At 36.4% G+C, this 144,179-nt stretch overlaps 4 protein-coding genes across 4 annotated transcripts; all 4 read left to right on the top strand.

Moving 5' to 3' along the window:
• Positions 1–54,432: 54,432 nt before the first annotated feature.
• LOC140169274 (carbohydrate sulfotransferase 1-like) lies at positions 54,433–55,572 on the top strand. Its single transcript, XM_072192533.1, has one exon. The coding sequence runs from the start codon at positions 54,433–54,435 to the stop codon at positions 55,570–55,572; it is 1,140 nt and encodes a 379-aa protein (XP_072048634.1).
• A 16,997-nt stretch (positions 55,573–72,569) lies between these two features.
• On the top strand, positions 72,570–93,759 carry LOC140169264 (protein HEG-like). Its single transcript, XM_072192524.1, has 7 exons — positions 72,570–72,650; positions 72,875–72,946; positions 77,187–77,207; positions 87,006–87,023; positions 89,113–89,238; positions 89,456–89,581; positions 93,683–93,759. The coding sequence occupies exons 2-7, from the start codon at positions 72,877–72,879 to the stop codon at positions 93,757–93,759; spliced, it is 438 nt and encodes a 145-aa protein (XP_072048625.1). The 5' UTR covers positions 72,570–72,650; positions 72,875–72,876.
• A 2,419-nt stretch (positions 93,760–96,178) lies between these two features.
• LOC140169255 (craniofacial development protein 2-like) lies at positions 96,179–96,637 on the top strand. Its single transcript, XM_072192514.1, has one exon. The coding sequence runs from the start codon at positions 96,179–96,181 to the stop codon at positions 96,635–96,637; it is 459 nt and encodes a 152-aa protein (XP_072048615.1).
• Positions 96,638–97,012: 375 nt separating this feature from the next.
• Positions 97,013–140,155, top strand: LOC140169245 (cell adhesion molecule Dscam1-like). The gene is made up of 14 exons (XM_072192504.1): positions 97,013–97,202; positions 97,616–97,741; positions 102,283–102,399; positions 115,656–115,778; positions 119,659–119,979; positions 123,762–124,058; positions 134,174–134,320; positions 134,954–135,091; positions 136,040–136,143; positions 136,573–136,783; positions 137,128–137,242; positions 137,964–138,116; positions 139,011–139,200; positions 140,099–140,155. Exons 1-14 carry the CDS (start codon positions 97,013–97,015, stop codon positions 140,153–140,155), a joined length of 2,289 nt encoding a protein of 762 aa, XP_072048605.1.
• Positions 140,156–144,179: the final 4,024 nt, after the last annotated feature.

Below are 144,179 nucleotides of genomic sequence, written 5' to 3'. Positions count from 1 at the left end.
CCATAATATACGATTTCGGGCAAATTTGAAGTTTTGTTATTCCAAAAATTATAACAATATTTATAATATTAGTAAATAACTGTCAGGAAGATTTTCACGTTACATTTGAAGCAGAAGTAGCGAGATAAAAATGAAAGAAAACACTTAATATCTTGACCGTTTAACTGTGGTGTTCTATGGGGGACTAGTCTTAATAAGTTAGTTGCTCTATCTGGACAACGAACTTGGCTGATTCCAATTAGGTGTAATCCGAGGTGTAAGTTGGACATTGTGTAAAAATTACAAATATGCCAAAATATTAGGTTTGAAATTCGTGCATCTCATGATTTAATATGTATGCATAAAAGCTCATAAAATATGTTGCCGATAGGGGAAGGGTCTAGTCCTATTAAAAAATCGTGAAAATCTGTGTTGACGTTCCTTTATTTGATAGGCCTACATATATATTCTTGAACTTTTAAAAATTACTTAAGTTTGACATGCTTTATTTGATTATTTCATATTGAAAGCTACTGAACTTAAATGCATTTTTTGTAAAAAAGATATGAACTCGAATGTAGGATTAGGCTTAAACATGCGTTTCTGTGGCATCCACATCTCTCATACCACATTATTAAAATATTATTTTGTAATATTAATATTGGTATCTCAATTGTAAATTATTTGGCTTTGCATTGTTACTAATTTATTACAATATGTGTTTTTTTCTATATCATGTTATTCATATGTATGTGTGTTGAGATGAAAATAAAACTGAACTGAACTGAACTGAAATAAATCATGAAAAAAGTGGGCCTTCAAGCTGACATCCATTAGGCCTACATTATTAAAGACAAAAGGGAAGGAAAGAAAAGAAAAACGAACTGAAAAATTCCACATAATCGATAAAATAACACGGGAATCGAACTCACAACCTTCCGCACTGCACACCTTCGCTCTGTCCACAAGCCGTCGCAACTTGTTCGGGCAAAGGGTATTCTTTTGCTATCTTATTTCTCGTTCAACATGTTCAAGGATCTCACTCAACAACAATATTTTTAAAACTGCTTGTACTTCAGTTAAATGAGATGATACTACCTTCTTTGACGACTACAATATTTTGTTACACAATAGAGTATTTTGCAATTATAAAATATATAACAATAGACGTTTTTAATTGCTATATTAATCAATATAACATGTGTAATAGACAGCGCCGGCTGGGATCCATTTCGTGAAGCATCGTGACACTTGCAACGTGCGCCTACGACACGAGGACTCAAAGAACGCAACTTTTCAACCCACGACTAGGTTATTCCACCGCTCATTTTCGCTGAAATTTTTAATACAAGCTGTGGTTAATTAATGTTTATCATAACAGACAAGCATTAGACCGGCGTTTCCTCAAAGCCGTAGATATAACCATTTTTGTTATCGTGACATGCATTTTCTCTCATTTTTTAGGCTACTTCGCGCACCAAAAGCATTCATTTTTTCCACAATAATTCAACTTTTACACGTTATTCTTTGCCTTATACTCCTGTTTCATATCTTATCTATGGGCTCAATATGGAAATGAAGGGAGAAACGACTCGTGTATTCCATTTTTTTGATGTTTTCTAAAAACCGTATTTGCCACCTGATTTTCAACATTGCGTTACGTAACAACAGAGGTCACGCCTGTAAAAATTACCGGAAGTGAGCTAAGTTGCTGTCGTATTGAATAGGGTGCTTGCACGGAAGATCATAAGTTCAATTCATCCTCCAGATACGCTCCAGAAGACATATGCAAATGCATGGAGTACAATACCAATCACCTGTAAACTGGTATAGATCAAAGTAAATCTTTGTGCATGTACTCCATGCATTAGAATATCTTATGGAGCTTGTCTGGAGGATGATTTGAACTAATGACCATTCGTGCAAGCACTCTATTTGACATAACTTTAGAAATATTTGAATAGGGCAACGTGAGTGAATAATAAGAAAAGAAAACAAACATCACGCCCTCGATGCAACTCGCATGTAATCGAAGGCCATAAAAGATAACCTGATAACAATAGCTTGACAATAGCTATCTATAATCCGTTTCGAGTCCCTTCATACACACCCTCGTTTCATCTTTTCTGTTTCGGGAGCTCTATTGTTCAGAAACGAAAACGGAAGGGATTACAATAGGATGGCGTGTAAAGCCTTGTTCACACAGTCGGACTTAAACCACTTAATACCGGACTTAAATTACGTCGGTAATAGTATCGGGTATAAGTGGCAGTGTGAATGAGCGTCGGATATAACTATATCCGACGTAATGTGGTTTAAATCCGACAATTTAAATCCGAAGATGACCAGGGTTAAGAGCTGTTAAGACCGATCGAAACGTTACGATCGGTAATAGTAATTACGTGTGAACACTGAACAGCGCTTTTGGGCTGTCGGATATAACTGTGACCTTTCACCTTTCTGCGTGATTCAGCGTGAAGAACACTTCCGGGTTAAATTAAATCACTCGCGCAACTGATTTGAAGCAGAGTATAAATAGCGTGACCAGTGAGAGATAAAACAAAATCATCATGGATGCAGGTGCGAATATCAAACGCAATAGAGGAATGAACTGGCAAGAGAAGGAGACATTAGCTCTGCTGACCATTTCCGGTTAGTTATGACCGGTAATAGCTCGGATATAAACACGTCGGACATAGAGCTATTGCCGACTCGTCGTGTTCACACAGTCGGACTATTACCGGACTTAAATTACATCGGTAATAGTATCGGATATAAGTGGCAGTGTGAATGAGCGTCGGATATAAAAAAAATTACTATATCCGACGTAATGTGCTTTAAATCCGACAATTTAAGGCTGAAGCTGACCAGAGTTAAGAGCTGTTAAGACCGATCGAAACGTTACGTCCGGTAATAGTAATTACGTGTGGACACGCAGCACTATTGGGCTGTCGGATTGTGAGTAGGCCTATATCACTCGCGGAAAATTTTAAGCAGAGTAATTTATGGCTGCAGCTGCAAATATTAATATAAACTAGCGGGATGCAGGCCTTGCCGTTTAGATTTTAAAGGCGAGTGGTTAATCACTCGCTAGCATGATTGTAGGCGAGTGGTCGAATTTTCACAAATATCACTTATTTAGGAAATAATCAAGTAGAGTTTCTGTCTTGACACGGTATTTATGTACATTTATGTTGAAATGCGCGCGAAGCGCGCTAACATTTTTCACTTTCTACGCTTGGATGGAGTACAGCATCGATTAAATACTGAAATGGCTGATTCAGTGGCTGATTTTGGGAGATCCGCAGCGAGTGATATTTAGTGTCTATGGCGAGTGGAAAATCGCTCACTAAAAATCCAGTTTGGGCGAGCGGCGGCGAGCGAGAGCGATCGCTCGCCTCAAACGGCAAGGCCTGGGGATGCGATTATTTTTTTCGGACATCACCGTTAGATGAGGGTAGATGAGTAAATGGGAGCGTTCACTATAACAGGAAAAATTATTACTGAACAGGTAGAATCATTGAAAATGAACATTAAAATCTGTTCTTTCTTACATTTCCCTTAGCTTCTTTTTTTATTTGTTGTTTGTGTTTTCCCGTTTCCATAGAGGGGTCAATTGGAATGACAAGGAAACATTGGCTATACTCAAAATTTGGAGAGACACGGAAAGTATTTCTGGGATAAAAAAAGCTTTGGGAGGAGATAGCCACGCTATTACATGACAAGGGGGGGGGGTCCTGATACGGTCGGGGAGCAGATACCTGTAGTGATAAAGGCACTGAAAACTCTCCATCGCACCCTCCATGATCGGGTGAAAAATTCAGGCGCAGGAGCAATTGACCATCCTTATTGGGATAACCTACACGAGTTTGGGGGGGGGGTAGTAAATGTTAACCCCCGGAAGTTTTAGTGGGGGGCAGTATGGCCCTGGATGTAGATGGAGATGAAATTTATTAAGCCATAAGCATGATAACAGAAAGGCATGCAATTGCATTTTATAAGATGATTAGGGGGTCCCAAATATATACGGAAAGAAAAATAGGGGGTGTCATAAAATATTTTTGATGACCAAAATGTAGGGAGTCACAACACAGCATGACTACAGATAATGTGTTTATTTTATTCAAAAAGACTGATGCCTGTTTTTTTGGGGGTGTAAACGGTGGGGGGGTCATAAATTTGGGACCCCCACCAAGAAAAAAAATAGCATGATGATGGGAGTCAGTGTAATTTTTTTTATTTTTGTCATTTTTTTAAAGATGTCCACCATAGTAGGGCCTACATGTATAAAATGCGATATAGAGCTAAGTCTACTGTAAAATGGGACTACTTTGTCAAACTAAAATAATAATAATAATAATAATAATAATAATAATAATAATAATAATAATAATAATAATAATAATAATAATAATAATAATAATGATAATGATAATAATAATAATAATAATAATAATAGAACCTACATAAATACAAAATTGGTCTTAATTTTGGAAATTTTGAATTTGCATTTTTCTTACATTATACCTACCGCATTGTGGCGTTTATTGAAAGTGAATTGTCAGTGAAAACATTTAAAATCGGGTTAAATTTTCTGATGATGCTCATGTAGAAAGAAGAGATTTATGACCGGTAATAGGCTTTAACGGACATAACACGTCGGGCATACGCTGGCGAAGTTACGTCATTTATCGGATTAATTACCATAGCAATAGGTGAAAACAATTTTGAACATTTTGCGCTGTACTACAAGCAGGTTGCACTCATCACCTGTATGTCTGCAATCATAGATTGAATACAATACCGGTCTTTTCAAAGATACTAATCTTACAGGTGCAACTAATCAGCATGATTCACCTATTGCTATGGTAGTTAATCCGATTATTACGTAACTTCGCCAGCGTATAGCGCTATTGCCGACAAATGTGGACGCACTAAGGGATTAGCGGAAATATTTAATTCGATCGGACATAAGCCTAGATAAAATATTACCGGTAATAAGTGCATGTGTGAACACAGCTTAAGTTGACTTCATTGTTACGTTTGGGGCATCATGCTTCTCATTTGAAGAGGTAATAATAGGTGCTGTCAATCACACTTATGTCTGCCAATAAAGGCTGGATAAGTCAATTATATGCAACACTGGCGTCTCAAGTGGGCAATCTTACTCATAACAGTCATTTGATAGGCCTACATCAGGTCCGAACGAAAATTTGGTGTAATTATGGTCCATATTACTAAGACATTTAAAAAAAGGACCCCTGCCTCTTCTCCTCTCGCTTTCTTCTCTTTCTAGTTTGTCTGTCTCTCCCCTCCACAACTCTCACCTGTGCCATCTTTTAAATTATGTGGATATCTGAATTATATTGGATGTTGTATTTCCTTTAACCTTCTCCCCCTCTCACTGTTTTAGCAGTAGGCCTATGATCAACGTGGAAAAATCAAAATAACCGGAATAAACTCCTGCCTGCCCTGCTCTGCTCGTCCCCTCTCTTCTCCCGATCTCCTCTCCTCTCCTCTCCTCTCATCTCCCCCTCCCTTCTCTCGATCTCCTCTCCTCTCCTCTCCTCCACCAGATCATCCCCACTCTCTCAAATATTATACATTTAAAATAGATTTGAGTCTGGCAATTTTGCCTGAAGCAATTATCAGATTACCAATTCCAATGACAGAAATCCTATTAGTTTCACTTCAACGCACTTCTCTGGTGTTGCATATTACCAAGTTTTAAGGTGTATTTGGGACGAAAATAATTCCCCGTTTAATCGCTACATAATCATAATATGACCGATTTTTGCGCGATTGCACGCCGAACAAGTAGGCCTATACGTAATTCTTGGCAACACTGATTATTATGGATTAATTTATATCAATCATGTTAATGTATATTTCTACGCTGGGCTATTTTCACAATCTACTCCCGCTTACGCTGGAGTACCTATACACCCAACGCAAGTCAATTGAAGCCGTACAATTTATCGCGAATTTACGACCGTAAAATTTAGACACTTCTTTTGTCTAGATTAGCATCAACCCTCTCATCTCACTTTTTTCATGTCAGAAATTAACATAACTCCCGAAACCGAAACAGAAGTTATCTTCGTTCCAATTTTCTGTAGACAACAAAAGACTAGAATAAAAGGATTGTTCACACGTACCATGCTAACACTTCAAAATAACAATGAGATCCGAAACCGAAACCGGAAACCGAAACCGAAACAGAAAAGATGAAAGGACCCACAGTCCCTGGTCCAATGCATATACTGTGTGTATTGTTCCCGGGTATAGTCAATGCAGTCAAGCAAACATGTATTACATTTTGAAAAGGCTTTAGTGTATCACAGGCATGTATTGAATGGCCAGTCATACAGGAATTAATCAACTTGCAGTGACTGGTTCCTTTGTTACCACATGTCAGTCATCTATTGGTTTTTTGACCATCGTATCACAGTGATGGCCAATCACAGGCGAAGTAATCAAATAGCAGTGACTGTTCCCATTGTTACCGCATGTCAGTCATCTTGTGATTATTGGACCATGTAAACCTGCAAAAAACGAGCCAAAGTGCAGGCCCTATGCTGACTGATGCCACCTCAGCACCCTTGGGCATTTCGAGATATCCAAGATGGTCGCCAATATGGCTATCATCACATATAAATAGCCATATATCAGCTATATTAGTCGGTATGGTGATGAATTTGGCGTCTTTGAATAGGCTTTAGGGGTCAACCAATTCATATCTGTCCTTATATAAACCACTGAAATCTTCTTCCACATTGAAATCCTATATGGCCGCCAAAATGGCCGCCACCACATAATAAATAGCTACGTATCAGCTATCTAAACAGGTATAGAAATGCTGTTAGTGTCTTTAAATAGGTTTAAGGGATCAATGAATTCATATTTATCCTTATATAAACCACTGAATTCTTCATTCATATCGAAATCCAATATGGCCACCAAAATGGTCGTCACCACTACTTGTTCCAGCCAACCTAACTGACATGGATCAGTTGGATCCTGGTTTAACACTGGCTAGCTCTAGATGCTAATTTACAAATGCGCTCGGTTTTCATTTTCAGCAAATGCCCCGGTTGTTGATGGCAAGGTTTTAACAAAGGTGTGGTTGTCACTTTCCGTTTTGTAATTTTCGACAACCAAATGCTGTAGTACCAAATCGCTCATATTGTCCCAGTTGACTGCTTGCATCACATGCTGCATCAAAGGTGGAAGCCTCTGCAATTATGTCAGCCACGGCTTGCTCCATATCACCCAACTTCTTACTTATGGCCCATTAGAAGCACTTTGATAACAGTTGCCTTTCCAATTTCCCAACGATATGCCACATTATCATTCAGTAGACATGAATAACGACATTTCATTGGTTAATAGCCAAATAATATAATTTCGTATTGTTCAGCGTTCATAAATTACCGTACAATATATAGCCGTATTATTCAGCTCTTAATCAGTACCGGCAATTAACGGGCCTGCATACTCGCGTTGTATTGTACGCTGTGCTGATCGCGTACGTGGTAGAGACGGCAATTACGCGCTACCTCGCGTCGCGTGCTAAGTTGCGTCGCGCGTTGGCAATGGCGCGCTATATTACATGGCTTGGCGGTAGTTGCATGACAGAAAACTGTAAAGCATGCATGAAAGAGTTTGGAGTAGGCCTATAACTTGATCATTTTATGATTGTGGTATTTATTTACTTATTTATTTATTTATTTATTTATTTATTTATTTATTTATTTATTTGTGTTAAATTCATGTCCACTGAATGATAAATTCGTTACCCCCTGTCTGTTCACATGCAATACGAAAAATATCACTGGTTTGAGGTCGTATCACACTCACTGCGGCCTCGTGTGATACGACCTCAAACCAGTGATATTTTTCGTATTGCATGAACAAACAGGGGATAACTAATAATGTCACAGCCAGGGAGGATATGAGCAACCAGAAGTTGTGGTACAGTATCTACATGTTTCTTTGCAGACGATGCATGACTTTTATGTTTGCATGCTTGTAACTAGTATCATCTTCCATAGAAAGGTTACAGGTAGTAACATGCTTTCCATAGAAAGGTTACAGGTAGATATATGTGGGCAACATGTGTCATCACACATGACTTTGGTATTCTTAATCCCTTGGTTGGCAATAAAGACAACCTGCTGGTCATAGTAACATCAGCTTCGCATGGTTCCTTTTAATATAATCAGTCCGCTGGATCACAATACCCAAATTGACTTCTTGTGGAACAGTCACAGCACATCGATGAGCTACAGTGTTTGTTTGCTTAAGATCTTTCACACAATCCCAGAGCTGTTGACAAATGATGTCGATGATCTGAACATTGTTCTTAATGCCATTAAGGTTATTAATTATTTTAAACTGTTGTGATTTGGTAGTTCACAGCATCTTACGAATGGTAGTGAGCTTTGGCAAAAACTGCATTGCTCAATTCATAGCGAGCGTGTAGAAGAATTCCAATATCACAGATATACTTTTGGTGCTGCGGTTCTTGAGTTACGTTGTAAAGAGGGCTGAAACAACAACAATTTTGTAAAACGTACATAACTAATAAACAACAATAAATTAAGCAAGTTTGCAAAGTATACGATTTGTAGAATGAACTTTTGCAAAACAGAAAGGTGTTAATTTTCAATAATATATTGATCTAGATAATGAAACTCGATTTTTGGTTGCTTCGACCAACAATACCTCGTCTACCCTTAAGTGTGATTTGCTTCTGTAGCAGAGGGTTGATGTTGAATACTGGCTTGTCTTTCAGCACTTTTGCTGAATGCTCACAAAATGCTTGCCACTGAAATGCAGTATTGTATGCATCAACATCTCAGCTTGTGTACACTGATTTGTCAAAATTCTTTCTCGTAAATATAGTTTTTGTGCCGAAACCCAAAATATCGTCTTAATCCACACCATGTTTTGTTGTATAGTGTGAAAAACAAACACTGTAACACAGCGACTTGTTGTGCAAGATCTTATTCTGTCCCACAAGAAGTCAATTTGGGTATTATGATCCAGCGGACTGATATGAAAATAAACAATGCGAAGCTGATGTTATTATGTCCCAGCAAGTTGCCTTCATTGCCAACCAAGGGATTAAGAAGACCTAGGTCATATGTGTTGACACGAATGCATTCGCGTTGCTCACATATAGCTACATCATAGCAATCTTACCTGTAACCGTTCCATGGATGGGAAGGTATTTCCAAGCATACAATAATAAATATTTCAGCAACCGCAAAGAAGCATGTATATATTGTACCACTGGTTGTTTCTGGTTGTGACACTATGCCTTATCTTTGAAGCAATTGGTAATTGTGCTTCTAAAGGACCATAAGCTAGACAAGTTGGGTAATATAGAGCAAGCAGTGGATGCAGAAACTACCACATTTGTTGTAGCCAACTGGGACAAGTTGAATAACTTGCCACCAACAACTGAGACATTTGCTGAAAATGAAAAAGGAGCTCATTTGCAAGTTATCATGTGGAAGCGAACATTTTCCTTCCCCCGATGATCTACCTGATCTGGATCCATGTCAGTTGGGGTAGCTGAAAGATGAAAACAAGCCTCTGACACCTGTGACATTACCAGATAATGTAGTTGTACCTGATGAATAAGTGACCACATAAGCTCTTTCAACATAAGCAAAGCTGTTTATATCACTGTTATAGCTCTTAAGCACGCTCGGCACTCAGATGTAACAATTCAAATATGAAATTCGTTGACCCTAAAGCCTATTTTAGAGACACTAACATCATCACCGTAGCTGTTTATATAAGCCATTTTATATGTGATGGTGGGGATTTTGGCGGCCATTTTGGATGTCAGCGTGAATAATGACTTCTGTGGTTTTGATAAGGCCAAATATGAAGAAGAAGAAGAAGAAGAAGAAGAAGAAGAAGAAGAAGAAGAAGAAGAAGAAGAAGAAGAAGAAGAAGAAGAAGAAAAAGAAGAAGAAGACGAAGAAGAAGAAGAAGAAGACGAAGAAGAAGAAGAAGAAGAACACAGACAGCACAGACAGTCTAATTTGTGTTTGTTTGTGTGTTTTATTTCTTCTTTAACCTGTTTCGTGAGGAATGAATAATACATTAACATTAAAATTATTTAGAAGTGTCTAAAAATATTACATACATTCAAATTTTAATCATCGAATGCCCGTTTAGATCTTCTGAAGAACATAAATGCAATACAATAATGTAATAACGTAAAACCGTCATATTCTTATCCAGACTTTACATTTAATATGGAATATTTTTTTCACAAAATTCCAAGGCTGGTGTGGACGGAGTCTGCATAAACCGCACAGGCTAAATATTAATTAGGGTGTGTCGGGAGATGGTGTAAAATAATTGTTTGATAGATAATATGCTTTCCATAAGTGTACATAATGGTGCTCATAATGTAGTGAATTTAGGGAGGCTGAATTTGAGCTTTGTGCATGTGGGGGACACAATTTCGGACATTATACACCAATTTTCAGTTATTATCCAATTTATAGGTGTTTGAGGTGATATTTCTTAAACATCGTGAGTAATTAGCATTCAACACAGCTGAAATACACTTGCAATGTTCCTATTTTTTTTAACATGGGAGGAGCTTAAAATAGGGCTCTTAAACGTGGTACGTACTCAGAAAGTTTAAATGGCCCCACTGGGATCAAATGTTATAAACCTACGGTACAAAAACAACTGCGCGGATTCCTTGATGTCCTATGAACTCACGCTGTTTCTTTCTGTACAGTACGTTTATAACATGTGGCCCCAGGAGGCCATTCAGACTTCCTGAGTGCGTACCACTTTTATGAGCCATATTTTTAAAGTTCCTCCCACATTCAAAACTGGTAGATTACAAGTGTACTTCAGTTCTGACGAACACTTATTGGTATTTAGGTTCAGTAAATATCGCCTCAAACCTCAATAAATTTGATAATATCAGAATAATGTTGCTCAAGTTCAGAAATTTTACCCCCACAAAAACCAAACTCAGTCTCCTTAAATCCGCCATTTTAGGCTAATTCACTTCATTATGAGCGCCATAATGTAAACTAGAAAGTGCACTTTCTGTCAAAGAATTATTTTACACCATCTCCCGACACACCCCAATTAGTATTTAACCCGTGCGGTTTATGCAGACCCCTTCCAGACCAGTCTTGGAATTTTGCGAAAAAAATATTCCATATTAAATGTCAAGTCTGTAATTGGATAAACAAAAACTAAACACACAAGTATACACATCCATCAAATAATATACCGGCCGTGAGGAAAAAATATCTTTTCCTGACATCTTTTGGACACAGCTCAGCTTAAAAAGAGTTTCCATTTCTTTAAATGATAAATATGTGTGTCTCTTTTTTCATGAATTTGTAAGTGTTCTTTAAGCAAAGTCATTGTTCATTTAATTTACAATCGTATGACAAAACAGGCTAAACTAATAACTTTTCGCACAATATTTGTAATTTAAAGATAATTGGCCATTGTTCATTGTAATGAAGCTAGTATATGGACAATATAGGTGTGCTCTTTCATTTAAAGACACGAAATCTGAAAAAAGTATTGTAAGGGTCACATGAGGTTTCGACTTTTAAAACCTACATTTTGGTCAAAAAGTGTGCTTGAATAGGTCCTTTTAAACAGATTTACCAGATTTGCCTGGCTATAAACATGTGTTATCTGCTGACGTATTGAACAAAATGTTTTAGGGGGAAGTATTAGCTTTCGTTCGATATAAAAAAGATCTGATTGAATGAAGGAAACACTTGAGATTTTGGCAAAAACCAATCACAGATGTCTATTAACCAATAGTCACTAGCAGCTGGAAGCTCGTATGCTATGCACTCAACCGTGTAGTGTAAATAAAGACTGTGTAGGGACATGCAATGCTTGCTTGGAAGCTCTTGGACGAAATTGTGTGCTTAGGGGTATCGAAGTGAAAACTGTGCATAGATGCGTTTATATCTTTTTGTAGCCAAATCGTTTTGGAGACCAAGTTTTTAAAATCTTTAAAGAACCCCGCATTTATAAATAAATAAACATTTTAATAAATAATTAAGTTTAAATTAATAAAATTAATAATTTAATAAGGTATTGTATCATGTGGTCAAATAGCATAGCATAGCATAGCATAAATCAAATTCCAATTTATATCATTGAGCTCAAACTTAAGCGAAGCTTCCACTCTGTTGTGTTTTAAGGCCGTATTCTGACTCCGAGTATTAGACGTATAATATTTGATGTACCATATCTACGTTATTTATTCGGCCCAATTCTATTTCTAGTAATATTTAAGTGCTAACGAATGTTTGATGACGCACAATCGATAATATATATGTTACGTATAATATCTTGTGGAAATATATTATCGTTTTTACGTCATCAAACATTGATTAGAACTTAACATAACATAACGTAGATTTGTTAAATGATATATTTTACGTCTTATAAAAAGTCTGCATACGGCCTCAGGGGCTGGGTGCTGACTTTGTGATAAAGTGATAATGATATGCAATGTTGGTAACTTAATAAGCATTCATGACCTTAGCTGGGACAACAGTAGCTATAGCTCATAGCTGAATGTTGTATTTTCTTTCAATCAGTTGAATTAAAGCTTATGAAATAATATTTATCACACTCAAATACTTTTAGAAATTTCAATTAATATTTACAATTCGCTTAATTTTGACATTTTTAATATGACATACAATACCCATCGATGATTAAATCTGATATAAAATTAACAACTTTACAACCCGATGGCTTAAAATATATAGTTGTTTGTTTAACTGTAAATGTTACAATTATACTTTAAAATTACATCTGGTTTTTTTTCGAATCCATATTCCTTATTATTTATATTATTTCAACACATTACATAAAAGGTGTTACAACTTTTGTTATAGTCAAAGTCAACATGACTTAAAATCTTACAATATAATTAAAATACAATGTTTACATCAGCATGTTTGATATATTACAAACACTCAGAACGCTACTGACCACCCTCTACACTGTAATACATAGTCGTGCTGGAAGTCGATTGATATATGTTGAAATCAACACAATTCTCTTCATTTTTTTCAGCCAAATAAAAACAATAATATATATATTTCATACTTGGTGTTAAACTTAAACTTAGACATGACATTGTCTTTTAGTGTAAAAATTTTGATTTTTACAGACCTAAGCTTCGCCCGTGAGCTTTTTTGATGTTAACTATTAAGTGTTTGAAACTAATGTAGTTCACTAAAGAGTTTCCAAACTCTATAAGGCATATCGTATTGGTCTATATTTTATAGCTTTTGTCAGAATATCCGTTTTGATTTCACCATTTTTCACTTGCGACTGCCAAACTATCCAGCTCGGTACTTTATTACGAATACAACGAGTAATGCATGGCGCTAGGCGGGGATATTTTGGTTAGCATTGTATCTTGCTAAACTCAACAAAAGTTTGTAAAAAAATATTTGAAACAGTCACCCTGTTCACGCCTGGGTGCCTGGGTGTCTAGTGGGGTCTCAAACCAAATGTGCAAAATTAACTTTTATTCATTACATCAAGTTGCACTCCCATATCACCACAATCCTCCAAGATGAAAACGCTCACACAGGTCAAAAGGTCACACAGGGCTAAAAATCGTTATTATACAAAGCCTCATTTTTGTGGTAAACATGACACGTTTCAGATGCCCCCTTTCCCGGCACCTTACCGGAAATTGAGAAAATTTGCATCCAATCTGAACATTTAGGGAATCAAAACTGTAGTTTCATTCAGAGATCCCAGAGCAAGTCTGAAAAAATGTTTATAAATTGCTTAAAAGTAAAGAATTATACATTTAAAGGTAAATAAATCTTAAACACCGGAAAATAAAGTTCAAAAATCAATGCAGATTAATGGAGCTTCGCATTACTGCAGTTTCTTCAAGAAGAACGTAAAAGCAGACTAATATTCCTACTAAGCAATCCAATTTCCTACGTTCGAAAAAAAATGCTCTGTCTAATCTTCAAAAAGATGACAGTATCATTTATCAAAGAAGCAGACAAGGGCGGAGCTTTCGTTATCATGGACAACGATTACTACATATTTTATTTATTTATTTATTTTTATTTATAACATTCGGCCGAAGCCAGGCTAAACCCAATAGTGCTCAGAGGCTACTAAATTCAAGGGATGCCTCCAGATATGACGGGACAGGGATATGGGAAGAGGTCCGATTTTAGAAGCAGGAGGAAAACCGGAGCACCCGGAGAAAAACCTGCGAGGACGAGCATGGATCGGCAACCAAACTCACATGTGGCACCGTGGGGAATTGAACCCGTGCCACAGTGGTGAGAAGCGAGTGAGAAGACCACTACACTAACCCGCCCTCCCTACATACGTAGAATGTTAAAAATTTAAAAAGATGATGACAAACAAGTCATCAATAAGATCAAGAAACTTTGTGACAAATTTAAGGACAACTTCTGCGATAAAGAAGTAGAGTATTTATTGAACTTTGAAAGTAAACACAGTTACCTTTACGGTCTACCAAAGATCCATCAAAGTGACGAGATTAAAAGGGCAATCAATGAACACCGGAGTGGTCGGATAATCCCTTTAAGCCCAAGAGTACATGGAATCCTCCTAAACGTAACCACCTTCTTGAAAGTTTCTTGGATAATGTCTCTGCTGATATCAAGAAAATCTAAATGAACAGATATGTCGACAACCTCACAAAAAATGAACGCCAGGCTCTTAGAGATCTACGTAGTAACAGCAACGTAATCATTAAACCCGCTGATAAAGGTTCGGCAGTTGTAGTTCTCGATAGATCTTCCTATATAGAAGAGGGCTTGCGACAACTAAATGATACTAATTCTTACAAAAAATCCGATCTGATCCTACTCTTAAAAACATGAAGGCTGTCCAGACCACCCTCTCCAAACTTGATCTTGACGATCAAGTGCTCGCAGTCATTACTCCGGATTCTAGGAACGTGAAATGCCCTCAATTCTATATGCTTCTTAAAGTCCATAAAGCCCACAATCTAGGTCGCCCGATTGTTAGTGGATGTTCCTGTCCCACTAAACAAATCTCCAGATTCGGCGATTACCACTTACGCCCTCTCGTGGAATCTCTTCCCTCATACATACAAGACACTACGGACTTCATTAAGCACATCAACACCCTCAATGAAAATGCCCCCCTCTCAGACAACACCCTTTTAGTTTCTGCGCATGTCACAGCTCTTTACACAAACATCAACCATAATGAAGAACTTCGTGCCTGCCAACAATACCTCGGTACCGTCCTAACAAATTCCCTCCTACAGTAGACCTAAGAAGTCTCCTGGAACTGGTGATGACCCTCAACAGCGGCCAACTTATTTATGGGCTCTCTGGCCGCCAGACTTCTTGACACTGCCACCACCAAACCCCTGGAAGGATCGTGGGTCAGATTCATTGATGACGTCCACTTCCTATGGACTTCCGGGGTGGACAATCTCGAGGCATTCAGATCTCACCTCAACGATTAAATTCACTTTCGATTCCTCGCCCACCCAAGTTCCCTTTCTAGACACTTTAACTATTCTCAAACAGGGCCATATTCAGACTTCCCTTTACAGCAAACCAACGGATAAACACACTTATCCTCTCCCTACATCTTGCCATCCTCCCCATACATTCTCCGGTATCCCATATAGCCAGGCCCTTAGAGTCCGTCGTATATGCTCAGATCCTGAAGATGAAGATCGTCACCTGAACAACCTTAAATCCAACCTACTTAAACGCGCTTATGACCCTAATACAATCGACAAACAAATCGGGATGGCCAAACAACAGGATCGCAAATAACTTCTCACGTACAAACCCAAAAAGAAAATGGACCGCGTTCCACTAGTCACCACTTACAATCCTGCTTTCAACAACATTCGCTCCATAATATCCCGCCACCTCCACATATTAGACGCCGATGACAGATTAAAACAGATCTTTCCATCTCCCCCATCTTGGCGTTCCGCCGCCCACGGAACTTACGGGACCTTACTGTTCATCCAAATTACGACCCACCCACGACAAAGACACAGCCGGCAGTATAAAATGCGCCGCCAAGAGATGCTCAGTATGCCCATTCATGACAGAAGCTACCAAATTCACAAGTTCTGTGACCGGTGAATCTTTCCCCATAACAACAAAGATTCACTGTAAGTCTGAATGGGTCATATATCTCATTACTTGTAACAACTGTAAACTTCAATATGTCGGCAAAACCACCAACAAGTTGTACACCCGCTTTACCGGTACCAAATTTGATATTAGATTTAACAAAAAGAAACTCCCCTATGTGCATCATTCTAACTCACCCGGTCATTCAGTCTCCAATGTTACCATCATGGGCATCGAGTCTATACACAACCACCGTGAAAACATAATCCGCAAACGCGAGTCATACTGGATAGCTAAACTACACACCTTAAAACCCCTCGGTATCAACGCCGAATCTTAAATATAGGCCTATTAATTTTGTTCTTCGTAACGCGTCGGTACTCCAGTGCCCCACTTTTTTCAGCCACGGTCTTTTTACGTAATTCCGCCCTCACTTTTGGTTTCGGCCGTTTACGCCCTCATTTCTTTTTCGCGCTGTTTTTGTCTTTGCTCTTGTTCCATATTGATCATTATCTTTCCGTAACCAGCGCACATACTTTGCATCTCTCCTCTCGGTAAGTTAAAGTTTTGCTTAGGTTTTTATATATTCCCATACTCATTATGTTTTTTATTGTTGGCTCTATACAGACACCATAGCATCATAATTTTGCTTTTTTTTTTTTTGCCATCATTAGTTTGTAATATAATCCCCTTTCTGTATAATCTTTGTGCCTGAACATTGTTTCTGGTCTGCTCAGGTTTTTGATTGTATAATATTTTCTTGTAAAAAGTTGTAATGTATGGATTTATTGTCTGGCATTTATGTATCCTCTCTCTGTTTATTCATTTAACAGTTTGCCTATGCCATCCTTGATGAAGCCATGAGAGCGAAAGCTCGGATTAAAAGTTAATGTTAAAAATCATCAAAAAATCATATATATAAGGGAGTTTTCAACAAATGCAGCTTTTGGTGAGATGCTTGGGTAGGATGAGCATCCCACCAAATATTATTATAAACTCGCCCGAGTTTTTTTCGTGTTATTCCCACTGGATGGAGTAAATATCTGAATTCGTCGGCTGTATTCCATAGTGGCGTATAGTGATTTTTGGTAATTTTTTTGGAAAATTGGCACATATGATTTTAATGATGTTCTCTTTCATTTTTTCTAAGTCTCATCAGTCATAATTAGCTAATTTATTAGTAATTAATTAATTAAATGTGGCGTATAGTTACAAAGTGACATTTTTTGTATTCCATAGTGGCGTATCCACCATACGCCACTTTGTATACACATTTTATAATTAAGAAACATCGGCAAAAATGAACAACTTTGTATGTCATAGTGGCGTATACCTCGCTACATGTCATAGTGACGTATCGTGACCTATACGCCACTATGGAATGAAGACGACGAAAAGTAACGCCATAGGGATTACACGGCGATAGAGGTGGCGTACGGTTAACATTAGGTTATGGTATTGCGCTTTGCGTGTTTTCCATAGTGACGTATAGTTTTATACTTATTGTTTTCAGTTTGCCAACAATATTATGTATTTGTTTACTTTGAAAAATATATAGAAATAAACTCTATTTAGTTAACTACCGAAATTTCACATCATTTACAAAATATGATGAATGTCTGATTTACACAACTCGATTTTAAATTGGCATTTCTTCAAATCCGATTTTCTCCAAAAGTTGTTTATTCGCGATGCCTCACTATATGCCACTATGGAATACAGCCGACGAATTTTCCGCAGTTTTTTCCCCAATCCACACCACACCAAAGCGTACATCTCAATATAACAATTTCATGCATCTTGACCACTATGCAACCTCGCTGAGCATGCTGAGAGATGAATAAGAATGAAATTGTATGTCATGGATGCAAATCACGACTTCTTGACCTAGTACCTGCCGAGCTAACTCAATTCACAGGACGGTACTAACTAGAAACTTTGCACCAACTATGCACAAGTATAACATGTTGTGATTGCCAAGAAAACAGGAAAATACAAGATTTTGTCATGTTATTACACTCGGAGGATCCCAAGCGATGCCCAATCCTCAATGCCAGCAAATTTCTCTTGATGGTCATCATGCATCATCTAAAAGTCAAGCTAGAGTAAGAAATCCCAGAGACATGTTGTTGTAACTTCAGATATTGATTGAAAAGATGAAATAGGTAATGACGATGACGTTTCCATCATGTTCATCTATTATTCGAAGGCGTTCGATTTAGTCAGCAACATCAATATGTTTGTTGCAATGGAAGAAATAGGCTACTCAGTATACCTTGAGGTAAGGTAAGATCCAGGTAAGATCAGATGGAATGGTGAAAACACAGATGAGTTCAGTATGACCAAAGGTTTGAGACACAGAGAAAGCGACGAGGGATGCTGATAATTAGAGCGTCCAATTAAGATACATACCAATATCAAACCTCTGACATGCAAATGAGACTGCAGTCAGAGGTTTAAGTAGAGTGCACAGCAAGATATATAAGAGCGATAGATGAACGTGGCACAGACATGAATCTCAAACTCATTGTGAAAACATCCAATGCAAATTGCACTACATACACATCTGTGGAATGATCGAAAACTTGGAACAGAACTCAGATTGAACGTGTAAAAATACTGGCACTAGTACTGTGTACTAGTTTATGGCTTGGAGAGCTGAATTATGACTAAAGCAGATGCAAAGCGGGTACTTGCTGCTGAAATGTGGTTCTGGAAAAGAATGTTGTAGATCAGTTGGAAGGAGACAAGAACAAGCAGAAGTGACCTCATCTCGGTATACTTTCAAGTTCAAACTCCAGCTGCTCCACGATGCCGAATTCAGCAATCATGCACATACTCACATAAACACCAAATTAGCTCCTCATTGAAAAAAAGACGGTACATGATTATTTTACACAGGTTTGACTATGTATACGTATCAGGCATGTTATCAAGAGAGTCACACCTATAAAAGTTTTATTCACAGACACGGCAAATGATCATCAAAAACATTTTGTACCATAAAGGATACGAAATACTGGGAAACATTGAGGAAACAGTTATCGGTAACAAAGGGAAGCTTAAACAACCACTTTTCCTTTGATCGTGCGATCACTAACCCTTACAAGCCCAAAAGCTGGCAAGACATTTTGAGAACACCTGTTATGCACGTACCACATTTGTCTATGATTAACATTGCAAACCTATTGACATGTACGGAAAATGTGGACATGTTTCCTCTTTACCACCAATGTCTCCTGAATGTAACAACATGCTAAACAAAATTTTATTGGGCTCTTGAATAGACCTAGTTCCACGAATACATTACAGAGGAATTCTTGGTGAATTGCTTGAAGCATACAGTTTTGTCAATTTTTCATCTCGCAAACCAGAGAGAGATGTTAATAAATACCACGTATACTTTCAATGGAGGTTAATTATTAACCTCCAGTGAAAGCAGGTCACGTAGAAATTTGCACATCATACTAGGAGAGTGCATTCAAAGAAGGAAAATTAGGAGCATTAAATAATACTTGAAGCCTAAAATATTGGAATAATATTATCCAACATTACATCCTTATCACTGTTATAGGCTATTGTCAAGTTAAGCCAGGAGAAACCTGAGCTATAGCAACAGGAGTCCGTAAACATTTAACAACTCACATCCGTATGGAAAATAATGCACAACTCAAAAGATTTACGGCTCCTGAATGAGGTAGGTTGCTGCACCAACCAAAACAAAATAGTGTATGTCACATCGTGGTATCTAAGAAGACCAAACTTCGAAGGTAATTAACGCTAGATAGGCTGGTAATTCCCGTCGTTTCGAAGTTCACAAGAGAACCAAGAAGGGAGAGCCATGTGCATTTTTACACACTATTGTTAAAGATAAGGATATAGGCCTAAATGCACTCTAAAATTAGCAGAGATACACCAATTGCATATTACAGGGATTATAGCCAGATTTCAGAGGCATAAGTTTAGGTGAGTATTTTTGAAATAAGACCGCCTCCACAAAATGCACAAAGGTGAGTGTACGTACATCTTCCAAGGTGTTTGACCATCAATATTTTCCTTATTATTATACTGCATACATGTTTATAGTTTGCATCCACAGTTTTATGGACCTTCATTGAAACAAGGCTATGCAGCAAGAGCTTAATAATGACACGACACCGTCGTCAGGCCTACAAAAAGTTTAATCATAGCTTTATTAGATTCATTTTTGCGAAGAAAAATACAATATATTTCAAGAACTATTCTATATGATCAAACACTAAAGAAATGATTGGCTTATCAAGGTAAAGATACTGAAGATTTGTAAAAACTGAAAGTCACAACAGCCGAATTAGGAGACAGAGAATTCCAATAATGCTAGAATGGTTAATAATACCGTCATAGAACATCAACTCAATCTTGCGGTTAAATGTGAGAAATCGATTTGGGGGCTACAAGAGCGATGATTATTGTTAAATATCTACAGTAGAACAGATGCACAATCTTCTGCTATGTACGTAGTGCATGCATGTAATCATTGAATTAGTTGAAAAAAGAACTTTGTGTGCTCAAAATAGTTAATAAACCGCAATAAGACAAATGGACACAATTTATAACCTTCAGAGGAGTGGTACAACCCAAACAGTACCGGGTGTCACTAATTCGAGGACCTAAAGATGTTAGGGTACCTTAAATTTGATTTCAAATACATAGTAGCCACAATGAGCATGATGAGTAGCTATTGTTTTATACACGTTTTTAAAGATGTGATCTCGAACGTAAAAATATTTGCTTAACCGTATCTGCACTTTTCGTATAGGTGCAAGCTACGTGGATCAGGTTTCTATTTTTATAAATTACAATTTGTAAAGAAAAAAAAATATATGCATTGTGTAGGAATTTTTCAAATAGAGAAAGTCTTAATGTTCACATTCTAGGATGCACAGATGGCTAAATTAACACTGCATTTGAAATAATGTATCATTCTCATCCAATCTTGTCGAATCTTTAATGGCTATTTTGTCAAATACAAAACTGGGTAAAAACAAAACCCACCTTATGGTTTCGATGGCAAGAAATTTCGAGAACACCTTTTATCTTCGTACCGAATTCATCTATAATTAAAATTACAAGCCTACTGATATGTACGGAAAATGTTTCCTGTTTACCACCAATGTATCAAGCAAATACAAATTGTATTGGGCACCCGAATATACCCAGTGTTACGAATTAATTACAAAGAAATTCTTGGAGAATTGCTTCAATCATTCTAGAACTGTAGCTGTTTTTCACCTCAGACACTATGCAACTGTTCAGAGAGATGACAATAAATACAACTAATAATTTTCACAGGACACGTATAAACCAAAATGTGCACATCACACATCATACAAGGAGAGTGCATTCAAAGAAGAAAATATTAAAGAAATGATAATATCCACCATTACATTTTCACCACTCTAAGAAGACTTCTAAGAAGTCTTTAACAAGACTATACACACACTTCTAAGCTCTGACACCAAACTAAAGGTATCAGGATCAAAGTAAATTCCTATTTACCATCAACGTCTCCTGAATGTATCAACACCCTAAGCAAATAAAAATTGTAATGGTATATTGAATAAACCCAGCTGGATAGCTAAATCTACAGGAGTCCGTACAAGTAAGAAATGATGAAATGGTGTTTTATTAAATATGTAGATTCAAATCAGGGAAAACATCATATAAAATGCAAAGGTTACTTTGGGATATAATCGTGTCCTCAAAATGAACTTATGGTACCTTTACGTACATCTTTCAAGGTGGTTGACCATGAAAATAGTCATCATACTGCATGTTCGTTTGTAGTTTACATCCAGTTTTATTCAGGGACCTTCGTTCAAACAAGGTTGTCTACGGAATGCAGCTTGAGCTGATCAATGACAAAACAATTGGTATTCGTCAGCCTCGTCTTATCAGATATCCTATGTAAATGTTTTTCTGAGCTGTATTACGTTTGTTATGGCGACGAAAACACACCAACTATTTAATAGGGTCCAAAATTTCACTTCCGTGACCATTCTCTAGCTTAGTAAGGTTTGACAACATGGGGGCTATTTTTTAATTAATTTCAAGAACGATTCTATATTTAATCCAACACTTGAGAAATGATTGGCTACTGAAGGTAAGGGTACGCAGGATATGAAATTTTAAGGGAATACCCTCATCAAAATAACTTTTTATTTAATAAAGGTGCTATGATTACCAAATTTGGTCTGTACAACCTCAAGTCCATTCATTAAAAAATGGGGTCCTCTGACTATTTTGAAGATTAAGAATCATCATTTTTGGGAAAATGCGTTTATTTCTAGAAACACCATGAAAATTAGATGAAATGTATTCCATAAAAAAGCAGGCACATGAATTATTACAATTTGTTGTAAAGATAACATAATAAAAGCTTATTTGCCTTTTGAGATACAGATTGTTTACTGTAAAATATTATATATCGCCACTTAAAATAGATAATAAATATCACTGCTTGAAAAACAGTAAAATACATAAATAATACATTTGATCGTGCAAGATGCTTCACTACAAGTTGCAATTTCTTGGGAACCGTAAGTGCGATTTTTGTGGAATAAAAAGTATGCGAAAGAAAAAAGTCTGCTCTTTTATCTGGTGTGACAATGAAATATGACTATAATTGTGTATTTTTGATGAGGGTCTTCCATTAAAGCTGAAACTCAAAACAGTTGATTTAGGGGATAAAGAAACATGGATTCGATGGCAAGAAATCTCGAGAACACCTTTTATCCACGTACCGATTAAAATTACAAACCTATTGATATGTACGGAAAATTATGAAATGTTTATTACCAATTTAAAAGTGTGAGGAATACATTAAAGAGATATTCTGAGAGAATTGCTTGAAGCATAAAGTTGTGTCTGTTTTTCACCTCGGAAACTGTGAAACTACCCATCATGCTAGGAGAGTGCATTCAAAGAAGGAAGCTTATTTATATATATAGAAGCATTCAAATAAAAATTGAAACCTAAAAATACAAAATAATAATATCCACCATTAAATCCGTACTTCTTTCACGAACACTATACATACACGTCTCTGGCACTAAACAAAAGGTATCAGAATCAAAGTGTTTCACATTATGTCAGGAGTACCCTGCAGCACCTTTTGCAAAAATGTAAAGCTGTATCAGCAGGAATCCGTTAAAATAAGAAGCGGTATGTGTTTTAATATACAGATTCGAATTAACAACTCACACTTATGTTAAATATAATACAAAACTCAAATTATTTACGGCTTCTGAAACAAAACCACCCGGCTTATCCGAGAGTAGCTAGTGAGAAGCCCATCAATGAAATCTTCCGAGTAAAATGAGAGAAATCGTTTCACGGTTCAAAAGAAAGCCGGGAACAGAGAGACATGTGCACTCTTACACACGATTCTTAATGATGAGTATATAGGCCTATATATACCAACTGCACATTACTGGGATTTCAGCAAACTTTCAGAGGCTTAATTTTAGGGAAAACGTCATCCATCAAGCAAAAATGACTGACTTTGGAATTTCAAGGTATTTGACCATCAAAATAGTCCTTATACTGCAATACTCGTTTTTAGTTTTATTAACCTTTTTAAAACAAGGCTATGCAGCTAAAACTTATTAATGATAAGACACAGTTTTCGTCAGCCTTTATTAGATTCGTTATTGCGACGAAAACAACAAAATATTTCAAGAACGATTCGATATAATTAAACACTTGAGAAATGATTGGCTTCTGAAGGTAAAGGTACTGAATATTTTTTAAAAGATGAAAGTCACAACTGCCGAATTAGTGGTCAGATAATTTCAGTAATGCTGGAATGGTTGATAATACCGTCATAGAGAGCATCAACTCAATCTTTTGGTTAAATGTGAGAAATCATTTTGCGGGCTACTAGAGCGCCTTAGCAGATCTTCATAATGAGTATTGTTAAATATCTATAGTAGAACAGATGCACCATCATCTATGTATGGTGCTATCAGCCTATGTACGTAGTGCATGCATGACATTTTTGAATCAGTTAAAGAAGAACTTAGTTGGCCTCCAAAATGCAGACTTAATAATAACGCCACAGTAAGACAATACCGGGTGTCACTAAAACGGGGACCGACAGATGGTAGGCTATCTTAAATTTGGTTTTTAATACATAATCGCCATTAGTGAGTAGCTATAGTTTGATCAAACAGTTTTGAAGATATGACCTCGAACGTAAAAATGGTTGCTTAACCATGATTGCACTTTTTGAATAGGTGCATCCGTCAGTGGATCAAGGTTCTGGGATGCACAGATATCTAAATTAACACTGCATTTGAAATAATGTATTATTCTCATTCGTCCTTGTCGAATCTTTAATGGTTATTTTGTCAAATATAAGACTTGGTAAAAAATGAAACCCACCTTATGGTTTCGATGGTAAGAAATTTCGAGAACACCTTTTATCTACGTACCGAATTCATCTATAATTAAAATTACAAGCCTACTGATATGTACGGAAATGTTTCCTGTTTACCACCAATGTCTCCTGAATGTAACAACATGCTAAGTAAATACAAACTTTAATGGGCTCTTGAATAGACCTACTGGCATTACGAATACATTGTAGAGAAATTGTTGGTATTATACTAACCATGTTACCTATGCAACTGCCCAAGAGCTAGTTAGTTTATCGTTGGCAATAGAGAGATATGACAACATATACAACTATTATACTTTCAATAAAGGCGAAACGGTTACGTAAAAAAAACAAATCAGATGATATACTAAGAGAGTGCATTCAAGGAACATTAGAATAATAAATGGAACCTAAAATATTACAAAATAATAATATCCTCCATAACATCCTACGCCTTTTTAATGCAAAGACTATGAACGAAAGGTATCATAAACAAAGTATTTCAACTGAAGCTTACTGGACTTTCTCAAAAACTGAAAGCTACCGGAACAGTAGAACGTGAATATATATAAGAAGGGGGAAGCTGCACCTTAGATATTTTTAAGATTCGATTGAATATGTCACGCCATATGAAATAGAATGCAAAAGGATTTACGGGTCTGAATGAGGTTGCTTACTGCAACAACCAAAAGAAAACAATACACCCATCCGACTTATCCTTGGGTAGCTAAGATGACCAAAATTCGAAGTAGGTAAGTGATGCTAGAATAGCCGCCAACCCCCGTGTAGGTAGAAGAAGCATTATGAATGCAATCTTCGAATAAAATGTGCGTAATTCTCTCGCAAGTCACGAGAGAGCCATATGCACTCTCACACACGAATGTAGGATGAGTATACGCCTGTGGTAACATTTGACACAGAAGGGAGTACTGGACTTGGTGGAACAGCAAATGGACTTCTATTGTTTGCCAGGCAGAAACTTTGAAGTATTGGATGAAACATAAGACACAATGTATTCAAACCAAGCAACTCTACTATTTAGATGACTCTACGACGCGTCAATGGGTACAAGCAATCTTAAGCACGTACAAAGTAGCAATAAAGATATAATGATACTTTGAAAAGTAGATATTTTTATTGAATTTTTTCTACAAAATATACTTAAAATATAACTTTCCAATTCCATTCTCAATTCTCGCCCGGACTGTTTTCACACCGGTGGATCTGGTGAAATATGAAGTTGACGTCATTGATAGTTTACCCAAAGAACATTGTAACTTTGTTATAGTGGTAAGTCCATGAACACATTTCCTGTTTGGAAATCTGAATTTTTGGACATGAAAAACTTTGCTTAAAATTGGATCTAACTCAGGTGTAATCCCGAGGAAGCACATCACTAAACCAATCGTGTTCAAGGTTATCATCCTAAGCGGGGATGTGGAAATAAATCCTGGGCCTGTCAACAACTGCGTTGTAGATTCTTGTACGGATTGTGGCAGGTTATTTCGTGTTAATGCTAGGAAACTACTTGGTTCGGACTTCGGGGCGTGGCTACATTCCAAGTGTACAGGAGTCACAGAAAGTGCTTTTAGGAAACTGAAAAAGGATGGTGGTGACTATTGCTATACAAATTGTAGTGCTCCTTGTGCAGATTGTATGGAACCAGTATTAATGTGCATAGCGCCATCCAGTGTGATGGCTGCGATTGCTGATTTCATGCAGAGTGTGTCGATGTGGGGGAAGATAGTTTGTTAGTCTTTCGTCATCCGATCATCAGTTGCATTTTCCACAATGTCAAGATAAGGACGACGGTGATACTACATCATCTTGGACTCCAGAATCTGATGATGAGGGGGAGACCAATCCAGAGGTAACATTACCGACTCAAGATAACAAGACTAAGGACAAACCTAAGTTAAGCGCGTGCCAGAAAAAAATCTCAGAATTCTTCTTGTTAACTTCCAGAGTATGAAGCAGAAAAGCAGCCTATGTGGCTGCATTGATTGAAGTCTACCAACCAATTTGTGGGACAGAAACATAGCTTAATGAAGAGATCAGCAGCAGTGAGATATTTCCCGGCTCGTACGTGATATTCAGAAATGATCGCACAGAGAAAGGCGGCGGCGATGTTCTGCATGCTATCAAGAAGAACATAGTTTCCAGTGAAATTCAAGACTCAGCTGACTGTGAACTGGTGTGGTCAGAAATGCAGGTTAAATGAAGGAAACCGCTAATTGTTAGTAAGTTTCAACGTACGCAAGACGACGACAGGGGTCATCATGTTGATAGCCTGGGTGACAAGATAAATGCTCATCACATCATGGTGAATGGGAATTTCAATCTTCCAAACATAAAATGGGCTAACAACTCCACATTTTACAAAAGTGGCTACATTATTACTGTAGACAAATTGGTCATGTTTTCAGAGGATCATGGCTTCGCTCAACTGGTTACTGAACCAACTAACATCAAGGGGGAAGCGAAAAACATTTTGGACTTAGTTTTCACAAATAACGCCCCATCAGTGTACAAAACAATAGTGGTCGACGGTGTGGCTGATAATTTCAACGTACCGGTAGAAGTGAATGTAACTCCAACTAGAAAGAGGAAAGTGTAATGGAAAGTTATTCTACGAGACAAGGCGAACGTCGATGGTATCACAAAAAGTCTCCGAGACTTCGACAGGATGTTAAATGCAAATGGAATAAATTTCCCCAGAAAGTTTACCAGATCATTGATGAATTTGTACCACACAAGATAACATCTTCGCGTTATAATCTATCGTGGTTTTGGAGACCACTTAGGCGCCTCTCGTCACAAAAAGCAGAGACTGTACAACATCGCAAGGCTTCCCAAAGGAAAGGAGATTGGGCCAGTACAATAAGTTTAGGAAACATGTGCAGCGTAAACTCCGTTCTGCAAGAACTTGCTACATCAGTGACACCTTAGTATTCAAGGATAACCCCAAAGTCTTCTGGAGTTATATCAAAAATCTTAGGATAGAAGACAACGGAGTTGCCAACCTGCTCCATAAAGATGAGCTGATTAGTTAAAGTGACAAGTGCTATGGGTGTACCAAGTCAGAACCATGTAGCTGCTATCCTTCTGCTGTAGATTACTTTGTTTTAACATGGGGCCACAATAATGTTAAAACAAAGGGCTATCGCCTGTAGGCCAATAATATTTGACATTTGGAGCTCATGTGCCCATGTGAAGATAAAATTCTCAGTCTTATCAGTGCATGGACCCTAAAGCTACTTTATGGAGTGTTCATAAATACTTTGGTGGGGGTTGGAAAATATTGGGGGGATCAAAAAAATTTTGGGTCCTAAAAAGGGGGGATAAAAAAAAATTCAGTCCTTAATAGGGGGGATAAAAAAAAATTGGGGTAAAATTCCGGGATAAAATGTACGAGAAGGCATGTACATTCCAAAATTTCTGGAAGCTCTGCGCGCGCGCATTAATGTTAAGTATTCAATTTTGTAATCTCAAGCTACAAATCAACAAAATGTGCGCACTTTACAATGTGGGTGTAACACTATGATTCCAATGAATGATAACTCCAAACTAATTTTTAGCTAATGAGTTAATGACCATAGGGGTAGATCCCGGGGGATGGGGGAGGGGGGAATCCCCCCAATATTTTGTCAGGGGGATGGTCCATACAATCATCACCCGAATGTTGATACCTGTATCACAGGGGTTGATGTACATAGACCGCTCGATCACATGTTCAAAAAAGTTCAAAAAAAGATAACTAAGTCAAAGCCAACCAATTTGCATGTACTATATGAACGATAATTGTACAAGGATTACTTGGCGACTTCAAAATTTGAAGAAAAAAATCGCCTTCGGCTTAAAAATCCGGTAAAACTTGGAAAATTTATGAAAATTCAGCTCAAAATCCAAGATGGCGGCCGTAAACTGAAAATTGTCAGAAGAAGAAAACTAAATCGAAGCCAAGCCATTAACATGTCTCACATGATAGGTAATTGCATACAGATTAATTGGGGACTTTAAAAAATGAAGAAAAAATTGGTCTTTGGTTTCAAAATGCACAAAATGGCAAAAATCAAAATGGCGGATATACGAATAAATGATCAGGGCCAACACCTGTGGTATATGAATTTTTAACTAAAATTAACCCCATATTTGGTTATTTTAAACTAAAAACTGCGATTGAAACATTGAAACATGAGCCTAACCCTAACCCGAACTTTAACCCTGCCCCTAAGCATTATCTAACCCTTGGTTCTTAGGAGTTGTTCCGTCGTCTAACACTTACCCTGACCCGAACCCGAACCCGACACCTAACCTTAGACCTAACCCTAATCCTGACCTTAAGCCTAAACATATCCCTAACCTTAACCCTAAACCTAACCCTAAGCCTAAACTAACCCTAAGCCTATCCCTAAGCCTAAACCTAACCCTAATCCGAATTTGGATGAGGTAAAAATCCTCGACCGGGACGCTTGATACTTTGAAAGGGGTGTGAAGGAGTCAATTTACATCAGAGTCAACCAACCATCTCTCAACCGCGACGGGGGCCGATATAAGTTGGGGTGAGTGTACGACCGGGTTTTGGGGTCAAGTGTCCAAAAGGTCACTGATCTCAAACTTGGGTTGCCAGTCTCCAGATGAAGGTCAAAGTTGTTACCGAAAATTTGAGGTACGTCTTAATTTTGTGTTGAGATCATAAGTTTAAATGACCAATTATGAAGTCTGGCAACACATATGAACTTTCATGCTAACAATTTTAGTGTTGCAAATCGTGTTTTGCTAGAACTTGTAAATGTGATCTCTACTAATTTGAACAGAAAACGCGAAAATTTGAGTGATGTTTACGATGATGAGCGCATGAACACACGAGGTCAAAACGCGGTTAGCAGTCGGACGTAAACACGGGAAAATCGGGCCTTTTTATATAGCGCTATTTTTCTGAAACAGTAGACCTAAAATTTGGTGTCATTTTCAGATATGTTATGCAGAATTTTGTTCTGATTAAGATGATATCAAATAAACATTTCAAAGTAAGACGTAACTTGACTAATAGCCTAAAACGTGACCCCTATTTTGCACGTAAAGTCTATGGAAAGCTATTTTGTGGTATGTACCCCTAATCTCGTTGCATGCTAACGAGCGCGTATTTTTGCCTCGCGCCCGACGCAAAAACGCAACAAGCCGGGTGCGTTTCCCCTCGCGCTTCACCCTGACCCCAGACAAACGAGAACCTAGACCAGTGACTTTGACTCGCGTAGTGAAGCCGACACTGCTTAGCAACGAATTTGACAAGGACGCATACCCGGACGCAAACAAGCAGACATGTTCGCGTCTACGGAACATGTTGCATTTGACGCGGGCGATAACGGCGCAGTAATCACGCAAACGAGCGCGTCAAAGATGTATGCGATATTTCTCCGCGCCTAGTAACCCCGTCAATCCGTCAATTTCACCTTGGATACGGGGCTTCACCTTCCGCTGTGGTAAAGGATGGGCAGTCATATGTCTAGGTGGTATGTCTATGACCCTGACAGTGTATCTCGCGCGGAGCCTCACAACAAAACATGATCGAAAACATGGCCGGCCGGGAATTTCATACGGTTTAACAAATAATTATTCCTCTTTTTTTGTGGAAAATATTCCTTGGATTTTCGTAAAGCGTGCGCGGAAGGTGTATCTTAATTATGACTACGAGTTGCGCAAATTGCAGGAATCAAGATGATCACATTTGAAAACATGAGTTGTTTGATTCCTGTCGACTGCCACTTTTGATACAAAACGGCGATATGAAACGTGTTCATTTTCGTGTATGTTTAAAAAATTTTCGTTAAAGCTAACAGATTCATTATAGAAATAAAGGTACGATTTAGTTCTTATCGTGTACAGCTCTTTTCCCTCTAGGAGCCGTTTTTTCATTTTTAAATAAAAAAATAACAAAAATATACACCAGTATTGCCTAAATTAGACTAAAACTATCAAATTAATCGAAGTTAAAAGGCTAAAATGTTTTCCATAATTCCATGGTTCAGACCAACCTTAATAGCAGGGGCGTAGCAAGCGGGGGGACAGGGTGGACGAAGTCCATGGGCCCCGAGGGTTCAGGGGCCCCAAGAAAATGAAATAAGCGCTCATCAAGGCCAAATTTACCTGGGCCAGGCCAAAATTTGGAGGCCCAGACTCACCGTAAGAAGGCATTTGCACTCAAGAGGCCAAGTTTGGTTTACAAATTAGAGGGCTACTAATCGACAGTGGTAGCAGAATCATTGCAAATTAGAGGAAGATAAGCATATTTTGTTCCGATATTACTAGGTCATATAATTGCGGTCGAATTATTTTTTTGATTTCAAACCACTTTAGCCCATAATGAAGGTAAATTTAGCTATGTGAACGGCTAGTACGTATAATATGCGAGAAGCGCACGCAATTTTGCCATAGTTTGGTCCAAAACATGCTTTTGTCGGGCTAAGAAGAACATGCACAGGGCAATTGTGGGGCTCCTCTGGCCTAATGGTAAATCCGGCCCTGCTAAAAGGGCCTATGTTGTTTCTTTGTCCATGGGCCCAAGAGGCTCTTGCTACGCCCTTACTTAATAGAACAACCGTAAATTTAGTGCCACCCCTTTGATACTAGGCTATACTCGCTGTGCTAGAAAGGTGCGTGTGTTCGGATGTATCGAGGTATATACAACAATGTGCGGGGGTGCGTTTACAAGAGAATCGCTTTTGTAGTCAAACATTTTCATATGGTATACAACTAGTATGAGCTTAACATAGATTTCGCATGTACGAGAGATCCGAGAGGGATATTTGTACTGCTATATTTGGCTTGTTATTGATGTCCAGAAAAGGTACATAGTTTCGATACATCGAATATAAGTATGTTGAATTCTAAAGATGGGTCATAAGAGAAATCTAGACATTTCATGTGCAACTGATGAAGGAGCCGGAAATGGATTCAAGAAACGTGTATTTGTTAACAGCCTGCATACAGATGGCAAAACACGTCGGATATGTTCTTTTATATACCCCTTTGTGGTTTTGATTGTGGACTAGATTTAGGTTCTGTCCAGGCGCCTGTTATTCTTTTAGCCTTGGACCTGTTGAGCCTCTATGTCCTACTTCAAAATTGTTCCTGCGGCGCTTAGTTCAGGAGTTATAAGGTCGAATGGGTCAAATGTCAAAACTTTCATACATAGAGGTGAAAATTACTTGACATTTGACTTTTCTTACTTTATTACTCCTGAACTAAGCACCCTAGTGCAATATGACAATATTGACCTTTTCATAAGAGGAACAATTTGAGGTATATTACAACAAGATGGCAATGTTACATTTTGGCCCCATTATGACCTTCGAGCTTCGACCCATTGTGGGAATCATAAATATAGAAAAAAATAGAACCTAGAAGTTCTAGTTTTATCATGTAGCAAGACACAGTGCTAACTCAAATATCACCACATAGCGCAATGTACGAAGAAGGGTCATCTGTAAGGAACCGTTCACAAACACTTGTAGGGGGGGCTGATGCAAAAGGAGGGCTGAAATTTTTTAGATCTGTAAAGGGGGGGGGGCTAAAAAAATTCGCCATATAATTTTTTGCATCAGGCCCCCCTTTAAAGTGTTTGTGAACGATCCCTAATTCCCTACGATATATTATTAAACCAAATTAGACTACACGTTAAGGTCGGGATCAGTTGTTATTAACTTGCCAATCATTATACAATTTACTCGATTCCGAATGCCATTGTAATCTTACTTGGAAAGTCTTCAGTGTATATCATTACCGCTCCACTTTTCTTGAAATTTCACCCTGAGGAGAAATAAAATAAAATAAATCTTGGGTTATACAGTATTATATCAGTGTGATTTCCGCATACAAGATGATTCAAAATAAACACTACCATTTGTAGTGTAATAAAATCTGATCGTCTAAATTTATATATAAAAAAACTTGTTTCGAATTACACTCATTTGAATAAAATCACCCATTTTATAGCTGTCAGTTGCACCATATAGTGTCAGGGAAGTTGAATTATGGCAAGGGCGACTGGAATAACGTCACGATTCAAGATGTCGGTCGCAACACCTATTTGCGCACGGTAATTTCAATAATAATCAATATTCAATTATGCAAATAAATTATCGTCACAACAATACGACCGATCTCAAACGCATTTCAATGGACAATAGAGAGTTAGCGAAATGCGATTCAGAAGCAACGTCTAGTTTGTTCTCTGCTTGGAAGCTCTTGGAAGAAAATGTGTGCCCATGTGTATCGAGGTGGAAACTGATGTGCACATGATGGTTTTTTGTATGGAAACCTTTCCATATGAATTAAAGGATATCTAATTTGGTTTAGGTAAAAAACACACCACGTGATGTTGAACATTAGTATTTGTATTAGGTTAAAATAGTTTTGGTACAAACGTCATGCTTGGTAATACTTTTCATGACGTAAAAAGATCAGTTTGCCTAATAGCGTTCAATGAAAACAACGGCGTGGGGATTAAGTTCCGTATAAAAAGGCCTATTTTTACCAGAGCGAGCAGTGTAGCATATATCTGGAAGAGTATAGCAGGTGCATTATATCTTTAAATATAACATGTCATAGGTTGCGCCTGGTAAGAGAGGGGATAGGGAGGAGGGTAGGGAGTACATTGAAAGTGGGCAGGGAGGAGCAGTGGCGGCAGCCAAGGTGGAGGAACACCTTCTTGACCCTCAAATCAAACTAGCATGCTGTTAGGAGAAGACAGAGGAGACTAAAGCTATAGTTGATGAACATGCATGCCTTAGTGATGTATCTTAAGTCAAGCATTGTTGTAACCATTCGACCCGGCACTCTCATAACCAGGGCCGGATTTACCACTGTGCCAGATGGGCCCGGGCCCAGGGCGCGCAATTTTTTGGGGCCCCAGAAATTGCCCGGCAACTTCCTTGTATATAGCAAATTGACATTTATTTGGCGATGTCCTGATAAAATCTATGTCTCCCCCTAAATTGTAATGCTTTCGCCATTACTGTTGATCTTATATCTAAACCAAATATTGACCATTTGAGTGCACATCCTTCCTCGCAGATTTTGGCCTGGCCCAGCCCCCCCAAGTAAATCCGGTCCTGCTTATATGTGATTTGCATAAAGAATATATTTCTATTTAAATGTTAGTTTTCACTGATCACATTATACCCTGTTAATTTCGAGCCAAACAAATGAGGTATAACGAAGAAAATTGCGGTTTCATTCCAGCGCCTGCAATGCGTGTACTACGCTCGCCGATCGTAACATATAATACTGCACGGAGCATCGCGCTCGACGTGTAACCCATAAGCTGACAACTACGGGATATGTTAGCACACAGTCGATCGATGAACGCTGAATAAAACCGGGTCGACCCGGTTTTAATATAAAAAGTTAAATTTTACTGTTCTTGAAACACTTCAGGCTTAGCCTTTTACGTGATATTTTAGTACACCACTAAGCACAATAATTATGCAAAAAAACAGAATTCCGAGTAAATTAGCGAATCACATATTATGGCTTTAATTGTAACACGTTGGGTTGGTAAACTGTTCATTCTTTTTTAGATTATATTAGACATTATCCTTTTATATTTAGCAGACAATATGATGGAAATTGAATGGATTTTAAGGCCAAATTCATATTCATACCCTCTTGAAATTGATGATAGATGAACTTCCAGTCTTCACCGCAAGAATTGAAAAACTGTTCTAATCTGACACAATGTGTATCAGTTCAGTTCGGTGATTTGCCATTTGGTCTAATACCATTTCGTCTAATATCCATTTCGTCTACATTAAGTTTGTCTAAAACCCATTAAGTCTATATCCACTACATCCAATAATCACTGATTTGGTCCTATAACCATTTGGTCCGATAACTATTTAGTCTAATAACCAAGAAGTCTAAAACCATTTAGTCTAACAACATTTTGTCTAATACCCATTTGGTCAATAATCAATAAGTCTCATAGTCATTTGGTCTACCCATTTGGTTTACAAACCATTAATCTTACAAGCATTTAGTCTACTAACTAATTGGTCTAGGCTGCACAGGCGCAATAACGCTATCACACCGTGAGTGTCACCGTGGTCTTAAATAAGAAATTCCTGCTCTCGAGGTTTCATAAACAGAAGAATATTTTCTCCTAGGCTAATCCTACAAAGTTATGTTTTAAGTCGCATTAAAGAATTTAAACAACAACAGAAATAACATAATGGTAAAAAAAATATTTTCCCCAAATTTTACCTTTTTCAAAAATAAAAGTATTTCATAATAAAATATATATTACAAATTGATTGTCAGGAATAGTTACATGGTTTTCATTTGGCATCAAAAGATATCAGTATCTTACCAAATACTGATAAAATTGTCAAAATACCAATTTTCCTTTTAAGGTGTGCTTTTGGTTAATAAAATGCATTTCTCACCTTTTTATTCACTATTTTCAAGAAAAGAAAAATGTTTATAATCAAAATAATAGCGTTTTCCCACTTACCATGCAAAATTATGTTTTAAGTCACATTGAAGATTTCAAAACATAGGAAAACCAAAAATTAACACAAATGGGAAAAAAATCATCATTTTGCCCACTATACCTTTAAGTACTTCATATGAAAAAACAATACAAACTGATTGTCATGAACAGTTACATAGCTTTGAGATTGATTGTCATGAACAGCTGCGTAACCTTAATTTGACACCAAAAATACAACAATAACTTATAAACATTTAACTACTGAAAACATAGTCAAAATAGAGATTTTTAGAATTTTCATTTTAAAATGGAGGTTTTGGTAAAAAAAAACATTTCTCAGCTTAAATTCACTATTTTTCATGAAAAGGAGATAATTATTCTTGTAATTAGAATTATATTGTTACTTAGGCTAACCATGCTTAATTACATTAAAATTTGAAAACATATCAACATTTTTGCCTAAATGTCGTATTTTAACACCAAAATTACTTCATAGTCTGTATGCCTTACTCGAGGCAGTAATTTAGATCTTGTTTTTCCTTTAATCTATACAGTGCACAAATTATAAGTTCCCCCTAATGCTTTTTGAAAGAAATCGAAAATTATTTAACAAAATGTAAAATTGTAAAAAGTTATAAGTAACCTTATTTGTTTCACAAATCTGGACCAATTTGTAGTGTCACACATCATTGCATTTGGTTACAATGGTTCATTATGTAAAAAAGGAGGGAGTTTGAAAAGTTGCACCTTAGTCCACATGAGTCAATTTTCAAACCATACAGTATGTCAGGTCTGTTCATAATAATATTTATTTCAATTGCCATAAATTACAAACATGAAAAAAACACATTAAAAGCAATTTAAATGACAATCCAGGAAAGAAGAAGTAGACTAAACAGTCCAAGCACAATGTGTTCTTCTTTCCTGATTAATATATTAAAGTACATAAAACAACAATAATAATATAAATACAAGATACACATTAATTAAAGCAAAAACATTTGAATGAAAAAAAATATATATATAAATGAGTGACTCACTCTATTACATAACTTTTGCACACAGGATGCGTCACAGTGCACAAGATAGGCAGACAGCAACAAAATTTAAAATACATGTGAACAAAGTTATTGCCTTAGAGTGGGCCTATGAATATGGAAAACATAATTTACATCATCAAATGTTCTTTACACCTGGCCTTAAACAAGGTAAGGGAGGGCGCAGAGCGGACATCATTGGGAAGTTCATTCCACAAACGTGGAAAGGAAACAAAAACAGAGTTGAAAAAGGCATTGGTATGAGAACTACAGTGGAGATACCTAAACTCTCTTAACCTTAGAAGGTTTAAAAAATTGGCAAAAAGAAGAAGAAGGACCAATTCCATTAGCCAATTTAAAGCAGAAGATCAACCTCAACAAATCAAATAAGTCACATGTTTTAAGTAATCCAAATTCATCTAATCTGGACTCGTATGAAAGATCAGAAGGACACCTCTTTCTATACATCAAAACTTTAGAAATCTTTCTCTGACTCTTATCTAACCTATCAAGCAGGCCAGTCTGACAAGGATTCCAAATAACAGCACAGTATGTAAGATGAGGGAGTATCAATGCTTTGAATAGATGCAGAAGAGCACTGAAGTGCATATGGCGAGAAATTCTTATGACAAAACCAATTAGGCGAGAAACCTTTTTACAGATTTTATCAACATGTGAAGAGAACGATAGGGAAGAATTGAAAACAACACCAAGCAGTTTATATTCATCAGCAACCTTAATTGGAATACCACCTAACTTGTATGTAAAAAGACTGCAAGCCCTAGACCTCGAAAAATGAACAACAGCACACTTAGAAGCATTCAGGGGGAGTTTGTTCTCAATGGTCCACCTGTGAATTGTGTCAAGATCTTTCTGCAGTGCAACTTGATCCTCAAAAGTTCTAATAGAGCGTACAAGTGTATGGTCATCAGCAAATTGAAATAAGGGAGAGGACAGGTTGTCATTAATGTCATTTACAAATAACAGAAACAAGATGGGCCCCAAAACAGAACCTTGAGGAACACCCGATGTGACTGAAGCCCAATCAGATTTAGCTCCACCAAATATAACTCTCTGTTTTCTACCAGAAAGAAAACTTTGAATCCAGTTGAGCACATTATTCCTGATACCGTAGTAATGAAGCTTTTGCAACAAAATTGTATGATCTACTCTATCAAAAGTTGCACTAAAGTCAATGTGTCTGTAATGGAAATAAAACCATAAAACTTAAAGTCTAGATATTCAGTTGGGAATGTGTCCTCCTACACTATTAACAAGTACATTACAACATCGTCGCATGCTGTTTATTAAAGTTCGGGTCCGTTACTGGTTTTAGCCAAATTCACTATTGACATGTCCTGACGAACAGACGTGGCACGTCCACGAGGTGATCTTGGCTGATTTTTCACTTCTCCTGATGTCATCTGCAGTTTTGTTCCCAATTTTCGAATCGCATTAGACGCAACTCCCATACGACGCGACGAGCAATTTCTTTCACTGGTCCTTTTTTTTATCCAGCAAACCTATTGCTCGACCGCGAAGGAAATTGGGCAAATGCAGCATTTAAAAAAATAATTTTCACATGTGAAGAACTACTGGCGATGTATGGTCTATTCTCACCGCAGTACATACCCCACCCAATTCAGCCATTTATCATTAAAGAGAAAATAATTAAACACCTGCTTTGCTTTTGAAAAAGAAGAAAACCAAAGATAAAGTTTTCTTTAACAAACACATGAATATTCCTGGCATATTGTATTGTTTGAGAGTTGCCTCCTAAGGACTCAGATGCAACTTTTAACACTGGTAAAAACGGTCTCTTTTGTTTACATAATGAACCATTGTGACCACGCGCAATGACGTGTGACGCTATAATTTGGACCATATGTGTAAAACAAATAAGGTTACCCATAGCATTTTACACCGTTGCATTTCGTCAAATATTGTTCTATTTATTCTAACAAGTACTTAGGGGGGAACTTATAAGTTGTGCACCCTATATGATGGTATTAAAGTATGCAAAAGTACACATTTTCAGGAAGAAAATAACGCAGAGAATCAACTACCATAACAGATTTCTGCAAAAATTAACAGTTTTTGAGAAAATCACAAAATTTGATTATACTTTAACGCCTCGACAACGGCACATGGACTATTATAGTGTGTATGCTTTTTGTACGCTTTTGCAATGAGTGTGTACAAATTTAGCCACATGGTCATTCGATTAAATGGTTTAGAATAACTAACATTTATTTACCTTTGCAGTAGTCGTGTCTGTGCATGGTCTATTATATTTTTGATTTAGATGAAACTAAGCAACTTCTCTGTTTTTTTCTATTACGGTTCATTCTTTCTTCATCAAGTGTAAATGGTAAAGTTCTTTTGAGGAAATAAAACAAGTTTGTTTTATAACTGTTGCAGTTGCGGTTCATCGATTTCTTCTCATTTATGTACTTCTGAAAATCACCAGCCGTGCCGTTCAATGACAGTTTCACCTTGGTAAGAACTTTCCTAATCTCATCAATAATGATATTTAAATGTTTAGTTTTCAGCAGTGATATGAATCTGTAACAGAACCAGAAAAACAAAACAAACATTACTTTTAAAGAAAAATAGCAAGAAAGAAAAAAAAAAAAAAAAGAAAGAAAGAAAGAAAGAAAGAAAGAAAGAAAGAAAGAAAGAAAGAAAGAAAGAAAGAAAGAAAGAAAGAAAGAAAGAAAGAAAGAAAGAAAGAAAGAAAGAAAGAAAGAAAGAAAGAAAGAAAGAATGAAAGAAGAAAAGGAATGAAAGAAAGAACGAAAAGAGAAAAGGAAGGAAAAAAAGAAAGAAAGAAAGAAGGGATTTGAAAAGATATTTAAAAAGGAAAAAGCAAAATCATGGAATAATTTTATTGTCAGCCTTTGGGCCAAGTGTTGACATCGATGATGAAAACAAATTAACTAACCTTTAATTTAGTCGAGTTTGTCGTTTACAATGTTTCATTATATTACCATACTACTCCTTCTTGATTCATCATGTAAATGGTAAAGATTTGTTAGAATGATGTTTATATGTTTCTTTTTCAGCTGTGATATGAATCTATAACAGAACCAGAAAAGCAAAACAAACATTACTAAGAAAAGAAAGAAAAGAAGGAAGAAAGAAAGAAAGAAAGAAAGAAAGAACTAGATATATTGCAGCCTCATAAGGCTACGAAATCCAACCGTTACCTTGAATATTCTCTGATAACCTTGAAAAGATTTGAAACACAATTGCCTTTTCATGAAAAATGTAGCCATTAAGTTGACCTTGAAATGACCTCCATTTTGTTTGAAATCATATCATTATTACATATATTCTAATTTTTATTCAAATTGGACAAACTTTTGACCCCCAAACAGACCGCTCCCCAAATCTGATTATAACCCTATATGCACCCAATGCTATAGTCATTGTGACATTATAAAAATATGATCACAGCGCTTAATATTCAGCAAATAGTGAATTTTAAGATGATTTTTAGTAATCAACCTTATTTGACCCCTGCATGACCTTAAAATTGAAATATGTGATTACCCTATAGACATCAGCTTGTGTTAATGTATGTGTGTCAGTCGTATCTCTGTACCATCGGATCGGTCATTTCAAATGTTTAGTTTTAGTTTTGGTCACGTGGTTTCCTATTATCATGCCTAACCTTGACTCACAAGATATCGAATTCTTTGTTTCTACCTTTTGTTCAAATCTGAACATTTGTATCAGGCAGATTCGGTTTTCGTTTCAGTTTCTTATAAGTGGTGTGAGGAAGAAAATTATTTGGTTTGAAGTTACCTGATCTAAGTATACACAAAGTGCAATATTCACGAGGAGAGAAATCGAGCATGTCGATCTAAAGTCTGCACAAAAAGTAACTCAGCTGTTATAAATACGCCTGTAGATTCAGAACTAATAATGACTTTGTGTCTGTTTTACCTGTGCAATGAGCAATGAGTTGGTATTATAGTTTCAGTTGGGTGAACGATTATAAAGCGAACGCAAGGTAACAATAATGTGTGCGCTTTTGTTTACGAAATGAGACAATAGTCTGCTTATTGTTAACCAGCGTTCTTGGAAATGAGAAGCATAATGGTTTGCAGACTTAACACGGTTTAGAAATAATTTCTTCATATTTGTTGGTGTTATCTGTCGTTTACATATCCTTCCTAAAACACAAAAGTACCAATATTTCCAAACACCTAAATTAGCTAAACATTTAGGACATGTTACAAAACTATATTTTCTAGAATTTCAGAGAATACTTTAAATATTGACCGGTTATTTTTTACACAGTGACGTCAATTAGGCAATAGCTTATACTTCTAACATACACTATTTGTAGAGGTCACGCGTCAATGGTGAGTGCACTGAGTATTGTGTATAGGAAAACGGACAGTAACTACAGTGTGTATGGCCTACTACTAGTATATAAAGTAAATCCGAACTGGTTTGCTGAAGGTCAAATTCCACAGGCCACGCCGCGCATGTACAAATTAGCTCCCGGCGATACACTGCAGATCACATAATTGTGTGCATGGTTTACCACCACTCTGCCTAGCTATATAGTTATGTACAATACTGTATGAGTTTCTTATGAGTGCATGTCCATCTTAATAATAAGTCGGTTCGTACTTTTCATAAACTACTTTTTGAATCATAACTTTCGTGACCGAGGATATCTTGCAACTACGTGAAGCTCGTCTGGCAAATTCTAAATGAATAAATTCGCTTCACGTAATGAGTAAGTCGTACTTGATTGGTCCGTTTTACCTCCGAGTAATGACAAACTCTAACATGATTGGTCAATTTGGCCCCACGGAGCAAAAAGTCAGCTACGCGTAGCAGCTCCACGTTGTGGCGGTTGCGGCTTACCATATCAGTATCCAATCTGGTTTCTGAGTAATATACCTTCTGGTTTCTGAGTAATTTGTGTCCACATTGATTTATTCGGAGGTAACTTTTGACGTTTTCGCTAAGGTTACCTACGAATACCATGGACAAAAACGACTGTTTTCATTGTCTCGTGATCTAGACAACACAGTGATGGACCCTGGTATAAAGCTAATTGTAATTGCCCTCAAACGAAAGGCCACAAGACGTAACTGACTCCAAGATAGACTGCACAAGTCTGTAATAACGGTTTTAAGCGATTTGTGTGCAATTGAACAAATTAAAATCACTTTAGTTTCTTTGTTTGTTACCTCAATCCTCATTCAACCGCTGTGAACCGACATTATCAATACATGATAGGGTCTATGGTTTCAATAAACGCACATAAAGAAATTAACACCTTTTTAGAAGTGCTTTATAAAATGAAGATTTGATTGCAACAGCCACCAAAGGTCTAATTCTTACCTACATATTGAAATGTTACTTACGAATACAGCATAATACATCCCTACCAATTGAATTTAATTGTCAAAAACTTTAAGCGGTACCACTGGACAATATTATTACCCATATACGGATTCATTCGACAATTATTTATTATGTAAATTTGCTGTTTAACTACTTGTATATCAAAATTAAGTGTTCAAAATCTTGCTAAAAGCATCAACATTTTTTTGATCTAAGGTAATTCATTTTTTGATCTAAGGTAATTCATTTATTCAGTTGGACGTGCTATCTGAAACAGATCAAAAAACTACCATTGTATTCATTCATTAACTTAATAGCAAAATTTGAACCTCTAAACTCAATATAGATATTGTTAAATCGATCATGTTCTTTGATCGATCATTTCTTGAAATGAGAAGCATGATGCCCCAAACGTAACAATAAAGTCAACGTACACACCATCTCACTTAATCCCTTGCGTTTTCGTTTCTGAACAATAGAGCTCCCGAAACAGAAAAGATAAAACGATAGTCAATCAAAACTTTTCCCGTGCTTTTAACCAATCAGATGACGGGAATCTTTAAATGAGCCATGTAAACTATACTATATAATATACTATATTATACTATATACTATACTATACTATACTATACTATACTATACTATACTATACTATACTATATTATACTATACTAACGTTATATGAAATGTTAAATTTGACTTACCACGCATCTCATCAGTTTCATCGACTGTAATTTCTAATGTAATAAGTCGGATCCTTTAAATTTTACTGCAGTTGTGAAATCGCCAGTAGAATGACAATATGCCTACTTTATATCATTTCGGTCTATATGTACGTGAGTGATTATCATCAACCTTGTCAACATGATCAAAGGTCGCATGATGCAAATACAGCGGCTGTACAGATAGATACAGATTCTATTATTCCAGGTCACGTCAAGGACATGTAGGCTGCCATATTGGTCCAGTACATGTTCTAGCTATTAGTACGACGTAGCCTAGGAGGAGTGAATGTACCTGTATATTTATGTGCTGGTTACGTACCCCACCATGGTTAGTGGTGGTCCAATAGTTATGTGTACCCAAAAATCGCTTCCCCCCTTTTTCCCCGTGGCCAAAAATCGTTGCTCCCAACTTTTGTCGTGTCAAAACAGTTTACGCCTCCCCTTTGACTTGCCCCCCCTCCCACACACACACCCCCACACCCACACCCATACCCCATTTAATCTTATCATATGATATCTTTACATAACATGCGAGCACAGCAAGCAAGAAATTTTGCATTATTCAATGTGTTCCTAATTTCTTTCTACATCCTTTTAATAATATGTGACTGATGCGATCAAGCCAAATCAGTCGGAACTCGGAAATATTGATTTTGAGATATAGCCAAACAAAGAAAGTTTTTCCTTTTGTTTCCTATTGTTTTTTGAAACTCTTAAATTACTCATATCTTTGGAACTGGTTGTTCAATTTCAATGGGGTTTCCTGCAAAATCCAGCTTTATAAATACTTTTTACTATCCTTTAGGAAACTGAAAACTTATTATGGCCGAGTTCCGACTGATTTTGCTTGATCGCATCACATATATGCACGGTGCCCAAAACATCTGTGCCAAACAAAATTCTCCACAACTCCTTAGATGCACGTCAGGGGTCATCGCAGAGGCGTCGGTTAAAGCGATCCCTTGCAGATCTGTACAATTCGGCAACAACAATTCTACAGTACAACTGCACGTCGGTGTATATGTTTATTTAAGAATTCTATTATTATCAGTGTACTTTTTGATTATCTTCGGCCTTTTGTTTTTGTTTGTCCTGTTTGTCCTCCCAGAGAAGATGAGAATAGAAGAAGGTCGCTCGCTCCACATATTTATTCAAAATAAAGTGCAGTGATTAGATGTTGGTCCAAATTATCCCACTTTGTCACAATGGACTCTTTGTCAAAATGGACTACATGTATGGTAGGAGCAGATGACCCTATGCCAAATATTCCCAGACTCTAATTCAAATCCATTAATGATTAACTTCTTTCTTTTGACCAATACGCAGACATGATCAATGATTTCAATATGAATTATAAAAAAACCAAAAAACAATAGATTTCTAGGGCTAATCAGGGTTGCTAGATTTTGGATGTTCTATGTGATTTTAAATAACGCTAAGAACCCTTTTTGGATTTTGTTAAATAAGTTGTTAAATAAATCCCCTTGATGTTATGGCGCAAATGGATAGATGGTCCTACTGTTAATGAGTACAATAAAACTTATTGTCAACTAGAATTGTTATAGACCTATTGATTGATTTGTTTAGACTGAGGTGGGTTACAATTGTTATAGACCTATTGATTGATTTGTTTAGACTGAGTTGGGTTACAAAGCATTGTATATTGATAAGAGTGTATTTTAAATCATTAACAATGAGAGGACTTCTTGACCATTGTTAACTTGGGGATGTATTGAAGTCGCTACTTAAGGTTATACAATGGATTTTTCACGGCTTGATTCCAGAGGGGCGTAGCTAATAATAGAAACAGCCATGCAGAAAAAATTAGCTCAAGCCGCCGTCGTTTTATCTTTTCAGTTTCTGTTTCCGTATCCATATCCGTTTTTGTAAGTCATTGTTATTCTGAAGTGGTAGCCTCCCAGGTGTGACCAATCTTTTATTCTAGCCTTTTGTTAGTTATTATTAATTTAAAGCCCGTGAATTTCAGTTTTCGTTTTGGTAAGTTATGTTAATTTTTGGCATAAAACCTTGAGATGAGAGGTTGGGTGCTAATCTAGACAAAAGAAGAGTCTAAAATTTACGGTCCTAAATTCGCGGTAAATTGTACGGCTTCAATTGACTTGTGTTTGGTGTATAGGCACTTATGCCTATGCGTAAGTAGCTCAATAATTTCCACATTATTCAATAATAAAAAACGGCAAAAACAATCAATCACTGCAGTCTGAAATAAAGAAACCAACAAGAAAAAATATAGAAAAAGAGAAAAGTTAAAAGAAAATAGAAAAATCATAGAATTGGACCACACAGAGACTCGAACCCGTACTAGTTGACCAGGTCAAAACTATTATATAGTCGAAAAGAGAATCAGTCAAGCGCGCAAATCGATTGCGCCACAGAGGTAGCTTACGAAAACTGATGGTCTCAAACTGACTATGATATTCTATAGTGCATACAGGCTGTTATGATAAACAAGCGCATTGCCCCCGCAAAGTCGGACGCATCGATGACGAAAAAACTCGTTTTTTTTTTGTGCAAAAGTAGCTTCAATTTGGAATGAAAATCAAATGGTAGTGTAATTAACAGACAGTTGTGAAATAATGTTGGCAGTTAGATGTCAAAATTAACGTTCCACAATCAATATATCGATAATGTAAAAAAGCAGTTTTTTCTCAAGCAAGATTCTCGAAAATGTTCCCCAAAAACGGGCTTTTAAAATTTAATCGGTACTGTATTTGGTTCTTCCCCGAGGCAACATTATTTCTTTGATCGATGTGTAGTACAATACAAAAAGAAGAAAACAATTACTCGGCGTGGTTTTATACGTCATGGAACGCGTTTTTGATCTTGTGAACATGGTGCGTAAAAAGACTTTAAACGAAGAACTTTCAAATTTATTCTAAAAATTTGTATAAACACACAAAAAAATGTTAAGCTATATCCAATGTACCAACATTTCACTCACTGCGATATTTTAATACTGAAAAACTCTGTTTTAGAGAACAACTTTATACGTCTTTTATACGTTTTTTATACGTTTCTTTGTGTAACCTTAAATAATTATTATCTAGTGCCTTTCGCTGTAAATGTCACCAATAACATCAACTACAACGCCACCAAAACCATACAATTGTTGTCAATTAAACTTGGCCAAAATATTCATTTTTAAGTACACCAAACATAGATTCACATTTTTGAATCACCAGCTTTCACAGATTTTCTTAGCTATTTTCTTAGAAAGTGTATTTCAAATGTTTCATTTTTTTGGATAATTTTTATTATAATTATAAACTGTATAAATTATTTGATGGCGCTATTTATTACATATATTTGCAATGTATTTTAGCCGTTATTGCTTTAATTTGACTGAGGGCAACGGTTTGGGTATATGTTTGCTAAACGTGGCGTTATTATCTAAATATCCGTTTCGCGTTATCTGGATTATCAAGTTTTGAACTTGTACTATGAACTATGAAAACTAAATAAAGTACTAAAACGTATTAAACTTAGATTAGATATGATTATTTGAGACGTAAGGTACTTCGTTATTTAGCCATTTCAATGATTTTGTCAATCATCTATCAGTGCAGTGATACCAAAATAAGAACCAACCTTTGGATATCATAAAACTAAGGGCAACAATTGCAGTAATGTATTAGGTAGGTGTACCTTTAGTAACTTGTTGATTTGAAGTCGAAGTATAATAAGTCAGTATGTGAAACGGTAGGTACTTGTTTTTTGTTTTCAGAACATACGTCATAGATACAACAGTTTGTGAAACGGCATATAAACAATTTCTTCTTGGTTTCTCGCCAGATGCGCCAAATTATACGTGGGTGGAGGTCAAGGCCACACAAAAAGCCTCCAGTGGGCCTTGTATACTATCTTCATTTTGTGTTTAGAACTGCATCTACACGGACCAATAAATCAAATGAGCCATGCTGCCAAATTTTCTGACAAGAGTCATAAAAGTATAGGCCTACGTTTTTGAAAGCAAAATTTAGTCAAGGAATTAACATTCTTTTATCTCTTTGTTATTTTTTGTTTTGTTTTTTGATATTACCCAGATTTGTTAATTAATGTCCAATTAAGGGCTGGGGTATGAACGTTTGGACAGTATTTATTGTGGGACATTAGAGCACATCAGACATATCGAATTGCATTCTGTATACGAAGAATGTCTTTCTGATATCAAATAATTTTGATTTTTTGAAATTCGCAATGTAATACACATTTTATGGCAAATCATTAAAAATTGATATTTTTGATATATAACAGTCCTCGAAATAAATTTTATAAATCTAATGATATATTCTTAAAGTGTATGTAGGTGGAATGAAATGCCGACGATCAATTGAAAATTTTGACCTTTCATATTGAAGATATGGATTTTCCCAAAACACCAAAAAAAAAAAGGTCTTTTGGGAAAAAATCCATATCTTCAATATAAAAAGGTCAACATTTTCAATTGATCGTCGGCTTTTCCTTCCAGCTACATACACTTTAAAAATATATCATTAGATTTATAAAATTTACTTTGAGGACTGTTATATATCAAAAATTGAAAAATATCAAATTTTTATAATTTGTCATAAAATTTGTATTATATCGTGATTTTCAAAAATGAAAATTATTTGATATCAGAAAGACATTCTTCGTATTCAGAATGCAATTCGATACGTCTGAGGTGCTCTCATGTTCCATAAAAAATACTGTCGAAACGCCATAAACGCTCATTCCAGATCCCTTAAGGCTAAACATGTATTTTTAGCTAAATCTCCCTGTGTCGATTGTTGACCCCTTTGTAGGATGAAGCATAACTTTTGTTCTAGACTACTCCACCGATTGAAATAAAATTTATATTAAAAGTTTAATTATTCCTCTTTACAGAAAGGTACACTGTGTACACTTTTAACATACCTCATTATGTTGCACCGTCTTTCTCAAATAATTCGTCATTTAAGGGTGTTTATTTGGGGATGGATGTTGGAGAAATCAGTAATCAGTAAATTTGTTCATGCAACAGATTATGATGAACCATATGTCATGAAAGTTACATCATCTATTATATTTCACTTTATAGCCTGATGAAACTAAAATTATGTATCAAAAAATAGACATATCGATATTAAACCGTGATAATGTTCTTTAAAATATTTTTAAAATATCACCGTTGACTTAGGACTTGACAGTACGTGAGCCCGTACCCTGGAGTCCGTACTCTCTTGAGATTTTTTGTATATATAGCATGACTTATCATCATGATCATTTCGGACTACGTACATCAGCTATATATGATGTGTCAAAGTTCGAAAGATACGATAGTGTGCACTGTGCATGATTGGTATAGTTTCTAGCGTTGTACTTACAAATTGCAGCTGTTATTTAACTTGACCCTTTTCTGTTATTTTTTCTTCGGTAGTTTTCTTTGTCCATATCTTTTCCGCTTCTTACATTGAAACTATATACCATTATGATCATTCTTACCAATTCTTTCAATAGGCGAACACACCGTAAAATGTAGGTTACATTTGATTTATTGTTACCATTTCCATTGCGCAATTACTGTTATTATTATTAAAGTTTCATTACAATTTTCTTGAAGATTATCATTTTATCATTTCAATTTTTATTATTATTGTTATTATCATTATTGTTTCTGTTCTTTTTGGCAGTTTTCTTCGTCCTTTCTCATCTTTGTGTCCTTTGAAAATACAATACTATTCTGATACTAATTGGTATGATACTATAAAGACGGACTCATCCAATGTACGGATACATTCTAAAATGTAGGCTATAACTTGATTATTTTACAATTTCCATCATTGTTATATTCATTAGAATGTTATAATTGTTATCATCATCAAAATGTTATAATTATTATTATTATCAAGTCATTGACAGCCCAATACGTAACAAAAAATTAGAACCACTTGAATATTTTTCTTTCTTCGATAAATAATAACCGTGGGTCGAGTCATGTCCATATATGCGAAATATCCGGATAAAAGAGCTTTTCCGACAGTGTAACCTCCAAAACGCATAAAAAATGTATAGAGCCCAATACGTAACAAAAAATTAGAACCAATCGAATTTTTTTCTTTCTTCGATAAAAAAAAATCCAGACGAATAACACTGACACATATTTTGTTCTAAAAAGACTCAAAATGACTATAGAAAGAGTCAAATGACTCAAAATGAGTTACTGGGTCAATATAAAGTAATTCTATAACAAAAAAACATGCACTAATAACCATAATTTGATTTAAAAATAACCAGAGGCCAATACGTAACAAGAAACATTCTATGTCTAAAGAAAAAACACTGTCAATTTTTTTTCTAGAAAGACTCAAAATGACTCACAATGAGTTACTGAGTCAATATAAAGTAATTCTGTAACAAAAACATGCACGTATAATCATAATATGGTTTAAAAATAACCAGAGCCCAATACGTAACAAGAAAAATTCTATGTCTAAAGAAAAAACACTGTCAAAATGTTTTTTTCTAGAAAGACTCAAAAAACCTCATAAGGATTTACTGGGTCAATATAAAGTAATTCTATAACAAAAACATGCACCTAAAACCCATAATTTGTTTTAAAAATATAAAGTAAGTTTTTAGCAAACAAAAATAACCAGAGCCCAATACGTAACAAAAAATTCTAAATCTAGAGAAAAAAACACTGTCAAAATGTTTTTTTCTAGAAAGACTCAAAAAAACTCATAAGGATTTACTGGGTCAATATAAAGTACTTCTATAACAAAAACATGCACCTAAAACCCATAATTTGCTTTAAACATAACCAGAGCCCTTTGTCTAGAGAAAAAACACTGTCTAAAAATGTTTTCTAGAAAGACTCCAAATGACTCACAATGAGTTACTGAGTCAATATAAAGTAATTCTATAACAAAAACATGCACCTAATCATGATAATTTCCTTTTAAAATAACCAGAGGTCAATACGTAACAAATAAATTCCAAGTCTAGAGATAAAACACTGTCAAATATTTTGTTCTAGAAAGACTCAAAATGAGTTACTGGGTCAATATAAAGTTTTTCTATAAAAACACATGCACATAATATCCATAATTTGCTTGAAAAACAACCGGAGCCAAATACGTAACAAAATAATGTATATATCCCAATACGCAACAAAAACCACTACAGAGGGAGGGAGTATGAATAAAGTAATTTTAATTAAATTTTAGTGTTGTTACGTATTGGGCGGGATGATTTATTTTTTGCCACTTTTTGTTCTAGGTAGAAGTGGTTGAGCCCAATACGTATCAAATTGTTACGTACTGGGCGTTTGTTACGTATTGGGCTCTTACACCTGGGTGCTCCCATGGACGTAGTAGGGGCATGGGGATTTTATTAGAGTGACAAGCGGACTATTTACTCAGGGTCAGGGAGGTAAATAAGGATAATTTACTAAGTGGGCAATTTAATTTATTTTTGCCCTCATATATGGGAAAATAATTTACTGGGTGGGCAGTGATAATTAATGGCATCCAATAGTTTGGATTTTCGGAAATGTACCTGGTTTTGCGTGGAAGTCGGGTTTCATCTTATATAGATATTAGCATATTCATATTGCATCTTTCAAGAAAAATTGAATATCGTATTATATTTCACTTAAAAAATCTCACAGTAATTATCACTCAGCATTACTCCTAGGTAGGGAAAAAGCAGTAAAGTTAGATAGGAATGGTAATGTTTTTACTTGGTATTATAATGTTTGACTTTTGCTCTGTAAATTCTTGTCACAGACACACATCAAGGATTAAAGAAATATAAATTTAATTATATCTGTTTAGGACCAGTGGCATTTTCAGAAAAAATATTGAAATTATTTGATAAGAAATTATAAAAATGTGGAAAAAAACATGGACAAAACTATATTTCTAAAATTTATAAAAATGAATATTGCCAAACCAGTATTCGACTAGGTAATTACTACTAATTTCAATGTTTACAAGTATTTCCCAGTAATTTCCGGTATCAGAGGTGCCAGTTTTTCCTTCTCATTCTAATGCGCACTTTAAACTATCTTCAGCCCATTTTTGGGTCTTTTTATCCAAATTTACACATTATTACAGGAAATTATATGGAAAACCCTGAATTATATTGACATTATTTTCCAACTATAATTAAAATGTTTATTTGCCAATTCTTATAACATAGGCACCAATGTTGCACAAAATAATAAAGACCGATGTAGAATCACAGTCAAAAGGTGTAAAAAGTAATGAACAAACAAATCATATAACCAGGGCCGGATTTACCTTTTTGGGGGCCCTGGGCCAGGCCAAAATTTGGAGGCCCCAAGCGTATTATGAAGAAGGCATGTGTTCTCAATTTGCCTAGTGTTTAGATTTTACTAGGATAATTTGCGCGCGAAAAATTTCAATTTTAGACTATTTTACCCAAATTGAAGCTGAAACTTGCTATATAATCAGTGATAATGGGCCAGTGCGCGCGAAGCGCTCAAAATTTTGCATATTTTGAACCCTATTTTGGTCAAAAACATGGTGTTTTTCGGCTAAAATGGAAGATGCACACTGCACAGGGCAAATTTGGGGGCCCCAAAAATTTGGGGGCCCTGGGCCCGGGCCCATCTGGCCCTATGGTAAATCCGGCCCTGCATATAACAACGAATATGGCAATTGTATTGACATATTTCCCAAACTATAATTAAAATGTTTATTTTGTCAATTCTTATATTAAATTAAACAACATAGGCCCCAATGTTGCACAACATAATAAAGACCCATGTAGAATCACAGTCGAAAAGTGTAAAAAGTAATAATAGTGTAAAATAACATGTATTCTTTCAACATTAAAGTTGAGATTGATTGCAGGAAATCATTTGAATACTACTACATGTATTACCTATTTGTGCGTGCTCAAAGACTTGAAATGAGCAATGTATATCGGGATTAAGATTCAAATAATGTTTCAAGTCTATCAATCAAAAACATATCTTATTCAAGAATATCCAAATTTATCGGCTCAAAAGAATTCTTTCAGGTTTTGTGTTTTGTTTTAGGCTTCCTTTGGTTTGGTAGTGACTAGTCGGTCTAGAGCGGCTTCATCTCTACTGAGTCCAACCATTCCACCATGTCCCTTTAGCTTCTTGATTTCCTGCTCGAGGGCTTGATCAATGAAGAGATGGGTGAAGGGTATCCTCTGATCTTGCCACTACAAATTCACCAGACTTCAGTGCATTCCATGTGTCGGGGTCATCTTTTTCCAGAGCATTCATTTGAGCAAGATGGGCTGGCATCAGACGAGCATAGTTCAGGAGATAAGGTTCTCTAATGATGACAAGAACACTCTCTACCTGGTGAAGATACTGGATCAAGAACTGAGCGAACTTGCCAATGTCGTTTTCATCTTCCAGTGGCTTGACATTTCTTGAGTATCAGGATTGGACTTCTTCAAAGGTCTCTACCATCTGTGGGTTTCGTTCATAGAGATTGCCCTTGAGATCACTACATAGGATACGAACTGGACCTTTTGGAAGTGTCGATAAGATTGCATCAAAAAGCAGCATAATAATTGCAAGGCTGGTAGTGATGTGGTACTCAATGGCTCCCTTGTAAGCTTTGCAACCGAAGATCCCACGAAGAGCTGCTGATGTGTATGCACCACTTTCACTAGCACATGTGTCGAGGCCACTTCCATCAATTTTTTACCAAGAGCATGAAAGGCAGCAAATGCAATGTGGAGACCTCCCGCTCTAAATATGCAATGGATCTTCAATACACGGGAGTCCAGGTCATGATCTAGTGTTATCGGTGTCTTTCTGTGAGGGCCGACGACAGTGGCAGAGATACCCTGGGTTAACTGCAGAGCGGTATAGAGGGTCACATAATCTGTCGACGAGGTTTTATACAGTGGAGCAATAACCGCTGTCTTTGTATGTGTGCCGCTTTCGGAGGACTATGATAACAGTAGTGATTTAGTAGCAGACTCAGAACAGAACAGGAAATGTCCTTCATAATGTTCTGCACCAGCAGTAAAATGTTAATTGTCACTGGATGCCCCTGAAATGACCAAATAATGGTAAACGTTGTTCTTGTATTGACCAAGAAAAGAGGATTAGGTCAAGAAATGTAATGATGACTGAAAAAGGGACATGGGTCAGTCCGGGGGATCGGGGGGGGGGGATTCTGGGGGTCCCAGCTGAATAGAGACCTTAGCTACTGTTCCGAAAGTCAGAAAAAGACAGTTCTGATTGCTTTAAAAGTATAATAAATCAACTCAGAATATTTCAAAACCTACAAAATAACTTTAGTTTTACGAAAATAGGTTGTTAACTGGCTAACATGCTGTTTTGGGGGTCCCAAAATGGATGACCCCCCAGAAAAAGGGAGGGCGTCGGGAAAATTTGAACCCCGTCAATTTATAATAGTTTGGACCCTTTAGAACCCAGAACTGCCAAAAAATCAATTTTAGGAAATGTCCTTCATAATGTTCTGCACCAGCAGTAAAATGTTAATTGTCACTGGATGCCCCTGAAATGACCAAATAATGGTAAAAGTTGTTCTTGTATTGACCAAGAAAAGAGGATTAGGTCAAGAAATGTAATGATGACTGAAAAAGGGACATGGGTCAGTCCGGGGGATCGGGGGGGGTCTGGGGGTCCCAGCTGAATAGAGACCTTAGCTACTCTTCCGAAAGTCAGAAAAAGACAGTTCTGATTGCTTTAAAAGTGTAATAAATCAACTCAGAATATTTCAAAACCTACAAAATAACTTTAGTTTTACGAAAATAGGTTGTTAACTGGCTAAAATGCTGTTTTGGGGGTCCCAAAATGGATGACTCCCCAGAAAGAGGGAGGGGTCGGGAAAATTTGAACCCCGTCAATTTATAATAGTTGGACCCTTTAGAACCCAGAACTGCAAAAAAAAAATCAAATTTAACACTTTAATCCTACGGGAGCTGTTTTCTTGACATACCATACTACACTATATTGCAAAAACAAGTTTACCTCTTTTCGAAGAAAATAATTATTACATTACAAGTTGGCACTCGTTGCAATTTTTTATGCGTATTTCTCCTGAAAAAAGAGATATTGCGTGAGTAAAATTCGGCCGACTCGTACGTGTTCTTCCCCCGTTTGAAGCGAAATTAATTTTCAAGGCAGCGGGCGGATGACGTAAGTAAATGAAGCGGACACAATATCATGCGCTCATTTACTTGTGTTATACAATCGCAATCACTTTGACAAGTTTGACATTAGCAACAATAAGTTGTTCTACTATTTACCATAACAATGCTGCATAACGATATGCAGACTATTGTTCTCATTTGGGAAACAAAGCCTCACACAATATTGTTACTATGCGTTTGCTTTGTAATGATTCATCCAACTGAAACTATATATAATAATTATAGCATTGCAATATCGCACATGGAAATCAGATACATGATTTTGTGGACTTAACACGGTTTATATACTAGTCTCAGATTGATCACGCTCAAATTCTAAGCTCAAATAATTTTTTTATTTTTAGTCGAAATATTTCTTATGATATTGATATACATATGAATTGTAATATCACAATTTACTAATATATAAAAAAAGAAGCGGCTGATTTTTTCACATGTTTAAAAACCATTAAATTTGTAACACTTAATTCAGAGTTTTTTCTGTGAACAACAACAGTATACGTTCTGTGCATTGTTTTTTTGCGGAATATCAATTTTAAACGTCTTATTTTCTCAAAAAAAAGAGTCATTTTCATTGTCCTCATAATATTACCTGTGACGGTGATTCTCTAAGTTAACCATCCGAATAACTTAAATTTTGGTCAGATTGTATACCCTGATGAAACTTTTCATTTTTACGCAAAAAAGAGTCTATTAAATGCACGGATGTCATGGCAACGACCGCCGTGTTGGTTTTTTAGGGTTTGCTCGGTTCTATTTAAATTTGACGTATATGTTTGTGATAATCATGTCTATGAAGAAATATTTGATAAAACATTCAGTTTTAGCGGTAGATTCATTTAATCCAGCAGATGCATATGATTTGATTGGAATACTTTCCCTAAATTGGTAAAATCATATTAATTTCAAATAATGTAGGTTGTTATTTATTACTTTCTTTAATATTAACACGATTTTATTGTTGCTTTCTCTCTTTGAAATGAACATAGATAAAACAAGATCTCCAGCAGATTATACGAATCAAAGGTGAAGCCGTGAGTGCCATCACTCTGACGTCATGTCTAAACCAGATTTACGAACATACATTAAGGGCTTCCTCAGTGTTGCCACTCTCGCCGTGGTCTATTTCGTGTTTCACAGTTACCATGGTAACAGGAAATTGGTGCAACCCGTACCCATCCATTTTGAGAAAACAAAGTTATATATGGACCAGCTATCAGCAAATAATAGACCAACAAATGAAAAGCCAGAGGCAGATGTCCAACATGTAATTATATTTACAATAAGACGTTCTGGATCAACATTCTTAAGTGAAATTTTTAACCAAAATGATGAGTACATGTATTTCTTCGAACCTTTGCGATCATACGAACTCATGAAGGAAAATAACAGCGATCACTTGGTACCTGATATAAGGTCGTATTCCAAGCAGCTTCTGCCCGCTATATATCACTGTAACTTTACAGAGGTGCCAATTTGGACTCATTTACCAGATCTTTGTTTCCACCTTGGTGGTTATGACAGGATACGGTCATTGTCTTCTTATTGCAAATCAAAGCAATTTCAAAATGATATCAACAGTGATGACGAAAAATATCTCAGCTCAACGTGTAGAAAGTATAAAGGGGTAGCTATTAAAACTATACGAGTTTTCGACATACAACATTTGTATGATCTAGTTATTGATCCTACACTAAATGTTAAGGTAATTTGTCTAGTACGAGATCCACGTGGTATCATAAATTCCAGATTTAAAGCTCTAAAGCAATTTGAACAAGTGAAAGCTAAGAGAAAGAATCCACTTTTGAAGGGCGGACCAGAACCAATACGGCCAAATGAAGTATCGCACATATGTGCACATATGGAGAGAAACCTGAAATATTGGTTAGACACGCCGGAATGGTTAAAGGGGAGATATAAGCTTGTTCGTTATGAAGATTTTGCGGGAAGCCCTATTTCAGTTACTAGGGATATATACAACTTTATTCAAATGCCATTACCGGTTAGTGTTACTCATTGGTTAGATATAAACACTAGACAAACTGCTAACATAAGCAAATTAACAAATGCAATAACGACACGAAACTCTAACGTTACAGCCTATCAATGGCAAACAGAGTTAGCGAGAAGTGTAATAGATGAGGTGCAGCAAAAGTGTAAGAACACTTTAGACATATTAGGATACGAGCATGTTTAGCTTCCCGGAGCTTTGTCGTGTTGATAACTGTTTGTATTATTTCACTCTGTTTCACTGAAGATCCGCATATTTTACGCAGACCATTTTTCAAGCAATTTTTAGCAAGCCGTTTGGAAATTTTAGCCCCCCCCCCCCTCATATTTATTACACAGCCCCCAAGACACAAGAAATCAGCATAAAAACAATAATGTAAATATTAACAGATTTTCCTTTCGCGAACTTGGTCACGTGACCAAAATTGGAAACAACGCTTTCCCGAGATAATTTGTCAATAAAATTTGGCTCAACATTGTTGAAACAAAATTTGAAAAAAGGATTCCGTTTCAAAATGGCGGTCAAAGTTTTTGTCGGCATTTACCGTGGGTGCCGAGACACTTTAAACGTTTCAAAAAATTATTGAAATTAATTCAATAATGTTTCTGACATTTGTCAATAATTGTAATGTAATTTCAAAATTCTAGATTTATTTAATTTGATAACAGTAACAATGGTTGGAATTCCGAAAGGTGGTTTAAACCTAGGTTTAGCTAAACCCAGGTTTAAACCTAGGTTTAAACCTAAGTTGCGTTTCCCGTAGCTGGTTTAAGTTAAACCTGGGTCTAAAGCTGAGTACTAAAGTCGCAAAAGCCGGGTCTAACTTAAACCTGGCAGGGGATAGGTTTAAGTCCAGGTTTAAGTGCATTTGTCTGCATGCCAACCACGGAAGCCTGCTTGTTACGGAAGCGGACCACTGCACTTCGTGGTATTTGCAACTGGAAAAATGTGCCACAGAACCAATTTTTGGAAGTCATAATAAAAGGATTATGTTCCATAATGAATAGAGAAGAGTTGTGAGAATTGTAACCAGAGTTTGAAAGCGGAGGTGATCGGCCAAGCGTGTACACAGCTCCAGGGACACAGCTGCAATCATGGACATGGCAGTGGCAGTGCAATACACGGCAGTGACAGTTTTACCACTTAAAAGCCCCTATATATGTAAATCTTCACTCATTATTAGTGACGATTTTAGGCTGTGGTATTGTTTAGTCAAGCTTAGGAATCGATTAGGTTAGGCAGTAGGCTTAACAAATTACATGTAAATACCCTGTACATGAGAATAGCCTAGCCGAGGCTTTGTGGATTTGTATCAGTAAACGAAGCTCGGACAGAGCTTTTTCAAATATTTATCAAAGTCCAGGCTTTTTTCCAAGTTCCAAGTTTCCGAGTTCCAGCTTGAAATGAAGCAGCTTGAAATTAAATGAAGATGTAAGGACTCAGGAGTTACTCACGGTACGTAGAGTGATGTCGTGGTGTTAGAAGCCGGTGTAGAAGTAAAACGTTTAGGCCTACCCGGGAGGCCTACCCCATCAGGCGGCCCTGGCCTGGTCATGATGGTCACTAGACAGATATTTTCCGTAGGCATATGTTCTTCAAGAGTTTGTCCATGTACAAAATAGACATGGCTTTAAGTTCAAGCTTGGTAGTGGAACATCCTAGGCCCTAGCCTTGGCGGTCTCTACCATTTTGGCATGTGATGACATGCCCTACATAGGTCCTATGTTTACAGGCTGGCTAGGCCTGGACTTGTGCCAGACAAAATAACAAACGTAGATTTCATATTAAAATAATTAATTAGGCGGAGCTTCAAGTTCAATAATAAGTCTGTAAACATAGGGCCTATGTAGGGTATTCATCGTGGTATCATGAAAGTTTGGTCCAACAGGCATAATATCAAGCATATAATAAAATAGACTGTTCATCATCCTGTGACTGATTAATTTTATAGAATTCTCAGTGCTCACTGAAGTATTTGAGATACCATCACAGGGGTGGAATTTCGTTCAGTGCCACGGGAATCCAAGTGGATTCTCGGAGGAGATTTTTGCGAGAGTCCATGGATTCCCGCAAACGGATTCTCGTAGTACAATCTTGCGGGAGTCCAAAATAAATTGGCAAATTTGTGCTTGCTTATACAATGTAGATCATTTTGGGCAGGCAAGGTACATGCATTATGTAAAATGCATTCAGTTATAAGGGTGTAGAGAATGCAAATAAATGATTGTCAAATAACACTAACAAAGTTGGTTTTTAAAATGTGTGTTGTCCCTTCACTACCATAAGTCATCGCGTCCCTTGCAACTTTACATTTATATGTTGATGCTATTTTCTGGCAATGCGATTTACACACCTTTCAATAAGCTTTAATTTCCTTCGATTCGAGCCGTCTTCGTCATGTTCGTTGTACTCAAATAAATAGTTTTCTCTTAAATCGTCCTCCCACTTCATTAGTCCGTCCTTTGATATTGCTTTACCGGTACCCGTCCTGCTAGCCATTGTCACTCGCTCAGAAATGATCTAAAATCAGGCCCAAAATCGTTTAATTTAACACATTCCAACGTGCGGTAACCTTCCAAACACATGTGATTGGCGATGACAGCGTGAGAGCGCAGAGTGCAATTTTGACAGTCGTAAACATTTACCACAAGGTCCGATATATCCGGAAGTGAGCACACGATTTTGGCTTTTATTTCTTATAAAAAGAATTATGGGTAAAATGGGCGAGGGGCTGGCTTTGCAGACTCGGGTCACAGTGCCGTCGTGTATATAAACCAGTTATGATTGGCTGATTATCCTGTTGTTGATGGGTAAATATCCAATCACTGCATTGGTTAGAAACTTTTATTGATAAAATCGGTAGTATTGATTAATAATTGGCTTTGTTGTTAAAAATCAGCGTTGTGTTTTCGCGATGGCGAGTCGGTGTTGAATGAAAATTTGCCGAGTGAATGAGCCGATCAAGCATGCAAGGACTTTTACGGGAGTCTCGGCGCGAGTCGACTCGCGGACTCGCGTCGAAATTCCACCCCTGCATCATGATCATGTAGGCCTAAATATTACTGGTAATATTACTATATTTATTCAATTGCAAATTTTAAATGTATGAAACTCTGTGACTGATTAACAGCAGCACCTTTGACAAATAAAATGGTATGCTTTGTTTTTTCCGTTTACAGGTCAAACTATCAATGTCATGTCAAGAGGAATGTTTTCCAATCTGAGTGATACGGATGATTCCCATGCACCATAACTTGAGGTTATTTTGGTACCGTAAGTTTAAAAGTACGACAATTAAGGTACAAGATGTGAGGTAATGATAATCTACTCCCCCATTCCAGAAAAATAAAGCACTGATTTTTTTGGATTAAAAAAACATTATCAAGTCTGAGAAATGAAACATAGCTCATAAGCTCAATCGCAATCATTCATTTGGTACTGACTGTAGATAATAAAAAAAAGTTCACTATTTTCTTGAAAAAAAAAAGAAGCCAAAAACATGCATTTTCAACATGTTTTCTGACAATCGAGTCACAAAAATCAAAAAATTGGAACATGTCTAATCATTCAAAATCTTGAGTATATGCCACAATTTTGCTCTAATTTTCACTTTTTGTGTGTTACTGTTTGGTTATAAGAATAAAACGTGCTTTTTCCAAAAACTAGAATGCATAAATTGAAAATAGACTTCGTACAAATCTTCATATATTTTTTGTTCATGAATATGATACAAGGCCTAGGCCTAGGCCTATTAAAAGAAACATCTCAACAGCAATTATGAGAAAAATTGTCTTCACATGCCAAAACCTCAAAATTGAGAGTGGGTGTGTGTCCCGGGGGTGTGGGGGTGGGGTGTGTGGGGGGGGGGAGCTTTGACAAGATTTGGATATAGGTCTAATTCATATTTTAAACATAATGTCTATTGTTTTCTTTCTGTCATTAATACAGAACAATCTACATGATGAAGTAACCGTGATCCCCGGCTGAGATCCACTGGCCGTCAAAGTTTGAAGTACAGAATCGATGAGCAGTTAGTAGTTACCTACAACCAAGGAAACTTTTTTACCTTGCTGAATGTTATAGGTCTTGATGCCTAATAGTGTAACACTAACATGATAACGTATGAGACTTTTGGTATCGATATTTATTACTCCGGAATACTAGTTTGTGTATACTATTTAATGGAAATGAAGACAAAGATAATTTTATGTAATTAAGTTGTGTAAGTTGCATGTCTCACACACTACTATTAGGGATGACCATGAAAATTTGTTTTTTCCTGTATTGTAAAATCATACCTTATATTAAAGAGCTTATTAAATGGAGCATTTCAGTCTTTAAATGACCTCAATAGGATAAATGGGCGTCAATCCTGGAGGGGGACATAATATCAAATGTCCGAGTAGGCCTATGCCCCCCTCACATTTTGGTAACTGAATAAAAAAGTTACAAGTAAATGTTTACTTGTTTTGTGTTTTCTGTTTTTTTGTGTGTGTGATTAGGCCCCCTATAACGCAAGCACAAAAATAGTACCGGGTAGCCATTTTGAGATCTGCACTAAAATAATGTAAAATGTCCACCAAATTTGGACTTTTTTGCTTTTCAACTTCTGAAGGGGCACATCCCTCTCATACGTACGGCGCTGACATACCTTTTCACATCCGTGCCCCCTCCTCCATTTTCAGAACGGATCGACGCCCATATGATATGACATGACAGTAGGCCTAACATAATCTTAATAAATAAATAAATAAATAAATAAATTTATTAATTATATTAATTAATTAATATTAATTAATTAATTAATTAATAAAAATCTCTATGCTACATGAAACGAATTAATTCATTTCTAGTTTTATTTAATGAAGGTAGTTAAAATTACTTCCTCACTATTTGAAGTCATGGATTATGTATATCATGTATAACAATAATAATAAAATAAATATGCTATACAGTTTGCACTTTTATTATAGGTCAGTTTTTTGATTTAATATTCTTAATTATAGCTATTTTATACCTGCAATATAGGATACACCATAGGCCTACCCTCCGCGCTGTCCGTAAAAGAGAGAACCCTGTGATGCCTCCTCGATAGTTGTAACGAACGGAATAAACGTATAACCTTTGGCCTGAAAAAAAATTTGCTCCACACCATGTCAAATTTGTGGAAACCCGATTTGCAAATACGAGCGTAGCGAGCATATTGATCATGTTGAAAACGGAAAAAAACGTTTACATAATCTGCCGGATAAGCCCTTTATAGAGTGTTTTTATTAAAAGGTGCCTGGCAAATGCGTGCAAATATAGCTGGGTAAAGTGTATTTGCTCTTCTTTTGTCTTGCCAAAACAGCCCCCCCCCCCCATCTCCCCCAGCTTCATAATTGCACCGGTATTATACGTGAAAAATCAAGAAATGAAATTTAGAAAATACCATTTCAGCTTAATCACTGTTAGGCCTATAAATACAATGATGCAACGTGGGTGTTGTTAAAAAAACCCTGGGGAAATCACAGGTTTTTTTAGTAAGTAGGCCTAAAATAAAACGGAGCTTTTGTGGATTCCATTTGGTTTTTAAAAAATTAATCATTTTCATCAATAAACTCAAAAACATGAAAAAGATAACAAATCTAGGCCCTGCTACCTGTTGTTTATTCACAATTTCCTACGCAAATGCCTATTATAGCCTTTTAAATTAATTGGAACATCATACCCATGCACAAAGTTCCGTGTAATATGCATAATAGTATACACCACAGTTAGTACTATGCGGCTACGAAACCAGGTCTAAGTTTAAACCTAGGTTTAAACCCAGGTCTAACTAGTCTGAGCTTTCGGAATCGTAAAATAACTTAAACCTAGGTTTAGGCTTAAGCCGGGACTAGTTAGACCCAGGTTTAAGTTAGCACCGGTTTAAGTTAAACCACCTTTCGGAATTCCAACCAATAAGTGTAGAAAGTTAAAATTAATATTAATCAATATCATGATTAAAATGATTTTTTAAAGATGTATTTAGTTCAACAACAAACATTTTGGAAGGTCAAATTATTAACATTTATCATGATTAAATGATTTTCTATAAAATTGATTTGATCAGCATCAGTAAAAAAACGCTGTTAGAAGCTCAATTAATATAATTTATTTAATCGTGAATTAAATAAAAAGGGGGCCCACGGTTTATCAGAGTCTGGTCCTAAGTCCAGAGACCTCAGAGAATTGATTAATGCCTACCCATGACAAGGAGATATGCAGTTCAAGAAATACTTCCCAAGACACCTTCAAAGAGGCATTATAATGGAGTGCTCATCTAATAAGGGTGAAATAAGGCTCCGAACGTGACTGCGCTGGTGCTCTACCAATGAATTACTTCTCAATAGAACCTCAGGTGGATACCTGTGTCGACCAGGAAATGACTGCTTGGCTTGTTGATAAAAGTAACCATTCTGACAATTGGAAAGACAATGGACAGCTGGGAAAGACCGCTGGCGCCGAGGAAATAGCCGGGTTGATCTAGAGACAGGTTAGCAACCTATTGATCTCCGAGTCACTAGACGGATATTGCGGCAACGACCTTTGGATCTCTCTAATCGAAAGTCGGGTTTAAAGAATGTCAAGCTCTATCAGAAAAAATCAAGGTGCATGATGAGCTCATCGCCGCCAAGCTCTTTAAATGAAGGGCAGCATAAGTCGAGCCAGTTGTTACACCCAACTCAAGAGGTGGGAAGACAGGGTAAAACCCACAGCACTTCTAGGACGGCAGGCAAGCGCTTTCATCACCAAAGAAAGACCAAAGAAGCCCACTTGAACTGCATGAATAACACTGTCAAGGAGTACATTAACATACCAAATCCATCAGATGACAAAGTTTGGAAAGCCTTGGATGATCAACTCTATGAGGAACTACCAACTGATATAGGGGGCTCACCAAAGGAACAAAGGGCCCTGGGTGTGCCACGTACCGGATACCGGGCCTGATATTTTTTAGTTTTAGGGCTACTATAGCCTTGACACTCATGTGGATGAAGGAGGAGAAGCAACCCAAGAATCGTAAATGTGGGCATAAATAGAATGGTCTCTTGCACGTACGGGCATATATATTATAATAGTGCATATCGCAACAGTATTTTATTTCTCAGCATAGGCGCATCGGCTTGGGTCTGCGTCTTGGGTTGCGGGCACGCCGCAGACTTGATCGGCGAGATTAAGCACCCAGGCCTTACTGAAACGAAAAGTGAAATTCACGAGCTCCAAATTATTAGTAACTAACAAAAGGCTAGAATAAAGGATTGGTCACACCTGTGAGGCTACCACTTCAGAATAACAATGACTTAAAAAAACGGATACGGATACGGAAACAGAAACTGGAAAGGTAAAACGACGGTTCGTATACATTCACTTCTATAATATACATTTCAAATGAGTGCTCACGAATGTTCTACATTTTTAAAAGGACCAATGGAATACTACCAATATTTTCAAACGCTGTTTACTCAGAACAGCAATTTTACGTATTCGGCACTCTACCGTGTTAATAACGATATGGTCACCCCTCTCTATATAGCAATAATTATTTGAACTTTTTAATAACAGAGTGCAAAATGAAAGAGTAAAAAGTGCTCCAAAAATAGAAAATCGGGAAGGCAAAGGAAAATAATAGGGAAAATGAGTCTGTTTCTAACCACAATTAACCCCAATCATGGGCCAAAAAGAGGGTAAAAATCCCAGGGGGGGGGCACTTCCCTGACAGATATGCCTCGGGATAGACCCCCTTTTCAAACCGGCTTGTACCAAATGACCCCCTTTTTGTGTTATGGTCCTACCTATTACCCAATGACCCCCTTTAAAAAAATTCATGTACTCAATGACCCCCTTTTTCTATTTCCTGCTATACCCAATGACCCCCCTTTTAATTCCCAAATTTAGGTGCTATTTGTGTTCTCCTCCAGTAATAATGAGATTTTTCACATTTCCGAGGTGGCCAGGTTGTTTTTACGCAGTTTGGCACTTATTTATGTGTACTTAATGATACTCTTTTGGCAATTTGTACTCAATTACTCCCATTTTACTTTTTGTTACCCCAATGACCATCCTTTTTTCAAAGTTTCATACCGAATGACCCCATTTTTATTCAGGTTGTGTACTGAATGACCCCATATTTTTGTAATTGTACATTTGTCCTGAATGCCCCCTACTTTTAACATGGCCGAGGCACATCCCTGCCATTTCAGATAGGGAGTGCCTCCCCCGGGGTAAAAATACGAAATATTTGTTCCAATACATTGTCCTAATAAAGCCCGTTTTTGAGGCTCGAAGACTTTACATGTACAGTGTAAGTATATGTCCCACAGATAATTGGGTCAAAATGATGCAAGCGGGATTTTTCGTCTTTGCCTACGAAATTCCCCATCCGAACAACAAAGCTGGCTACGGCCCTAGTCTCTCGGACCAAATGTCAAATACTGGTATCAATATTTCACCATTCCCTTACTTAAATGTAAACATCACACCCTCAACCAAGAAGCTTCTCATGCACTTCTGTGCTACTCGGAAGTCAGTGAACGTTGAATAACAGCAAGGTTTAGAACATACCATGACCAATTACTTCGGTATTATGCCCAAACTGAGATCCAAGCAGCAGCAGACCAGGATGAGTGTTAGCAAAGTCTGAGAACATAATGTGACCAGGTTCCAAAGCATGATCTCCTTGTACTCATGGGATATCTGAGCGCAAATGTTAGCCAAAAACCAGGCTCAGTAACTTTAGGCTTTGGGTGTACATAGCGTCGGTACAATGAATGTTAGTCCTGGCCCTAGCTAGAACCCGGCCTACACCGGATAGGGTAGAGATTTTGACACTTGATTTGGGTTATTGGACCTTTGAGGTTAACGAATCACAGAGGTGCTTTTGCGAAAGTGGCTGCGAATTCGAGAAATCCAAGATGGCCGCCGGCGGCCATTTTGAAAATTTTAAATTTTAGTTTTCACTCAATATTCATGTGTAATACATCATTCTATAGGTTTTTGCATACAAGGAATCAATTTCTGACATTATTTTTATGATTGAAGGTCAGTATAACATGTTTACATTCAAAATGGCCGCCAAATGGTTGCCAAAAGATGGGGTTTTCATTAAAATGTATTTAGAATTCAATATTTTAACTTATTTGATGTTAAAAATAACCATGGGATGCTGATATTATGGTGACAACAAAGCATAAGTCGTCTATGTCATTTCTATCATCTCCTGGATATGTTTAAAAATCAAAATGGCTGCCAAAATGGCCGCCAAAATCGTCTTTTTTCATTAAAATTTGTTACAGGAGTATTATGAAGTACCAGATTTACAATGAAATGGTGCCAAACATTGTGTTCTTTTGTATTCAAAGTATCTCTCTGGTAAAGGGGTAACAATATGACATCAGCATCAATTAATATGATCTCATGGGCATGTAAACATTCAAAATGGCCGCCAAAATGGCTGCAAAAACATGATTTTTTCATTAAAATGATATTTAAAACAGCATTTTAATAGATGTTGTGTTAAATATTTTCATTGAACGCTGATATAATGTTAAAGGAGTATTTCTATCCAAATTTCTTCCTGCTCATGTGTTTTTACATTCATGAAAGAAACCTAAACCCAAATTTTCATGCAAATCGGACATTCAGTTGGCAAATTATGGGCTGTAACATATATTTCAAATTTATGGTCCATAGGATTGTGTGTGATACTTTCGTTGTCGACAGAATGAAATTCAAAATCGAACATTTCGGCCCGTTTCTCTAGATATAAATTATAAATTTATAAGATAAATTTGCAAGATTCCTTTTGCACATGATCATTATGCACCTAGTAAGGAGACCGGGGCAGGTTGGCCCCTTTTTCCCCACTTATCTGGAGAGCTCAGTTTGTGGGTTAGGAGGCTCTCAATTTGATACTTGAGAGCTGTTTACTCTAGGTAAATGCTAACAAATTTATATGGCTCTGTGACTTATACAAAAGTTATAGTAGTTGTAGGAGAGAGCGAAAAGAAAATTAACCAGGCCGGGGCAGGTTGGCCCACCAAACGGGGCAGGTTGGCCCTCTATGCACAACCGTGTGTTATTGCCATATTTCTTTCCAATAAAACATTCTAAAGTTACAACTGCGGTAAGATATCACCTACCATAGTTCCAAGATAATCAAAAAATAAAATTCATTTTGCGCCATCATGGGTCATTCTTGAGGAAATAGCTAAAATCAAGGAAATAACGTTAACCAATCATCTTATAAAACCCATAATGAAAAACTGAAAGGCTGTGGATAACAATTGTAATTGACTTTTTTGTTCATTATTAACTATTCTGAGTGATGAATTACTTTTTATGTACAAATTCCCAATTATAAAGAAATATGATATTGAAATATTGCTATTTCCAGTCAAAAAGTGCTCAAATAGGACAACAATATAGATTTTTTTGTACTATACTCCGCCTTTGAACAATTTTATCCATGGAACTGACTAGTGTTGGTGTGTAAATTGTATTTTGCTTCATTTGACACAAAATGGGTGAAAATGGAGAAAGTATGCATAACTCTTGCCCATAAACACAATGGGGGCAATCTGCCCCAGCACAAGTGGGCCAACCTGCCCCATAGTCTATTTTTTGTTTTCCATCAAATTCCGCAAAACAGAAACAGGATGGAAAGCTTTCAACTATATGGCATTTTAAGCAAGACCCATACCTTCCAGCAACTTACAATTTACATAATGTATTATGTGCAACAATAGTGCTTTCTTTCCTTTCTTTTTTTTCTCCAAAATGACCATGCAAGTAGTTTTTAAATTGATAATATTATGTCTCAACAACATGTAATTTATCTGATTTATTAAGGAAATGGTGCCACATGAGTGCTTTCTTCGAGATCCAAAAATATCTTTGTGGCAGAAGGGTAACGTAAAATATGTCATTCAAAATTATCCCATGGGTAAGTTCAAAGAAATAAAAGTGACTCCCAAAATGGCCACCAAAATATTATTTTTTCATCAAAATCTGTTACAGCGACACTAGGTATCTGGTTTTCAAGGGGATGGTGCCATAAAAGGAGAGTATTTTCCCACATAATCATTATAGCATAGCAGTAATAGGAAAACAGCATGGACTTATGGGTAATTGGGCATGTTTAAAATTCAACTTGGCCACCAAAATAATATTTTGATGTTAGTGTAACAGTCATTTAAAAGAGTATATTATATTCTTTTAAATGACTGTTACATCAACTTTCAAGATACCAGTTTTTTACAGGAGATGTCATTTTTTCAGATTCTGCCGGCATGCTCATACCAACGGGACCCCTTATATACTAGGTGCATAATGAGCATGTGCAAGAGGAATCTTGCAAATATATTCCCTTTCCAGAGAAACCGGCCAACATGTTCGATTTTGAATTTTATTCTGTCGCCAACGAAAGTATAACACACAATCCTATGGACCATTGAAATATACGGTATGTTATAGTCCATAATTCGCCAACGGAATGTCCGATTTGCATGAAATTTAGGATTTAAGATTCTTTTATGAATGTAAAAACACATGAGCAGGAAGAAATTGGGATAGAAATATCCTTTAACATTATATCAGCGTTCCATGGAAATATTTAACACAACATCTATTAAAATGCTGTTTTAAATACCATTTTAATGAAAAAATCATGTTTTGCAGCCATTTTGGCGGCCATTTTGAATGTTTACATGCCCATATAAGATAATATTAATTGATGCCGATGTCATATTGTTACCCCTTTACCAGAGAGATACTTTGAATACAAAAGAACACAATGTTTGGCACCATTTCATTGTAAATCTGGTACTTTATAATACTCTTGTAACACATTTTAATGAAAAAAGACTATTTTGGCGGCCATTTTGGCAGCCATTTTGATTTTTAAACATATCCAGGAGATGATAGAAATGACATAGACGACTTATGCTTTGTTGTCACCATAATATCAGCATCCCATGGTTATTTTTAACATCAAATAAGTTAAAATATTGAATTCTAAATGCATTTTAATGAAAACCCCATCTTTTGGCAACCATTCGGCGGCCATTTTGAATGTAAACATGTTATACTGACCTTCAATCATAAAAATAATGTCAGAAATTGATTCCTTGTATGCAAAAACCTATAGAATGATGTATTACACATGAATATTGAGTGAAAACTAAAATTTAAAATTTTCAAAATGGCCGCCGGCGGCCATCTTGGATTTCTCGAATTCGCAGCCGCTTTCGCAAAAGCACCTCTGTGATTCGTTAACCTCAAAGGTCCAATAACCCAAATCAAGTGTCAAAATCTCTACCCTATCCGGTGTAGGCCGGGTTCTAGCTAGGGCCTGGACTATGTCAATGGCACTCGCTCTATGTACTTGTGTTTCTCGTGTAATCTTGCGATAGCAGTGCACTTCATTAACATTCTCACATCCACAAGTGTACTCACCAGATGGCACTACAAGGAATATGATCACTTCATAAGCAGCCAGAAATTTAGTGTAGGCCTATCTATTCCTGACCACATAGTGTACCATGTAGCTGATTATTGATTCTAACCACCGTATCATGGTGTGTTCCATCCGTCTAAGTTTAAGTCTGCAATGAAGGGGGTTGCAAATAAACAGTACGATCTTCGTAAATGAGAAGCTGAAAACAATCCAACCAAAATATGCAGTACAAAATAAGGACCTAGTTTGATGTGCTAAGTGACATCCAGGAAGATCCTAAGAAGGAATGGATCAATTTCAAGAATGCTGGTACCTCCCCAGTCAGCCACGCAGTGCTCAGAGGCGACATTCCGCGAAGCATAAAAGTTTAGTGGGAACGAGCATAATTATGAGCCGGTTTTATTTGGACTTCACGCGCAGAAAATGTCGATATCAAATTTGGTATTTGATAGACCACAAGCAAGCAAAGCGAGAAAATTTTACACTTTTGGCCCAGAAAAGGTTCCATTTCCTCGCGCCTAGGAAGGGGATGCCACTAAAGCGACAGTCGAATGCGCTTGGGCACTGATTTTTAATGTCAGAGAGGGTGAAATATGCTTGTGTAGTGTAAATAAACAACATGCTTCAGTTAAATGAAACAAAAACTGAGTTCATCGTCATATCCAGGCCCTGACATTATTGTTCAATCTTCTACCATAAAGAACCTTGGTGTTGTGTTTAGCAAAACGTTATCAATATCAAACTAGGTCTCACCCATATGCAGCTCAATAAGTGTCCACCTCCGCAATTTATCGCGTGTTTCTGGACCAACCTGCCTGTCAAGATGCAGTCCGAGCCATTATAACATTTAATATTGATTATGCCAACTCTCTGCTTTATGGCATTACATCAAAAGACTCAAACAAACTTCAAAATCTACAGAACCGTGCTGCCAAGCTCATCTTCAAGGCAAAAAATATGATCATACCATACCTCTCCTTCATGAACTCCACTGGTTACCAATACCTAGTCTCATCCATTTTAAGCTTTTAACCATTGTTTACTACTGTTTCATGGACTCAACAAAATCTCCATCTAACATCATTGAACTTACTCAGCCTATACATTCCCAGTAGAAGTGGGTTACGCTCTGCCCAGGACTCCCGGCTTCTCAATGTTTCTCATACCCACACTCTGACTGGTGATAAATGCTTCTTCGTAGCAGACTTTCTCTTTGGAATAAACTCCCTCACCATATCCGTCACGCTCCAACACTGGCAACCTTCCGGTCTTATTGAATAGACTTATTTATTTGATAATTGATTTGTTGTTTTTCTTCTTGTATGTTGTTTTTTCTTCTTTATTTTCTTTTGTAAAGCGCTGTCATACGTACCTGCAATAGTATAGTATACAAATATATACTGCCATGAGAGGTTCTGGTTAAAACTATGGGCCCGAGGTGAGATCAATAGTACTATTGATCTCAGCGAGGGACCATAGTTTTAACCAGTACCTCGAATGAAGGCAGTATATATTTGTTTTATATCCTTCATTCATAGATTTTTTGTTCATTGATTGGTTAAAAGATTACATGAAAACTCCACCATGTTGCGAGAAAGGCCTAGGTAGGACCTATGCACGGTAGGCCGGTTTAGGCGGTCCATGTGTTCATGGTTTTTTAAGCTTACTCATTGTCAGTGTGTTTTGTTCAAGTTGTATCTTCATTCCACTTTGCCTTCATTCATATATTATTTGTACAAAGATTAGTGAAAAGATGTACATGTAAAAAGATTTACATGTAGGCCTAAACTCGAATGCCATCATGCATCGGGATAGGCCTCCGTACGCACGGCACTAGGCCGGCTAGGCGACCGGCGGTCCAAGACTAGTCTCGCACTCTGTCAGTATTGTCAGTATTGCTCTGAATCTGACTGTGTTGGTCTAAAACATATTCCTGCGCTAGAACTGGTAACAATTCAGCTGAAATCGTGAATCTTCTTCAGCAGTAGCAGCCCACTCCAGATTTTTGTGTTGTCGTTTCTCGGCAGTGACAAAATACTCTCATAGTCAATGTCGACGTTCAATGTTATTGTTATGCTTTATGGACTGCGACGTGGGTATGCTGCTATCCGTAAATATTAAATATCCAGAAGTACTATTTACAGCTTGAAGGTACTATTTACGGACGTAAATAGTACTTTTTGGCACTTCCTCACAGAATAGTGTGTTTATTTTTGATCATGTGACACACTTTTAACCAATCAATGAACAAGAATCTATGAATGAAGGATATAGTATAGTATAGTATAGTATAGTATAGTATAGTATAGTATAGTATAGTATAGTATAGTATAGCATAGGGCCAGTTATGGTCCCCTTTGCACTGTACAAGTGCTTTTTTGGCCCAGAACACGGTGGTTTGGGCTAAAAAGGAAGATGCGTGCACAACGCAATTCGTCTGATTCATTCCATAGTGGCGCAAGGTGATATTTGGTAATTGTTTTGCAAATTGGCGCATATCATTTTAACGAGGTTCTCTTTTCTTTTGTTGAGTCTCTGCAACCAAAAGTACTAATAATTAATTAAATTTGGTGTATGGCTACAACGTGAAATTGTGTGTTTTCCATAGTGGCGTATCGACCTTATGCCAAGTTTTTATACACATTTAATAATACAGGGTGTCCCAAAAAAAGATGCCCCTCATTGCGCCCTCTTTTTCTCCTGTTTCTGAAAAGTTGATTAAATATATTTTGGTATGTAAAGAAACCTTTAATCGTTAGCGTTAATAAACCAAAACAAATTTTTCAATCGGCTCACAACTTTTGAAGATATGCCCTTTTGAATAAAAGTACCTGTTTTGCACTCTGTCCATGGATAGCAAACAGAGTGGTTGGGATGGCTCATGCTGTGGAGTGGCCTGCACGATCACCAGACCTCACACCACTTGATTTGTTTTCCTTTGTGGTAAAATCCAAGATCTTCGCAAACGTATCACTGAATGCATTCGCAAGTATCCGGCGCACAAGGATGGTACGCAACACAATTAATGCAATGAGGACCATGGTTGAACGCTGAAACCTGTATTCGCCAAGGAGGCAACCAGGTAGAGTGCAGAGCAGTGCAGAACCAAAGACAAACCAAACAGCCTTTTAGGGCTACCTTTTATTCTAAAAATAGAAATGACTTATGTTGTAAATAAAAAAGAAAGCAAGAAACAACAAAGTAAGAAAGTAAGAAACATAATAAAACAAAAAGGCCAAGAAAAAATAAGTAATTGCAAGTAAAGCAAAAGAAGTCCCATTCGGCATCCATTTTACCCACAAATTAATGACGCTATTAACAGAATCCATTGCCCATAACCCCACCGGTAAAGCCCATTCCATAAATAAAGTTATTTTATAAAGTTATATGAGAGGAATGTTTGATATTCATGCATGGTATGTGTACTCCTTTTCAATCTCGGAAGTAGCCAAACCTTCTCCGTGGACAGAGTGAAAAACGGGTACATTTCTTTAAAAGAGCATATCGTTAAAAGGTGAGAGCCGATTGATATAATTGTTTTGGTTTATTAAAGCTAACGACTCAAGGTTTTTTTACATACCAAAATATATTTGATCAACTTTTCAAAAATAGGAGAAAAATAGGGCGGAATGAGGGGCATCTTTTTTTTTGGGGGACACCCTGTAGTAAAAAAACTAAGAAAAATCGGCAAAATGATAAACTGGCGTATCACCTCGCTTCATTCCATGGAATGAAACCGACTTAAAGTAACGCCATAGGGATTACACTGAGACTGAGGTGACTAATTAAGGTTAGGGTATTGTGTTTACCGTATTTTTCATACGGACGTAGCTCGTACTTGTTGTTTTCTATTTGCCAGTAATAATTATGTCTCCTTTGAAAGCTATATAAAGATAAAAAATCTATTTATTTTAGTACAGAAAATTCACACCAAGTACAAAACTCGATTTTATATTGGAATGTCTTCAAACCCAATTTTATCGAAAAGTTGTGTATTCGCGGTACACCACCTTACGCCAGTATGGAATGCAGCCGACGACTTTTGGCTTATCATTTCTTCTTTTAGGATTTTTAGGGGTGGGGGAAGTCACCCATGATAAAATGTAGGGAGATACGTGTTCCCTCGTCATAGTTCTAGTAAAGAACCTCTGCACTATCCACGACAAGCCATGGTCACAAGGAATCTACTGTCTATGCTGAGGTTGTGGGCAGATATATTGCCATTCAGGATTGAACCAAATGTCCTATAGTATAAGTAACAATTCACAAACACTTGTTAGGGGGGCCTGATGCAAAAAAAATCCTCGCGAAAATTGTTCGGGGCCCCCCGAAAATTTCATAGCCCCCTATTTGACATGAAAATTATGGGTTAACCCCGTATAAAACCATATAAACTCAATTTGCCCAGGAAAATTTGTGGTCATTTTTTCAGCCCTCCCCCCTAATAAGAAGGAAACTGATAAAATATAAATAAATGAATAATAATGTATAATAATTATTTTTTGTTTGAAGAAAAAATTAAAAAGGCAAAAATGATCCGATCATAGCTTTCAGAAATGGGGTCAAGTTTAACGAGTGAAAGATACAAAGAATAAATAATTGTTAACTCACCTTTGTGTCAACGGTAAACAATAAATTACACGTACATGAAGCTGAATAGCTCATTTCAAGTTACCTTTGATTTCTTACGGTCCAATGCATTTCACAAGGAAGTACAATATCAATGCAAGTAAATTGCAGACATGTTGATAAAATGACACAGTAATGGTGTATCCCTCATAATACGGTAAGTGTAAAATATTAAGAAAAATTACACGAATTAAATTGATTTTTTGGCGAAATTTTGTAGCTGTATTACATAGCTCGGCTATTACATAGAATGCACCATCTAAATACAGATGTACAAATTGAGGTATTCGTGACCAAAGTTATTTAAATACGTAAGTCTATATCAAATATGTCGGAACGAACATCACGGTATTACTAAGTATTGCCTTATCGTAATTTCAGGAATGAACAACACGCCAACCATCATGAAGAGCCTGTCTGTGTATTTTAACTTCTTCCTGCCGTTATTGTTTGGTAAGTAAATACCCACTTAATGGAAGGTGACCTGATATATTTGGAAAATCAAATTCTTTAAAACTTACGTATAACATAAAATGTCATCCCTTTCAAGCACTCATGCAAAAAGAACATGTAAATGTTTTTTTGTAAATGTGACTAATTCCTAATGTAATTACCGACATTTATACCGCGTGATATTGGTAGTCTACAGTGTTTTTATTAATGATAATCATCTTCATCATGTAATATATTGATTTCAAGTGAAAGGCCTTATGTTTCTCATAAACATATTGAAATTAGAAGTTCCAACTCAGTTTATTTCCGAAGATATCATCAAAAAAATGCCTAATTAGTCTCAAATATGGTATACTATATTTGAGACTAATTCGACAGTTTTTTGATGATTTCTTTCGAAATATACCGATTTGGAACACCAAATTTCAGCATTTTGATGAGGTAAAGTGGGGATGAGATTGTCAATCAGGTTACTCACCTTTAATATGTTACCTTAAGATTTGCTCACATTTGACGGGATTTCTTTTTTAATACGAGGAAACGTTTGTGAGCGCGTGATGTCACATGAAAATAAAATATCTTGTATCTTGTATCTTGTATCATGATATTCATGTAAATGTTTTGCGATTTTTTTACCGTTTCCGGTGTATCAAATCTTACTTTGGTTCTGCGGTCACCTCTATAAAAATGGAAAAGGTATCAATATACATTTCCCTTCATTTGTAGGTGACATTCCAATCCAATGTATAATTATACTAAGTTTACATAAGTTACCATTTACGGAACCAAAGTTATGACAGGAGGTAGAACACCCCTGGGGGCACTCCCACTTTGGAGGTGACGCGTATGTAGGGCTGTTAAGGCCCCCTTTTTCAGCGTCGCTGTCACCCAAAAAGCCCATATTTTTTACGAACACATGCTCTGTCACCCAAAGACCCTTATTTTTCAATTTGAACAGAAATCTCATTTATCACTGATTTTGTTACTTATTTTGAAAAATCAAAGAAATTTGAAGCCATTTAAAACTAGAAATTCGATGTTTGAGTTTTCTGTGGTGCTGTTTCGGTTTTCATTTTTAAAAAAAGGTCATTATTCTCATCCAATGACCCCATATTTTGTTACATTTTGCTCTCACCGAATGCCAAAAATCATGCTCTCACCCATTGACCCCATAATGTTTACATTTTGCTCTCACCGAATGCCCCTTACTGCGAAAGTGCCAGCCCTACACCTATATCCATTTCATATTGAAGTGCCCCCGGGGGTAGAACTCATTGGTTCGTACAATTGTAGAAATGAACTGCATTGACGTGTACATTATGTAATCTCTCATTTCTTCGCAACCAGCCAACTGAATCAAATAAATATGCGTTTATGATGCATAATAACACGAGATTTAAAAAAAATATTTAGATTCCGATGTCTATTTCTCGACTCCTGTGCAAATTAATTAACCTGCTATTTTTTTTTCTGGCACACTGTAGTCCCAGAGTTTTATTCGTGGTTGGAACCTTTCAGGTAACTTTCAAAAACCTTGTGCTAGAGTATTAAACATAAAAATGTAGGGATGTTTAGTTTTTTTTAAAGTGTTCAAAATTTACATGCATTGAATATATCGTTATGAATACGGCAGAGTGCCGAATACGCAAAATTGCTGTTCTGAGTAAACGGCGTTTGAAAATCTTGTTATCATTCCATTGGTCCTTTTATAAATTTAGAACATTCGTGAGCACTCATTTGAAATGTATATTATAGAAGTGCATGTACACGAATTATTGGCAATACTTGCATGTTCTGAAATAATCGATATATCCCTCAAAACGCGTTTTAACAGCTATTCTGCTTTATGCTGTATCCAAAATGTCTCTACCAGAGAGAGGTCGAATACGCATTCAACTACTTGTAAACCATAGCACGCATTCTTGATTTGGGGCTTTTGTGTAGAAATTACTGGTTGTCCTAAGGCTATGTAGACTTAACTTGCTAAATAAGTTATAAATAGTTATCCCTGTAATATTTAGCAAAATCTCGAGGATATTAAAGCAAAAATAACAATATTGGCCTATACTTTGCGTATGATTTTCCGGGATTTCCCAATTTCACGGGCGCGCACATTATTATTAAACCACAGCAATATCATGCGGGGAATGTGTGTACTTATTTTGGTATCACTGGATAGAAGATAACTACAGCTATACGTTGGTATCAAATATATTAGTATAGGACATGTAATATAGAAAATTCGGGGTTTCCGGCTATACGATACTATAGATCAACATGATTTGTACAGCTAAGTATACGATTCGTCTCTCTGTCGAATTCATTTATCGCACTTAGGCGCGATTCGTCCAAATCAAAATTTTAACAACTACGTCGGTGAGTAAGATTTACCGTAAATTTTTGGTGGAAATAAAAGATAACCTGAAACATAATCATAAGCATGCAAAAACTCAATGTGCTCAAAATTCTCGATTCGTCACTCTGCCGAATTCATAACGATATATAAATTGTTTTTTTTTTATAAAGTAATGAATTAAAACTTTACCAAGAGACTCGAAATATAGATCCTAAGGCCAAACTCGTCAGCGAGGTATGCCAAAAAAACTAAACATGTGTACTTCTTAATATAAATATATTAATCGAAAAGTAGATTATAAAGAAGCCAATAATTGCATTGTTTTCCCCTCCCGTTAAAAATCATGCGCATGGGGCAGAATATAGCCCTGCATATCAAGAACTAGGATCACATTTAAAGCTATTTAAGGTTACACGAAGAAACGTATAAAAAACGTATAAAAGACGTATAAAGTTGTTCTCTAAAACCGCGTTTTCTCAGCAATCAAATATCGCAGTGAGTCAAATGTTGGTGCATGGATGTATCTTAACATTATTTTTGTGTGTTTATACAAATTTTTAGAATCCGTTTGAAAATCCTTTGTTTAAATCATTTTTACGCACCATGTTCACAAGATCAAAAACACGTTCCATGCAGTTTTTTTTCAAATATTCGCTCCGTATAAAACCACGCCGAGTGATTGTTTTCTCCTTTTTTGTATTGTACTACAAATCGACCAAAGAAATAATGTTGCTATGGGGAAGAACCAAATACAGTACCGATTAAATTTTATTAGCCCGTTTTTGGGAACAATTTTCGAGAATCTTGTACCACAAAACACTGTTATGTTATATTATCGATATCTGGATTGTGGAACGTTAATTTTGATTTCTAATTGCGTACATTATTTCTCAAAAGTATGTCGATTCCTTTACCATTTGAATTTCACTCCAAATTTAAGCTACTTTTGCAAAAATCGAGGTTTTTCGCCATCTATGCACTATTCCATAATAGTCAGTTTGAGATCAATCGATTTCACAGGTTATTCTGTAGCTCAATCGGTTAGCGCGTCGGACTCACGTTCGACTATATAATACTATAGTTTTGAGCTGGAAAACTTTGGTACGTGTTCGAGTCCCTATGTGGTCCATTCCATCTATTTTATTTTATTTTTCTCTCACTTTTTTCTTTTTTTCTTGTTCGTTTCTTTCTTTCTGACTGCAGCAATTGATTGTTTTTGCCCGTTTTTTTTTCATTATATAATTCAGGAATTTTTAGGCTATACTAGTCTAATAGGCGCGGCCTATGAATATATTTTTACAAATTAGATTAACAAAATATTGGTTGTTGGTTTTGTTACTATTGTTGTAGTTATTGTTGTAGGCCTATATATTGCATAATCAGGGTATAAATAGGCATACTAGGCCTATTATAGCCTATAGAAGCATTGATTTTTTTCACGACAGATATCAGGATAATTTTAGAAAATCCAAAGGAAAATTGCCGAAAACGGCTGCCCACAATCACCCCCCCCCCATCAGCCCATATGGTCCTATCATGGTCGCCCTTTCCCTATCCCTGCAACATATAGGATGACTCACGAGCCGCGGTTTGTCCGTGGCCCTAGTTCAGATTGATATACTTTTGTACGCGTGAGTTCATTCTTTCCTGCATGGCTGTTTCCATTATTAACTTACGCCCCTCTGAAATCAAGCCTTGAAAATCAATTGTATTTAACCTTAAATAACCCATATAGTTTACTCTTGTGTGTCAGTGTCATTTGTCTTGATATTTGAATGCAAACACCGCAATCAAGCTCCATATGAGTGGTGTACATAATAATTGCGTGATAATAATCGTGTTTTCTTTATTTCATGCCCTCTCTTTGATCTACCTCTCACAAAGTAAATGCTGAAACTACACAAGGTAAGGGGATTTCCAGTATTACTCATAGTTAATGTGCAGATTAACATAGCTCCCCAGCAAACACAAAAAGTTTTTAAAACGTTTTAAATAAGTTATACTTGGGGTTTGGATTAGGTAAAAACGTTTTAATAACATTAAAATATCGGGTTATATACAGGTCATGAAATCGTTTTAAACGTTTTGTATGAAACCAAACTACAACAATATTTTAATAATGTTTTCGAAATGTAAACTATTTTTGGAAAAAGTTTTGGCCAAATATTTTGTCAACACTTAAATAACATTATGTTAAAATATTTGCTCCCAGCATTAATAACCCCTGTTATTAAAACGTTTTTATACCCTTCATATAACCCGACATTTAAATGTTTTCTGTAAAACATTTGTGTTTGCTGTGCAGTTAATTACCAACAAATGTTCATCATCATCAGTCGGCTGCGGAGCAAGCGACTACAAGCTTTCTCCAACTAATGCGATCTTGGGCAAGCGAAACAATTTTGTTTGGCTGCAGCATCCCTGTTTGTTTGTTTTATTTCTTCTTTTCAGTGGATGTTTTAAGGTATCCCCTGTTCTTCCATAAGGCCCAGGGGTCACATAAAATTATACATTAAAATACATCAAAATAATGAAACAAAATATTTAAATACATATGATACATAAATATATAAGCATACACAATCATGAATTTAAAATGAGGAAACTAGCCTATATTTTACATATTATAAAATACATATTATAAAATACATAACCAACACAGCGCATCAAATTTAACTACAAATTGTTTTTATCAAATATAACATTAAGAATTCAGGATCTTTTCAAGAAAGAAATTTAAGATTTCATATTTCCATTATACTTGACAAAATACAGCATAAAAGACATGTTTTGGAAACTAAATAATTTACACAGTTTAAGATTTATGATACAATAGAATTTACATAACAAGAAAATTCATCATTTAGTATTTGAATTAAATAAACATATTTCTCAAATTATAAAACAATCGAAGATTTTTAAAACACTAAAAATTGATACAGTAAGAAATTTCGTCAGCATTTCAATTATATATACAACATTGGCCAAATAGAAGCCTAAGGCCATGTTCACACGATATTTTTAGAAAGGTTTGCTACTTACCATTACACAAATGGTCATATTACACTATTAATTATTGCTAATATTATTACACACTTAAAAACCTTGTTTTTGAAAATGGAAGTATTGGTTGGTATTGGATATTTCAGATCAGATTTCAGATTATTCCATGCTTTGGCCCCCCTGAACAGGAAAGAACGTCTTCCAGCTTCAGTTCTGGGTTTAAAATTGAGAGCTATATTACCGTGAGAGCTACCTCTTGTATTATGGCCATGATTGTCTCTAATAAGAGTAAAAACATCATTTAGGCCTTCAGGAACAAACCTGGTGCTGGACATACTGTAAGTACAGTGTGCATGGCCGTGGCTGTCCCGGTTTCCTCTTCCCATGTGGTGGAATATAAAGCGCATATTCTGTCACAGGCTCGCCATCTTCAAGACGCAGTATATGGCCGAGAAATTTGAGTTGATGAATCTTGACTCTGGCAACTAGTGGAGTGGTGTTGGTCAGGTTGTAGATGGGTTCATTTGGAATCCGATCCACACGTTTGATGTTTAACATGACTCTGTAGCAAGATGTTGCAAATGCATTGATCTGGTTTTCCATGTCCTTGGTAATTATCCATGACTCGCACCCGTACAGAAAGACAGTAACACACGTTGTCTGAAACAGCTTGATTTTTGTTTCGATTGGCAGGGACGGGCTTCTCCAAAGGGGTTCCAGTTTCCAGAAAGCTGCCCAAGCTAGTGCTTTTCTTCTTTTTAGGACTCCAACACTAGAGCCCATCTTGGAACTCAAATACTTGAAGTCTGTGACATGGTTGATGGTGCTACCATAGACTTCAAGTGCTGGTTGGGCGTTACAGTTTGCAGTCATATATTCTGTCTTAGGTGCGCTGATGACAAGGCCTAGATCTGCTGCTGCAGTTGCAGTCCTAGTAAGCTGTGACTGGGCCCGGGCTATGGAAGATTCCAGCAGGGCACTATCATCAGCAAAATCCAGGTCATTCAACATCTTGGCAGGATACCTGCTTGACCGACGTGGGTAGGTAACAATTCCAGCGTCAATTCCAGAAGTTGATTTCATCAGAAGGTAGTTTACTAGGATAATGAACATAAATGGTGCCAACACATCACCCTGAAGCACTCCAGTTGTTACTTGGAAAGGCTCTGAGATACTGCCATCTACCATAACGGCACTATTGGAGTCTTTGTAGAGCACCTGGACGGCATTGACCACAACCTTTGGTATTCCATAATGCCGCAGCACTGAAAGAATGACGGACCTGTTGATGGAGTCGAAGGCTTTTTTGAAGTCCACAAAAGTGACTGTTAAGGGAAGTTGGTACTCCTTGAAGCCTTCCATGATCCTCCTCAAAATGTGTATTTGCTGAGCACAGCTGCGACCCGATCTAAAGCCAGCCTGGTTGCTTCTCAGTAAAGGATCAATGTGAGGTTGGATCCTGTTCAGAAGGATCTTGTTGTACACTTTTGCGGCAATGGACATAAGCGAAATACCACGGTAGTTTGTCATGAGAGAAAGGTCACCTTTCTTTGGTGGAGGAATGATTACATTCGTAACCCATTGACGTGGCGGTGTCAGCGTTGAGAATAATTCCATACAGAATTCGAGAATCATATCAATCATGCTATCCCCCCCCTCCCTGAAGTGCTTCTGCAGTTATAGCACAGTCCAATCCTGCTGCCTTGTTGGTCTTCATGGCTGCTATTGCTTCGACTACTTCTTCACGAGTTTGGGGAAGATCTTCAACAGCTGGTGCAGGAAGTTCTGAAGCTGCTGTGCCACTGTCGTTGTTAAGGTTGAGCTAAACTATTCATTCCATTCCTCAAGCAGTTCATGGTCACTGGTTGGAGCTGATCCATCTCTCTTTTTGACTTTCACCCCTTTCCTTGAGTTCTTCCCAGAAAGCGAGTGTATAATTTTCCAAGTGGTGGTATAATTCCCCATCTCATCGGCCAGCTTCAGTTCTTCCATCTGTTTATTGAGGGTAGCAAGCTCATGATATTTATAAGAGTTGTTAAGGCTGGTGATCAAGTTCCTCCATCTTTCTCTAGATTGACGAGACATTGGCCTCTTCCCTTTCAAGTTTAAGTCTGATGGTTGCATCTTATACCTAACTTGGTAGTCCGCATGGCTCTCATACCTATCAGAGATGGGTGTGGTGTCATCCATGCTCAAGACCTGAATCTGTTTGATAGCTCCAGCTGAAATTCCTCCTTTGTATCAGGATCTTGCAACTTCTTCCAGTTGAATTTTGGTCTCTTGCAAGGTTTCCTTTGCTAGTTCGCAGACTGGCAGCTAGACGGATGCTCACAATACGATGGTCGGAGTCCACTTCTACTGAGTTGTATGCTCGACAGTTGCGGAGAGAATTAACCCACTTGGAATGTTACAAATAGTATCCTCTCGGAAACAGCTTCAATACTCTTAAGACATATGTGAATGTGCTTGGACATGACCAGACCAACTCCTCCGCTCCTTTGCTTGGTAGCGGAAGTGAATAATAAAACCCAGTTCATATCATCTGACCAACGTTCATCGGTTGGGCTTGGTGTAATGAGATGATGCTCTTGAATTTCGGCAATGTCAATACCTGCATCAGCACAGCCCATGAATAGCTGATGCATTTTCCCTTGTTGATTTACAGTACGGATATTATAAGTAGATATTACAAGAGGTTTGAAGGTAGACAGGCGACAATAATCAGGGCCAACAGTTCGTGATGGTGTGCCGAGTTTCTGCTGGTCCGGCATGAAGTCAACAGTAGACTGCCGCTCATCTACCCTCGGTATTTTCGAAGATTTGCTTGTAGTTTTCGTAATCATGAATTTTGTTGGGAATTATTTTGGTCCAGTCCCAACAGCTTTACGGGTGATCAGCCCTGTTTCAGCTTATTTCTGGACACACAGCAGCCGAGATCTACCAATATGCAGTAGTTCGCACCTGATCTGGAACATGTTGGCCAGTGTTGGAAGGTTGACCAATGATGACATGTTCAACACCAGCCTAATGACCGTTGAGAAGTAAATCTTCCTCTTCCGCTCTTTGGCCCATGATGAAGATTTAGAGCCATTGGGATATGCTACTCCGATATGAAGAGAATCACTACCGTCCTTGACCCCTTAGAATACTCAAGAAAATGCAGATGGAGTTTTGATGTTCATGGCAAGGGACCTTGGAACTAAACTAGCCCTACCAGAGAAACTGCACCCAGTCTTACATCACTGTTCTCCAGCAGTTTTAGGACAAAGTCCGGCCGGAACATAACTCACAAGTGCTCTTGAAAGACCTGGTATTAAACCTAACCTAACAAATGCCATAAACACCATAATATGAGTAACTAGAAGGAGAATGAACGGAGCAATATCTCATCATGATTGTGTCGCTGGCTGTACTGTCTACATCGTTACAGTAGCAAAAACAAATGACCAAGACATTTGAACATACTGGCCGTTGAACCTGAATGGTTTCCTAAAGCTGGCATGTTCAGCAACTGAGCTAGGGAGGCAGAGGGCGCTCATTCCCTCACTCTGGTAAAATACCAGCCCGCACCTGGGAGCACCCAATGGGAAATCCAACACAGAATCGGTTAAATACTGATTCTTTGCAACGGGGTTGCAGGTGTTGGCAAAGGTAATTTTCAGCTCCCCGACACTGCAGCAGTGTCTCCTTAACAAGGGTTATGTGTAAAAAATATGAAGTTGAAGTTCTATTACCCCCTATCAATTTCGTGCCATATGGCACGAAATGGCTTAATATGCATGTAAAAAATTATTTACACAAATAAGGTCTTATCTTTGGAATAGTTTTGATAATTTATCACTTCTCTATCAACAAAACACCTTTTTTTCCTAATACAACTACCATTAACACATCATAAAATGGTTTAAAATGTTGGAAACCTGCATATTTTGTCCATTTTCAGGCCAAATTTTGCCATAAAATAGCCCCAAAATGTTCATAAACTTTTTACATGATGGTCCAAAGTAACTCAGATTTCTTTTTATTATATGTAGAAACACTGCAGTGTATTTAAAACTGCATAAAAATTCCACATTGATGTACTCATTCACTTCAAAATTGTAAATGAAAATAATTTTTTGATCATATTTGGCTATGAGCTCATTAATTATTCATGAGGTAATTTGCATAATATTTACATAATTAAATATTAAACTTGTTTTTCTAAAAGCTTAAAGTCCAATCTTGCCAATGGTATGCCACTTATTGGTTTTTACCCAACCAATAACACTGCAACGCAGTAGTTAATATGCCCGTTGGGTTCAGTTTGTATTTAAAGGTAGGACGTATGACCGTTCCAGGATTTGAAAATGACCCCTATTTCACGGGGAATCGAGGACATTTGCAGCAATTTTACCCCCTATTATGCGCGAAATCAAGGAAAATTTGCCCCCAAATACCTCCCCTATTTTTATCATTTTGAGGACGCATTTTCATTTCACCCCCTTATCACGAGGAATCAAGGACATTTTTTCGAAATAAATACTATTTAAGGATGCTTTTGAATTTGTACCCCTATTTCACAGGGAAATGAGGACAATAACGAAAACTGTAGCGGTAAAACACGGACGAAAGTCCTAGAAAATATACCTTATTTTTCATTTCAAGGACAATTTTGCTCCGAAACACCCCTAATTTGGACAATCGTGAACAATTTTGTCCTCGAAAATTCTGCAGACATTTCTTGAAAAGTACCCCTAATTGGAACCATCATGCGTACACATTGTCAGTGAAGACTGAACCCACCGGGTTAATATGATACCTCCACACCACTCAAATATACCACTTTTGTGGGGGTAATAGAATAGGGTCAACCCAAAATGTTTTACTTTATGACATTTTGCCGGCAAACTATACAAGGCGTGTTGATCGACACCGCTCCTCTAATATTTGTCAGTAAACAATGCGCAATAGACGCTGACAGTTATCTGTTTTACGCTATTTAACCGCAACCAACAAATGTTATTTAATGTTATGAAAACGTTTTATACCATTAATGTACCGTTTATATAACCCGACATTTAAACGTTTTCTGATAACCTTTTATAACCCTTTGCGAATGACGTCGAAAACGTTTTGTGTTTGCTGGGTCCGTAGAAGTCTTAGAAGCATGGCCTGTATTTCAGAATAGCCTAAATAGATATTATAAGCTTCAAAAATAATGATAGCTTCTTGACAGAAGGAAAAATGGAACAAATTAGCAAATTAGGGTGATCACCTATGCGCTATTAAAACCTGTCATACCACGTGCACAGAACAGGTGCAGAATTATATAATTTACTATTTTTTTTCTAATGTGCTATCAATAGGATGCTTTTGCCCATGTTGGTATTTGTAAAAAAATGTTGTGAAAATCTAAGTTGGAATTGATTTAACAATATCTCGCTGAGCCAATTATAGTGTATAGCTTGAGATCAATTTGTAGAGTTTATCTAAAATCTAAGAACTGAGCAAGGCGTTTAATTTGATCACATACATAATGTGCATAAAGTATTAATTAGATACATGAGTTTAAGTTTTATTATTGTGTCAAGGTCTGCTTGTAAAATAAATATTTTCAGTACATTGTTATCATGTTTTGATTTAATTTCAAGTATTCCAGTCAGATTTGCTTTCATTTTCAGATTGTATGAAATGAATGCTGAAGGGATATGTGGAACTCATGTAGCGAAGAAACATAATTCAAACACGAAAGTAATGTACTGAAGATATTTTGGTGGTTTGAGTTTCACATATCAATAACAAAAGTTACCATTTTTTTCCAGAAAAAAAAAAATCAAGTTACTTTTGAAAGTACATCCCCGTTGTTTTAAATGAACGAAACCGTTACGAACATCTAAGCCGCATAATCGCGTTCTTAATTCTCGCACGTGTATTACGCGAACGCATTACCTCGCGGTCATTGAGGATCTACAAGCGTGCCGCCGTTGCGTGCCGGCGCGCTCACTGTCTTATATGACTATCCACTATCTTGTCATAATGTATGGATGGAAACCAATCAAATTGTGTGTATTCTTGACAAGGCGCACCAACTGAATTAGAATCCATAACATGCAATATATCGGGTTCTTTAAAAAGAGGTTTATGATAGTTTTACAATCACTTCATATTTAAAAGGATATTTTATCTTGTTTATTCATACTTAATGCACTACACTAAAAACATAGCTGACTGATGTGTACCTCCTAATTGGAGAGAGCCATAATGTTAAATAAAAAAAATGTAGACATTTATATAGCGCTTTATGCCGTAAACAGCCTCTAAGCGCTTTACATTTATTCCGCCGTCATTAGAATATGTCGGAACCACGTTTGCAGCCTACAAGTGGCGCAGGGTCCATCAGTACAACGACTGTGACTACCCCTAACAGCTTCCCATTGCACCTGGGTGGGGTGAGGCAAGCGAGGCAAAGCGCCTTGCCCAAGGGCGCAACACGGTGGTGGACGGGGAATCGAACCCACGCACGTCGAGCAAGCTCTCAGATTATGAGTCCAAGGCCGTAACCACTGAGCCACCGTGCCCTCAATGTTGTGGTATTAAATGTTGGATACCCACCGAAGTACTTCTCAACAATCTGAAATGGGATAAACTGGATTGCCGCCGAAATTTTCATCTAAATATAATGGTGTACAAAAGCCTTTGTAACTTACTCCCATCTCCCCTGTGCAATATATTCCACACAGTTGCTTCTAGTCACAACCATCAGAATAGAGCAGGGTCACAAGGTAATCTGGTCATCCCACCTAGTAAGAACGAGTCGGCTAAGCGAAAATTTACATCCAGAGGCGTGGTCTCTTTTAATTCATTGCCAACCCAGGTTTAAGTTCCACTACCTCCTACCATGGAGGTACTACGTTGGTTATGACCAATTATTGTTGAATAGGCAATTTCAGGTTTATATTGATTATGCTAAGCTGATTACATTGTGAAGTCTGTTTCACTGGCCATTGATTTCAATGGGGTAAAATGAAGTTTATACTTATTGGAAAGTGCTCATGTTTCATAAAATTTTGATATCAAAATCTCATTTTCGCCAAAAATTGAGTGCTTAAATTCTGAGACTAGTATAGGCCTACCTAGGTTTAGGTATACTAGTCTCAGTTAAATTGCATCAAGAAATCAGTCTTTTTGAAAAAAAGAAACACCTTATCTGTTGTCATCTTGTGACTCCCTACATTTTGGTCATGAAAAATTGAATTATGACTTTTTTTCCCCAAAAGTTATGACCCCCCCGTATATTTGGAACCCCTCCTCCAAAGAAAATGATAGCCCCTAATAATTTTAATATAATCATTTAGGCCTAAATACTGATAATTATTTATTATAAAATGAGAAGTTTAATGATGATGATTTAGGCGGCCTATACGATTTCATGACAATACAGAATTAAAAGTTTAAAAACAATAACATGACATATCCGTCATGGCACTCAATCAATTTGACCCGAAGCTTCAACCAAAATCACGGTTATCATACACTAATCTATGAGAAACTGTTTAAACAAAGTATGTAGGGCCTATACATTCCGTATATCAATTTCACTCTAGAAAAGATTGTCTGATCATCACTTTTGCTTGAATTCCGAAGTACTTCCGGTAAATTTTGCTCGCTAGTAACTCAAATGGCCCAAATTGGCCCAACATAATCTTTTCACAATCGGAAGGTAAAAACGTTTTGCTTTCATTTGCACTATATTTGAACTCCCTCAGACCCCCTTAAAAGCTTAATATATGAACATAAAAACTAAGTATATTTGTCAAGTTACGGCACAATTAGTGTTGAAAACAGTTTCATAACTTGAGAACAGAACATCCGAATTTCTTCGGGTTTTCGCACGATCATACATTGAAACTATAAGCTATCAAAACTGGTGACTTTGAACATCTGATTGACTAGCTGACGTCATTATACAGTCTCTTTTACAAGGCTTCCGGTACGGGTCAATGTAGGGTCAATTCCTATGAGGAAATTTTGGGAGTGACAATCAATGAACCATGGTAGAGGCTCATAACCATCGTGGAGATCAATAGCTTGGCTGAAGTGGCTGGTCAATTCAAGTTTGGTGACTCATTGAATAGAGGTAACGTGATAATCTCCACTTAGGAGATTATAATTCTGGCGATCATTCTCCATTTATTTATATACCTCCATGCTCCAATATTTAATTATTCAGGTTGTTGCATAATGGTCGGCTGCGGTGTGGACTCTGACATTGCCGCACTGCAGCCGGCCAGCACAGATGCACTTCTCCTTGGTGTGTTTCATATATGATGTATTAGTTAAATCCGTGATATGTAATTCATTTGTATGTATTTCATTTGTATTTTGATGTATTTTGTTTGACCCCTGGGCCAGACTGGAAATCAGTGTGGACCACTGAGTTTGTTCCCCAGACAAAATAAGATCTAATATAATATAATATAATATAATATAATATAATATAATATAATATAATATAATATAATATAATATAATATAATGATGAGTAGAAGTATATTAAGACTTCAAATTCAAAAGCTTATATTTTTTCAGTTCATTTGCGTATATGACGCAAAATAATTCTATTTGTCTTGATATTTGAATATGAGTGGTGTACATAATAATTTCATGATAATTATCGTATTTTCTCTCATTCTCTTTTATCTACCTCTCACAAACTAGCTACTGGAACTACAATAGGTAAGGGAATTTCTCGTAATCATAAATTACTTAACGCGTGTGCAAATTGCTTGAAGATTAATATAGCTCTCTATAAGTTTCGAAAATAAAGATAACTTCCTGACAGAAGGCCAAAATTGGAACAGCTTAATTATTATTGATCCAGTATTTTAACATGTCTTGTCACAGTACAGTTGCAGATATTGTCGAATTGATTACCCGGGATTGAATAATTTCTAATTTGTTATCATCAGGATGTTTTAGCTCATGTTGGCATTTGTAACAAAATGTTGCCAAAATCCAAGTTGTAATTAATTTAAAAATATCTCCCTGAGCAAATTATTATACACAGCTTTAGATCAATTTATAGATTCTATATCAAAATGCCTTGTTATTGGCCATAAGTCAAAAACAAACTTTGCAATATAAACAGAAGCAGTATATTGTAACATATGCTGAGGAGGGATGACCTCAATGTTTTTTTAATTCTGACGTTTACACGATTGATTTACTTGAATAAACTGACATACCCTGCAAGAAGTAAGGGTTAAAATCAGAGATCTGTAGTAAAATTGGCTGAGCCAGAAGAGACCAAACCTAGCATTAAATGTTTGATATACCTTTGTAAACATAAATAATGGTCTTCATTTTGTGGATGATTTCATACAAATATTACATGTAAAGCCAAACCTGATGTTTAATAAACATCAATATTTATTATAAATTGATTGTAGTGGAAAAGAGAATGAATAAAATGTTCAGGCGAGAAAAAGCAAACAGTAACATTCTTATACTGCACTGGTTTGCCTAGGTAATCTAGGGGCGCGGTGGTGTTGTGACCCATATATGGATTATTTTGTAAGGCATTTTCTCTATGATCACATAAATATTGTACCTTTGTCTTTCAAATAACACATATAAAAATGATATCGCACACTTAATTACGTCACAGCATTAGCATAAAAACACTGGTTGACAATGAGTGGATTTATTAAGGTAAATAAAATGGTGAAATGAGGTACTGTTGTATTTTTTACATTTTCTCAGTAATTAAAGTATGGCGAGTACTGCCTTTTGGAATAGTAGTAGAACACAAACTTCCAACTAATAATACCATCTTTGTCCAGCTGGAAAGGTCTTAGTTTATTTATAATGTGTGGTCAAATATGTGTTTTTCTTTCTCTGAACATTTTGATATTGACAACAATAGCAAACGTGGATTTTTTTTAACTAACCCCCAAACATTATAGCGAGAGTCTCAATAGAAAAATATTCGAAACCGTGATTAAAATATAATTGTTATACTACTATTGTCACATTTATACAAAGAAGTAGTGGTACAAAGAGAGGGGTCATCGTTTGAATGAGAAACTTATATTTAAACATTTTCTGATTATTTCAGGTTGAGACCATCCATAAGAACCACATGAATTATTAAATGTCTATTTACATAGCATTTTGTAATATTTTGAGTTCTGTTTACATGAAATTTGGCAATTTTCATTCATTTCCAACATGTTATATCGATCATCCCACCTACGCATGCGCAGATTGTTGTTAGTATTGCATTAGTTAACATTCTCCTGATGACCAGTCAATATATTGCAGTCTGTTTCGTTTTGGAGATGGTTAATGTCATTTGTAATAACTGCTTTATCATTTTCGAAATTTTGGCAGAATAATGTTGCTTCCCTTCTAAATCCTAAAATTGTTAAAAGACGTCCTATTTCCAACGGAGTATAATGACAAGTCTCATTTTTTACCAGAAGCAGACCCAGGACCTCGTGTTTACTCCTGAAACTCCTAAAACTAGACATATGCACCATGTACTTTTGCTGCTTTCGAACGTTATTGACACATGCCTCCGTTGTAATTTAAAAGGCCCACCTTTTTGCGTGATTTGGCAGTGTCCCTAGCCTATTGATTTTATGCTAATACTGTTACGTAATCAAGTATAGTATAGTTTATACATAATGTGGTTTGAAAGACAAAGGTACATTCTTCATGTGATCATCAAGAAATTTCATCTAAATATTCAATATAAGAGGTCAAAGGTCAACTTTCATTATATATTGACCGACCCTCGTACATAATATGTTTTTCATTCCAGCTCCTCCTGACCCATGTTCACCTGACCCTTGTCATAATGGCGGTATTTGCAATCCGGACATGGATGGAACTGGATACACATGTGACTGCACTGGTACTGCTTACCAAGGAGATCAATGTGCTAATGGTATGTAAAATAAGTACATATTGATTGATTATTCAAGTGTAATATTCTCTACTATGTATAAACTGCAAAAAATTGGTTGAAATCATTGTTGTGCGACGTATATAGATATCTGACTGTTTGTATGTTTCTGGTTTTGGTTATGTTTACATACATGTAAAACCCTTTCTCTCTATTTCTTTAATACATTTTCCATACTATATATTCTTGATACCCTTAGATATTGATGAATGCAGTAACTCTAACCTAAATGCATGTGATCTTAACACTAATTGTACTAATACCGATGGCAGCTATTATTGTACATGTTTGGATGGATTCAGAGGGAATGGAGAGACTTGTGAAGGTATTTGTGCAAATATGTTGCGTATAATTTGTTTATCAAACTTGTATTGTTAAACACTTTTTTTTACATCTTTCGACAGCCATAGTGTTAGTGTCTATGATTTATTAACACATTACACAATATAAATGATGGCTGATTTGATGATATAAATTTTTAACAAAATAATATTGCTTGATGCTGAATCTCATATGATGTGTGATACCATTCTTTTTGTTGCCGATCCTTGTTATATGAGGCAATAGCTGATCAACAAAGGATAACAAGTTTTTTATTCCCTTAATTTAATGTCAACTAGGGTATACAAGTTATGGAACACTGTTGTGAAGTACATCTGTAACAAACTTAGCTATTCGGTAAAAAATCATATATAGAATACCTTATTCAAATATTGAAGCACAATCCCAAATTGGAGTAAAAATTGCACTTTGGTTCTAAAAGTCTGACCATCACTTCACAATTTTGTCTTTGAAACTTGGACTCATGGATATACCATTTGAGACCACATTTCCAGAAAGTCGCATACAATGATATATAATTTAGAATTTAGTAGGGGGAAATTAACATTAAAAAAAATAATTATATTATATTCATCCATATACCAAAATTGACCAAGGCATGACAGATGAATGGTTCCTGAGATGATGGTTTACTTTTAATGGAAAATGATAAAATATAATAGAATTGACCTCTTCTTTTGATTATAAAATAAATTTTGTGCAACTGTGTAACAGTTGCTTTGTTTTTGTTAATGTTGAGTTTGTATGTCTGTGCATGTTTTTGCATTGGTTTTTGTTCTTGCATATCTCATTGTACAGTAACTTGTTCTTGCAAATTAAATGCATTTAGATCATGCCTTTCTACTTTTTCTTGCTTCTTGTAAATATTAATGAATGCTATAACTATACACTAAATGCATGTGATCCTAACGCTAACTGTACTAGCACTGAAAGCAGCTATACTTGTACATATAGGGATGGGTTCCGAAGAAATGGAACATATTGCCAAAGTATTGTGTGATATAAAGTTGGATGGTTTGAACCCAATACTACAAATTTATTGGTCGAGCTATGAGTTTTAAATTTATTGGTCGAGCTATGAGTTTTAAATTGATTGGTCGAGCTATGAGTTTTAAATTTATTGGTCGAGCTATGAGTTTTAAAATATTGGACGAGATTATTTTTTATAGCAAGGCCAATAAATTTGTAGTATTGGGTGAAAAAAAACCATCCAATTTTATCATTATTATGTATTCAGAATCTTTATATAAATTTTTCAATTTGTACGTTTCCGGTCCGGATTTTGTTTTTTGCCCCATTTCCAGAAATTTCCATAACATTTATCAGACATGCAATTAAGTCCTGGGGTTCATTCACCGACATTTACGACGCTTTGTAGCTCTCGTAAGTCTAAAAATCCATCGTAACTTTCAATGCGTTATCACATACATTTAGTAAAGTAAAATAATTTACTATCGGTAGGTCTGCCTACATTACTTAACTTAACTCCTCGTAAAGTAAACGATGCATGTATGGCATTCGCAGCGTAAAATGGACCCCGGATATAACTAAAGTGCAAGCTTCAACATACAAGTTTAAGCAAAAGGGTTCCAAATAAATAATAACTTGGACCAACCATATCGCCATGTCAAGACCATGTCCATTACATATACATGTTGTAATCATATCATGAATGTAAGCTTACAATATATTCCATTTTACACCTATATCTAGGACCTACGTCCTATATATAGTCGTACTCACACCTGGCAGTCACAGCTATCATCATAGCCTCCAGCAGAGACAGCTGACATCATGACATACATGACATGTGACAGATGAAGGCCTAGGCTAAGGCTTGAGGCTGATGCTAAGCTTTGTGATTTGTTTTGAGCTACACACAATCATTCTGCATGTCGTGTGCAACTTGCATTCTGCTCTAAAAACATGAACAATCTTGAACAATTTGCTCAAAACACTGGCTGTCACCTTTTTCTACTTCAAAACAAATGATTTTTTTGAGTTAGAAGTACAGAGATGCTGGATAATCTGGATGTATTGTGCTGGTTTTGATATAGGCCAGTAAATCTAGCATTTTCTAAGGAACTAATTGCAACAGATTTTTTTTTCTCCATAATGCATTTCCTTGAGGTCCCCAAAGTACCATACTAAAAGTCCCAAAATATCCAAGTATGGGAAAGGTGCCTAATTTGCATAAATCCAAAATGGCCACCAAAATTTCAGAAAAATCTAGATTTTGATATATCGTCACTTCTAATGGCCTATTTCAATGGCTTAACTTTCTAGGAAGGGAGTTTTGGACACAACAAGTATCATGAGATAGGTTGAAAATTGATTACATAAACAGATCATCGTTATATTTTCAAAATGGCCGCCAAAATCTTTTTAAACACGTAACACATTATTTTTGAATGATAGAATAGCAATATTCTGCTTGGAACAAATTGAAACCTATTTTTTTCACCACAACACATTAACTTGACACCAGACTAAAAGTCCCAAAGTATCCAAGTATAGAAAAGATGCCTAATTTGCATAAATCCAAGATGGGTGCCTGTCAAAATTCAGCAAATGTCAACTTTGACATATATCTTCACTTCTAAATGACCTAACACAATGATTCAGGTCTTATGGGATAGGTTGGAAAATGATTACACAAATGGATCATGAACAGCTCCACAATATTCAAGTATTACAAAAGGTGCCTTATTTGCATAAATCCAAAATGGCCACCTGCCGAATCAATAAAAAATATAAACTTTGAAATATCTTTACTTCCTAATGACCATGATGACCAGTATGATGGTTTGATTTTCAAGGAAGTATATAATTAGGATATTTGTATGAGCCTGTAGAATGTAGCATCCTCCTGCATTTCTCAGAAAGCAGTGTGAGGAGTGTGGGGAAATAATAATGCCAAGAAGACTGCTAGTATTTTCCAAAATGCAATACATTAACATTTTTGACTTGAAAAGAAAAAAGCCTACTTGTGTGATGTAAAGCATTTACATTACGAAATATTCATATCTCATGGCAGCGATAATCTGAAAATCGTTTTCTGACCTGACATGTCTCCCAAGACATTCCTTGAATCCACAAACTACATTATAATAAAGTTCAGCTATTGTAATGAAACTATTAATGGGTGACGGTGTTGAATTTTGGAAATACCTACCTACCTACCAGTCAGCATTGTGCATTTCTGCACCTGCTGCCTTACGTAGGAAAATCTACCACGTGGCCCGTAGCAATTTCAGCTTCTTCCACAGTCTATCCAAGTCCCTCTGAATAACACTCTTCCAAGTTGTCCTAGGGCGTCCAGGTCTTCTCTTTCCATGGGTGGGATTTCAGAGGTAGAGCTATCTGGGGCCGGATGCCATAGATGTGCAGGATTTCCCATAGAGATGGTTGGTGAGCCAAAGGCAGCCTTAAAGTCGATGAAGTTAATTAAAGCTTGGTAGCGGTTGGTTCATGATTTGGTTCAGGCCGAATATTTAATCCTGGAATGAGCGTCCCTAAAACCAGCTTAGTTTTCCCTCATTCTTACGTCAACGTCATCCTTCACTCTTAGAAGTACGATTGTGGATAAAACTTTACCTGCAATGTCCAGTAGAGTGGTACCAAAGTTATTGCTACAGTGAGAAAGGTCTCCCTTCTTTGGTAATGGAAAGATTATGCCTTGTCCTCATTCTCTTGGTGTTTTCTCGGTTCGCCTTTATCGGTTTACAAATTATCAGCAACCATTCTTTGATGTTGAGAAGTGAGGGGGAGGATGTTATCAATGCCCGGTGCTTTGTTTCGTTTGAGCAGGCTAAGTGCCTTGTCAAGTTCTTCACTGGTTGGTGGTTCTATATCAATTTTCAGTTCTTCGCAAGGATTGAACCTTGAGAAGTTTAATAACTCACTAGGCTCTTCAGCGTTGAGCAGGTGTTCAACAGATTCAGCCCATCTCTGCAGTCGAGCCGCCTCATCCTTAAGTATTTCTCCTTTGGCATCTCGTATCTGCGAGGCCTTTCTGCTGGTTTTACCAATGAGAACATTCTTCAGCTGGTAGACTTCTCTCTCTCATGTTGTTTTTACTTAGGCTACTTCCAAGTCATCAGCGATCTTGCTCATCCAGGTCTTTTTGTCATTCTTAAGCAATTCTTGGGTGCCTGTTGAGTTCACGGTAGTCACTATCCATTGTTGGTTTGGCTACCTATCTCTTGTCAATAAGCTCTTTCGTCTCGGTTGAGATCCAGCCTGCCTTCCTCTTCATTCTGAATCCAAGGTGTTCTACTGATGCTCTATTTACGGTTCACAAATACATTCCACTCTTCATCAACATCAGTATTAGCATCTAATTTAGCCAATGCATGGAACCTTCCACCGATTTTAGCATTAAAGCATGTCAAAACATCACTCTCTAGCATATTTTACGTGGATGGTAGTAATTGCCAGGTTATGGTCACTTCCAACATTAGCTCTTCTGTACACTCTAACGTCTTTTAAGGAGTTTCCGGTTGATTAAGGTATGGTCAATTTGGTTGACTGCCCTTCCATTGGGAGAATTCCAAGTTAAATTATAGATTTTCTTGTGTGGGAAGAGTAACGATCCAACAATGGGGTTGTGTTCTTTGTGATTGTGTAAGTTTGGTGGCCATCTTGGGTACATTTATTGGATTTATGCAAATAAATCTTTCCCATACTTTTCTATATATATTTAAGAACTTTTAGAATGTTGTTCAAGGGAACTCAAATACATTGTATTAAGCTGAAAGAAACAGTTGATTTGTTCAAAGTGTTCTCTATGGTCAGTGTATATCCTATTCCATAAGAATGGTTGTGTCCACAAACCCATTCCTAGAAAGTTAAATCATTGTAATAGTCCATTTAGCATGTTTAGAAGTGAAGGTATGTCATAATCAACATTTTCTGAATTTTGGCAGGCGGCCATCTTGGATTTATGCAAATTAATCATTTTTTTTCATACTTGGATACTTTGGTACTATTAGTATAGTATTCAAGGGTTCTCAATTGATTATTGTGGTGAAAAAAACAAACAATGGTGCAGTTGTTCCAAGCTATTCTACAATGCGAAATGATGTGTTTCCTGATACAGGTAATTTACATTTTGGCGGCCATTTTGAAAATATGCTAATGATGCTGCTGTGTAAACATTTTGTAACATATCCCATTACACTCGATGTGTCCAAAAACCCCTTCCTAGAATGTAAAATCATTGTAATAGGCCATCTAAAAGTGAAGATATGTCAACATTTAGATTTTTCTGAAATTTTAGCAGCCATTTTGGATTTATGCAAATTAGGCACCTTTTCCATACTTGGATATTTTGGGACTTTTAATATGGTACTTTGGGGACCTCAAGGAAATGCATTGTGGTGAAAAAAATTCTGTTGCTATTAGTTCCTTAGTTGGCCTCCAAAAGTTCTAGATTTACTGGCCTAATATCCAATGGTTCTTACTTGTTCACTCTCAATGCGTTATAGGTCAGTACACCCGAGCTTTACTCCCTGTTTAGAATATAGACTGCAAAAATTAAGCAAATTCAATAATAAGCATGCGCTTGGTTGAATGAGTATAAATAAAGATTTTTTGAGACAAGTTTATAAATTTGATAATAAAACTTATTTCCAATAATTATTACAATTGGTGTTACACACTAATCATATTCAATGTTTTAATTTATCGAATTCTTGTTTCAAGATATTGATGAGTGCTTAGGGTGGTAAATTGGCTGCATGATGAGCAACTCCAACCTGCTTTGATCTCCTACCTTACCCTTTCTTCACTGCATGCCCTTGCCTTTCTCATGTATGCTTCCGACCCCTTTGCTTTACTTTGCTATACATTTCATCAGCCCTCCTGTTCCTAATCGCCACTCTGTAGTTACCCAACCCCACGTTCTCGAAGATTGCAAGTCAATCGCGTTCCACCTGTTACGGCTATGCCTTGCGGCATTGCTAACAGAACGGGCAATGGGGGCAATAGTTTGTGACCTGAAAGGCTGTTGCAGCAGTCTTGAAAGGTCATAAAATATTACTATTTAATGGGTAGTCCATTACCCATGGCGGATGAAAGGGTGACCCTTCAACGGCAGAAGGGCGGAAGAGGAGGACTACATCTCCCAACGGCCAATGGACAACTGATGGTAGGAGTTGCGACCACCCTCAATGTCTAGCAATTGAAAGACAAATATGATGGCAAAACTATGAACACCAGGGTTAAAGTCCCTGCTAATTGTCCTGAAGAAGAAGCCACTTCACCACTGTGTGGTGAAAGAGATCACGTTGCTACCTCAAAGCCGTACGGAAGGGTACCAATTGATGGTGGTGGAAGCGGGGCGAAAACAAGCTTATCAAGCTTTCTGAAATGCAAAAGAGCTGTGAACATTGCTACTATGAATACTAGGACACTACGAAGCCCACATAAACAAATCGACTTATGTGCACTGGCCCAGGACTACAAAATAGATGTTATTGACATCCAAGAACACAGAACAGTCCATGATGACCAACTTTAATACGAAAATCTCATTGAAGGATACCAGCTTATTATTAGCTCTGCATGGAGAAACAACATGGGTGCAGCGGTCGGTGGAGTTGGAGTTCTACTGAGTAATTTTACCAGAAAAGTTTTAGTATTTGTATGCTACATATCACCAAGAATACGTAAAGTCACACTTAATGGCAACCCACAGACTACAATCATAGTGACATACTCTCCAACAAATGTCGCTGATGAAGATGATGTTACAGACTTTTACAATCAGCTGACTAAAGCAACCAGGGAAGTACCTGCACACAACTTTCTTATAGTAATTGGAGATTTCAGTGCAAGAGTTGGACAGGACATAGCAAAGTTTTCTTATCACGAAACTACAAACAGAAATGGTGAACTTATGCTATGTTATACTCTAGAAAACAACCTTGTTGTTACAAATACCACATTTCAGAAGAGGGCAACAAAATTATGGACAAGTGAGCTGCCAAGTGGGTATAGAGCACAGCTTGACTATGTACTAGTCAGGAAGAAATGAAGGAATAGCGTGATCAATTCTGAGGCCTATAACTCATTTTGCCAGCATAGGATCAGAACACAGAATCGTAACAGCCAATATAAGGCTTAGTCTCCGAGCAAATGGCAAATCACCTCCAAAGAAAGTATAACTGGAATAAACTTGCTTCTGATCCAGATCTGCAGGTAAACTATACAATTGAAGTGCGAAATAGATGCACTGCACTAACAGAGGAAGACGATGGTACTGAACAATCCACAAGATATAGCTATCTCATACAAGCTAACAAGGAAACTGCTGCAAAGTTGTTACCACGTGTCCAAAAGAAGAAAAATCAAAATGCGCTTTGCTATGACGTGAGAGTCGAGAAAGCAAGACATCATCTGAAGGAGGCACATGACAATTTCACATGTCATAGAGAATGACAAGACAAGCTGTTATGCATTTGACCAGAGCAAAAGAGCCCTTGATGATGAATATGAAGAGGCAAATTCTGATTATTTAGAGAAGAAGTTCAATGACTTTGAAGAGGCCAACCTCAGTCATAAGCACCGGATGGCGTGGGACCTTGTAAACGAGATCAGTGGTAGAAAAAAGTCAAGAAATGGAAGGTTAAATGGGGATACTAAAGGAGACATCATCATCATATCATCATCATCATCATCGCCTTCATCATTACCTGACTACTAGCCACAAACCCATACCAAGGAAAATAAAATATCAATTTTGCTGCAAGCCCTCAGAGAAAATTAATATACACATATTTAAAATCATGTTTTATTACAACGTATCTAATAGTAATAGTAATTTACACACAACCATGACAACTGCTAAATTAAGCTGAAATGAAAAAAATATAGACTATAAAAAAGTCTATAATGAAAATAAATGTTGTTTGTGACTGTTTACATGTTTTCTTGTTTGGGTTATGTTTATATACATGTACACCTTCTAATTCTTTAATACATTTTCCATACTATGTATTCTTGATACCCTTAGATATTGATGAATGCAGTAACTCTAACCTAAATGCATGCGATCCTAACGCTAATTGTACTAATACCGATGGCAGCTATTATTGTACTTGTTTGGATGGATTCAGAGGGAATGGAGAGACTTGTGAAGGTATTTGTGCAAATATATTGAGAATGTTTTGCTGTTATAGACTTTTATTTTTCAAACTTGTATTCTTGTACTCTTGTACAATTTCTTTGATTCTTGGCTGTGTTATATTATGATACTATAATACAAGCAAAATGCCTGCATTTATATAATGCAGCTTGAACCAATCACATTCATACAGCAACAACAGGACTGATTGATTCAAAGTTGCATCCAGGAGAAAAATCTAGAGTTTGCTTTTATTTCTTTATCTTTTATTAAAATTAACATTAACAGTATTTAAGAATGAGAATAGTAATAATTATTGCTTTTAGTCATGCCTTTAGAATCACATACTGTGTGACACTGTTATTTTTGTTGCCATTCCTTATATGTGACACCATCTGGTCCATGGGGGTCAAAGGCGGCAAATTTGAAATTGAGATATAAGCAAAAATATGGAGTAAAAAACAATAAAATACATAAGAAAATACACATCGCAAAACTTCATAACTTTAGACAGTGGACTTCGGGTATATATATAAATGCGCATATATAAATGCGCACGTGACATCTACAAGTCGCCATACCGTGTTCAACGATGTAAGGTACCCGGATGTGCACAAATTCCACACGCAAAAGTATAGGCGAAAATGACAGGTTACAAGAAAAATTGGCTTTGCAAAATAGTGGCATTGATTGCAAAGGGCAAAATAATTTGACCCGAAACATAAACTCTTTATTTGGATTTTCCATTACGGAAAAAAAATTCTGACGGAAAAGCTAGATATAGCTGATTTAAAAAGTTATATTTCATTATTTTCGTGCTAAATGGGCGTGGCAATTGGCCATATTGATGACGAAATGTGATTCTTACTGGCATTAAGGTCATAACTGGGTAGCTGCCGATGATGTTATTTGATAATGTTTGCACGTAGGGAACTTAGGGGGCTGTCATTTTCTTCGGAAGGAAGGGGTCGTGGATTTATTTATTTGGGAGTCAAGATAAGTATCCCCCCGTAGTGCCGCCAATGAACATAACTCCCTAATTTTAACTCTAATTATAACGTAAATTGAGGAAACTATAACTTTAGCCCTTTTCGGCATAATGACCCTCGCAAACTAATAGGCTAGATGTCCCCGCCCGACCTCCTCAACTCTAACTTACCCATTCGCTCGCAAATGGACAAAAAACAAATTCAAAATGTGTTTTTAAAGCACCTTTTGTGTCCCCCATGCTAAATCGGTAATCTGTACACCCTTTGTCACCCTTTGACGTACAATTTAGAGTATAAACACGTAGATGACTGCACATGATCTAATCATCCCGTCTGGAAGATGTTGAGGAAGACTCGTATACTATACATCACGCTCATACGTTATATGACAATTTGACGTACAATCACGTATGTGATGCATGGTTTGAGGTTTATTCAGCTAGTAAGTTAGATCCGTCATACACATTATTGTCATGGTATTATATTGTAATTGTATACGTCAATTTTGTTCAGTTTGATTCAACCAGCTTATAAAGTTTTACTTTACACGGAAGGGGAAAGTTTGCAAAAAAACAATTAATTTATGAGTGTAAAAGGGGGGGTAGGGGTGGTTTTAGGGGAAGGGGGAGGGACAAATAATATTTATAAAATTATAAGTAAGGCGAGAAAGAGAGAAACCCTGTTCTACGGGCGAATGGACCTTTCAAGTAGGGTCGGTCGGTCGGTTGGTATTTTTAAAAAAAATTTTTAAATAACCCAAAAATCACAAAAATCTGTAAATAAATTTAAATTTGAGAAAATACAAAAAAAAATTGTCCTGAAATTTCCGAAATTTGGGGTCGGCATTCATTTTGTTTTTCATCCAAATTTGTTTCCCAATTTGTTCAAAATAGAACAGGGTTTTCGTTTTTCGTCGCATAAATAAATAAATATATAAATAAATAAATAAATAAATAAATAAATAAATAAATAAATAAATAAATAAATAAATAAATAAATAAATAAATAAATAAATAAATAAATAAATAAATAAATAAAAATAAATAAATAAACATTAGTTATGTTTGTACATGGGGTGCTGTGCAATAATCATGATCCTTTGATATCCATGATTTATCCTTGCAAATTTATAGCATCGAACCTCCAGCCAATGTTTCTTGCCAGTGCTAGCCACGAAACAAGGTCACAACTGTAGCCACTCCTTCAATGATCGCCATTTCAGTGATTGACAGTGATGTAATGCAAATATGGCGCTGGCCATCTGGTCACGTGCGCATTTATAAAAGCGCATTTATATATACAACTGAAGTCTACTGTTAGAACCAAGTATGCTAGACCTGCGTTTTCAGTATATGATAGCTTAATGGTTGTATAAGGTAATAATTATAGTAACTCAATTTTCAAAAATGCCTCCTTTGGCCCCCATGGAGCAGGTCATGTCACATATAAGGCAATCTATGATTGACAGAAGCTAAAAACAATTTTTATTACCTCAATTTAACCTCATCAAGGGAATGCAAGTTATGTAACACTTTTGTAACACTTTTGTAAAGTACATCTGTGGCAAACTTAGGTATTCTGTAAAAAAGTAATAGAAAACAAAAATACCTTAAGATAATTGAGCATAAAATATATCCTGCGGTTTTTTGAGAGCAATAATATAGCAAAACTGAAATGCAGTACTTGTAATTGGCTCATGTGGCAGTGTTGCTCTTGGAATGATCTCTTGAGAAGGCGTCTCTGTTGCGTATGTGCAACCAATTGTTTTTAGTTACTTTGACTTTGCAAATTGCTATTTTTTTATTAGCTTCTTATGGTATGATTTTGTCTGAATATATCAGATTTGACCACATCTTTAAAATTAAGATTAATAGTTTTTTTTTTTTTTTGCATGTGGATGTGTTACTCTTATGATTGAGGTCATTAGAATGTGTTCCAATTACAACAATCTCTGCGTTATTTTTGTAAGAATTACCTCTCAGTTTACCGCATTTGATTATGGCACATAACATAATGACGTCACATGTTCATTAGGGTGGGCCGAAAATCACTTTTTCTCTCGGATCAACTTGGAACTCTCAGAGAATTTAACTTGGATACATACTACTACTGTGCTGAAATATCAGTAAGATCGAGCATGTTTCGCCCAGGCAGTAGATTTTCACTTATTTGCCACTTCTTACTGTATATTTGCCCCACCCTAATTATGTTCATGTACCATATCCACATATGAAAAACTATGCCTGTCAAGTATGTTAACATACACACGTATGCACATACAGCAGCCTTGCCCTTTAAAGTAAAAGTTAACGATTTACAGTGAGTGTAAGTTTTTCGCTGCTGTAAAATTAGACACATAGTGCTTCTGACAGTATTATAATCTGCTGGCAATTTGATTTTTCAAGAACATTCTTGAATAACATTTAATGCTACATGTACTTGTAGATATTAGTGAATGCATAAATGCTCTACCCTAAATGCAAATGACCCTTATTTCATGTACTAACACTAAAGGCATTTATTATTGTACTTGTTGGAGTAGTTTTTCAATGTATTCTGTGTTGACTTAATTGTGCACATGTGTCTGCTTGTGGTTTTGTTGGTTATAGTATGTTGTTTTAGAAATCTGGTTTAAGAAACCAGGAAAGTTCTTTCTCAACTTTCCTGAAGAAACATTGTGTTAATTAAAATTTCATCTAATCATTAGGACTGTGCCTTTCTTTATATTTTGCATATTTTTGATGATATCAAGACAAATTAGGTTATAAAGCAAAATGCCATTCTTACTTCTGACATTAAATTAAAATTACACCCATGGATATACCATTAATACCAAACTAATTTTAAACAAAATTAACAGAATGCGCGACCAAATTTTCAAATTCTCCAATGAAATGTAATTGGACATTTATTTAAAGGAGGAAAAAGACGATTTTGAAAATAATGATTATATATTTATAATTTGTATCCAAAAGTGTCCACGCCATGAAAGATGCATGGTTCCTGTGAAGATCATTTATAGATGATTTATTTTAACTCAAATGAAATAGAATTGAATGGTTTTTTTTTTAAATTTTGTGTAACCGTGTGACAGTTGCATTGCTTTTACTGTTGTGGTTGTTGAATGTTGAGTGTGTATGTCTCTGTTTGTTTTTTCTTGGTTTGTTTTCTTGCATATGTTATTGTAGTATTACTTGTTCTTGCAAATTAACTTAGCTCATCCCTTTCTTAATGTTCTTGCTTCTTGTAGATATTGATGAATGCTTTAACTCTACACTAAATGCATGTGATCCTAATGCTAACTGTACTAACACTGAAGGCAGCTATAATTGTACATGTAGGGATGGGTTCGAGGGAATGGAACAGATTGCCAAGGTATTGTGTGTAAAGATGCTGTACAAAATTAAAAAGGCAGAAAAGCAAATTGCTGGCAAGTTGATTCTATAACATGTGAAGTGTATCATCTTTTCTATTGTTTCTTTACCCCATATGGATATACAGTATTATTCTGTCCATTTTTAATTTGTACATTAACAAGTTAATTCTATTTTATTCTACCTCCCTCAGATATAGATGAATGCACAGAAAACACGCCTTGCCTGAATGGGGCCACATGCAACGACTATGATGGATCATACGATTGTGTTTGTGTGCCAGGATGGGAAGGCGATAATTGTGAATCAGGTAGAAACATTTATTGGCTCATTGTCTGACATAAAAAGTTAATTAAAGCCTCATTGAATGGAACAGTCCATATTTCACCTCATGAAAATGTTCTTACCATCGCACTCATAAACATTCAATATTTGTATACTATTTGTAAAGGTGCAAATTATGAAAGAGAAGAACAAGTAAAACTTTGTTGAAAAAAGTAATGGAAAATGCAAGACATTAGTTGACAACTTACAAGCTGTAACTTTGCAACATGCAGTGCTGGACTCAATGGTGTTTTACTTATAAAATAGATATAAAGTTCGTTAATTATGTAGACAATATTATACTCACGGTCTGTTAGTAGAAGGAAAATCAGAACTGCACTATCCAAGTGTGGGTACCCAAAATTGTCAATTGACAAAACCAAGCAGCAAATGCAACACAAACAGTACAGAACAGAGCAAAGGAATGGTCGTCATCCCTTACGTGCAAGGAGTATCGGACGACTCCAGCGATCATTCAAGAAATACGGCATAAACACAGCTATGAAGCCCAATAATACTTTGAAACGGTTGCTGGTTCATTCGAAAGATAAGATCGACACCTTGCAAACATGCGACTTTGTGTATGAAATTCCGTGCCTATTAAACGTGCAACAAAACTTACATCGGCGAAACGGGAAGGAAATTTCAAACAAGACTTAATGAGCATAGGAAAGACGTAGAAAAAGTAAAGGACATAAAATACACTAGGTCTAAAAGACAAGAATCTGTTTCGGAACAGCATAAATCAGCCATCACAGTACCGGGAAATAGTTACCCATTTTCCTGATAGAACATGTAGTACGGGATGTAGTATTTGTTTCATTACACCAAATATTGACTATGAGAATGAGGTTATATGTAGTGAAATATAGGGTCCACAACTTAATAACCTAATACCTTTTAATAAAAATTGACAAATATTTATCGAAATGTAAAATTTTAAAAAGATATGTATAGCCATTTTTGTTTTACCCATGTGGACTAATTTATAGCGTCACATATCATTGCGTTCAGTCACAATGATTAATTGTGTAAGAAAAGTAGCCTTTTCGCCAGCCCATTCGGGGCTGGTATATATTTCTGGGATGGGGTCAGTTTGCTCAAGAGATTAACTTTTATTGGTATTGGAATGACTTTTTTTTATTTCTTGTGGAGGAATTTTTTTAAAATTATCGTAATTCGATTTGTAAGGAAAAGTAAGTATGTTTTGCCGTTTCAACGAATGAAAACGAGTGAGTATTACCAAAGTTATGTTTGAAGTAATTATGACTTTAAAAGTTCTAGGTATAGGCCTAAATGTAACAATAATAGTTAATACAGGGTGTAACAATAAAATTTGTACAATTTTGAAAATAGAATGACACAAGTATGCCGCCTCTTTTTTGGTTTGATATTAATATGTCTATCAAGATAATTTCTTTAGCCACCAGATAAGCTTTGTTTCAATAAAATCGTTGGTGTACAAGTGAAGATATAGCCAATTATGTAACCTAGTCTTAAAACCGCTTGGGCCACTTTCGTCTAAGTGTTACAAAAGTGACTGAATAGAGTTAAACCATGGACCAGTTAGACGGTGCTCTTATGATAGGTCAATCTAAACAATGGGATATTCGAAGTGGTAGAAATGATTACATAATAGAATATCTCCTTGAGTTTTTGAAAGTCACAACTAAGCACTAACATAACAACCTCATTTACTAGAAATCGTGGCTACAGCTCAACACCTTCAACCCCAATGCATGTTGGAAGAGCGTATTTTTATGGTTGTGACATTCAGTAGCACATGGAGTCAAGCAGAAACCATCAGATTGTTTATAGCTCATTTTCCAAACCCACGTCTTCCTTCAAGGCATACAATTACATATAACTATGAGAAGTATGTAAAATTTGTTGACAGAAATGCTGGCAATAGTGGTCGCCCAGCCCAGCTGAACTTAATTTCAAATTTTTATTGTTTTGTACTTACTGTTCTCAGTTTTACCAATGATATCTCAGGGATATGAAAAATTACTTTATTTATAAGATAATTCGAAAGAGATTTCATGACTTCATTTATAGATTTTAAAGAAATATCATATTATTATTAAGTTCATGTTAATTATATGAAGAAACACCTCTTATAATTCTTTTGTGTCAGTTCTTTGATGTTCAATGCACGATAAACACAATCTACGCGGTTCAAACTTGATATACGCTAACATGGCAAAAGTGGCCCAACACGTTTTCTGGACGATTTAATTAATCGGACATAACTTTTGAACCCAAGCTAGTAAAGAAACCAACTAAACGTCTTCTTTTAGCCAAGATATCACTAATTCTATTGCATATTACATCTTTGCCGTAACTCTTTTAGTTTTTTCCTGAGAAGTCAAAATGCAATTGTACAAATTTTATTGTTACACCCTGTATACAGCATCATATGGTCAGCAGAAGAAAATTACATCACCAATTATGTCATTTCAGTGTCCTTGACCTGGGGTCCTTGACCACTGAACAGTGTGATATCATGTTGACAACAGATCTAAGAATCTTCATCATATGGACCATATTGATGTCAAAGTAATTATCTATCCTATCCTGTGTCGTTTATGGATAAAAATGACTCAAAATGTTATTGATGAAATAGTTATTATCATAAACATCAGTTTTGTCTTTTCAACGGGAAAAATCCAATGCAAAATAAAGTTTTTAGGGCCTAGCTATAATATGGGCATAATTTATGCATGTAGGCCTATAGTATAATTGTCTTGCTTTATTAATTTAATAATTTCTTTATTATAAATCAAATGACTTATGCATGTAGGCCTATAGTATTGAACAATGTACCCCATTTGACATGCACTGATAGATAAATAAATTGTCTTATTTTATTAATTTAATAACTTCTTTATTATAAATAAAATGACACATAACGTAAGTGAAGCTACTTTCTATCTTTTTTATTTGATTCATAAATTTACATTCAACAAAATTATTGAAGAGAAAACACACAAGAGTGAAGACTGCAATGAGTAATCAGTCCTTTATAAATGTGCTTGCCACCATCTATCATTATAGTAAACTATAGACCACTTGACATGTGACGTCATTGCCCGGCAGTATGCGAGCGAATTATGGCAATTTCCATTGTTCTTTGCCCTGCAGTGTGCGTACGCATCGTAGTTTGCTCAGGGCACGAGCATTTTAAATCGCCCGCCACATTTCATATAGTACAATCAAGCCATTGAACAGTGTAGCGGTTCGTTCAAGCGTATCGACAGACCAATCCCTCGCCTTTGTTGATAAACAATGATGTCAAGTGGTCTATACATTGCGAAATGATCAAATTATTTTAAAGTAAAATGTACATGTAAGGTGAGTTTATATCATGTTATATGGCAAATTAACAAAAACCTGCAGTCAGTGCAGTGTAGGCCATAACGTGGTATATCGAAAGCAGACACTTTTGGGCAGGATCGTAAATGGAGAAATAGCCAAAAATCTGCACGGGGGTGATTTTTTCACGATTTGGGTTTATGATGTTATTAATGTTTTAAAAATATTGTCTGATCGTTTCAGACCGGAATATTAACTGCATGGCATCTTGTATTGTTGAGACATTTTTCAAGGTAATTCCTACTCTCAACATTGTCAATTGTTACGTTGAACTTTAGATATGTTTTGAATTTAATTTATGTCTTTTAAAATACCCGCGAGCATGTCTTATACCTGTTGGCTTCATACCGTGATAAATCATTATTTGGCCCTGCGCCCTCAATTTCACGAGTATGTCACATGACTCTCATTTCTATTCATAGTTCCCGCTACATTTTATTGCGCAGTTTAATTCAATTGATCAAATTCACTTGCGACTTAAGGGTACAGCCTATAGGAATAAAGACCAATCGAACATATTCTTGTTTATGCCATAATATTGTAGTCTTTCAACCCTTTCATAACTTCAGCTGTGTAACTTACGAAAATTCCCGCTAAAAAGTGGTTCTTTTAATTTTTGAAAATCTGGATTTTTCGTACTGATCATACTATAATGATCACCAGACAATAATGTTCTAATCACACTATAGACTGTGTTGACATGAGACGTCAATTGCTAGGCAATTTCGGTCATATGCCCACGGATATGTTATGTTCAGTACGGTGTACCATGAGGAACATGCTAACTTAAAATAATTTTTGCAAACTTTGATAATTTTTACAAACTCAAATTATTTTTTACAAACTCGAATAATTATTACAAACTTTAATTTTTGTTGTTGCAAACTTTAATATAATGTATTGTGCATGTAGAGGCCCATTTATTGTCGGATTTCTGTATTTAGATCACGCAGGGGACGCACCATTAGATTCTCAGGGGTGCATGGGAGTTTGGGTCAGGCAGAATTTTTTTTGTATTTTTTTATCGCCTCCAAAGGGAGGATTTATTTTCACCGCCTTTATTTATTTATTTATTTATTTTTCAATTATAATGTATACCTTTATACAAAGTTGGGTGGGAGAAATTTGTTTTACTCACCAGTGAGGCAAAAAATTCCATCTCACTAGTGGGCGAAGTTTTTTTCGTCTCACTAGTGGGCGAAGTTTTTTTTCAAAAACTCCCATGCCCCTTGGAAATCAAATGGTGCGCCTCTTAACGCGGCTGTGTACTCTAGACATTGTTTCTTTCGCAAAATTGAGGTTTTTTTATGTTTGCACTTTGTTATGTTTTTATAAATAAAAGGAATGAAAATCCAGATTTGTAAACTCCAACTGCAATATTTTAAGGATTTTATTTCACTATTCCACTCGTGTTTGAAATTGAAAAGGAAAGAAAATCTTTGTTGAACCAGCAGGGTACACGCACCCAACAACGCATCGCGTTGCGTATCGCGCAATTTGTTAACGCACAATTACGCTACGCATACGCGACGCTTATCTGCATGCGCGGCGCATCTTATGGAAACACCACGGAAGCACTGATTTCACAAAAACCTAGTGGTCAAATGGCTCCGTTTTAGCTGACAAAATGTGGGTTTTTTCAAGTTCTTTCCCCCGATTTAAATATCAAGTTATGAATGGATTTCGCTCAAACTTCTCAAGGGGCTGTGGATTTACCCGATGTTCACGTAATATAAGGTACAAAAACGAAAACTGCCCTATTCCCCTGTGAAATTCGATGAAAGTGCAAAATGTGACCACTTTAAACTTCAACGGCCATTATTTCAATGTTCATTTTCTCGGTAAAATGACGATTTAGGTTCACGATAACTCAATAAATACAGCATCTAGGTAAGCAAATATGATCATCGTAAAAAGCACGATTGACTCAAGAAACGGTTTCTCATTTTTTTTATATTTTTGTCTATTTCCGATTTTAGGCATCATTTTGTGCAAATAGGCGTGTGTGAATTTTAAAAAGTTCAATTTGATGTCTTATATGATCAATATCTCAAAATATAAGGCCAATTGATATAAAAAATATAAAAAACCGTTTTTGGAATGGAGCCTCAAGTTTGAGCTAAAAACAAAATAAAATATTTTGGAAAGAGTGTTTTTTGTTATGATGTACCTAAAAAACTCACTTTTTGTGATTTTCTTCAGAATTGTTGTTTTTACCCCAAATCTGTATTTATATTAAGATTTATTGATGTCTTGCCTTCATAAAAATGTATACTTTTATATGTCTTGTGCGAATAATTACAAAGTTATTGCACTTTTAATACATGCATGTCTGAGAGTACACAGCCTCCTTAACAACAATTGGGCGCTATTAATACACATTAATGTTTTTAAGCAAATAAAATTCCAAAATATGGTACGTTTTCTGCCTTTGCTTGCCACGTGGTAAGCCTATGTTGAGGTTGCGATTATATGTAAAAAAAATTCAAGATGGATACCAACAAGTCGTGTGGCCGAGCGGTCTAAGACCCTTCTTTAAAAAAAAATCATATCGCATCGCGCATAGACTCAATCTCGATAGCCTGAGTCTCGCTGGGAGTCTTGCTCTCTCGTGAAAGTCGAAAGTTTGCAAAAAATATTTCAAGTTTGTAAAAAATTATTTGAGTTTGTAGAAAGTTATTTGAGATTGTAAAAAAATTATTAGAGTTTGTGAAAAATTATTTTAAGTTTGCATGTCCCTCATGGTACACCGTAGTTCAGGGACCGTGCTTTTAAAAAACCCGCCAGATCGCAATCAGGCCATTGACCTGTGTAGTGGTCATACGTTGCTCGCTCAACCATAACATCATGACTGTCCCTAATAGCTACTCATTAATAATGCGTTGCGTCAGGTCATGGACTCTATTGAATAATTTTAATCCTTTCTTTAAGGTCAATAGATGAAAGGGAGACCTTGAAAAACAGATGCGTGTTTCTAGATAATATTTTATCATCCAAGCTGGTGATCTAGGATATTTCTAGGAGGCGACACTTATTAATTCATACCGCTCACATCTTTCTTCATCCAATGGACTTTGGGGAACTGCTGAGATAATAAGTGGATGTTACAATCTAATCTGCTACAATCGGCATAGTTGATGATATCTGATTCTGATAATTCACTAGTAGCAGCGAAATTACAGCGCTTTGTATCCTCTGGTGCACTATATAAATCTTATATGGATTCATGTTATTTATTTATTTTATAAATATTTCTTGTAAACACAATCTAATGTGGTGCTCACTACATGTAGAAGGCTTGGTCTGCAAATGTTCAGTGCATAAATCTAGTAAAGACAAAGCTTCATATGTAATCAAATGAAATACCAAAGCTGGTGTGTTTTATATATTTTTACCCCTTTTTTCAATTTTCTTTTTCTTTTTCTTGCCATGGTGGACCATGTTATTTGCGCTGTGATATGGGAAAGTTTTCAGTGTTTTGTCTTGTCACTTGTCCTGCATGTTTGTGTGTGGGGCGTCTGGGGGGATTTGTGTTTTGTGTAGAAAATCCCTGGTCTAATTTTTGATGCACTCGTAACCAACATGAGTTGCTTGATCTTATTATGCATGTTGTATGGTGCTGATTCTGCCCACCCATGGCAGGGGGACCCAACAGTTGCCTTTTGCTGGGCTACCACTTCTTTTTCTGCTTGCCTTTTTCATCACTCTTGGTAGCGTAGCATTTGCTCTTTTTTTAATATTTAACAGAGGTATTGGTTGGGTCCTGTTGTCGTGGTGGGGCAGTATTATTTAAATCTCATTGTCATAATCTGATTGTATCTTTGCATCTATCTTGGTTACCGTAATTAAGTTGGGGTCTGGTGGACCATGTCTGTATGTTCTTTTTCCCTTCCACCAGGCCCAAGTACAGGTGAATAAAAATGGAAAAAAAAAATTTAAAAAAAATAGTTTATTGGCAAATTTACCATAATTTTAAATGGAAATAATCAAAAAAAAAAAAAACATACCAAAGCTGGATATTATACAATCGTGATGCATTCCTTCTTGTTATGGACGACAAGTATTAACTTTGATATTATTATGGCAATATCCATTCCCTTCTCAATTGATTATGCTTTCTTTTCGAAAAATAAACCATGAGGCCTAGAGGCCATGATATAAACCTATATTCGGTATGCGGAAACCTTCCACGGTTAGGGCGGCGCTTGCACTCGCATATTCGCTAAACTGCCGCCACCTTCATTTGCCAAACTTTATCGAGGGGCGTGTTTGAGGTTTTATAGTCATACATGTAGGCCTACCATTTTTCACGCGTTGAAGCAGCTGTTTCGCTCGCGCATCTATGTGGCGTATTAAGCGTGTGCATGTGTACACCAGCGCTTTGACCGAACGCTAGTAATTATTTGGCTGTGCCCAATTAAATGCTCACTGTACTGACATCACTACCACATCAGGATGAAAAATCGCATATCGCAAACCAGCCAAATTTGTCATAGGTTTGAATTGTAATAGGAAAACCGTGACTATATGGTCTCAAACTCTGAAACATCTGAGCAGAAACGTGTCCTTTTTACTGGTTTAAAGTGAGTCTGTAGCTGTCGCCATCTTTGGAATATAATACAACATTCTCTGGCCAAACATCGGGTTAAATGTAAGTAAATAGTTCAAATCGTCTAAATTCAATAATATCCAACAGTCACGGACATTAAGTCAAGGCTACATGGGAAGTTTGGGGTAGGTCACGCATTTCCTTGGTACAAAAAACAGCCAAAAGGATGTCCAAAATTCCCTCTTTTTATCACAACGCGATTTATTACGAAATAGCATTTTCATAGGGCATACGCTGGTTCTTTCAATTCTAATTTAAAATCTGTTCGTCACATGCAGTCTGATTTGGTATCTATGTTTTCATCAAAGTCTTGGGAACTAATGTGGACAGTAGTTTCGTTTTAAAAACGGATACTGTTTAAAATATCAGTATTTACGCGAGCGACATTTTGAGTGTGTAAAATGCATTGAAAATTGTCGGCTAAAGAATGCATAAATTAAAATCGCGAACAGTAATAGCAACAATAACTATCTACATTCCAAGCGGAAACGCTTTTCATAAGCATACCACCTATTTTTGGGCAATCGCTGCAACCGAAATATGAAATTCCAGGCCATCTGTAAAAAAGAGCGTGAGCATATTTTACTATGAACTTGGGACATCAAAACACATGTTTTAATTGGTGTCAGACCTATTTTAATGATACGATAATTATGCCCCAATAATGGCTTTAATTTGAACTATTATTTGTTAAACTGCTATTTTTACTTTTTGAGAAATTAATGAATTTATCGAAAAACTCGACGGAGAGTGTCACCGTAACAGCTACATGCCTTAACATCTTTACGATATCAACGTGAAAAACACCAGCGCCGCTTTTACATGGTTTTATGGGAAGCTTATGTATTATAAGCATAAAACCGATAATTTATAAGATGGGGGAAGCCTTTGAAATATAATAGGCCCATCAACGTTTAAAAGAAAAGTGGTGTCAAAATGTGTTTTTAATCGTACCATCTGAGATGATTTTTGTGACACAATTTTATGTGATGTGTGATTGTGTGCAAAACATGGGCCGATGGAAGAAGTCCAACATCATCTGTTGAAACCTAAGATCTTAAGCCGAAAGACTTGATTGGAAAACGTAAGTTCCATAATTTTTCTTTGTGCAATAATGACTTTTGGAAATATTCAGAAATGTGAAATTATTCATTTGACAAAGCCAGTATTTGCTAAATGAATAACATGTAAATAATACCCGTGTTTGGGTTAGGCCATAATTTCATTTTTTCTAATGTATGTGATATCAGGCGGGGACCTTGATCTCCTCAAATTGTTGGGAAAAAGACAATCCCCGAGATATCGTGTCTTGTAAATTTATTGTTATCCAAATCTTTAGTTTATTGTGAAAATTTGGGATTGTCAAAATTTTTGTGGTTGTCCAATATTTTAACGTTTATTATCAAATATAATTTTCACGTAAATTATTTTCATATTTTCTTTTATGTGAAATAGTTCCGGCATGGTAAAACAGTAGGTTTTCCATATCATTGTAATTAATGCCGGAAATATATAAATGTAATTTTTGATGTATTTATATTTTATAATGTGAATTATGTGAAACAAATTCCAATGGCGTTAAAATTAACAATGACCTATTGTGAAGTGATATAATACTAGCATCGTGATTATGCAAATTAATAACTTTGTTTTGGTCTTAGCCATTCGAATATGTTTTATGTTTAATATAAAAGTAATGATTGGTTCTTTTAATTAAAAATCATGCAGTAGTTATTTAAAATATTTTGTTGGACATGTTTAACATTATCAGATATAAAACCCTAAAAGTATTATTTATTATTTGCAAGTTTGTTATCAATTTTATTTATTGCAGCGTGTCTGGGCTGACTATAACTTGAATGAATGTGAATAACTGTAAACTGCTGCAAATGGACACTTATGTAACATCGTCATAATGAAGGAGAATTAACCAGTATACTACGTCATCAACTACGCATCATTATACTAATTGGATAAAATTACAGGACTTGACTTTAAGGTTGTTAAAACTTTAAATATAATCATCATCGTCATCTTAAAAATAAAATGGAGAAATTGGGTCATCGATTGGAATATATGGACTGAACTTTTATGCTATGTTAAATCATCATTCTATAATCAATCATCAATTTATCAATATGCATAAGTGACTTTGCAAATATTAAAATTATTATAACTATATAAAAAAAAATTTTGTCTTGATATTGTTATTGAATATAGTACTTATTGATTCAGGTGTTAATATAATTCTTTTTGTTTGAACTTGGTCTCTAACTTGGAAGTTCAAGTTAGCATCAATAATATTTTTAAAGGCATCTTATCTATTATTAATATTAAAGGCCCATTCAGTGATTTGCTCATCCGAACGATCGTAAAAATCATCAACATTTTGGTACCTTTGTTATTACATAGATGTGCAAACATAGCCTGCGAATGGTTCAGCCGAAAGCCGTGTAGGCCTATTTAAGACAAAATAAGACATTTTACACGAATCTGTATTTTTAGATACTGACAGTATCTAAATTAGCTACATGTATTTGAATGGCGGGGCTTCAACTTCGTCAGTACTGCTGTTTTCTTCGTTTTTGCCAAAGTTGGCATTTCAAAATACCAAATGACAATTTGAATGACTTATCCTTCTCTTTTAAGCAATTTATAAACAATTTTATTTTTTTTTACTCTTGCGCTGGAATCACTGAATGGGTCTTTAAGAAATGTGGCGTATCATGTCAAAAACAGACATGTTTTGGGCAGCTTATAAACTTTGAGGCTTTTACATAAAAAGCTATTTTCCTCCACAACGCAGTTTTCCCCAATAAAAATCGGACATTCCTGAGCGAAGGTATTGAGTTTGTAAGTTATGGTATTAAAAATTGGAAATTGAGATATCGTGGGTAAAAAGCTGAAAAGACAAAAAAAAAAAAAAAAAAAACCCAAAAACAAACCAGAACAGAACAAAACAATTTGGAGAACAATAATGAATTAACAGTAATGAACAATAATGAATTAAAGAGTTGACAGGAGATTAGGAGTTAATGTTTGCTGCTGTTTCAGTGTACATGTTCTCATCGTTGATGGTTTGGTGGACTGTCATGTAACATGAATGCAAGTCTAAAAAAAAAATCCTAAAAATGCCTTTCACATTGACCAAAACTAATTACAAAACCTCTTCTACATTGAGGCTGGCTTTCCCTTTTAAAGGGAATTTTTATTAAAAGTTGCACCTACTGTATTGTTTGAGAGTTGACTCCTATGGACTCAGATGCAACTTTTACGGTCTCCTTTTTTACATAACGAGCCATTGTGACTGAACGCAATGGTCTATTGCCATTTGGTCTAATACCATTTCGTCTAATTCCCGTTTAGTCTATATTCAATTGGTCTATTACCAGAAAGGCTAATTGCCTAATTGTCTAATAATCATATAGTCTAATGTCCATTTATTATAATATTGTTTGGTCTAATAACCGGTATGTCTACTAACCATATAGTCTAATAACCATTTGGTCTAATATTTCTTTAATAACCATTTGGTCTAATACCCATTTGGTCTAATAACCGTTAGGTCTAATACTCGTTTGGTCTAATAACCAGTTAGTCCAATACCATTTCGTCTATTTATTAATAAACTAAATGCTTGTAAGACTAAATGGTTTGTAGACCAAATGAGTATTAGACCAAATGGATATTAGACCTATTGATTATAGACCAAATGGGTATTAGACTAAATGGTTGTTAGACTAAATGGTTGTAGACATATTGGTTAATAGACTAAATGGTTATCGGACCAAATGGTTATTGGACCAAATGTATTATAATATTGTTTGGTCTAATAACCTTTATGTCTACTAACCATATAGTCTAATAACCATTTGGTCTAATATTTCTTTAATAACCAGTTGGTCTAATACCCATTTGGTCTAATAACCGTTAGGTCTAATACTCGTTTGGTCTAATAACCAGTTAGTCCAATGCCATTTCGTCTATTTATTAATAAACTAAATGCTTGTAAGACTAAATGGTTTGTAGACCAAATGAGTATTAGACCAAATGGATATTATACCTATTGATTATAGACCAAATGGGTATTAGACTAAATGGTTGTTAGACTAAATTGGTTGTAGACATATTGGTTAATAGACTAAATGGTTATCGGACCAAATGGTTATTGGACCAAATGGTTAAAGGACCAAATGATTATTAGACGCAGTGGATATAGACTTAATGGGTTTAGATGAAATGGATGTAGACGAAATGGATATTAGACCAAAACGTATGGCGCTATAATTTGGACCATATGTGTAAAACAAACAAGGCTATACATATCTTTTTATACTTTTGCATTTTGACAAATACTTTTCGATTTATTTCAAAAAGTATTTAGGGAGGAACTTTTAAGTTGTGTACCCTATATGAAAAACTATTGCACTATGAAATAGGTCATATCTATTGCGATTGAAGTGACATTATTTACTCATGCATATTCATGAGGTGTAATAAATAGAAATATCTGTTGAATAAAGTCCTTTTAAAAATAATTTTAATTAAAACTATTTATTTAAAAATACAAAACTCTAATTATAAATGTCTAAAAGGTTTAGGCATCATGAGCGGAAGTATGATATAAAATTTCATTTAATGGTATTAGCATTTCATTTGTGTTACAGGCTTTTGAATGCATGTGCACCAGGTTGCATGAACATATTTCTTTTTCTGTAGTACAACTTACAAAACACATCATATTTTCTTTAATATACATGTAATATTTGCAAATCATTTTAGTCATGTTTGTTACCCAGCCAGTATGCACATATTCATTTAGTGTGGGGTTGTAAATCATGTGATTTTCTCATATAAGTTATGAAGGAATTCTTTTAATGCCAGATATTACCTTCTATACAATACTCTTCTCTTACAAGGCCCAGATCAACAAAAATCAAAGTGAAAACATTGTAATATACACATATTTAACAGTTGTATGTTAACAGTATTAGCTACGATTAAGCTATAAATAGAGGTACAAAATTGTATTAAATAATAAACTCAGGATGTGGGTCACTTTCATATCCAGAGAGGTTGACCTAAGGATATCTAGCCATTATTTCTTATTTGATTTAGTTAGAACACTTCTGCAATTGTGTTATAATCTTAATCCACAATTGTTTCATAATCTATATTGGATAATTGAATATAACATAGCTGCTGCTTTTTTTACCCATTATTGCTTTTATGATTATTAATACATCACTAACCTGTAGATATCGATGAATGCACAACTAATACCGATAACTGCGACCCTAATGCAAGTTGCACTGACACAGAAGGCAGCTTTGATTGCAAATGTAATGATGGTTACTATGGCAACGGGGTGATATGTACCAGTAAGTATGCTTATATATACATTTTTTTAGTCAAGTCTGGATTTTATTTTTGGTATGTTTTGTTTGAATGTTGATGTTTTTTTAATTTGGGTTGGCGGGTTATTTGGCGCAATTATTTTTCTCTCTGACGTTGAATTATTTCTGTCCTATGACTTTCTATAAGAAAATTTACATATTAAAAGTGCATAACATTGCAGCAAAGTATGCCAGGGAACTCAACATCAGTAAGCTTGTTACTGAGCAAGTTTGTTAAATTGATAACATCTGTTACCAGATCGTATGATTATTGATCCTCGTCTGCGGCGTTCTGTCAGATCCCACGACCAAGCTGTCAAAATCCCAAGATCCAACCTGGTCAGCCACCAGAGGTCATTCCTTCCATCCTCAGCTCACCTTTGGAACGATCTACCTGGTCTAATTATCTCGAACCAGAATCGGCTGAGCTTCAAACGGGAGGTTAACAACTATCTTGGCGCCAACCCATCAGCGCTATCATACCGATAGCAGCTGTTAATGCCTTGCATAGTTCAGACATAAAAAAAAAAAAACTCAATGTTTGAAATTTTAAAGATTAGCATTAACATATTTTATAACATGTCTTTAGGCAACAAACTAAAATGATATATGTGACATGATCTGATTCAATCAGACTAATGTCGGCATTGATGAAATAGGCATAGATATGTAGCAAAAATAAATTTTTAAAAAATGTAAGAATATTTACATATTACAGGGGCGGAGCCAGGGGGCTAAGGGGGTGCGAGCCCGCCCCCGGTATGATCTAGGGGAGGGCAGAGGGAGCGCACACCCCCTGGTATATCCCCCAAAAATGTTTTTTGAGCATGTTTGAGCATTTAATAGTGTAAAATGATGCACCAAATGGCTTTAATTGGACCCCCATTTTGCACAATTTTTGCAACTTCCCCCTTAGACACCCCTGAGTATGGGTAACAAATGGCCGTTTTAGCTTTTACTTTGGACATCCAACACTTTTACGCAATAATAGTGGAAACGTGTCCACGAATGGCTTCAATTTGGCCGTCATTTCACAAATTTTCGGCTTTTTCAAACTTAAATCTTACACAATAATAGTGCAAAAATGGTCCACCAAATGGCTTAAATTTCTCTTCATTTTCCAAAAGTTTCTAACTTCTCAGGGGGGCACATCCCCCCTTAGACACCCCCCTGTGTCACGCAAGCACGACGCAATGGCCGCGAATTCGCGGCCATTTTTCCCATTCAACTTTATTTTCACCGTCCTGGATCCGCCCCTGCATTAAAAGTGCATAACTTTGCAACAAAGCATGCCAGGGAACTCGACATCAGTAAGCTTGTTACTGAGAAAGTTCATAAAATTAATAACTAAATTTTCAGATTTTAGATAAGATTGTGGCACATAATATTAATCAATACAAGTAAACATAAAAATCATGGAACAATTTGCAAAAATCCAATATTGAATCCTAATGCCAAGGCATCCTGCAGACCCATTCCCACAAATATTTTACTTATACATAGTGTACACAAATTGCCAATTTTACTCTGTTTGTTGCAATAATCAGGTAAATTTGTCATCTTAAACAGACCTAAAGAAGAGGCACACTACAAGTTTGGTTTGTACTTTTGTTTTTGTTCACCTTTACAGTATGTGATGCTGACAGATATGGAAATCAATGTACAGGAATCTGCACCTGTATTACAGGTGCAACATGTCATAATGTTGATGGAATGTGTACATGTGATGAATCAGATCAAGGGTTTGAATGTAATAAAGGTAAGCATAATTATTGACCGGACAATTGGGAAGGAACCACAAATTAAAATTATATGTCTGGATACTGTGTGTTCCAAGAAATGTTGACATATTGTTTTTGTTTTTTGATAATTAAAAGACTTCATAATAATATAAGAAGTCAAAAAATACTGGTGCATTTGGCTCTGTGCTATACACCCAGATTCCAGTTATATGCTGCAAGAATAAATAACAGGAATATTTGCACTGAACAAGTAAAAGAAAAAACATATTACAATTTCTGTAAGAACAAGTCCTTGAATAGTGATCCATAATAATTTTTGTGAAACTTAGCCAAACATCTAAAAATCATACTTCTAATCTGTGCACCAAATTGCAGTGAAGTTGTTGATGTAGCCAAATTCATGGTGTAAGTTAAAACAAGTTGAACCTTGTTCAGAGTGTTTAACACTGGGGATATCTCATTCTAACTTTCAAACACCTACCAGACCTATTGATGACAAGGCAGAAATGTTGAATATATGAAGCAATTGACAGCAAGTATATAATTGCTTTTATTTTCCAGATAATCTGCAGGTTAGTATACAAGAACCCGAGCCAGTGCTTGATGGACAGAATGTTGACTTGGTATGTGAAGTTAACCTACCAAGAGCAGAGCTAGATAATGGAAATGTATTTTGGTTCAAACCGGATGGCTCTACAGTACCTGGAGTACCTCAAGACCCTGACATGGGATTGTACACTCTGCAGTTGACTAATGCACAACCAACTGTTACATCAGGTCTCTATAGATGTATTGCTTCTACTATGCTTCAGACAGGGCAACCTAAAACAGTAGAGGACACATATAATCTTGATGTGAAAGGTAAGGTTGCTGTATTTTTGCTAGTGGGTTAAAGTAATACCTACAGAAAATGCAACAGATAATTCCAAGGTCGGCTTTGCGCTTAATATTATTAAAAAAAGAATAGATGGTGTTAATCTGAGGGACTGGCATTTTGTGTTTGTTAATCATGTAGGGATTTATGTGTACATAATGTCAGGGTATGTAATAATTGATGTAGATACTATTTATTATATAAAAACAGGGAAAATCTGTTCCAACTGACCGGCGGGGAACCAAAGGATGGATCCAAAAGGATACAACAGTGTCACACTAGCAATGGATAAAATTAAAAACAGGGAAAATATGACACAACATCCAATGGGGAGTAACATAAGACATATAAACAAAGTTAAAAACCCGACGTTTCGAAAAGACAAAACTTTTCTTTCTCAAGGGATAAAATAAGAGACCTGCTCTCAGTATAGTGGAGACCAGCTCTATTTATTATGTCATACATTATATTGAAAAAGTAATTGAACCGGAAAGTGATAGCAATTTCAGAATATAAGGCTTGCACATTATATTAAAGTCCTGGTCATAAAAATGATTCCAGTTTTCATCAAGTCAGTGTTCCTTAAGGGGTCGGTCACCCACCTTTGCACAGTATTTTTATGGGGCCTGAGAGCACATCAGACACACCTAATTGCATTCTAAATAAGATAAATGTCCTGATGATATTAAATAATGGTAAGGGGGGTGATAGATAAATGTCCTAATGATATAATGCAAATTTCATGGCAAGTTATTAAAAATTGATATTTGTTATATTTAACAGTCCTGGAAGTAAACTTTATAAATCTAATGATATGTACTTACAGTGTATGTAGCTGGGAGGGACATCTGTTTTTTTCCCAAAGAGACATAAATGTTTTAGGTGTTTTGGGGAAAAAATGTATATCTTCCAATACGCAAGGTCACAATTTATATGATGGACGGCTTTTCATCTCAGCTACATACACTTAAAGTACATATACATATCATTAGATGTCAATTTTGAATACTTTGCCAGAAAATTTGTATTATATCTCAAATTTCAAAAATTAAAAATTATTTGATATCAGAAGGACATTCCTCATTTTCAGAATGCAATTTTGTGTGTCTGATGTACTCCTAGGAGGCTAGACCCCACTAAAAGCTAATCAATCTCAAGTGAATATTTTTGCTATGTTTAAATCAATCAAATTGTGGGCCTTTTCAGTGTATATCTTATTAATCTCCTTTCATGTTACTTTAACTTGCAGCACCTGGAAGAATCATAAATGGAGATATTCAAGTGGAGGCAGATCTTGGTGTCACTACTGACCTTGATTGCACAGTATACGGCAACACAGACCCTCAAATCGCCTGGTATAATCAGAATGGAATTGGGATTGACGGAACAGAAGACAAATATGACATCATTCCATCTCAACATTCAGATCTGTTCACTACCAGGGTTTTAAGAATTTTTAACATTGAACGTGGTGACAACGGTAGCTACACCTGTAATATAACAAACACCATAAATGTGCAATTTGATGACTTGCGATATGATTCTGCAGAATATGCTCTGCTCGTGTTAGGTAAGTAATGATATCAGTTAGCAGCTTACAGTCTGTGCATATTGTTTTTACACCACTTTGTAAATGAGTCACTTTGATTTAAATTGGCACACAATCAATAAATGGACTAATTTGCACAGTCATTATGTAATATTAGAAATACATTCATTAGGAGAATTTTGATGACTCAGCTTTCAATTGCACAACTTGATATTTCTGATGAGGGAATAATCACTAGAGTGATTTGTATAGTGTAATTGCTGTGCTCACAGATTTTGTGCATATGATTTATCAAGAACACATGCGTAGCATGATATGAGCACACCTCCCTATTGAAGTGAAAACTGTAACATTTCCATCAATAAATGAAATGTTAATATTTCCAGCAAATGCCCAGTTTTGACCAAGTTAAAGACTCGTCTAAGAGAACTCCAAGGAACTGTGTATGGGAAACTCTGGAGATTTTCTGAAAGCATCAATTTTAGAAAATTTGATTATTTTTGGCCAAAAGAAAAAAAATGTTAAGGAAAGAACTTTGGGAGGGTAGACAAATGATTCATTTATTCACAGGTTTTTAGATTTTTTAAATCAACGAAATGTATGTCAAGTTATGCCAAGAAATGTCTTGTAATTTTAAGGGGGGAGTTATTTTTTGTGAACCCTTTATGTGACTGGACGCGGCGAATCAGCCGTTAAGTCGGCCCGGTCAATTTTGTTTTATTTCGTGTTTAGAAAATATACACCATAAGTTTTAAATGGTAACTTCAAACGATATCCAAAAGCGGGGTTATGATTTATTGAACTCTGTTCCTTCGACAAAATTGTATTTTTTATCGGTTCTACATGTGTCTCTTTTTCTACATTTCTGGTAATAAATATCCAACAGTCATAATTGGCGGTTAATTTCAAATAATACCCAAGTCAACGAGGTTCACAAATATCCTCTCATTGTTCATTGTTGATTATACATACCTAGATAAAATACAATGCTTTGTTATCTACCACTTGAACAGGATTTAGCCAAAGCAAACAAAGACAAGAACTATTCTATAGAAATAGGTAGAAGCTTATTATCCTCTTCAGCAGTAGTATTATTGATTGATTTAAACAGCGTTTGATAAGATACTTGTCGCAACGAATTGATACACCTATGAATACGACCTTCACATACATTTGACACTTTAACTCAAAATACAATTTGCCGAGTTTACGGCTGATTCGCCGCGTCCACTCACATATTATCAACATAAAACTAGGGGGGTGTGATAATTCCAACTTTTTATGAATTGCTGCTGAAAATACGGTATTGACTATACTAAACAAGAATATGATCATTAAAAATAAATTTAAGTAGATTAACCCCCCCCTGTACATGCAACCTGAAGATTTGGCAACAAGGTTGCCGAATTCGGCAGCCTTGCAAATTGCTTAATGTAGTAGGCTATCATAGAAACTGAAAGAAATTGTGATTCTTGAGCCTATTTAATAATTATTTTGTATTGTAAATGCTGAGTTTTATCAAATGTGTTGACAATAACATAAACAGCTTATCAACTGGAGGATAAATATCACTTTTTATTTGTCTAGAAGAGTGAAATGCTTCATTTAAGTCCATTAGACATCACATTCCTCAAATAGAGGTTCAGGTTTTCGGCATTATATTTCACACACAGTTTTCTATGATCGTTTAATTGCAAACATCACTTGATTTAAGAAGTGAAAGACTTGTGTCCCTTGCATACCTTCAAGATACAGCTGCAAGGATCGGTGGCTTGTCAAGCTTCTCTGGATTCATGGAAGATCTAGGCCTATGGCATGCTCAGCTGTAAGATCGCATTCCCCACAGGTAAAACTGTCTCCCTTCTGCTTCTGAAACCCGGAACAAGACATGATCGATCATCGTTGTCTTTGTGGCTTCATTATAAGAAGGATTCTGCTACTTTAAATGAGTATATAGGCCTATCATAATATGCTATTATCATACATGTTCTTGATTTGCTGGAATCTGTCCATTGACACAAAGGAGAATGCTGGTACTGTATGTTGATGTTAAGAAGGTTTTTGGGATCATTGCGCAATTAGTCATCATAAAGTTGATAAAAGGCTGGTATCAGTTTTGAGTAGGTAGTAACTGTTGAAGTTTAGTTAGTGAAAAATATGGGTCTATAATTGTGATGTAAACTAATCAGAGCTCCTGTATAGTACGACTATATGGTTTTCAGGGAGTCCAGATCCAAGAAGCACTGATAATGCATGCAAGTATGTGTTCATATCTATAGGGCCTACTTGGACTTGTTCCATGATTTATTAAGTTTGTATGCAGCTAAGTGCCTGTTGAGTCAAACTGCTCGACGATGAGGCAGTAGTTGAGTAGTATTATTCTTGGGTATTATCTTGTCTACCTATTCTGTTCTCAATTACATGCTTGGTAAGACTCTTAGGTCCGTATGAACAAATGAGTTAGACCGGGTGTAGAGTTAGACCTGGTCTAAGTGGAATTTAGTCCCAGGACAAGGGACATTTTCCTTTACATTTTCTAAAGCTATTTTGTATTATTTTTGAACTATGCATGTAAATCTTTAGAATTTGCTACTCTATGAAGTAAATAAGAGTAAAAGACCATTCCTGATGGAACTCAATTCCACTTAGACCCTTAAACTCTTTTGTGCATACAGACCTTAGGGCCTAGACCTTAAGTACAGAAAAGATGGTCAGATATAAACCCAGAATCCAGCCTTTCATCAATAAGACTTTCTACACCTACACTATGAGCTGTTTGATCTGTGATAACAAAGTCTATCTCTTCATAAAGCGTTTTATATAGTTTCTACTCCACTTGCTGCTTCTAAGATCACGAAGATAGGCCTACTCACTTTTTACACCACACTAAACTATAAATGTCCAAAATTGCTCAAATGTCATCATATGGAACTAATTTCACACAAGTTAATCAAGAAGGCCACATACACAACCCATAGTTTTAGCAAAAAGCACTTTAATCAAGTGTTCACAGCCATTTCAACTTCCATTAATGTCGTCTGCTACATACAGTAAGTACACAAGCCTGCCGAATTCGGAAACCTTGATTTCATGATTAATGATTGAAAACAGATAACAAGTAGGCCTGCAATGGCAGTGATGTTATTGTTAAAACGTTATCTTTTTGAAACATTGTATTTCGTTGAAAATTAAATAAAAGTGCTTTTTTATTTTTTGGTGGATTTCCTTTATTTTTATTAATGTAGCCAAGGTAGTAAAGTCATCAGGTTATGGAGTAGTCCATGAATAAAAAAAAAAAATAATAACTAATAAGGAACTAGTCCATGAATAAAACAAAAAATACAATTAATAAGCATGCAAAATTGTAAGGTCCATATTCTAGTGATACGTGTAGAGGGTCTCTAAGCTAAGGTCAAAGACAAAGTATATGGAAATTGATAAATAAGCAGCACATTTCCTGGAAAAAAAAAATTGTAAATTTTGAAGTGTTCCTTTTTTCATTAGGATTGTAGACAACTAGAAATTACTGATAAGGATCTTTAAGATAAAGTGTTGATCAAGGTTTTTCCTTTCTGACATCATGCAGCAATGTGTCACTTGACTTATTTTTTGTTGTTGTTTTTTTGTGTGTTTTTTTTCCTACTCGCATGTAATATGTGTATTTGTCTCAGAACAAATCTAAAAATGATTTTGTTTGTTAAAATGTGTTCATGTTTTTTGTAAACAATTTCATTGTTTTGTATCAGAATACAATCATACAGTGGAGTAGATTTCTAATCCTGCCATTCTCTTATTTTCTCCAGAATCACCGTTGATAGCAATTACAACTCTTGAAGCTCAGGATAATGAAACAATTCGCGTCTCATGGGCCGTTACTTTCACTGGCAATTTACCATTGGATAGGTGCACTGTTGAATACCAGCAAGATGGTGATGTGGATTGGATGGTTGCAACCAATCAGGCTATTGGTGAAGATTTAAGCTATGACATCACAGGACTAATGCCTTACACATTCTATGATGTTAGGCTGATGTGTAATAATAGTGTTGGAAACAGCAATCAAGTAGAAACTGTGACTCCAGAAAGAACAGGGGAATACTGTAAGTTAAAGCTGAATTAAGAGATAGGCCCTCATGTGTTCAGTTCAGTTCAGTTTATTTCATCCATTCAAAATACATGTTAACATAATACAGAATAATACTTTCTTGTATAAAACAGTGTGGAACATTTTAAATTATATGACAAAAGTATGAGAAACAGAGGATGAGGATGCCACCAAACGCACAGCGTGATGACGTGGCACCCTATACGTAATGTTTCAATTTTACAATAAGCAAAACAAAATTTAATACATTAGGAAAAAAACGAACAAGCCTTGTAAGTAGAGAAAATACAAGATTTACCAATGCAAAATTCAAAGTATACAATGCATATTAAATAAGAAATAATTTTATAACCAGTAGGCATATCTAGAATATTAAGTCATTTTAGGCAATTTCCAAAATATTACACGAAAAAGATGTATTGTAAAAGTAACAAGTATTGGATATAGGCCTACAACCTTGAAAACAAAACATGCATGCATGAGCAAATCAGAGGCCTAAATCCAACATTTACATGTGAAATTGTAAAAAGGCTAGTACCTACAAAGTAAATGATAAATATAGCAAATGATAATGATATTCAATATTGAAGTTACATACAAAAAAATTGTTGGAAAATAATTTATTGGAGACAAACTCCAACCAAGATCTACCCGCAAGGCAGAGGGAACAATATAACACAAACACACGAAAACAAGTCCAATTTGAGATATATTTTAATATAATAATAATAATAGAAATATAAAAAAAATATTTGATCCATTATAGTGTAGTATGGTATGTCAAGAAAACAGCTCCCGTAGGATTAGAGTGTTAAAATTGATTTTTTTGCAGTTCTGGGTTCCAAAGGGTCCAAACTATCAGAAATTGATGGGGTTCAACATTTCCCGACCCCCTACCGCTTTCTGGGGGGTCATCCATTTTGGGACCCCCAAAACAGCATTTTAGCCAGTTAACAACCAATTTTCGTAAAACTAAAGTTATTTTGTAGGTTTGAAATATTCTGATTTGATTTATTACACTTTTAAAGCAATCAGAACTGTCTTTTTCTGACTTTTGGAGCAGTAGCTAGGGTCTCTATTCAGCTGGGACCCCAGACACCCCCCTCGATCCCCGGACTGACCCATGTCCCTTTTTCAGTCATCATTACATTTCGTGACCTAATCCTCTTTTCTTGGTCAATACAAGAACAACTTTTACCATTATTTGGTCATTTCAGGGGCATCCAGTGACAATTAACATTTTACTGCAGGTGCAGAACATTATGAAGGGCATTTCCTGTTCTGTTCTGATTCTGCTACTAAATCACTATTGTTATCACAGTCCTCCGAAAGCGGCACATGTACAAACACAGCGGTTATTGCTCCACTGTATAAAACCTCGCCGACAGACTATGTGACCCTCTATACCGCTCTGCAGTTAACCCAGGGTATCTCTGCCACTGTCGTCGGCCCTCACAGAAAGACACTGATAACATTAGATCATGACCTGGACTCCCGTGTGTTGAAGATTCAGCGGTCGGTTGGAAACACCCATTGGATATTTAGAGCAGGAGGTCTCCACATTGCATTTGCTGCCTTTCATGCTCTTGGTAAAATAATTGATGGTAGTGGCCTCGACACATGTGCTATTGAAAGTGGTGCATACAAATCGCCAGCTCTTCGTGGGATCTTCGGTTGCAAAGCTTACAAGCTTATGATGCTGCGTTTTGATGCATTCTTATCGACACTTCCAAAAGGTCCAGTTCGTATCCTATGCAGTGATCTCAAGGGCAATCTCCATGAACGTAACCCACAGATGGTAGAGACATTTGAAGAAGTCCAATCCTGATACTCAAGCAATGTCAAGCCACTGGAAGATGAAAACGTCATTGGCAAGTTCGCTCAGTTCTTGATTCAGTATCTTCACCAGTAGAGAGTTTTCTTGTCATCATTAGAGAACCTTATCCAGTATTTATTCGCTCATGATCTCGTCTGATGCCAGCCCATCTTGCTCAAATGAATGCTCTAGAAAAAGATGACCCAGAAACATGGAATGCACTGAAGTCTGGTGAATTTGTAGTGGCAAGATCAGAGGATACCCTTCACCCATATCTTCACTGATCAAGCCCTCGAGCAGGAAATCAAGAAGCTAAAGGGACATGGTGGAATGGTTGGACTCAGTAGAGATGAAGCCGCTCTAGACCGACTAGTCACTACCACACCTCATCTTGCTGGTCTAGTGAATCAATACATCTCAGGAGAGATTGCAATGAGGTCAAGAGCAAATGATCTGAAGCTACCTCACTTGATTGAGTTGCACTGTGGAGACAATCCGTTCAAAGAGCAAATACAATTGAAGAGTCTGGTTTCATCGGCGCTTGTATCAGATGAGGCAAATAATGATATTCTGCAGTTTGCAGAGAAGGGCCGGAAGCGCTGTGAGGAGTTTGTTTCTGAGCGTTTGATCTCTACATCAAGACTCTCAGTGTGGGACAAAATGAAGAAACTCAAGTTGAAGACCTTTTCGAACTGGATGGAGAAAAGGAAAGTGCGTGAGGAACGTGAGTTGCTGGGAAGACTTCTGATAATTCATGGTTGCCGACCAAGTTTAGTACCTAAACTTGGGGAAACAATCGGCGAGTACGATATGTCAACGGTGCCCACTCGCTGTGTGCTGTTGATGGAACCCTGTACATCCCCAAAGACAAAGCCAGTGTGATGCACGCTGTTGAAAATGCCAAGGCAGAGCTCAATGAAATTGTCCCACAGCCTGACTTGGTGCAAGAAGATCCTCCAGTTGCCCTACAGCCTGGCCTGATACAGGAAGATCCTTTATCTGTTCCCCCACAGCCTGACCTGATGCAGGATGATCATTCAGATGTTCCACAGCCTGAACTGATGCAGGAAGATCCTTCAGGTGTCCCACAGCCTGACCTGGAGGAGGAAGAATCATCTGTTAAAGTTCTAATAGTTGACGCCATGGCTATTCTTCAAAGTACGAAGAAGACACCAACCATGCTGAAGCTGTCGGATTTTCAGAATGCATTCAACAAACGCATTGAAAAGAGGATGGATGGCTATGATGAGGGTCGATTTTGTTTGATCGAAACATGGATCAGTCATTAAAGAATAAGACTCGACAGAAAAGATTAACTACATCGGTAGAATACGAAATCCAACCAGAAATGAGCCTTACCATGTCCATTAAGGAACTCAGTCCAATCTGCATCATCGACCAAGAAGAAGCTGACATGTATGTTAGGCCAGGGACTGCTTCAATATTTCTCAAGTGAAAGTTCTTTCCTGTTGGTCGTCGTATATGACACCTTCATCAAGGGACATGATTTTGAGGAGGGCGCACACATGAAGAGGCTGATACCCTGATTCCACATCAAGTCTTTGCCTCGGCTGCTAATGGTGCCTTGCGAGAAATATACGTTTGGTTTAGTATCTTGTGGACGCATTGCAGCTCCCACTTCGCTGAAATTGTAAACAGGCAAGGGTACAAAGAAACGAGAAATAGAAATATTCAAGCGAGTTGAAGTTGTTGGACATCACCAATGTCAAGGCCTACTTGGACTACACAATTTTGCTGGTGCTGACTGGGGAGGGAAGTTTGTTGGAATCTCCAAAAAGACTTGGATCAATGCCTACCTGAAGCTTGATGATGATGATCCTGCCATTAATTACTTCAAGGAACGTGGTAAAGGTTACATTCCTCCTGAGCTTATTCATGGTGAGCTTCCAGCTCTGGTGAAGGCATTGGAGCACTTTGTGTGTCGTGTTTACAGTTCAACAAGTCCAACAACCCTGCCATCACTCAGATGGGAACTATTTATGTCAAAGAACTTGGAGGGTGAAATGCTACCCTCGTCTTGTGCTGCATTGCTGCCTCATATCCTCTGTGCCAACTACGTCACAATAAGAGAAAGATCATACAAGACTAATTTGCCCTGAGCTGCTACCGATCAAAGAGAATGGATGGGATTTAGAGAATGGAGGGTACGTTCCAGTTAGATGTCTTGCTATTCCTGCTCCACAGGCAGTACTTGAACTCGTCAAATGTGGCTGGAAAGCAGGTTGCAAGGGACGGTGCAGCTGCTCAAGCAATGACCTGCCTTGCACTCCTCTAAGGGAGGACGTTGCCGATGATGCCATGGATGATGAAATCGATTGAACTAATTTGACTCTATGACTGCTGAGAATAGATCACCCTGAACTTGTGAAATTAGGCTTTAACAACACCTGTCAAACAGAACGTTCTCTTCAAAAATGCTACAGCTATATTCTGCGACAGAATACTAAGAAAGCAACAACACGACTTTGTGGCATATATAGCTGTAAGGTGTCTCCAAGGGGTCCAATGAAGAGGACGGATCAATTATAAATGGGAAAAAGAAACTTCAAGTGGCTTAGAAAAAGGGTGGGGTGTCCCAAATTGTCCAAAAGTCGGCGTCAATAAAATTGACCCCCCCGCCTATTTCGGCAACAAACTTTTATGACCCTTCCCACCACCAATACACCTTACCCCTAAACAGGCTAACATTGTATTGGTTTGCATAAAATAAACACACTATCTGTGGTCATCTTGTAACTCCCTACATTTTGGTCATTAAAATGTATGCCCCTTTTTTTCTTTCCAAAATTTATGACCCCCCCGTATATTTGGGACCCCTCCGAAGAAAATGATAGTCCCTTAAATATATTCAGTGTACTTTAACAGATACAAAAAAGTTTCAAACATTATTAATATTTGTTAACAAATGTTAGAAATAGGTTCAAAAATAGGTTAAGGGGGCCAAAACTGAGGTGACCCCCCACAAAGCGAGGGAGGGGTGTGAAAATTTGAACCCCGTCATTTTATGACAGTTTGGTCCATATAGAAGTCAAAACACCAAAAAAATCAATTTTAGCAAACAAATCCTACGGGAATACATACCATACGGCACTATTAGCCAGAAATGTAGCTACTGATGAGATGCTTTTTAAAATTAGTTTTGAAGGATGACACAGAGGGGCTGGATTTGATTGACTGGGGGAGTGAATTCCATAGTAGAGCACCTTGAATCTTAATGGTATTATCAGCAAGTTTTGTTTTGGTTAAATTGACATGGAAATTACTGGCTTGTCTTGTGAGGTGATCGTGAATACTTGCGTTTGTAATGAACAAGTTATTTAGAGACAAGTCAGTTGGAAATAATTTGTGGTGGGAATTGAACATGAACGTTCCAAGTTGGTGAAAATGTATATCTTGAATCTTAAGTGTGTTAAGTTGCTTGAAGAGGGGTTCTGTGTGGGCCAGCCAAAGGGAGTTAGTGCACGTGCGGATGATTCTTTTTTGGAGGAGAAAAAGTGATTCAAGGTGCGAGTTGTTTTTGTCAGCCCAGATAATATTGCAGTATGAAATATAGGGAACTGCAAAGGTGTTGTAAAGTGTAAATAAGGATTCCTGAGGAAGAAAAGGACGAACTTTACGAATAATGCCATTATATTTAGAGATTATTTTAGATATATGGGACGTATGAGATTTCCAGGAAAGATTATCGTCAATTAGTATGCCAAGAAATTTGGTTGTGTGGCCTTTTTGTAGTTTATTATTATTAATATGAATATTAATTTCCTTTTGATGTTTGGTAGTATGTTTATTTTTAAAAATCATGAAATTAGTTTTTTTAACATTTAATGAGAGTTTATTTAGCTTAAACCAGTTGGAGATAGTTTCCAATTTATTATTAATCAGGGTTTCGAGAGAATTTTCGTCCTTGTGAGAAAAGAGAATATTTGTGTCATCTGCAAAAATGATGAAGTCAGCTGTGGTTGAACAAAGGGGAAGATCATTAATGTAAATTAGAAACAAAAGTGGACCTAATATCGATCCTTGCGGGACACCGCATGTGATTGATGTCATTTCAGATGAGGTTTGATTGAATACAACGAACTGTTTCCTGTTATTAAGATAACTATGGATCCAATTATTAGCAATTCCTCTAATGCCGTAAGTGTCAAGTTTATTTAAAAGAATTTCATGGTTGAGCGTGTCAAAAGCTTTGCTGAGATCAAGGAAAATACCTACAGTGTGAATTTTATTATCTAAATTCTGGGTAATTATGCTATTAAGTTCATTAATTGCCATATAGGTTGATCGTTTTTGCCTGAATCCAAATTGGTTGGGACTAAAAATGTTGTGCGATGAAATGAAATCATGGATTCGGTTATAAATAACCTTTTCAAGTAATTTAGAAATGGCTGGAAGGATTGAAATTGGTCTGTAATTCGAAAAATCATGGGTGTCACCAGATTTAAAGATTGGTGTCACTTTGGCAATTTTGAGTTTATCAGGAACTAAGCCATGTTTAATTGAAATATTGAAAATGTGGCAGAGGACCATGCTGACATTGTTTATGATTGATTTCAATAAGATAGTGCTGATGCCATCCATGCCTGAACTATGGCTTGATTTTAGGTTAGCACATAATTTAATTAGTTCCTCCGGTGTTGTTGGGGATATAAAAATGCTATTCATTAATTATTTTATCAGCAAGGAAAGCACCAATGTTTGTGAAAAAAATCGTTGAATTTGGTGGCAATTTCATGGGCATTGGTGATTTTGCTAACAATGTCATCAGTAAAAAAGTCAGGAAGTTTTAAATGTTTGTTACGCCCGAGTAAATTGTTCAAAGTTGACCACATTTTTTTCATGTCATTATTGTGGAGCTCAATTTCTTTAGTGTAGAATGATTTTTTGGCAACACGGAGGAGACTATTAAGGTGATTTCTATATTTTTTATATTTAGTTTCATTATTATCAGTAGGTTTAGAAATATAATTTTTGTATAATTTATCTTTAGTTTTGATCGATTTAATTAGACCTTTAGTAACTCAGGGTTTTTTAGGAGTATTCCGGTAGTTAGATTTAGTAGTTTTTATTGGGCAGTGAATATCAAGCAAAGTAAATAATTTATCATTAAACTTATTATAAGCTTCCTCAGGGTCATCAATATCATACACAGAATGCCAGTCGGATTGAGAAAGAGCATTATTAAGGCCTTTGATGTTATCAGGCTTGAATTGTCTAGCTTGCCTAACAGTTGGTTTGGGTGGTGGGAAGAACCTGGAGCCCTTTGATATGGTGAACACAGGGAAGTGATCCGAGAGATCTGTAATTAAAGCACCAGACTTGTGATTAGTTGACACAACGTTGGAGAATACATTATCAATACATGAATAACCAGTAACACCATGCCGGTTGCGATATACACGAGTCGGACGATCGATGCATGGATAAAAATCATGAGAAAAGAAAAGGTTAACAAATCTGTTAACTTTAGGCAATTGATCGTATTTTAGAAGATCGATGTTGAAGTCTCCCATAATATAACATCTTTTCTTTTCTTTAGAGATAGTTTCAAGGGTCTTTGTCAACTGATTGATAAAATCGTCAAAAATCACATATTCCGGCTTGTATATAATTCCAACAATAGTTTGTTGAGACTTGTGGTTAATCTCAACGAACACAGAATCACAATGTTGGCAATCTAATTTAAGATCACATCTTTCGCGAAAATTGATACATGGATTGATATAAATTGAGGCGCCGCCACCATTCCTTTCATGCCTTACACAATTTACTGATGAATAATTGCTAAGATCAGCCAGATTTGCATCATCATCATGAGAAAACCACGTTTCCGTGAAGCCATAAATATCAAAGTGATGATCGAGCATAGAAAGATAGTTTGCAACATCGGTGGTATGTTTGTTGAGGCTCCTGATGTTAAAATGCAGAATGGAAAGGTCGCTGGCGCCTAATTCAGTCGCATCGGGTAAATTCTCACTACTATAATATTGACAGTTATTGATCTTGTTATAATTGAGGTTCAAGGTGTCATCAAAGAAATCATTATGAGAATTTAGTGAGCAATTAAAAGAAAATGGATCAAATTTCATATTGGACATGAAATCGGACATTATACGAATAACACAAAACTTAAACTACCAATAAATTTACTTAATTTACAACTTGTAAACAAATCAAAAGATTTGAATAATTAGTATAGAAGCGGGAGAGGCTGTGCCCAGTGATGAAAAAAAAATGCACCAGTCTCTTAAGCTCTCAGACTCAAATATGCATGTAAAATATGAACGAAACGAACTTGAATAAAAAACCAATTAAATGAACTGAATAATTTAAGCAATAACCAAATCATCAATAGAAAAAACAAATATAGCTCAAATGTGAGCATGGTATAGTAAATCAAACTATGTTGGTATCAAAATGGAAAAGATGAAACAATAAGCACATGTTAATAATACCTTTCGACATAGAGAAATATGAAAACAATTCTAATAGTCAGATCAGTCATGAAATAACAGAAATATAATGAAATAATAATCTGACGAATCATGACGTCATATATAGGTATTAAATTGTACAGATAAAACAAACATGTGTGTCATAGGGAGCTATTTTTATTGCTGAAGTCATCAATTTGAAGCCTGTTTGAGCATCAGCAATTGAACCGATAATAAGACTGTTTGCACATCTGTTGAAAATGAACATTTCACCCCATATAGGCTATCAAGCTGATATTACTAATTCCCACATGTAAAGAAAACTAATGAGTCATTTGATCAGTAAAATGTGTCATTTTTCAGGGACATTGGTAAATATACTTAAAATGTTAATATTCTGTCAAAGGTATCGAATGTGACCCTGTCCAAAAAACTAGTAAATGATAAAGGAAATATCTATTATTTTCATACATCTGTAAAATTAAACTTGAAATTCACACCAAAATTTGTTGTGAAGGTGATGTAGAAATTAGTGTCAATGCAGTTATAAGAAATATATCAGTGAGACAAACAAAGCTGACACACAAGAGGAATAGTATGGGATCTGTAAAGGAGATCACAAGGCTTGATAAAAGGGGTGTCATATGTATGATTTTTGTTTTGATATATTATTAGCCTTGACTCGAGAACCGTAAGACCTTAGGGGAAAATAAATCTGATTAGTGACTTAATTGACTCATTTCCTATCAATGTATTAGTATTAAGGAAGACACTTCAGTTTTTTTTTTAGTGAAACGGCTAAAACTGGAAATATATGGCTCCTGCCATCACGCACACCTTAATTTTAACTGCACCAGGAGCAAAATGTCCCCCTAAAAGTTGGATGGGCAGGTGGCCAGCTGTTAATGACCCTTTAGTTAATAATCCTCCCTTACATAACAACATTCATACTTTGATAATTAATAGGTTCTACATCCAATGACATGACAATTTTTTTATGATATCTTTTATGGGGGTACTACACCCCTACCCAATTTTGTGCCTATTTTTGCAGTTTTCTCCAAAATTATAGCGCATTGGGAACAAGTAAAATATGTATATTATAGGGCAAGGACTACAACTACTGCACTGGAAATTTTATTTCAGCACAGACAACAGTTGTGGAGTTACAGTCAAAAATGAGGGAAAACCGATATTTGATCAATAAATCAATAACTACTTGCATTGATTTGCTGAATTTTCAGTACAGTAGTTGTAGTCCTTGCCCCTATAATATACATATCTAATTTGTCACCAATGTGTTATATTTGTTTTTAGAAAAATGCAAAAATAGGCATAAAATTTGCCAGGGGTGTAGTACGCCCTTAAGATCTTTTAAATGCCTTTATCTCAGAAATGTTCCAGATTTTATTGAAAACCATTCACAAATATTAAATATCGATTGTTATTTCTGTGGTTTGACAAAATAATGTGATGCGATCAAGCAAAATCAGTCGGAACTCGGAAATATTAATTTTGAGATACAGCCAAACAAAGGAATTTCCTCTTGTTTCCTCTTGTTTTGGAAACTCTTTAATTGCTCATATCTTTGAAACTGGTTGTTCAATTTCAATGGGGTTTTCTGCAAAATCCAGCTTTTTAAATGCTATTTACTATTCTATAAGAAACTTTCCGAGTTCCGACTGATTTTGCTTGATCGCATCACATATATGATATTTATCGCATTCACCTCTACAGACCTTAAAAATCACATTAATCATGTCAAATGATTACAAACATCAATACAGTTGCAATGACCTTTCTATATAATCAATTATTATCTTCGTTGTCTTTCCTCAGTCCCTGGTCCACCTCAAGATGTTCAATTAGACAATATAATGCAGACATCTGTCAGAGTGTCTTGGATGCCACCTGAAGTGACAAATGGAGCTATTGACGGGTACATAATTGAACTGGAATCAAACAATGGCAATGTGGAGAGGGAAAGTAAGTGTATGGTTTGAAGCAAATACTGCTTACTATTTATTTAATATTTATAATGTTACTGTTTCTGAGGTACTTTAGCAGGGTCAACTTTAGAATTATACTGTATACTGTATGAAGGTCAAAAAGTACATTAGGTGAAAAAAGATTGTAACTGCCATTATGTGCAATTGATATGGATTCTGTGTTAATATGCATATTTCTTAAATTTTCAGCAACAAAAAGTTTCCATGATAAATGGTAAAAAAGATTGAGACTTTATCATTTGAAAAACTACTTGTGACTGACACAGTAGACTCGCTAATGGTGTATAACATTATTTCCTGTTTTAAAATTACTCAAATTGCCCACAAAGATTCTTTGTATCTTGTGGGTGCTAAGCCAAGTCCTGGAGCTGATGATTTAGCCCATGTCTCACAATTGCAATATTACTCAAAATACTTCATGAATTATTAAATAAATAACCAATCACCTGATATTGTAGTACCGTTTTCATAATTTAATAGGCGACTGTTCCAGGGCCAAACCAAATTGTGTTATTTATATATCTCCTGTAAGGATTTCTTTGGCGATGAAAGAAAAATAGGAAATATTGTAATAATAATATAACACTTTGTGGTAAAATGTTTATTTCAGGTTCGATGTCACCATTTATTGTGGATAATCTGTCACCAGGCACTAATTACAATGTGTACGTCACGGCTGTCAACAGAGAAAGTATTGAATTTGTAGGGAATAGGTCAGATGTAGTCACATTCAAAACACTACCAGATGGTAAGCTGATGTAATTTGATATTTTTTAAAGAGTTTATATGAGAGAGACTTTGTCTCATTCAAAACTCTTTTTCTAGTTAGTCTCTTTTTATACGGGATAACTCTTGCCTGCATATGCATGTTGTTTTATTTTTTACTTTGTAATTTGTTGTGTTCCTTAGCAAAAAAAAATTACTTTCTGTTTTGAGATTCAAGCTGTTGTAAGATTATTTTTGAAAAAGATACAAATGAAGGAACTAACACAAAATTGATGAAGGCATATGAACGAAACAATTTGCATCAATTTTGTTGTTTGTTCTCAACACAAGGCAAATATATTATCAATACTAACTATATACCAGTTACAAATGTCGATATGTTTGTCATTGAACAAGTTATAAGTGAGTGTAATTCTGTCAGAATCCTTAATAACTGCTGCAAAATAAAGTGACAGGAAATTTTTCTTCACAAGTTTTCATTCGGATATCACTTTTACAGCAGTGGCATCGTCTATTCAAGTTCACAAAGAGAACACATGCAGACAACTCTTGTAATATGACAAAACCAGGATCTTGTAATATGACAAAACTCTGGATCCTCGCATTTAATATTTAATGTCTCATATTGACTGATGTCATGCTATGACACAGCAGATAGGCCGCCCTCTCTAATTATAATTAATTTACATTGGCCGTGAGACATTTTCGAGAGAATAACATCATTACATGTTTAATTCACCGGCAGATCCGCCGTGAGCTGTTGTGGCGTGTGGTGGTGAGCTGAACGACATGTAATCGTTAGTGCACGCTGGTTCGAATCCGAACGGTTCTGATTTTTTCTCTCCTTTATTATAATGCCAGTTTGTCTGAGCTCCACTTCTTTAATTATGACAAAACCAAGAAGAAACCTATTTTCTTTTAATACTTTCTGATATAATGTTAATTTACTTATGCATTCTTTTCCTTACAGCCCCATCACCACCAATTAATGTAAAAGCTGCAGATTTTTCTGATACTTGTACTATAACTTGGGATGCACCAGCTGTACCAAATGGAATTATTACTCAATATACGGTAAGTATTTTTGTCTCCTTGTGCATGTGTGTGTGGGTAGGGATTTTTTTTATTTGTATTATTTATTTCATGCTATTGTGTAGGGGCGTGTACTCGCGTAGCATTCTACCTCTGAAGTTCTTAACTTGAATGTGCACCAAGTTTCAGACGACTATATTGTCTATATTGGGGCGTTACTCACTATAACATGGGTTAATTTACATGACAGTTTCCCGCTCTTACTCACTTTATGCTAACATCATGACCCGCTATAAATCTCACTATAGGAAGTTTTCTGGTATCTGTATGATAAGATACTCTTATAAAGTTGACACAAAACTTTGAGGGCTCTCGCATATTAGGAGGCTTGATTATTCCAGACCAACAAACAACCCAGAAAGTTTTCTACACCTGGCATTTAATCATTTTGTAATTTCTTTTATTTCCCAGGTGTATCCTGTAAGTCAAAGGCGTGGTGATGACCCAGACCCAGTAGACGAAGACCCAGTGATAATAGAAAACACTGAGAGGACAATTTATACCTTTATAGAAAGTGACCTGATACCGTATTCTAGATATGACTATACAGTCACTGCTAGTACGAGTTTTGGAGAAGGTGAACAATCTAGTCCAGCTGTGTCTTGTTTGACAGAACCAGACAGTAAGTAAACCTTTTCATATTTGAAATATATGGAGGCTGGAGTTGGGCTCTGAATACATGGAACTAAGGTTATTATATTACACATAAAATAAATATGTCATTTGATTGGTGGATAATACCAATATTTATTTATTTATCTATTTATTTATTTATTCATTTATTTATTTATTTATTTATTTATTTATTTATTTATTTATTTATTTATTTATTTATTTATTTATTTATTTATTTATTTATTTATTTATTTATTTATTTATATTTACTTACTTTTTATAAAGTTTCAGCAGCAGATTGGCTATAATTTTAAACTTCTCAACATACTCAATGTTGTTTACTTCTAACAGAACCAAACCAGCCACCACAAATAGAGCCTCTGCCTGAAGAGACTCCTGATATTGTCACTCAAAACACATTCAAATTGATGATTCTTCCACCAGACACAAGAAATGGTGATGTCAGGTAAGCCTTCACTTACAAAGAAATACACTCGTACACACATACAAAGAGAGATAGATTAAACAGCATTTTTTTCTTTCTTACAATTCAAGATTTGAATCATTTTATGGTAATCATTTGGATTCTTTAGAAAGCACCCAAGCATTTACTTTTATAAGGCAATGAAAGTCAATTTGATTGGTTCTCATTTCCCACCTGCACCGATTGTTCATTTAGCCAACATTTTCATTACCATACTTGTTAATACAAAGGCCGGTCACACTTCTCCTCATAATCATTCTAACACAGCTTCAGGACATATCACAGGTATTTTAACACAAATGTATTTGATTTGAGGTTGTCAGTATGTGTTATAAGGTATACATCTACAAAAGTCTTCATAACATTGCCCCAATTTACCTTGCTTCATCACTAACTTTGTATTATTCCGCTAGGGAGGGTGTACTCTTGTCAAGTGATACTACGCCTCTGGTTGAACCCAACATTCGTCCAAAGTCACTTTTCTCTGCTGCTGAGAAACATTCTCTATGAATGTATACCAAAATGCAGAACAACTTTTCAATCTTTATCAGGGAAAGCACCTCCCCAGCAGTGTTTAAAAAATCTCTTAAAGCTCATTTGTTTCCAAACTAATTTTTTGTGTCATTTGCTTTGTTTTTAAATTATTTTTATTGGTTTTTTTTCATGTGCTTCACCCCTCTTTCCTTTGTCTGCACTGGAACAGCTGTTATGAAGTTATCATCGTACCATTGGTAAAAGGAGACGCTTATGATCCAAATGTTGATCCTGATGTGGTATACCCACCAGACTCGATTCAATCTTATGACGAGAGTAAAGCCAGACCAGGCAACCCGTACTTGGCAATGGTTCTAAAAGGGTGAGTACTATTTGATATGAATGTAAGCTGTTGAAATAATCCTGATAATAAATACCCATCAGATTACATGTATATTTAATGAGGTGCCATTATGCGATTTGCCGAGCACAGACCTCTACAATGGGAAAAACAGTTTGAACCGCAAACAATGTTGACAATGTCGCCTGTATAGTCATTACGGAACAAAACAGACTGGTTTATAGGTATCTTAGTTATTTGTCACCAGTGTGCGGTAATCACAACGATAATGAGTAATGTGGATACTGAATAATACTTACTTAACAATGGTTCTAAAAGGATACATACTTTTTAATCAGTTTGATGGAATATGAATGCCACAATTTCAAAAATATTAGTGATTTGCATCTTAATTCCATTGTGATTTCCACATAGTAATGAATACCAGATTTCTATAAACCATTCCTATATGTATAAACCCCTATGAGGTGTCATACATGATTGACGAGCAGGGACAACGAAAATGGGAAAACGGTTCTGCACCATCAAAAATAAAAGTTCACAACATCCCCCGCTATAGTCATTATAAAACAAAACAGACTGGTTTACAGGTATAGTTATTTGTAGGATGATGGGTTAACAAGGGTAAATGTTTTTTTTTTTTGCGTGTGTGTTTTTTTTCCTCATCAAATTGTACATACTGTGCAAGATGATTTAGAAGACCCACATTCTCATTGGGAATACTTTGATGTTATTGAAAGTAAAACCAAATGCTTGCATCTTATTATAGTTTGTCCCAGTGATCATACTGGCATGGTCTATATATCACACAGACACTGTTTTGGATGCAATACCCTGCTTCCTGATTAGATTTTGCCCGCTCATGAATACATGAAGCAGTTAATATCTTATTCTATTACTTTCTGATTTAAACAGAAGTAGCATTACAGACAGTCAACAAGTGACTATTGGAGATAAATCAGAAACTTCTTGCGACGACACAGATGTAGGATCCAACAGAAGAAAGCGAGCTGTACCAGAGACACGACAAGCCACAAATGGTCCAGTGCAAGCTGGAACTGACTATACAGCATTTACAAGATCTTATGTACTTGTAGGTGATCAGGTATGTGGCTTGATATCGTTATGAATTCGGCAGAGTGACGAATCGAGAATTTTGAGCAAATTGAGTTTTTGTATGCTTATTATTCTGTTTCAGGTTATCTTTTATTTCCACCCAAAATTAATGGTAAATCTAACTCACCGACGTAGTTATTGAAATTTTGATTTGAACGAATCGCGCCTAAGGGTGATAAATGAATTCGGCAGAGAGACGAATGGTATACTAAGCTGTACAAATCATGTTGATCTATAGTATTGTATAGCGGGAAACCCCGAATTTTCTATATTTCATGTCCTATACTAATATATTTGATATTAACGTATAGCTGTAGGTATCTTCTATCCAGTGATACCAATATAAGTACAAACATTCCCCACATGATATTGCTGTGGTTTAATAATGTGAGTGCGCGCCCGTGAAATTGGAAAATCCCGGAAAATCATACGCAAAATATAGGCCAATATTGTTATTTTTGCTTTAAAATCCTCGAGTTTTTGCTAAATATTACAGGGATGACTTTTCATAACTTATATAGCAAGTTAAGTCTACATAGCTTTAGGACAACCAGTAATTTTTACACAAAAGCCCCAAATCAAGAATGCTATGGTTTACACGTAGTTGAATGCGTATTTGACCTCTCTTTGTGCAGTGGTAGAGACATTTTGGATACAGCATAAAGCCGAATAGCTGTTAAAACGCGCTTTGAGGGATATGCAAGTATTGCCAATAATTCGTGTACATTCACTTCTATAATATACATTTCAAATGAGTGCTCACGAATGTTCTAAATTTTTAGAAGGACGAATGGAATGGTACCAAGATTTTCAAACGCTAAAGTTGCTGCTGTAGCTATTGGTGGGAATAGTGCACTCATATTTATAAACATTTTTGTATATTTCAGGTTGTGTTTGATTCCAGTCCAATACTAGCAGCACCAATAAGAACTAGTCGTAAGTAGCACATAATGATATAATGGTACATCTTGTGGCACAGTATCATAGAGCAAATGAGCAGAAATTGGGACTAAAGAATAATCTAGCATTAGGCCCAACATAGCAATGACGTTGACAGCAGCCATCTTGAAATTCTGTACTACCAGGACCATGTGACGCAGGTTCAAGAAAGTACAAAAGTCACAAAAAATGTTGGAAAATACAAGCAAATATAAATGCATCAACCCGTAAGAGAAACGAACACATCCGAAAGCACTGCACACCGGTGCATTATACACAATCAATGCATGGTCGCATTTTCCTATGTTTGCTCTGATTCTTGCTATCTAAGAGTATATCACAGGTGTTGGCCCTGATCATTTGTTCGTATATCCGCCATTTTGGATTTTTGCCATTTTGTGCATTTTGAAACCAAAGACCAATTTTTTCTTCATTTTTTAAAGTCCCCAATCTGTATGCAATTACCTATCATGTGAGACATGTTAATGGCTTGGCTTCGATTTAGTTTTCTTCTTCTGACAATTCGTCGTCCGTATTCCATAGTGGCGTATAGTGGGGCGCCGCGAATAAACAACTTTTCGAGAAAATCGGGTTTGAAGAAATGCCAATTTAAAATCGAGTTGTGTAAATCAGACATTCATTATATTTTGTAAATGATGTGAAATTTCTGTAGTAAACTAAATAGATTTTATTGTTATACAGACTTGACATTTAATATGGAATATTTTTTGTCAAAACTCCAAGACTGGTCTGGAAGGGGTCTGCATAAACCACATGGATTAAATATTAATTTGGGTGTGTCGTGAGATGGTGTCAAATAATCATTTGATAGAAAATGTGCTTTCAATTCGTTTACATTAGGGGGCTCATATTGTAGCGAATTTACTTAAAATGGCGGATTTAGTCAAGCTGAATTTGAGCTTTGTGGGGGACACAATTGCGGACTTTATGCAACATTGTTCTGTTGTTATCAAATTTATAGAGGTTTGAGGTGATATATCTTAAACTTCGTCAGCAATTGGCATTCATCACAGCTGAAATACACTTAGTATGTACCAATTTCTTTAACAAGAGAGGGGCTTAAAAATTGGGCTTTTAAAAGTGATACATACTCAGAAAGTTTGAATGCCACACTGGGGTCAAATGTTATAAACTTACGGTACAAAAACAACTGCGCGGATTCCTGATTGTCCAATGAACTCACGCTGTTTCTTCTTGTACAGTAAGTTTAAAACATTTGACCCCAGGGGACCAATCATTCTTTCCGAGTGCGTACTACTTTTAAGAGCCATATTTTTTATAGCTTTTCCCACTTTCAAAACTGATGGATTAGAAGTGCAATTCAGTTCTGACGAAGAATAATGGCATTTAGATTCAGTAAATATCGCCTCAAACCTCAATAAACTTGATAAATCAGAATAATGTTGCTCAAACTCAGAAATTTTACGCCCACAAAAATCAAATTCAGTCTCCTTAAATCCGCCATTTTAGACCAATTCACTATATTATGAGCGCCATAATGTAAATTAATGGCAAGCATATTTTCTGTCAAAAAATTATTTACAGCATCTACCGACACACACCAATTAATATTTAGCCCGTGCGGTTAGTGCAGACCCCTTCCAGACCAGTCTTGGAATTTAGTGAAAAAATATTCCATATTAAATGTCAAGTCTGTATATTTTTCAAAAGAAATAAATATATACTATTGCTGGTAAACTGACAATTAAAACTGTACGTCACTATGGAAAACGAACAAAACGCAATACCCTAACCTTACGTTAACCGTACGCCACCTCGGTCGCCGTGTAATCCCTATGGCGTTACTTTTCGTCGTTCGTATTCCATAGTGGCGTATAGGTCCGATACGCGTACGCCACTATGACATACGATGTTTTTCATTTTTGCCGATATTTCATAATTATAAAATGTGTATAAAAAGTGGCGTATGGTCGATACGCCACTATGGAATACAAAAAATGTCACTTTGTAACTATACGCCACATTTAATTAATTAATTACTAATTAATTAGCTAATTATGACTGATGAGACTTAGAAAAATTGAAAGAGAACATCATTAAAAATATATGTGCCAATTTTCAAAAAAATGACCAAAAATCACTATACGCCACTATGGAATACAGCCGACGAATTTTCACTTTACGGCCGCCATCTTGGATTTTGGGCTGAATTTGCATAAATGTTCAAGTTTTGCCGGATTTTTAAGTCGAAGGCGAATTTTTTCTTCAAATTTTGAAGTCGCCAAGTAATCCTTGTACAATTATCGTTCATATAGTACATGCAAATTGGTTGGCTTCGACTTAGTTATCTTTTTTGGAACTTTTTTGAACAAGTGATCAAGCGGTCTATGTACATCAACCCCTGTGATATGAAGTCCGACTTAGTAACTCAGAACCCCGACTTAGTAACTCGGGACCCCGACTTAGTAACTCGGAGCCACGACTTAGTAACTCGGGGCCGACTTAGTAACTGTGGGCCACGACTTAGTATCTCGGCCCTGACTTAGTAACTCAGGGCCACGACTTAGTAACTCGGGGCCTTGACTTAGTAACTCGGGGCCTTGACTTGGTAACTCGGGGTCCGAGATAGTAACTCGGGGCCCCGACTTAGTAACACGGGGCCCCGACTTACTAACTCGGAGTCCGAGTTACTATCTCAGACCTCCGATCTCAGACCTAACTCGGACCCTGAGTTAAATTAAAAAAAATAATTAACCAAAAAAAAATTACTAAGTCGGGGCCCTGAGTTACTATCTCGGACCCCGAGTTACTAAGTCGGGGCCCTGAGTTACTATCTCGGACCCCGAGTTAGTAAGTCGGGGCCCCGAGTTACTATCTCGGACCCCGAGTTAGTAAGTCGGGGCCTCGAGTTACTATCTCGGACCCCGAGTTACTAAGTCGGGCCCTGAGTTACTATCTCGGACCCCGAGTTAGTAAGTCGGGGCCCTGAGTTACTATCTCGGACCCCGAGCTACTAAGTCGGGGCCCTGAGTTACTATCTCGGACCCCGAGTTAGTAAGTCGGGGCCCGGGTTACTATCTTGGACCCCGAGGTAATAATTCGGGGCCCCGAGTTACTATCTCGGACCCCGAGTTACTAAGTCGAGGCCCTGAGTTACTATCTCGGACCCCGAGTTACTAAGTCGGGGCCCTGAGTTACTATCTCGGACCCTGAGTTACTAAGTCGGGGCCCTGAGTTACTATCTCGAACACCGAGTTACTAAGTGGGGCCCTGAGTTACTATCTCGGACCCCTGAGTTACTAAGTCGGGGCCCTGAGTTACTATCTCGGACCCTGAGTTACTAAGTCGGGGCCCTGAGTTACTATCTCGGACCCCGAGTTACTAAGTCGAGGCCCCTGAGTTACTATCTCGGACCCCGAGTTACTAAGTCGAGGCCCCGAGTTACTATCTCAGACCCCGAGTTCGTAAGTCGGGGCCCTGAGTTACTATCTCGGACCCTGATTTACTATGTCGGGGCCCTGAGTTACTAAGTCGGGGCCCCGCGTTACTATCTCGGACCCCGAGTTACTAAGTCGGGGCCCTGAGTTACTATCTCGGACCCTGAGTTACTAAGTCGGGGCCCTGAGTTACTATCTCGGACCCCTGAGCTACTAAGTCGGGGCCCTGAGTTACTATCTCGGACCCCGAGTTACTAAGTCGGGACCCTGAGTTACTATCTCGGACCCCGAGTTACTATCTCGGACCCCGAGTTAGTAAGTCGGGGCCCCTATCTCGGACCCCGAGTTACTATGTCGGACCCCGACTTACTATCTCGGGGCCTTGAGATAGTAACTCGGGGCCTTGACTTAGTAACTCGGGGTCGAGATAGTAACTCGGGGCCCTGACTTAGTAACACGGGGCCCTGACTTACTAACTCGGAGTCCGAGTTACTATCTCAGACCTCCGATCTCAGACCTAACTCGGACCCTGAGTTAAATTTAAAAGTCGGGGCCCCGAGTTACTATCTCGGACCCCGAGTTACTAAGTCGGGGCCCGAGTTACTATTTC

This window comes from Amphiura filiformis, chromosome 1 (assembly GCF_039555335.1).
Source record: "Amphiura filiformis chromosome 1, Afil_fr2py, whole genome shotgun sequence".
NCBI classification, from domain to species: domain Eukaryota; kingdom Metazoa; phylum Echinodermata; class Ophiuroidea; order Amphilepidida; family Amphiuridae; genus Amphiura; species Amphiura filiformis.
The sequence above is the reverse complement of the archived record's forward strand: the minus strand, read 5'-3'. Positions and strand labels throughout refer to the sequence as shown.

What these genes read in the sequence shown, in the direction of transcription:
- LOC140169274 (XM_072192533.1), top strand. Translation starts at nt 54,433, where the DNA reads ATGTCTAAACCAGATTTACGAACATACATTAAGGGCTTCCTCAGTGTT.
- LOC140169264 (XM_072192524.1), top strand. Translation starts at nt 72,877, where the DNA reads ATGAACAACACGCCAACCATCATGAAGAGCCTGTCTGTGTATTTTAAC. An exon ending in CTTCCTGCCGTTATTGTTTG is followed by an intron (nt 72,947 to 77,186) that starts GTAAGTAAATAC and finishes CCTCTCACAAAG; the next exon opens with TAAATGCTGAAACTACACAA. An exon ending in GAATGGAGAGACTTGTGAAG is followed by an intron (nt 89,582 to 93,682) that starts GTATTTGTGCAA and finishes GTTTTTACTTAG; the next exon opens with GCTACTTCCAAGTCATCAGC.
- LOC140169255 (XM_072192514.1), top strand. Translation starts at nt 96,179, where the DNA reads ATGGGTGCAGCGGTCGGTGGAGTTGGAGTTCTACTGAGTAATTTTACC.
- LOC140169245 (XM_072192504.1), top strand. Translation starts at nt 97,013, where the DNA reads ATGACAATTTCACATGTCATAGAGAATGACAAGACAAGCTGTTATGCA. An exon ending in CAACGGGGTGATATGTACCA is followed by an intron (nt 115,779 to 119,658) that starts GTAAGTATGCTT and finishes TTTAACTTGCAG; the next exon opens with CACCTGGAAGAATCATAAAT. An exon ending in ACAAGAAATGGTGATGTCAG is followed by an intron (nt 137,243 to 137,963) that starts GTAAGCCTTCAC and finishes GCACTGGAACAG; the next exon opens with CTGTTATGAAGTTATCATCG.